We start from the raw sequence: 128,415 nt of genomic DNA, 5'->3' as shown, positions 1-128,415 counted from the left end.
ATGTGTTTTAAGCTCGCGACGGAAGGTTCGGAGGTCCGGAAGTTGTGAAGTCCTGGGGAGTTCGTTCCAGAGGTGGGAGCCCCACAGAGAAGGCCCTTCCCCTGGGTGTCGCCAGACGACACTGTCTCGCTGACGGCACCCTGAGGAGTCCCTCTCTGTGAGAGCGCACGGGTCGGTGAGAGGTATCCGGTAGCAGTAGGCGGTCCCGTAAGTAACCCGGCCCTATTCCCCTTTATCACACCATTTTTATAAATGCCAACATCCCTCAATGAAATACAGTATTTCATGAACCATGACTACAGAAGATCTGTGAATAATATTTTCATTGATAGCCGGATGAAATCTCCAGATGAAATCATTACTGATTTCTTTAATCCTCTGTTTTTTACTTGATTTACTTTTGGCCAAAGCCAAGTCACAAATGTCTACTCCAAGCATATTTTTCTTGGCGCAAAGCAAATTTGATTTCCCAGGTCAGCCTACCATTTTATGTGTAGAAGGAACAAAATAATTCTACTGTATGTTAATATATGAATCAAATAAAATATAAGACTTTTGTCAGCTGACATGTATAAATATTAGTTATGTAAAGTAAGCATAAGATTTATTGGCAAGTCTCAGGAGTGTGTACACACACACACACACACACACACACACACACACACACACAGAGAGAGAGAGAGAGAGAGAGAGAGAGAGATAGTCCTCAACTAGCACAATTGGGACCAGAATTTCCACTGCTAAGCATAGCAGTTGTTAAGAGAGTTATGTCTGATATTATGACCTTTTTGCCATGGTTGTTAAGCGAATTACTGCAAATGCGGCTTTCCCCATTAAATTTGCATGTCGAAAGCCAAATGAGAAGGTCACAAATGATGATCACATGACCTCAGGACACTGCAGCTATCTTAAGTGCATACCAGTTGCCCAAATTTTGATCACATTGATCGTGAGGATGCTGCAGTGGTTGTAAGTGCGAGGACTGATTGCAAGACACTTTTTTTCTGTGCTGTTGTAACTTCAAGTGGTCACTTACAACGAACAGTTGTAAGTCAAGGACTACCTGTATGACGGTTCCTAGGAAGAAATACAGAAATGTTTTGCCAATGGCTGATCCTATTTAGTTGTTTGAAACTTGATGCCATTTTCTAAAGTTAAAAGAAAACTACAGTGAAGTTCACCATTTTTTGCTTTTCCCAGATAAAATTAAACTGTCCTGCATTACAACAATACTGTGTGAGAAAAGCAGTGACAAGTGTAATAATTATACAACTTTAAATGTTTTCATCAACAGTGAGTGTTTTAAAATATTTAGTTTCCAACCATTTGAAACGCAAAACACCTCAATTTGAGTCTGAAATATCTCTTATTAGGTACAGAAAGGCTGTCTAGAGGGGTTTTTTGGGGGGAAATTTTCTTCCAAAATACTAAAAACAGTTGTTATGCATTTGATATACCATGTTTCCCCCAAAATAAGACCCTAGCACAGGGGTCTACAACCTTGATAACTTTAAGACTTGTGGACTTCAACACCCAGAATTCCTCAGCCAGCTTTGCTGGCTGAGGTATTCTGGGAGTTGAAGTCCACAAGTCTTAAAGTTGCCAAGGTTGATGACCCCTGCCCTAGCATGATTTTTCAGGATGCTCATAACATAAGCCCTACCCAAAAAATAAGCCCCAGTTAAGATCAGATCAAAAAATAAGCCCCAGTTAAGATCGTCAGCCAGAGAGACAGATTTAGTACCGTATTTTGTCAAAAAATAAGACCTAACCAGAAAATAAGCCTGATATGTCTTTTGGAGCAACAATTAATATAAGACCATGTCTTTCTTTTGGGAAAACCCTTTCTTGACTTTTGAATTAGAAATGGCAGAAAGTAAAACATTTAGCCTAGCCCTAAGTAAGTTCTTTAAATTCTTTTTTTTCCTGTTACTTCTCCTAATAAGTTTTTTTTTTTTTTTTACTTCAACAAAGATCCAATATGGAGCACTGATCAATTCAGCCTGTCATTTCTCAAAGTAGTACAGTACTTGATCCAGCTATAACGGCTCCGTTTGGTGGGGGGGGCGTTATGGATCACCAGTTAAAGATGCTGAGCTTATCCCCTGTAAAACTGACAGCCTGGGTTCGAGACCCAAGTGCCATGTGACGGGGTGAACTCCAGTTATTTGTTCCAGCTTCTGCTCGCCTACCGTGTTTCCCTGAAAATAAGACCCTGTCTTACATTATTTTGAACTCTGAAATAAGCGCTAGGCCTTATTTTCGGGGAGGTCTTATTATTTCGGGATGCATGGAGCAAGATGGGGCTCCTCCTGCCATCTTACCTGATTTCCAGTTCTGTTTCCCTAACCCTAACCATAGGAAATGGCGGGGACCAGCTGCGGGAGGGCTTATTTTCGGGGGAGGGCTTATTTTCGGGAAAATACAGTAGTAATTCGAAAGCATGCAAATGCGAGTAGATAAATAGGTACCTGTCAGCCTCCACTCCAATCTTCATATAGTTTTGAATGATTATATCAGTAGATAGAATGTAAAATGTTTATTTCTGTATTATAAACTGTTAAGGAAATGAGATGTATCATGCCTCCGTCCAGGGTGAGGGAAAGGAGCCTATTATGTGTGTCGGCTGACATAACAGGGGGGAGGGATGATTAACTACTGAGTGTTATCAGCGCGCGCTTTTCTAACCGACACTTCATTCCTAAGTTGACTGACATCCAGAGACCTGTGGAAGAAGATTACCACGAGGGGCCGTGAAGGAGTTGGCATTGGACCAGACCAGCCTGACCTCCTGGAGGAGGAGGGACAATTGGGGGGATATGATATGTTAGCCATATTTTGTCTCAGTTCCAGCTTTGCTTGGCTGCTATCAAGACTGTAAAAGTAAAAGTACTTGTTTTCATTCCAAATGAAGTCAAGGTGAATTCTTTCCTATTTATAGTCGGAGGTAGCCTGACATTAAGCTGGAACTCACATCATGTCTACCAACCAGGATTGCAATCGCAATACCGAGGGGAGAAACCCAAATGTGATGGAAGGCCTGCTGCCGGCTGAGCTGGGAGGCGTCCGGAGGAATTTCTGCTGACACTTTTAACCCTGAGCTGGAAGATTGCAGAGCTCGGTGGGCAGAGCAACTAAAACTGGAAGAGGAAGGGTGGAAACCAAGCACCGAAAAGCTTCCTCTGGAGTAACTAAAGGAAAAGAAAAAGGAAAAGAAAAACTTTCGGAAACAGAACAAGAGATAAGGACAAGCTCCAGTTGGAGGAAGCCTTACGTCTGTTCCGTGAAGTGAAAGTAAGGCAAGCAGCTCGCCAAAGGTATGAATCCCTATTCGGTCCTCCAGGTGGGAGGGAGAAGAGGAGGAAGAGAATACAAAGGGCCAGCTAAGGTGATTTCCAGGGTGGTGAGATTTCTGAAGAGCCAGGGCTGGAAACTCTCTCCCAGAGGAAGCTGAATTGGATGAGGGTCGGCGCCACCTGCTGACCAAGCAAGGCCACGAGGGGAAGGAAAAAGCCAAAATTCCCCATATCAGAGAAATTTGATGGAAATGCGAAGGAGTTGGGACTGTTCCTGGCGAAAGTGAATGACCACATGATAGACTGGGGGGAAGATTATTGGTCACAGGCAGCACAAGTGAGAGCTGTGACTCATAATTTGACCGGAAGAGCAGCTGCGTGGTATGTGTCGTTACATACAAACCACTCCCCCTTACTGCAAAACTACGAGCATTTTATGACTGCACTGAGGAGGAGGTTTGAGGACCCCCTGGCAGAGCAAAAGGCCAAAGGTCGGATGAAAACCATCAGGCAAGGGAGGAGGCCGGTGGCTGATTATAACCAGGAGTTCAGTGATTTAGTTCCCTTGATGAGAGGGTGGTCGGAGGTGACCCTTGTAGACATTTTCAAAGATGGTCTGAATGGAGATCTCTATGAACTGTGTCGAGCACGAGCCTCTCCAACTACGCTGTATGGCTGGTACACCCTGGCAGCAGAGATGGAAATCGAGTTAGTGAAGGACCGTGGCAGAAGACAGCGCATTGGAGGCCATCCCTTGGCGTTTTCCAGAAGGAACTTATAGGGACGCCCCTAGATTGGAGGAGGAAGACCACGTTCGTCTCGTGCTACAGATGTGGAAAGAAGGCCACCGAGCAGCCGACTGTAGGGTTAAGTTGATACCAAGCGACCTCTGGTGGTGAAAAGGAACCAGTGAAACCAGCTGCTAAGGCGCGAAACCAGCAAAAGTGGGGAGGCGTTGCCAAGAAGGGCACGCCCATCAAGGAGGATGGCGAAGTGTCGGCCGATACTGATGACAGCAAAACCACGTCAGAGTCCGATGAAGACCTTCTGGTGAGTTGGGCACGGGGCCCTTGGACATTCCAGTTAATCTGCATGTACCCTCTTCGGGTAATAAGGGGAACTGCTAGCACTACTCGATTCTGGATGCACTAGATGTATGGTCAGTCCCGAACTAGTAGAAAAAATGGAACTAAGGTTGAGAACCTTAAGTAGGCCCATGGCGTTTGCCCAGTTAGATGGCTCTGTGGCAGGGGAGGCCCGCCCATTTCGTAACGGAACCCCATAGAAATGATAATAGGAGACCACCGCGAAATTCTGAACTTCATAGTAGCCCCAGGAATGGACCAACCCCTGTTGTTAGGCTTGTCATGGTTGCGGAAATGGAACCCCATATTAACTGGAGAACGGGAGTCCCACGTTCCGCTCCAAAACCTTAAAAGGAAAAGGAAACCCAAGAAGGGACCTACCGTGACCTTGCACCAGGATAAGTTAGGGGCAATGATTGAACGGATAGACGGGGAAGAGAGAATACCCAAGGAATACTGGGACTTGCGAGAAGTCTTTAGTGAGAAAGCATCAGACGTACTTCCTCCCCATAGGCCTATTGACTGTGCCATAGACATCCTTCCGGGGGTAAAGCTTCCAAAGCCAAAAGCTTATCCCATGACCCAAAAGGAATTGGGAGAACTACGTAAATTCATAGACAAAAACCTAGAGCGGGCTTTATCCAACCGCTAGGCCTCGTGTGGCGGCGCCAGTGATGTTCGGGAAAAGAAAGATGGCTCCTTTCGTCTTATAGTTGACTATAGGAACCTAAACGCAGTGTGCGCCGAAACATATATCCCATGCCACTCATGAAAGATATGTTAGCACATTTAGCGAAGGAAAATTCTTCACCAAACTGGACCTGCGAGAAGCCTACTACAGAGTTCGTATAAAGAGGGGATGAATGGAAAACCGCTTTCAACTGTCCACTAGGATGTTTCCAGTTTGAGTACTGCCATTTGGACTGCAGGGGCGCCCGCAGTTTTATGCAACTAATAAATGAAATACTCCATCAGCATTTATTCAAAGGGTTCTTGTCTACCTTGACGACATACTTATCTATACAGAAACAATGGAAGAACATATTAAACTAGTAAGAGCTGTACTCAAAAGTTATTATCTGCAGAACTATATTGCAAGCTATCCAAATGTGATTTCCATCAAACCAAAATAGACTACTTAGGGTATCGATTTCGCTGATGGGTTAGAAATGGATCCAGAAAAGTGAAAGCTGTCTTGAATGGGCCCCCACGCACACGCAAACAACTCCAAAGTTTTTGGGATTCGCAAATTTCTATCGTCAATTCATCCCTCCTTTGCTCAAATTGCTTTACCAATAACTAACCTCTTAAAAACTAAAGGAGACACGAAACCCAAACCATCATTACCTCGAATGGACAATGGAATGTCAGGCAGCATTTGAAAAATTGAAACGACTTTTGCCGCTGAACCTATTTTAAAGCACCCTGACATGGATGTTCCTTTGTAATACAAGCTGATGCAAGTGATGTAGCAGTCGGAGCCGTCCTGCTCCAAAACAATGCTGATGGTAATTTACAACCCTGTGCTTTCACTTCTCGAAAATTGACTGAAACTGAAAGACGATGGGCTATTTGGGAAAAGGAAGCATTTGCAGTTCATTGGGCTCTACGGACATGGAGACAATTCTTAGAAGGTTCAAATCATCCTTTTGAAGTTTGGACGGATCACAAAAATCTAGAAGCTCTAAAGACTCCTAGAAAACTTTCACCTAAACAAGCCCGCTGGGCTCAATATTTTAACCGCTTTAATTTTACTTTACATTATATTCCTGGGGGAAAAAACTTCTTAGCAGATGCTCTCTCACGTTTACCCCAATACAATTGCACTCGCTCCGAGGTGGTTCAACCAATACTTCCCGTACAACAGTTGGCGGCCCCAGCAATAACTAGAAGCCACTCCAAAGCTGACCCCTCACTCCCAGATGAACTAACCAAGTCGTTTAAAGAAGCTTTAAACACCGATGACTGGTACTTAACCCATTCCCATGAATGCACACTCCGTGATGGACTAGCTTGGATTGGAACAAAACTATATGTTCCTCTATCACTCAGAGAAACCATCCTACAACGATGCCATGATGCCAAAATGGCAGGGCATTTTGGATTTGTGAAAACTTTGCATCTTCTTAAAAAGACAATTTTGGTGGCCAAGTCTTAAAAAAGACATTCAAGCATATGTAGCAAGTTGCCCTATTTGTGCATCATCCAAAAGGCCTCCAGGAAAACCTCCTGGACTACTTCAAACTGTAGCCAGGCCAGGAACCCCATGGAAAGAAATATCCATGGATTTCATAGTGGAATTACCTGAAAGTTCAGGCAATACTGTTATATGGGTTGTGACTGACCTTTTCTCCAAACAAGTCCATTTTATTCCATGTTCAAAAATACCCTCCTCAAAGACTCTAGCAAAGTTGTTTGTACAACACATTTATAGACTTCACGGAGTTCCTGATCGCATCATTTCAGATCGAGGAGTTCAATTCACTTCTCAATTTTGGAAAGAATTTTACGACTCATTGGCTCCGCCAAGGATTAAGCTCCTCCCTTCATCCTCAAACTAATGGAACCTGTGAACGTTCGAACTCTGTACTAGAACAATATCTGCGATGTTATGTTAACTACCAGCAAGACAATTGGTCTGATCTCTTACCTTTTGCTGAAGTTGCCTACAACAACTCAATCCATAGTAGCACAGGATTTACTCCCTTTAAAATAGCTTCAGGTCAAGATTTTGTTCCTATCTCGAACTCCCAAAGGAAGAAACTACTGTTTCCTCTTTGTCAGAATGGATAGATCAAATACAAAGCACATGGAAAATGACTCTTAAGCGACCGCCGACGCCCACCGTGCGCATAAAAAACAAGCAGATAAAAAAGGTCCCCTGAGAACAAATATCAAGTGGACGATAAGGTTTATCTTTCCACCAAATATCTTCAAACCACTCAGAAATCTAAGAAACTTGGACCCAAATATGTGGGACCTTTCCCCATAGTAAAAATCATCAACCCCGTGACGGTACAACTAGATTTACCAAAAACACTTAGAAGAATCCACCCCCTTTTCCATGTCAGTTTGCTGAAACCTGAACACACGCCTACTTTCCGTCCTAACCATACACCCTCCTATACCAATTCTCATAGAGGAGAACAACACTTTGAAATAAAAGAAATTTTAGATTCAAGAAAACATAGAAATAAAATTCAATATCTTATTTCCTGGAAACATTTCCGTTATCCCAAGCTGAATGGGTGAACAAAGAAGATGTTCGTGCATCGGAAAAGATAGCACAATTCTAAAAAAAATATCCTGACAAACCCTAACTTCGTTTTTTTCTTTCTAGGACTGACGTCCTTGTTGCAGGAGGGCCGAATGTCAGCCTCCACTCCAATCTTCATATACTTTTGAATGATTATATCAGTAGATAGAATGTAAAATGTTTATTTCTGTATTATAAACTCTTAAGGAAATGAGATGTATCATACCTCCGTCCAGGGTGAGGGAAAGGAGCCTATTAAGAGTGTCGGCTGACATAACAGGGGGGAGGGATGATTGACTACTGAGTGTTATCAGCGCGCGCTTTTCTAACCGACACTTCATTCCTAAGTTGACTGACATCCAGAGACCTGTGGAAGAAGATTACCACGAGGGGCCGTGAAGGAGTTGGCATTGGACCAGACCAGCCTGACCTCCTGGAGGAGGAGGGACAATTGGGGGGATATGATATGTTAGCCATATTTTGTCTCAGTTCCAGCTATGCTTGGCTGCTATCAAGACTGTAAAAGTAAAAGTACTTGTTTTCATTCCAAATGAAGTCAAGGTGAATTCTTTCCTATTTATAGTCGGAGGTAGCCTGACAGTACCACTTCAGTGGGAAAGGTAACAGTGTTCCATGCAACTCGGCGTGTACACAGTTCATTTAGTTCCCAGTTCCCCAGTTCCCAGGGTCATGTGATCCCCTTTTGCGACCTTCTGGCAAGCAAAGTCAATGGGGAAGCCAGATTCACTTAACAACCGTGTTACTAACCTAACAATTGCAGTGATGCACTTATGCAGTGACTCACTCAACAACTCTGGCAAGAAAAGTTATAAAATGAGATAAACTCACTTAACAGATTAGGAACATAAATTTTGGGCTCAATTGTTATAACTTGAAGACTACCTGTAGTCATGCTAGCCACATGACCATGGAAAACCTCTTCAGACAACACTGGCTCCCTCTGCTAACCCTAACCCATCCCCTAGAGTCAGAAATGACTGGACAGGGGAAACCTTTATCTTTACCAAAACTCAATTCCATCCTTAGTTTGGTCTAATGGTTAAGACACCAGACTAGAAAGTGGGAAACTGAGTTCTAGTCCTGACTTAGCCATGAAAGCTGGCTTGGTGACTTTGGGCCAATCACCACGAGACAGGGAGTTCTAGTCCCACCTTATCCATGAAAGATGACTTGGTGACTTTGGGCCAATCACCATGAGACAGGGAGTTCTAGTCCCGCCTTTGTCGTGAAAGCTGGCTTGGTGACTTTGGGCCAATCACCAGGAGAGGGGGAGTTCTAGTCCCGCCTTATCCATGAAAGCTGGCTTGGTGACTTTGGGCCAATCACCACGAGACAGGGAGTTCTAGTCCCGCCTTATCCATGAAAGATGACTTGGTGACTTTGGGCCAATCACCACGAGACAGGGAGTTCTAGTCCCACCTTAGCCATGAAAGATGGCTTGGTGACTTTGGGCCAATCACCACGAGACAGGGAGTTCTAGTCCCGCCTTTGTCGTGAAAGCTGGCTTGGTGACTTTGGGCCAATCACCAGGAGATGTGGAGTTCTAGTCCCACCTTAGCCATGAAAGCCAGCTGAGTTCCTTCGCTCTCTCAGCCCAACTCACCTCACAAGGTTCTTCTGAAGAAAATAGGAGGAGAGAAATATGCTGGAAATATTCACCACCTTGAATTATTTGTAAAAATAATACAGGGTGGGATGCAAAGAAATAAATAAATAAAAATCCAGGTTTGGGGCCATCTCACAGTTCTAAGTGCTTTTCTGTCAGCAGCCCATCGTGACCAAAACCTCCTCAGACTGTGCTTTAGGGCTTTGCTGCTCTGAGACCATCCGTTAACGTTGTTAATTCCCCCCCCCCGTCCCCTCTTCTTCCATTAGGACGGCCTTTAACAACAACGTCCACTCCGCCTACAATGCTCTCAGTGCTGAGGGCAAGGGCAAGAAACCCGGCGTCGACGGGAAGACCTACAGCGAGCTGCTGCGACTGCTCTGCCAAGAGAGGGGCGCCTCCGACGAGACCTTGCAGCCCCTCCTGCAGAAGGTCTCGTGCCGGGATCACGAAGCGGTGCCCTTCGACATCTTCCGTTACGGCGTCCTCACCTGCCTGATCCTTCTCGAGTTCCTAGCCAAGGCCGACGGTCTCTACGACGCCCTCGACGACGGCTCGGAAGCCGCCGATAAAAGACTCTGCACGGCCGTGCTGGGCACCCTGGAAGATGCCCTCCACATAACCGACGCCTCTCCTCCCATCCGTTGCTTGGAAGCCGGATCCAAGCTCAGGCCAGACTGCTTGGCGATGGCGATGGACCGGGCGCTCTTGGAGAGGAAAGCCAGCGTGGCCATGAAGAAGGACGAGTTCCTCAAGAGGGCTTCCTCCATCTTTGTGACCAGAGTGAAGTCCGTTCACTGAACCGCGCAGGGAGAGGAGGTGTGGTTCTCTCTGGCTTTCCTGAGCGCCAGAGATCTGTGATGCTACAAGGGTGCAAATGGACACGGACTAGGTCTGTTTTGGGGGTGCAGGCAAGGGGGATCCCCAGAATCGGTTTGCTGTCTTCCATTCAGCAGGGCAGCTCCCTCTAAGGCACATGTGGTGAAATATGGCTTCTTTTAGGATCTGTGGACTTCAACTCCCAGAATTCCTGAGCCAGCCATGCTGGCTCAGGAATTCTGGGAGTTGAAGTCCACAGGTCTTAAAAGGATCATAATTGCTCACTCCTGCTCTAAGATATGCCCAAAAGCTGACCCGACCTCTTATTATTTGTTTACTTATTTATTATTGGTTCTTATTTATTTACTTGTTTAATTATTGATTTAGATATCCTTCAAGAGCTCAAGGCAGTAGTTGGAGCACAGCACTCCTATATTTTACCACAGTGATAATTTTATGAGGTCGATTAGGTTGGGAGAGAGAAAGGCTGGCCCAGTCACCCAGGGAGCTTTTGAAGATGAAGGGGTTTTTTCCCCCTGCAAGGGCTTTCCTGCTGCCTTTAAACCACCCAAGTCCTTGGGCATTCACGATCATTGGGGGGGTGGGGTGCGAGGGATGATTTGAGTCTTTTGTGGGACTGGGTGGATTCTTGAGGGTGCCTGCAGTGGGGGAAGGGCAGTAGGATTAGGTCTGTGTATCCAAGCTTAGGAAGAAGGGGTGTCCAAACCTGGCAACTTTTAAGACCTGTGGATTTTCAACGCCAGAATTCCCCAGCCAGCCATGGTTGGACACTCCTGTTTTAGGACACCTCTATATGGACACCTCTCAAGGATCTGGTGGGCAATTCGGCCCTAGTTGCCATCTGAATGGGCCAGAAGGTTGGTCTTTGGACTATATTGTCTTCATGCGGCTGCTCCCTGGGTGCTAATATTCTGGATCACAGCTTGGCTTCCTGAGGAGTTAGACATAGACATAGAATAACAGCGTTGGAAGGGACCTAGGAGATCTTCTAGTCCAGTGATGGCTAACTTTTTGCCGTTGCGTGCCAAAAGCGGGCGTCACGCAGGAGGCGTCATGCGTGTGTGGGCCCTCACCCATAATTCAATGCGTCCCGCCCCCTGCACCTGCGCGTGACACACAACCCCCCCGGGCTCCCCTTACTTTTGGCACGTGATGGCACAGTGTGCCTGGTGGGCCTGTTTTTCACCCTCCCCAGGCTCCAGAGCCTTTCTTGGAGCCTGGGGAGGGCAAAAACTGCCTCCCCCACCCCACCCCGGAAGCCCTCCGGAGGCCGGAAACAGCGCATTTCCCAACTTCTGGTGGACCCAGATGGCCCGAAAATCAGCTGGCTAGTGCGCACATGCGTGCTGGAGTTGAACTATGGCAACAGTTGCGTGCCTACAAATATGGCTCCACGTGCCATAGGTTTGCCATCACGGTTCTAGTCCAAGCCCCTGCTTGAGCAGGAGGTCTTGCACCATTTCAGTTATTTCAGTCAAACGGCTGTCCGGTTTCTTTCTGAAAGCCTCCAGTGATTTACAACTTCTGGAGGCAGGCCGTTCCACTGGTTGATTTTTATTTTATTTTATTATTATTATTATTATTTATTAGATTTCTATACCGCCCTTCTCCCGAAGGACTCAGGGCGGTTTACAGCCAAAAATAAAACAGTAACAATATACTATTTAAGAACAAATTAAAAAACTTATTATACAATTGGCCGGAATTATAAAACATTTAAAAATTAAAAACCCATTAAAATTCATCTAAAATTTAGAAATTTAAAAATTTAACAAAAAACTTAGGCCAGCCCCGCGCGAGTAAATAAATACGTTTTCAACTCGTGGCGAAAGGTCCGAAGATCAGGTATTTGGCGCAAACCAGGGGGAAGTTTGTTCCAGAGGGTAGGAGCCCCCACAGAGAAGGATCTTCCCCTGGGGGCCGCCAGCCGACATTGTTTGGCGGACGGCACCCTGAGAAGTCCCTCTCTGTGTGAGCGTATGGGTCGGTGGGAGGCATGGAATAACAGTAGGCGGTCCCGTAAGTATCCAGGCCCTAAGCCATGGAGCGCTTTGAAGGTGGTAACCAAAACCTTAAAATGCACCCGAAAGACCACAGGCAGCCAGTGCAGTCTGCGCAGGAATGGTGTTACATGGGAGCCACGTGGGGCTCCCTCAATCACCCGCGCAGCTGCATTCTGGACTAACTGAAGCCTCCGAGTGCACTTCAAAGGGAGCCCCATGTAGAAAGCATTGCAATAATCCAGGCGAGAGGTAACCAGAGCGTGAGTGACCGTGCACAGGGCATCCCGGTCAAGGAAGGGGCGCAACTGGTGAACCAGGCGAACCTGGTGAAAAGCTCTCCTGGAGACGGCCGTCAAATGATCTTCAAACGACAGCCGTCCATCCAGGAGAACACCCAAGTTGCGCACCCTTTCCCTTGGGGCCAATGACTCATCCCCAACAGACAGCTGCAGCTGCAGCTGACTGTATCGGGGTGCCGGCATCCACAGCCACTCCGTCTTGGAGGGATTGAGCTTGAGCCTGTTTCTCCCCATCCAGACCCATAGGGCTTCCAAACACCTGGACAGCACTTCGACAGCTTCGTTGGGGTGGCCCGGGGTGGAAAAGTACAGCTGAGTGTCATCAGCATACAGTTGGTATCTCACCCCAAAGCCACTGATGATTGTTTGATTGCTCTCACCATTAGGGAATTCCAGAATGTTTCAGAAGGGACTCCTGAAGTGCTATTGGAAGGTGACTGGGAGCGAGTCTGATTGAATTTAGGCAAGGGCCCATATTAGAGATTCCCTTGTTAGTGGAGAAAAACATCAATTTTTCTCCACCTGTATTGCATCCACAGATAACCGTCCAGTAGACTCTCTGGTTCCTACTGAATTGGGGCAGGCCGCAGGACCTGCAGGTCTGTGAAAAATGTTCTAGCTACCTGGTAGATTAAGCCACTCGAATCTGCCCCAAGTCCAAGGGTGCTTGAGACTCTATCTTCTCTATCTGTAGTCCCTTGGGTCTTGAAAGTGGCAGGGAGGTTGGGTCCTTGCTGTAGTGTTTTTCAGATTGATGGAGGGGTGGCGCCTCTGACCTCAAAAGAGATGTCAGTTTGCCCGCTCAAGAGGCCCCAACGCTATCGGATAACCACCAACTGTCTCCAGCCTTTGAGAGGATGGTGTTGTGCCTCGCCCACCCTCCTCAGCCGGGCCCCTCCCTCCTCCTGCCGGGCCTGCTATCAGATTCAGAGTCTGATAATGAAGAGGAACGGCCTGGCATGCCTCCAGCCCCCAGCCCTGGCACCATGCCCGGACAGAATATCAGGAATGAACAAACAAACCTCACTCCTACAGCGTGTGAGCACGAAGCCAGCCATGTGTTAGAATTGCCGGCAGCAGATCAGGAGGAAGGGAATTTACAGTGGACGGATCCCCGCTTCCAGAGAATTGAGAGGCGACGTCAGCAGAAGGAAGGGAGGGGCAGGCCTGGATAAGTGCTGAGTCATGGAGCCACACCCCATAGCCTATATAAAGGATCTGCTTTTTGGCGTTCCTTGAGTCAAGCAAAGTCTCATCTGGTTTGCTGAAGTCACACCTTGGATTCCTGCCTGCCTGAGAAATCTGAAAGGAATTTGGCAAAGCTGCAGAGGCTTCGTGGCCACGATTGATACAGACTTCCCAGACCCGGTCGTCGGAGGGGGAGGGGGACATGACAGATGGTTGGACCGTAGCTGCAAAGAACCTTGGAGGAAGGTGACTATGTAGACTTGTTTCAGCGGGATTTAGGATGGAGATGGGCTGGACGATACTTGTAGATGACTCGTGACAAAGCCTAAATGGTGGTGGTTAATCCATTCTTGTGCTCCTTGATTTCTTGGCAGAGTTCAGTTCCCTCAATCATGGTATCCTTCCACACCAGAAGTTGGAAATTTGAGGGCACTATTTTATGACAGTGGTCTTCCTTCAGGGCTACTGTTGGCGATCGGAGGTCACTCCCAAGGCCCATAGTCTCCTCTCCTATTTAACATCTACGTAAAACTTCTAGATACGGTGCTCCACTGGTGTAGAGTCCAATCCATGTGATTGATGACGTCCAATTATATTTTTCGATACAAGGCCGGTCAAGTGCCTGGAGGTTCTTACAGGTTTGGATAAGAGGAAGTGTCTCCAATTCAGCCTTAGCAAGACTGAGTAGCTGTGGGCATTAGGTCCACCAAGATCCAGAGATACTGTTGTGTCCGCGGGGCCCGAACCGGGCTTCCTGGCAGAGAGTGACTCGGAGAGTGAGGGGGAAGAGCTTCCCTCTGCAGAATCTTCCTCTCTGGCTCCGCTCCAGATTCCAGAAGCTGGCCAGGTGGAGGAGGAGGAGCTGACACGGCCTATTTCCTCTGACCCCTCCTTCCCCCTGGCAACGCCCCAAGAGCCAGCTGAGGAGGACCAATCGTGGCTAGATGCAAGGCAGAGACACCGAGTGAAGCATGCGCAGCAAAAGAAAGAAAGGGGCCGGCCCAGGGAGTGCTGAGTCACAGAGCCACACCCCACAGGATATAAAAGTGGGTGGAGCTGCTTTTGGGCTCCGTGACGGACAAAGACTGACTTTTGGAAACTCCGGCTGCTTTATTCAGAAATTGGCTTCTCAGACTTCTGTTTACTCCTGAGCTCTGGGTTGCTCCAGCAACAGACCTCAGTAGCATTGAAGAGATAAGAAGGACTTGGCAGGCCATCGCAGGTTCGTTGCCAGAGCTGATATCTGTAGCAAGAATAAATTGCTGGCAAATACAGTCGGCTCGTGTGTCTTCTGGAGGGTGGGGCAGAACAGATACCTTAAATGAGAATGTGCTTCTCTTTTTGAGGGTCAGGTGCAATCTGGAGGTCGTTACGGATTTACAGCTGCTGCTCAGTGAGGAGGTGGCCAAGGCGGCCTTTGCCCAGCTTTATCTGGTGTGGCAACTCTGCCCTTTCCAAGATCAGGAAGCTTTTCAGGTGGTCACTCCTGCCCTACTCATCTTTTGACCTTGACTACTGCAAAGTGTTCTGCATGGGGCTGCTCTTGAAGACTACTTGCCAGCTTCCTCGGGCCCAGAATGCAGTGGTGCAGATAGTGATGGGCCTACTTCGGTATGCCCATGTGGCAGCTCTGCTCTATCAACTGACCTGGTCTCGTCTCGTATCAAAAGTACAGGAATTAGAAAGGGGGAAATTATTAAATTATAAAAGATTAGGAACTTTAATCAACAAAATGTAGAGAGGGGGGGGGAGAGAGAGAGATATCTAGACAGATGTTGAGATATTTCCCAGCAGCAAGTCAGTGTGCATGTCAGTCCCAGAGGGGCACTGTAAAAGTTGGATAGTTGTTGAGTAGTGCCACATTTGCAGTAAATATTCTTATCTTCTTAATATTTTTCCATGTGGTCTTTAGTTAAAAAGGATGTTTAATTAAAAAAATAATAAGCATGTTGAGGCTGGAAAGAGTGCAGAGAAGAGCAACAAAGATGATTAGGGGACAGGAGGCTAAAACATGAAAAACGGTTGCAGGAACTGGGCATGTCTAGTTTAATGAAAAGAAGGACTAGGGGAGACATGATAGCAGTCTTCCAATATCTCAGGGGCTGCCACAAAGAAGAGGGAGTCAAGCTATTTTCCAAAGCACCTGAGGGCAGGACAAGAAGCAAGATGGAAATTAATGAAGGAGAGAAGCAACCTAGAACGAAGGAGAAATTTCCTGGCAGAACAATTAATCAGTGGAACAGCTTGCCTCCAGAAGTTGGTGGTGCTCCCATTACTGGGGGGCTTTTAAAGAGAGAGACTTGGCAGCCACTTGGTATAGGGTCTTCTGCTTGAGCAAGGTGGTGGACTAGAAGATCTCCAAGGTCTTTTATTCTATTAAGTTCTAGCCCAGGGGTCTGCAACCTTAAACACTCAAAGAGCCATTCGGACCCGTTTCCCACAGAAAAAAAAACAAAACACCGGGAGCCACAAAACCTGGATGGCTGTGGCCAACTCCACATCACTCACTCCCACCCTGTCACATGACACCACCCACCCACCCCCAGCGATGCCTACCCAGGCGATCCTTAAGGCAGAGAACCGGTAGTTAAAAAACACCAGGAACCACAAAACCCTTTTCTCTCTCTCTCGCTCGCTCTCTGTCTCTCTCTCTCTCCCTCCCTCCCTCTCTCTCCCTCTACCTCTCTATCTCTCCCCTCTCTCTGTATCTATGTCTCTATTTTCCTCTCTCCCCCCCCCCTCTCTCTCTGTTTCTTTCAGATTTCCAAGGCCAGGCAAGGAGTGACTGGGAGGGGATGGGACAGGGAGCCACAGCAGAGGGCCCAAAGAGCCACATGCAGCTCTGGAGCCACAGGTTGCCGACACCAGTTCTAGCCAAATCAGCGTACAGTCTATTTAAACATCTCCACACCATCCACTCCTCCTCCAAACCTCCAGGCAACTCCTCAAGTGGTTCTCTCTCATGAAAGCTGGCTTGGTTGCCAAGGTGTGTTTCTGACTGCAACTTAAAGGGCTGGCTAGAACTTCAAAAGCCCTAAATAGCACACAGGCTAGTAATTTGAGGAACTACCTATCTCTTGTAGTGTCTGCCTGGCCCTTACAAACTGACAGGGTCTGCATGTTCCAGGCTCTTTCTATCAAAACAACATCATTTTTCAGGACCCTGGAAGTGTGTCTTTTCTGTCATGGTCCCCTGGATGAGATTATCCCTGAGATACATCTATGTGATTTTCCAGAAAATGTGAAAGATTTTTCTTCTCTCCAGGCCTTGGGCTAGAATGACTAGAGCAGCCCCTGGAGGTTGTTGGTTGGTTGTTGGTTCTTGTATTGTTGATCAATTTTGTCCCCATTTTCTTTTTTTCTAGTGTGGGGTTTTTTCTGTGTGTGCTTTGTATCATTCCTATATATTTTATATTTATGTATATATATATAAATTCTGTTCATTGTATGGGAGTCACCCACCATCATTCTGGAATCAGGCAGCATCAAATTGAATAAAATAAATAAATCTGTATCATACACACAAACACAGAATCCTCAGTTTTAGTATCTTCACCAACATCAACCCTACCCAGATTCTTGGGCCGAGAGGAAGGAGCTGCACCAATGTCAGCGAATGGGTTTCTGGGGGTGGACTCGAACCCAAGTCTTGCCACTCCTACGCCCAACTTTTCCTGCTACATCTGATTGGTTCTTAGGTTCAGAGGGAGGGGGTTTAGCCCAAAATCAGCCAATGAGCTTCTGCACCTGAGGGGAGATTAAAACTCAGGTCTCTCCATTCCTAGTGTAGCCATTGAATAAAGTTGATTTTTGCAAATGGCAAATGTTAAGTTGATTTTAAAAAATTATGGAGGCATTTGATTTGATTGTTTTTAAAGGCCATAAGAAAGGCTGAGCGCCAAAGAATTGAGGCCTTTGAACTCTGGTGCTGGAGAAGACTCCTGCGAGTCCCTTGGACTGCAAGGCAATCTAACTGGTCAGTCCTAGAGGAGATCAACCCTGACTGCTCTTTAGAAGGCCAGATCCTGAAGAGGAAACTCAAATACTTTGGTCACCTAATGAGAAGGAAGGACTCCCTGGAGAAGAGCCTGATGCTGGGAAAGATGGAGGGCAAAAGAAGAAGGGGACGACACAGAACGAGGTGGCTGGATGGAGTCACTGAATAATAATAATAATAATAATAATAATAGTAATAATAGTAATAATAATAATAATAATAATAATAATAATAATAATAATAATAATAATAATTTAATTTTTATACCGCCCTTCTCCCGAAGGACTCAGGGCGGTGAACAGGCAGATAAAATAATACAATATATTACAATAAAAACACTCTAAAAAACTTATTCAATATGGCCTAAAATTTAAAATACAATACAAAATATAAAATAAACCCCAATAAAATCCATATTTAAAAACCATATTTTAAGCCAGTCCTGCTTGGAAGAATGGATAAGTCTTCAGCTCGCAGCGAAAGATCCGGAGGTCAGGAAGTTGTCAAAGTCCTGGGGGAAGCTCATTCCAGAGGGTAGGTGTCCCCACAGAGAAGGCTCTCCCCCTGGGGGTCGCCAGCCTACACTGCTTGGCTGACAGCACCCTGAGAAGACCCTCTCTATGGGAGCGTACCGGCCGGTGGGAGGCATGTGGTAACAGAAGGCGGTCCCAAAGATATCCCGGTCCTATGCCATGGAGCGCTTTAAAAGTGGTAACCAGCACCTTGAAGTGCACTCGGAAAACCACTGGGAGCCACGAGTGGCTCCCTCTATCACCCGCGCGGCTGCATTCTGAACCAACTGAAGTCTCCGGGTGCACCTCAAGGGGAGCCCCATGTAGAGAGCATTGCAGTAGTCCAGGCGAGGACTGAAGCAGTCGGCGTGAGCTTAAATGGACTCCAGAGGATGGTAGAGGACAGGAAGGCCTGGAGGAACATTGTCCATGGGGTCACGATGGGTCAGACACGACTTCGCAACTAAGAACAACAGCAAAAAGGCCACAATAGAAATCATTTCCTTTTCATTGGAAGTCTAGATCTTCCCTCGTCTAGACTTTTCCAAGCTTCAAGGAGATTTCAGTATGTACAGAAGCAGTATTATTCATTCTCTTTGATCTTTTTTCCCCCCCCACGATTATATTCCTACCTGCAGATTAAAATTCTCCCTACCTAATCAAGAATTTGGGGTTCGGTAGCTTTGTGACTCATCCTTGGTTCATCCTTTGGCCAGACACATCTTATATTCTGACATCTAGATCAAACAAAAAAAAACACCATTTATCTAGTCCAAACAGTCATATGGACCGTTCAGTGCCTCAGTCAGATAAGACCCGGGGGGGGGGTTCCCCTCCAACCTTTTCTCAGCATTCCTTACTCATCGGAAACTTGTTTTAATCTTTTTCTTCGGTTGGAAAAAGTTGGTAGACTAGCTGGCAATGGGTAAAGTGTCCATCAGTAGAACTCTAAAACAGGTGAAGTGAAAAGGAATGAGACTGAAACAAAAGAAGAAATTAGCAAATTCAGTTTTCAGTTATCTTTTTACTCACTGGGTGTCTTTAGATCTGGATTACTGTTGATCTTTAGGACATTGTGTAACCCAAGTGGGATAAACACGGTTGTTAAATGAATCTGCCTTTGAATTTCCTTACAGGAATAGAATAGAATAGAATAGAATAGAATAGAATAGATTTTTTTATTGGCCAAGTGTGATTGGACACACAAGGAATTTGTCTTGGTGCATACGCTCTCAGTGTACATAAAAGAAAAGATACCTTCATCAAGGTACAACACTAACAACACTAACAAAATGATAGTCATAGGGTACAAATTTAACAATGATACAACACTTAGTGATAGTCATAGGGTACAAATAATCAGGAAACAATATCAATATAAATCGTAAGGATACAAGCAACAAAGTTACAGTCATACAGTCATAAGTGGAAGGAGATGGGTGATGGGAAGTCACAACAGAGGTGGGTTTCGGCAGGTTCTGATTAGTTCTGGAAAACCGGTAGCGGAAATTTTAAGTAGTTCGGAGAACCGGTAAATACCACCTCTGACTGGCCCCATCCCCATTTATTCTCTGCCTCAGTGGTGGGTTTCAAAATTTTTTACTACCGGTTCTGTGGGTGCGGCTTGCTGGGTGTGGCTTGCTGGGCATGGCAGGGGAAGGATACTGTAAAATCTCCATTCCCACTCCACTGCAAGGGAAGGATACTCTAAATTCCCCATTTCCTACCAATCAGCTGGGACTCGGGAGCCACAGAATAGATGGGGGCAGGGCCAGTCAGAATTCTTACTACTGATTCTCTGAACTACTCAAAACTTCCGCTACCGGTTCTCCAGAACTGGTCAGAACCTGCTGAAACCCACCCCTGCTCTGCCTCCCGAGTCCCAGCTGATCGGGAGGAAATGGGGATTTTGCAGTATCCTTCCCCTGCTATTCCCACCAAGCCATGCCCACAGAACCGGTAGTAAAAAAGTTTGAATCCCACCTCTGAGTCCTAAAAACTGTGTGTGTGTGTGTGTGTGTTTACATTTATACCCCGCCCTTCTCCGAAGACTCAGGGCGGCTTACAGTGTATAAGGCAATAGTCTCATTCTATTTGTATATTTTTACAAAGTCAACTTATTGCCCCCCCAACAATCTGGGTCCTCATTTTACCTCATTTTACCTACCTTATAAAGGATGGAAGGCTGAGTCAACCTTGGGCCGGGCTCGAACCTGCAGTAATTGCAGGCTACTGTGTTCTTAATAACAGGCTTTACCAGCGTGAGCTAAACCGGCCCCTGATCACATGACCCTGGGATACTGCAACCATCAAAAGTACATGCCTGTTCCCAGGCATCTGAACATGATAAATCACGTGTGGGATGATGGGACAGTCACGTGAAAAAGTCATGTCACTTATTTTCAGTGCCGTTGTAACTTCACATGGGCACTAAGTGGATGGTTGTAAATCGACAATTTTAAAGGTGGAAAAGGCTTAGTGCAGTGGTGGTGAACCTGTAGCATGTGTGCCAGAGGTGGTGGTGTGACTCCAGCCCCTGAACCTGGCCCCATGCCCGAAAGTGACTCCAAGAGTGGGAGGGAAGGGCCGGTAAGGCTTACCTCGGGAGCACCAATTCCTTTGGCCCGGCTCCAGGAGCCAGAACCAGACCAATCGGAGGACGTAATGAGGCCATCATCCCCTGATTCCTCCCTTCCCCAGGCTACGCCTTCAGACCCAGCTGATAATAATAATCAAGCTTGGATCGACCCGCGCTTCAGAAGATTAGAGAGGCAGCGTCATCAAAGGGAAGGGTGGGGCAGGAGCCCCACCCCACAGGATATATAAGGAGCTTTAGGACTGCTCTCATTCCACGGGAAGCAAAAATTAGCTGAACCGTTTCAAAGAGAGCTGAAAGTCTTACTCTGTGAGTCATTTGTTTGAACTTTGGCAGGCAGCTGCGATTTCTCTGCCAGGACTGATAAGAGCCGTGAATCCACTGGCTGAAGGCCAGCTCGTTGCTCCGAAGTGGGGAAGGAGACAGAACAGGTGGGACTCAAAGCCCTCTCTATGGGCACGTGCGCTGTCGCCCCAACCCAGCTCTATTGCATTTGTCCCGCAGGAGGGAGGGAGAGAGGGACAGTGGTGGGTTTCAAAAAATTTTACTACCGGTTCTGTGAGTGTGGCTTGGTGGGTGTGGCATGACTTGGTGGGTGTGGCTTGGTGGGCATGGCAGGGGAAGGATACTGCAAAATCTCCATTCCCACCCCACTCTGGGGCCAGCCAGAGGTGGTATTTGCCACTTCTCCAAACTACTCAAAATTTCCACTACCGGTTCTCCAGAACCTGCTGGATTTCACCCTGGATTTATCCCCTGGAAGCCTGCGCCAGTCTTCAACAGGGAAGGGATCCAAGCCAGAAAACATTGTGCAGCCAAGAAGGCTCCACACCCATCTGCACCACTCAGCTGACCCTGAGGACACAAACCAACCTCTCAGTGGCCTCAACAACCCTCTCAAAGGATGCAAATGACCAGCTGTCAGCAAAGGAATATAAATAATTCCGTTCCCCACCATCCAGTCAAGAAGCTGCTTGGATGAAAAGTGAAACGTCTTTAAAGGAAAAAAAAGAAAGTCCAGTTGCTTCTTGAAAAAAAGCACCTTTGGGACAACCATGAACTGGAAGGCTGAGAATCTCCATAGACATTAAGAGAGGAATATTTTTTCATTGTTTTCAGAGGCGTTCTCTGCTCCTCTGAAAACAACAAAATACCTTATCCCACCAGACTTGAAATCCTGGGTTTAGAAAACTTCGACAAGACCTGTGTTTAACTCATAGAATCATCTATTGCAATGTCCTTCCTGTTAAAGACTATTTCAGCTTCAATTACAATAATACAAGAACAACCAATAGATTCAAACTTAATGTTAACCGCTTCAATCTAGATTGCAGAAAATATGACTTCTGTAACAGAGTTATCAGTGCTTGGAACACATTACCTGACTCTGTGGTCTCTTCTCATAATCCCCAAAGCTTTAACCAAAAACTTTCTACCATTGACCTCACCCCATTCCTAAGAGAACTATAAGGGGCGTGCATAAGAGCACAAACGTGCCTAGATAGAATTTTTTTTTTTTATTGGCCAAGTGTGATTGGACACACAAGGAATTTGTCTTGGTGCATATGCTCTCAGTGTACATAAAAGAAAAGATACGTTCATCAAGCTACCGTTCCTGTCTTATTGTTTTTTTCTTATATATATATATATATGCTTATACTACCTTATATTTCCTCATATATATGTTTATATACTATATAATCATTTTGTGTGATGCTTATGCATATTGTTGTGACAATAAATAAATAAATAAAAAGTTTTTTGTCTCACAAGCCTAGACCTAAACTATGTCTGAATAAGCCACCCGGGTCCGGAAAATGTGGTAAAGTCAGCCGATCTTCGTGTGAAATACACCAATGCAGAGGCCCAAGGTGTGATGTGGCACAAGGTGTGATGACGCACAGGAGCTTCATAGGGCCGGTTAAAAGAGGGAATTATTGCATTTTTCCCCCTAAGGCTCCTTAATTGTAACCTTGCTCAGCCTTTTGTGGTGCAAAACCATATAAATTAAACAGTTCAGCTGTTCTCAGGCGGGTTGGATGAGCATAGCCAATAGATCTCTCCGTATGACACAACTACATCCCTGTTGATTACACTTATTGCACACGCGGAACACATGTTTACCGTCCAGTGCTGGGAGAAAAAAATCTAAATAAACCAGGGGTCTCCAGCCATGGTCCCTTTAAGACTTGTGGACTTCAACTCCCAGAGTTCCTCAGCCAGCTTTGCTGGCTGAGGGACTCTGGGAGTTGAAGTCCACAAGTCTTAAAGGGACCAAGGTTGGAGACTCCTGAAATAAATAAACAACTTCGGACGAAAAATTCCCCAGCCGAGCCCACTTTCTCACGAGGGCGCGTGCGTGCTCCGCCCCTGCCCCGCTCTCTGTCGGGAATTGTAGTCCGGCCTCACGTGGGGCGGGAGGGAGTCTACGTTGAAAGGCACTGCTCTCAAGTTTTGCTGGGAGATGTAGTCCTCCCTCACGCCCTCTCCGGAAATCCGTCTCTCATTGGTGGAGGAAGGCGGGACGGGCGACGGTTTTTTTTTCTCTCCCCCCCATCCCCCCATCAAGAACTACGCGTCCCAGGGAGCACCGCGCGCGCGCTCTCTGTTGTCGTGCCGCCGCCTCTCAAGTGGTGCGGTTTGTTCGTGGCGCTCTTTCGGGTCCGCAGCGCTTCCCGTTCTTTCTCCTTTCCTCTGCCCAGGCCCGGCGCTGCTTCCCCGCCCGCTTCCCCCCTCCCCCTTCGCGGCCGGCGCGTTCACGCGAGTCCCCGGCTTCGCTCGAGGCCTACGTCCTTTTTTTTTTTTTTTTTTTTTTTAAATCCGCCTCCCTCCGTCAAGCCGGCGACATGGCGCGGCTGTCTGTGCCCAGCTCGCAGAAGGCGCTGCTGCTGGAGCTGAAAGGGCTTCAGGAGGAGCCCGTGGAGGGCTTCCGAGTCAGCCTGGTGGACGAGGGGGACCTCTACAACTGGGAGGTGGCCATCTTCGGGCCTCCCAATACGCATTACGAGGGTGGCTATTTCAAGGTAAGGAAAGGGGGCTGCCCCTCTGTGTGTGTGTGTGTGTGTGTGTGTGTGTGTGACTGTTTGGGGAGGGCGCCCTCCCCTCTTTGGGGAGGGTGTCTCTAAATGGGAGGTTGGATTACAGCTCCCATCATCCCCAGCCAGGTAGAGGATAACCAGGGAAGAGGCCAAGCCCAGACGCTTTATTTTGGGATGGTAGAGACTGTTTGATCTGTTTGCTGGTTTGTTTATTTGTCGAGTACGTATTAGATAATATATATAAGTATAAACATGAATATATAAAGTGAATACAAATAAAGGGGACATTAGGACAGGGATGGAAGGCACACTGGTGCTCTTATGCACGCCCCCCTTACAGACCTCTTAGGAATGGGGGTGAGGTCAACAGTAGACAGTCTTAGCTTAAAATTTGGGGGGGGGGTTAGGATCCAATGGGGCAAATTCCTGTGAAGCAGAAGAAAGAGGTGAAAATCCTGGAAGCCCAAATTGGGGAGGGAACCAGGAAACTGCCTCTCCTAAGTGGGCCAGTTTCAAAAAGGTGAAAACCAAGAAGGTAAAAAAAAAAAAAAGATCAAAGTGGAAGGGGGGAGGAAACACAACTGGGGAAAGTAGACTGGAAATCTCAGTGTGGGGGCCCTTTCCGGCTTGGGATGCCTGCCCTCCTCCTGGGTCCCAACCTGAACATATGAGAAAAATAAGAGGGGTCTTTCTTCCCAGTAGACACGTACCAGGCGACAAGACGCTATAAATCCCTCGGTCTAGATAGAAGTAAACAAAGCACCCGCAGTCCTGGCTGGGTTCCTGCTGAGGAAGTGCCACCAAAACTGGGTAGATCTCAAACCCAGTTCTGAGAAATCGAGCTTCTCGGAATAAATCCTGCCCCGGGGTGTGTGTGGATCTGATTACTTTTGCTAAACATGTGGACGTGTTTTTTGCTGTGGCTACTGCTCATTTTTTTAGGTTGGCATTTAAATTGGTCCTAAGAAGCCCTTTTCAGAGGCAGGAGGGTTTTGTTGTTGTTGTTGTGTTAGCCAGAATGACTGTGTGTGTGTGTGTGTGTGTGTGTGTGTGTGTATAGGCCTTTGGGAGGGTGTTTTTTTCCCTTCCTCTTTTCCAGATTTTTTTTTTTTGCTAGCTATTGCTCATTTTTACGTTGGGTTAAATTGGGGGTGGTCCTACTCACACCGTTAAGAGAGAGCACTTTTCAGATGTTACAAGGGGTTTTGGGGTTGTTGTGTTCGGCAGAATTTCTGTACAGTTTTTTGATTTGTTTCCCCTCTCCTTTCCGGATTTGTGCTTCGGTTTAAAGGAGTCATGGTTCTAAAGAATAGCATGAGCAAGCAAGTGTGTGTGTTTGTGTTCGTTTGTGTGTTCGCATCGCCATTTCCTGTTTACCGAGTTGCTTTCCAGATGTGTGGGCTATAATTGTTACAGAAATGAGAATTGATAATCCAACATTGAGGGAATAATGTTGAAAAAGCTCCCCTGTTTAAACTTTTCTCTCCTCCCCTTTCTTTATAACAATTTAAATTATTGGAAGAGTCATTTTGGATTACTGCAGCTTCTCCTAATCAATCAGGAAATTGAGCAGGATAACCCTTTTCACTTCTTACATACTCCGAGTTTTATTTCTCCTCTGAGCACAATTCCTTTGAGGAGAAACAACCATTCCTCAATAACAGGAACATATCTTGGTAATAGATGTTTGGCTACATGTTCTCCACGTCAAATAAACAATTATTGAAATAAAAAAAACCTTATGACTTCAAAATAACGAATGAGGATGAATTCATCATTGTGAATTGATGGGGCTTTTCTTGTACAGCTTTAACATGGATATTTATTGTTTTTTTAGATCTTGTTTATGGTTTTTATTATTAGCCATCTTGAATGTGGGCTTGCTCTGAGACCTGTTTTCAGGATTTTTCTTCCACGGTGTATGAAATTTCAACCCTTTTGTTTCCCACAAAGCAGTATCAGGTTTTCATAACCATTTATGCATAATTTTGAATTCCTTTAGACAGAGGAACCCGAATGACAGGATCTGATTACTTCAAATCAAATTAAGGGGTTTTTTAACTGCTTCATTAGCCACCACATTAAGATAGCTTTTAATCACTGAGAGGATTGTTAATTCTGGACACCTTTTAAGGGGTGTCATGGTTCCTTCCGCTTGCGGTTTACGATCTTTAAAGATTTGGGTCAGTTGATTAAAGGGTAGTGGTTTCTATCTCAGTGGGATAATGAATAGAAATTACACTTGTCCATGAATTCCTGATGACTTCATGGACAAGTCTGGGTAATTTTCTTGGCACCCCATCTATTATAATAATCATAATAACAGAGTTGGAAGGGACCTTGGAGGTCTTCTAGTCCAACTCCCTGCCCAGGCAGGAAACCCTACACCACTTCAGACAAATGGGTTATCCAACGTTTTCTTAAAAATTTCCAGTGTTGGAGCATTCACAACTTCTGCATGCAAGTTGTTCCACTCATTAATTGTTCTAACTGTCAGGAAATTTCTCCTTTAGTGTAGGTTGCTTCTCTCCTTGATTAGTTTCCACCCATTGCTTCTTGTCCTGCCGTCAGGTGCTTTGGAGAATAGTTTTACATCCTCTTCTTGTGGCAACCCCTTAGATATTGGAACACTGCTCCTAGTCCTTCTTTTCATTAAACTAGACATACCCAGTTCCTGCAACCGTTCTTCATATGTTTTAGCCTCCAGTCCCCTAATCATTTTGGTTGCTCTTCTCTGCACTCTTTTTAGAGTCTCAACATCTTTTTTACATCATAGCGACCAAAACTGAATGCAATATTCCAAGTGTGGCCTTACCAATGCCTTATAAAGTGGTATTAACACTTCACATGATCTTGATTCTATCCCTCTGTTTATGCAGCCCAGAACTGTCTTTTTCTGGGGGTCTATCTGGCCTAAAATCTGAGATTTCCATTTCATTCCCCGCCTTACAACAGTTCATTTAGTAACCAAAGTTACTAAAACAGGTCCCAAAAGCTGATCACCTGACTCCAGGACACTGCAATCCCCAATTTTGACTAGAAAGGATTTGTAGAATGTGGGGTGGGGGGGAAATAATAGAATGACTGTGGCAATTGGAAACAATGACAGTACCGGGTGCCTTGGGTGCAATCCCAAAACAACTGGAGCACCATTTGAACACTATCGCCATTAACAAAATCAGTCAATTGCAAAAGGCAATATTATTTGGAACAACGTACATCCTTTGACGATACCCTCAGCACCGATCAACAGGAATCTGTGCCTAGGTCCTCGGGAAGGTCTTGATAGGTGAAGAAAAATGCCACATCCAGTCTAAACATCTGGCCGAGAAGGTCTAAAATGTCTAAAATGGTCTAAAAGGTTTAAAATGGTACAGGACAGGAGTGTCAAACTCCAGAGCCGGGGAACAGATCTGGCCCATGGGGTACTTAGATCTGGCCCGCAGGGCCACCCTGGAAACAGCGGACTGGCCTGCGGTGCCCCTGACAGCAAAAACAGAGCTCGGGTGCCCCAATGGAAAGGGTGCGCAACTTGGGCGTTCTCCTGGATGGACGGCTGTCCTTTGAAGACCATTTGACGGCCGTCTCCAAGGGAGCTTTTTACCAGATTCGCCTGGTTCGCCAGTTGCGCCCCTTCCTGGACCGGGATGCCCTATGCACGGTCACTCATGCTCTCGTGACATCTCGCCTGGATTACTGCAATGCTCTCTACATGGGGCTTCCCTTGAGGAGCACCCAGAGGCTCCAGTTAGTCCAGAATGCGGCTGCGCGGGTGATAGAGGGAGCCCCTCGTGGCTCCCATGTGACACCACTCCTGCGCAGACTGCATTGGCTGCCTTCCGGGTGCACTTCAAGGTTTTGGTAACTATCTTCAAAGAGCTCCCGGAAGTGGCCTTCCGGGTGCACTTCAAGGTTTTGGTAACTATCTTCAAAGAGCTCCATGGCTTAGGGCCGGGCTACTTACGGGACCGTCTGCTGCCACCGATTGCCTCCCACCCACCCGTGCGCTCTCACAGGGAGGGACTCCTTAGGGTGCCGTCTGCCAGGCAGTGCCGACTGGCGACACCCAGGGGAAGGGCCTTCTCTGTGGGGGCTCCCACCCTCTGGAATGAACTTCCCCCAGGACTCCGCCAACTTCCTGACCTTCGAACCTTCCGCCGCGAGGTTAAAACACAGCTATTTATTTGTGTAGGACTGGACTAGAATTTTAATTTTAAATTTAATTTTAATGGGGTTTTATCATTTTAATTGTAATTTTAAATTTTGGCCTATTGAAATAAGTTTTTTAATTAGTGTTTTATCTTGTCTTATATTTGTATTTTTATTGGGCTGTGAACTGCCCTGAGTCCCTCGGGAGATAGGGCGGTATAAAAATTTGATTAAATAAATAAATAAATTTTCACTGGCAAAGCGCTCGGGCTACCACAGGCACCCGTGATACAAGCAATGTAAGCTGGCCACAGCTACCCTGGCCATACCCCTTCCCCGAAGTCAAACACAACCCTGATGCAGCCCTTAATGAAATCAAGTTTGATACCCCTGGCATAGGGTTTCCTGCCTGAGCAGCAGATTAGACTAGAAGACCTTCGAGGTCCCTTCCAACTTTGTTATTTGGACAGTATGACAAGCCTTAATAACACCGCAGCCCGAAAAACATCACACATCATGTGAACTACGGTATGTCGAAGTGTAGCCAGTGTGTCGAAAAGGCATAATTAGCTTGGCGAAGGTCCACCAGCAATCGGTCAGAAGAGATCTTGTGTTTCATTACTGTACTAATTTGTGTAAGGAGACTAAAATTATGAGTAAGTGAAGATTTATTTCCTGGCTAAACAAATAAGAAGTTACAGATAAATCCAGGGGACGTGAAATACAGGCTCTTCCGCGGAATGAAATCTGACGACGGAAATTTTCTGGGTTTGTAGGCTTATGTCGCAATTCCCTACTGCTTCCTGCCATGGTCTCACTTCCTTGCTCCCAGGCCTAGGTGGAGTTGTGGATGAATCACCCCAAAGTCGGTTGTGAGCGACCTTATAAAGGCAGCTGCTGTTTTCCTTCAACCGTCTCAGCTGAAGCCTTGGGGCACGCAGTCACCTGTGGGTATCCCAGTGGCTTCTCCCATTTGGCTGGCCAAGGAAGGTCTGTTTTGCACATCAATATATTTTTAGTGTCTTGAGTTGTTTCATCTGCGTTAAAGAGCATTCAGAGAGCCCTGCAAAAGTGAGCCAGGGACAACTCCCTGATATTAGCAGGGAGGAAGGCTGAATCTGAGCCATAAACTTGCCTGACGTCATCTAAACGATCCGACATTTTCTATAGATCAGTGGCTTTGTTATAATCAATATAAACAACCCCAAAGATGTAGAAAACCGCACAGGGATGGCCGTTGTCCAGAAGCCTCTCAGCGGTGAGGGCACCAGACTAGAAAGCGGGGGACTGTGAGTTCTAATAGTGCCTTAGCCATAAAAGTCAGCTGAGTGACTTTGGGCCAATCACCAGGTGACTGGGAAATCTAGTTTTATCATAGAAATGAAAGCTAGCTGAGTGACTTTTAGGCCAATCACCAGGTGATGGGGAGTTCTAGTCTTGCATTAAGTATGAAAACTAGCTGGGTGATCTTGGGCCAATCATCAGGAGACAGGGAAATCTAGTTCCATCATAGAAATGAAAACCAACTGGGTGACTTTTAGGCTAATCACCAGGCTACAGGGAGTTCTAGTCTAGTCCTGCATTAAGTATGAAAGCTAGCTGGGTGACCTTCGGCCAATCACCAGGAGGCAGGGAATTGTAGTTCTGCCTCAGACGTGAAAGCCAGCTGGGCGACCTTGGGCCAATCACCAGGCGATGGGGAGTTCTAGTCCTGCCTCAGGCATGAAAGCCAGCTGGGTAGCCTTGAGCCAGTTATTCTCTTAGCCCAACTCGCCTCCCAGGGTTGCTGTGAGGGAAAATGGGAGGCGGAGGGTGTGTTGGAGATGTTCGCCATCTTGAATGATTTCCAAAAGACAATATGATAAAGGCAGGACACAAATCCAAGAAGAGGTTAATAGAACCAGGAGGGGAAAGAGGCAAGAACATGCAAAACAAGTCAGATGTGGTTCTACCACAAGGTTCCATACTGGTGATAGGCAGTTGAATGTGTTGGTCATTCGGATGTGGTTAGTGTCAGGTGCACCCTAATCCTCGTGGGAGGCAAAGAACAGGGTCTGACTCCAGTCTAACCCAGCTGGAGTGAACGTGAATCAAGATTCCCTACCTTATCCATTCTCACCTACTATAGCAGCAGTCACTAACTGATGGTCTGTGGATCACTGGTGGTCCGCGAGAAAATTTTGGTGGTCCACAGAAAAATTATTTGCATTTTTATATTGCACTAAATCAGGGGTCCTCAGACTACAGCCCCCTGGGACAGATACGTGCAATGAACGTTTGTGTTGCTGCAGAGCGTCTCCCCCTTTAGGGTCTTTTACTGTGAGTCGGAGGGGGGCAGAAATTCCAACTCGGGGTCTACAGCCTCCTGGTGTGGGGCTTTGGGCGAACGGTGGAGGGAAGTGCCACTGGTGGTGAAGAGCTGGAGGGCCTCGTTCCAGTGGGACTGCATCATGGCCTGGAACTGGCTGACCATCTCAGCCCGCGGAGCCTCCAGGTGCCGGTACCTGGCCTTCCACTCCCGCAGGTCTTCCCTCTGCTTGGAAAGCCTATGCTCCTAGTCCTCAGTGAGGTGCTTCTGCTGAGCCTCCTTTTCGGCTAGATCCAATTTGAACTGAGCTCTTTTACCAACTCTTTCTCATGGCGGCTGCTTAGCTCCAGCAACTGCTTCCTGTTGGGGCCCTAAGGAGCCCAGGAGTGGGGGAAGCAAGGAGTGGCTGGGAGGGGAGGTGCGAATAGAGGCTGGCAAGGCGCCCCTCGATGTGAATGACATCGAGTTGGCCACGCCCACCCAGTCACATGCCCACCTAGCCACGCCCACCCAGTTGGTCATTAGGCAGATCATATTAGCGGCCGGCGGGATTTAAAATTAAGAAGTTACTGGTCCTTGAGGTCCGAAAGGTTGGTGACTCCTGTACTATAGCAGTGTTGGCGAACCTTTTTGGTACCGAGTGCCGAAATGGGAGCGCGTGCCCACACACATACACACACACGTGTGCTGGAACCCGGAAGAGCAAAAGGCAACGGCTCACATGCCCGTAGAGACGGTTATGCGTGCCACTTCCAGCACATGTATCATAGGTTCGGCATCCCGGTATTGTAGTCTACTAATGTTTTATTTGGGGAAGGAAGTGGGGCAGCTAACTCTATAGATGCATTTATTTCACTCATCCAGACCAGGTGTCGTGTCCCACTCCTCCTCCGATGGCCAGGTCTGGGAAGTCTGTATCAAGCGTGGCCACGAAGCCTCTGCAGCTTTGCCAAAGTCCTGTCAGAGTTCTCAGGGCAGGCAGGAATCCAAGGTGTGACTTCAGCAAACCAGATGAGACTTTGCTTGACTCAAGGAATGCCAAAAAGCAGATCCTTTATATAGGCCATGGGGTGTGGCTCCATGACTCAGCACTTATCCAGGCCTGCCCCTCCCTTCCTTTTGCTGACGTCACCTCTCCATTCTCCAGAAGCGGGGATCCGTCCACTGTGTCTTTTCGTCCTCAGCTGCCAGCAATTCCAGCTCGTGGCTGGCTTCGTGCTCACACGGTGTAGGGAGGTTTGTTTGCTCAGTCTGTCTGGGCATGGTGCCGGGGCTGGAGGCACGCCAGGCCATTCTTCTTCACTATCAGTCTCTGGCTCAGATAGCAGGAGATGGGAGGGGCCCGGCTGAGGAGAGGAGAATAGAATAGAATAGAATAGAATAGAATAGAATAGAATAGAATAGAATTGAATTGAATAGAATAGAATAGAATAGAATAGAATAGAATAGAATTTTTTATTGGCCAAGTGTGATTGGACACACAAGGAATTTGTCTTGGTGCATATGCTCTCAGTGTACATAAAAGAAAAGATACCTTCATCAAGGTACAACATTTACAACACAATTGATGATCAATATATCAATATAAATCATAAGGATTGCCTTATGAGGGAGGGCGAGGCACAACACCAGGCCCCTTCAGTATGATATGAGCTATAGCTCAAGGTTAAAACACGGGTAGTCCTCGACTTACAACCGTTTATTTCGTGACCGGTCAAAGTTGCAGAGGCCCTGAAAAATGTGACTTACGACCGTTTTTTCGCACTTGCGGCCGTTAACAGCCTCTCAAGGGTCACATGATCGAAATTTAGGCGCTTGGCAACTGACCCGTATTTATAACGGTTGCAGTATCCCGGGCTCACGTACAAGCAGTCCTCGACTTAACAACAGTTTGTTTAGTGACCGTTCAAAGTTACCGCGGCACTGAAAGTAGTGACTTGTGACCGCTTTTCACACTTAACGACCATTGCAGTATCCCATGAGATTTACATTCAGACGCTTGATAACCGACTCATATTTATAACGGTCGCAATGTCCCGGGAGGGTGTGTGTGTGTCATGTGACCCCCCCCTTTTGCGACCTTTTGACAAGCAATGTCAGGCTCACTTAACGACCGCGTCGCTAACTGAACAGCCGCAGTGATTCGCTTAACCACTGTGGCAAGAAATGGGACCAAACTCACTTAGCAAATATTCTCGCTCAGCGACAGAAGTTTTGAGCTCCATTGTGGTCGGGAGCCGAGGACCACCTGCGCTTCGAGACGATCTTAGGGCGCACTCTCATTTATCCACCCACCTCTTCGGTCCCAGAAAGAACCAGAAAGGGATGAAAATCGGCCCCTCCCTTCTGAAAGAGGAGGAATTGGAGCAACAGCCACAATTGCCTGTGACTTCCTGTTAACAACAACATTAAATCTTCAGAGTCAAAATCCAGTCTGCCATTGCGCAACGGTTACTGGGAAGCAAAACAGGAGGAAACTGCTTCTTGTTGTTGTTTTCTCAAAAGGTCTTTAGAAATGGACAAATGTTGTTTTTTTGCTGGGTCTGTGACAACTTTTTTTTTTTTACCAACTGCATTTTGTGTGTGTGTGTTTGTATATTTGTTGTGTCTGAAGTCTCCTTCCTTTTGGTACTGTCCATGGCAGGGGTCTCCAACCTTGGTCACTTTAAGACTTGTGGACTTCAACTCCCAGAGTTCCTCAGCCAGCAAAGCTGTTGAAGTCCACAAGTTTTAAAGTGATCAAGGTTGGAGACCCCTGGTCCATGGGGTTTTGCTGGCTGAGGAACTCTGGGAGTTGCAGTCCACAAGTCTTAAAGGGACCGAGGTTGGAGACCCCTGGTCCATGGGGTTTTCACGGCAAAAATACTGGAGTGGGTTGCCATTTCCTTCTCCAGTGGAGGCCTTTGAACTCTGGTGCTGGAGAAGACTCCTGCGAGTCCCTTGGACTGCAAGGCGATCCAACAGGTCAGTCCTAGAGGAGATCAACCCTGTCTGCTCTTTAGAAGGCCAGATCCTGAAGAGGAAACTCAAATCCTTTGGCCACCTAATGAGAAGGAAGGACTCCCTGGAGAAGAGCCTAATGCTGGGAAAGATGGAGGGCAAAAGAAGAAGGGGACGACAGAGAACGAGGTGGCTGGATGGAGTCCCTGAACCAGTAGGCATGAGTTTAAATGGACTCCAGAGGATGGGAGAGGACAGGAAGGCCTGGAGGAACGTTGTCCATGGGGTTGCGATGGGCTGGACACGACTTCGCAACTAACAACAACAATACTCTTCCTGAGAAGTTCCATCCAACAGTTGGCGTTGATTTGATGACTCGCCTAATTAAGCAGCGGTCTTCCTGGACTCTTCTGCAGAAAACTGTCAGGAAACATTTTAGAAAAACGGGCAGTTCTGGATTTACAATCTCAACGCAGCCCAAAATGTGTGCTCTTAAGCGACACAATTGTTAAATGAAACCATAGAAAGTACTTGTAGCTCGGATTTTAGATTTTGGCAGTGAGTGTGCCAAGTGAGTTTGTCCCCGGTTTACGATCTTTCTTGCCGCAGTTGTTAGTCATACGTTTTTTCACACTTATGAAAACACTTTCACACAAATGACTCGTATTTATGATGGTTGCAAGGTGCAACCTTTTGACAAGGAAAGCAGAAGTATTAAGCAGGTTCAGATCGGTTCACCCGATCCAATAGCGGAAATCAAACGTTCAGAAGTCACTGATACAAAAATAAATGCAAGAAGACGAAGCTACCAACGTTGTTTTCTGGCAAATCCCAAACGCCATTGCTGGTCTGTTTTAAGCCTTATGGGAGAGGCCAATCATCTCCTGGCCTTACTCCCGAGTCGTCCTCTCTGCTTGAGCTGCTCTTGCCTTCTGGCAGCTCTTCTCATGCGTGCATTAGGAACAGGCTCCTCCTGTTCCTCTGCCTCACTACTATCAGCCTCTGGAGGCTCTGGAGTCCGCACCTCACTCCCCGATGGCCCTGGCCTCACCTCAGCCTCATTGCTGTCCGACTGTGTTGCCAGCTCCGCAGGCTGCTGGCAGACCACAACAGCCGTAGAACACTACAGAGCGGAATACAGGTAATCCTCAACTTACGACCACAATGGAGCCCAAAATTTCTCTTGTTAACTGAGACATTTGTGAAGTGAGTTTTGCCCCATTTGACGACCTTTTTGGCCACCGTTGTTAAATGAAGCGCTGCCGTTGATAAATTAGTCACGTGGTTTTTAAGTGAATCTGGCTCCCCCCCCCATTGACTTTGCTTATCGGTAGGTCACAAAAGGGAATCAGGTGACTCCGGGACGCAGCAACGGTCATAAGTATGAACCGGTTGCCAAGCATCTGCATTTTGATCACACGGCCACAGAGATGCTGCAACGGCCGTAACTGTGAAAAACGGTCATAAATCCCTTCCTTCAGTGCCGTCGTAACTTTGAACGGTCACTAAATGAACTGTTGTAAGTCGGGGGCGGCCTGTGTAAGCTTAAGTGCTTTTTCTCTGATGTAGATGGCTCCGTAAGAGGGCCTTGCTCTTAGGCCCAGTTGGGTGTCCGTGGAAAGAATAGAATAGAATAGAATAGAATAGAATAGAATAGAATAGAATAGAATAGAATAGAATAGAATAGAATAGAATAGAATTTTATTGGCCAACTGTGATTGGACACACAAGGAATTTGTCTTGGTGCATATGCTCTCAGTGTACATAAAAGAAAAGATACGTTCATCAAGGTACAACATTTACAACACAATTGATGGTCAGTATATCAATATAAATCATAAGGATTGCCAGCAACAAGTTATAGTCATACAGTCATAAATGGAAAGAGATTGGTGATTGGAACTATGAAAGTGCAGATTTAGTAAATAGTCTGACAGTGTTGAGGGAATTATTTGTTTAGCAGAGTGATGGCCTTCGGGAAAAAACTGTTCTTGTGTCTAGTTGTTCTGGTGTGCAGTGCTCTATAGCGTCGTTTTGAGGGTAGGAGTTGAAACAGTTTATGTCCAGGATGTGAGGGGTCTGTAAATATTTTCACGGCCCTCTTCTTGATTCGTGCAGTATACAGGTCCTCAATGGAAGGCAGGTTGGTAGCAATTATTTTTTCTGCAGTTCTAATTATCCTCTGAAGTCTGTGTTTTTCTTGTTGGGTTGCAGAACCGAACCAGACAGTTATAGAGGTGCAAATGACAGACTCAATAATTCCTCTGTAGAATTGGATCAGCAGCTCCTTGGGCAGTTTGAGCTTACTGAGTTGGCGCAGAAAGAACATTCTTTGTTGTCCTTTTTTAATGATGTTTTTGATGTTAGCTGTCCATTTGAGATCTTGCAATATGATAGAACCCAGAAATTTGAAGGTTTCTACTGTTGATACTGTGTTGTCTAGTATTGTGAGAGATGGAAGTATGGAAGGGTTTCTCCTAAAGTCTACCACCATTTCTACGGTTTTGAGTGTGTTCAGTTCCAGATTGTTTTGGTTGCACCACAAGGCTAGTCGTTCGACCTCTTGTTCAAAACCAAAGGCTTATAGGAACTCGATAGTTTAATCACACAACATCTAGTTCATACACTGTAATAGAGTGGGGAGGGCAAGTGCATTAAATTTAATTGATGTATCCCTTAAAGCCAAAGACCCAAGCTGCGATTTACAAGCTGCAGTGGCCTGCTTCCTGTTAGATATATTTTGTAGGACTGCTCTTTTTTAAAATGGTATATTTAAGAGGATCTGTTCAGCTAACCACCAATACGTAAGAGGGGGAAAAAAACCCACAATATGATTTCATAAAAACGCCGAAACTCGCAAGGTTGGTTTTTCTTGCCGTGTACATGTATATATCCCAACTGGTCTGTGTTGTTTCTCTGTGTCACATAATACATGTGGGTATAAGCATAATTTTGTATTCATTTATTTATATATTTTGCCATGTTTATGTAGTGTATATTGGTGGTGACCCTTGGAGAGCTGCTGTTGTTGTTAGTTGCAAATTCATGTCCAACCCTTCGCGACCCCATGGACAATGTTCCTCCAGGCCTCCATCCTCTGGAGTCCATTTAAGCTCACGCCAACTGCTTCAGTGACTCCATCCAGCCACCTTGTTCTCTGCCGTCGCCTTCTTCTTCTTTTGCCCTCAATCTTTCCCAGCATTCGGCTCTTCTCCAGGGAGTCTTTCCTTCTCATTAGGTGGCCAAAGTATTTCAGTTTCCTCTTCAGGATCTGGCCTTCTAAAGAGCAGTCAGGGTTGATCTCCTCTAGGACTGACCGGTTGGATCGCCTTGCATGGAGAGCTGTAGGCAATGAAATTTCATTTAAATGTATGCTGATTAGTGTACATTCAATGTGACAATAAAGTTATTGTTTTATTCTACTCTCTTCTGCATTCCATTCTGTTCTATTCTATTCTATTCTGTTCTATTCTATTCTGAATGAAAATGCTCCTTTACGACCTGTAAACTTCAACTCCCAGAATTCCTGAGCCTGATACTTTGGCAATAATTAATAGATCTGATTGATTGATTTATTTTTGAAAAAAGAAATATTCATCCCACATATACAGGTAGTCCTCACAACAGGTCATTTAGTGATCCTTATAAGTTACAGCAGTACTGAAAAAAGGGACTTAGAACCGTTTTTCACACTTAAAACCGTTGCAACATGCCCATGGTCATGTGATCAAAAGTCAATCGCTCGGCAACTGTCCCATATTTATGACGGTTGCAGTGTCCCGAGGTCATATGAGTGCCTTTTGCGACCTTCTGACAACCAAGTCGGGGGGTAGGACCCGGATTCACTTAACAACCGTGTCAGTAACTTAACCACTGCAGTGATTCACTTAACAAAAGTGGCAAGAAAGATCATACAATGGGGCAAAATTCACTTAACAACTGTCTCACTTAGCAACAGAAATTTTGAACTCCATTCTGGTCGTAAGTCGAGGACTACCTGTACCCTTGTTGTACCCTTGCAGTTAGTCCTTGATTTATATCCACCATAGAGACCAGAATCTCCATTGTTAAGTAAATCATTAAGTGAGGCGTGCCCGATTTCACAACCTCTTTTGCCACGATTGTGAAGCAAATCCAGGCAGTTGTTAAATGACTCACAGGGTCATTAAGCTAATCCGGCTTCCTCCATTGATTTCGCTGGTTGGAAGCAAATGGGGAAAGTTGCGCGGGGCGATCACGTGACCCCGGACAGTTGCAGCAACTGTCACAAATACATATCAGTTGCCAAGCATCCAAATTTGAATTGCGTGATCTCGGGGATGCTGTTTATGGTCATAAGGACAAGGATCAGTCCTGAGTCTATTTTCAGTGTTATTGTAACTCTGAATAGCCACTAAACCAGGGGTCTCCAACCTTGGCAACTCTAAGACTTGTGGACTTCAACTCCCAGAGTTGAAGTCCAGAAGTCTTAAAGTTGCCAAGGTTGGAGACCCCTGCACTAAATGAAGGGTTGTAAGTCAAGGACTGCCTGTTCACAGCATATTGATACGTGATTTTTTTTAAAGTAGAGATGGGTAGTAATAGTAATGAGCAACTGTGAGAGGGATAATAACAACAACAACAACAACAGAGTTGGAAGGGACCTTGGAGGTCTTCTAGTCCAACCCCCTGCCCAGGCAGGAAACCCTACACCATTTCAGACAAATGGTTATCCAACATTTTTTAAATTTTTCCAGTGTTGGAGCATTCACAACTTCTGCAGGCAAGTTGTTCCACTGATTAATTGTTCTAACTGTCAGGAAATTTCTCCTTAGTTCTAAGTTGCTTCTTTCCTTGATCAATTTCCACCTGTTGCTTCTTGTTCTACCCTCAGGTGCTTTGGAGAATCGATTGTCCCCCTCTTCTTTGTGGCAGCCCCTGAAATATTGGAACACTGCTATCATGGCTCCCCTAGTCCTTCTTTTCATTAAACTAGACATACCCAGTTCCTGCAACCGTTCTTCATATGTTTTAGCCTCCAGTCCCCTAATCATCTTTGTTGCTCTTCTCTGCACTCTTTCTAGAGTCTTTCTAGATCTTGGAGTCCTAGTGGACAATCACTTAAATACGACCCAGCCTTGTGCAGCAGCTGCCAAAAAAGCCAACACAGTTCTGGGCTGCATCAACAGAGGGATAGAATCAAGATCACGTGAAGTGTTAATACCACTTTATAATGCCTTGGTAAGGCCACACTTGGAATATTGCATTCAGTTTTGGTTGCCACGATGTAAAAAAAGATATGGAGACTCTAGAGCAGGGGTGTGAAACTCAAGGCCCGCAGGCCAGATCCAGCCCGCGAGGTGCTTAAATCTGACCCATGGGGGCCAGCTTGGAAATATCAAAAGGACCAGCCCACAGTGGGTCTGCCGACCGAAAACGGGCTGCACATGTGGCCTGTTTTTGGCCAGGAGAGTGCTGCACGTGGCCAAAAATGAGGTGCGGGGGGGGAACTGCGCAAGGCGCTCCCATGGCCCATTTTGGCAAGCAGGTTGCTGTAGGTTGCATCCGTCTCGTCTCACACCCACCCCTCCCTCCCCAGCAGCCCGAGGAAAACTACAATGTTGACCCGGCCCTCAAAGAGTTTGGCACCCTTGCTCTAGAAAGAGTGCAGAGAAGAACCAACAAAGATGATTAGGGAACTGGAGGCTAAAATGTATGAAGAACGGTTGCTGGAATTGGGTATATCTGGTTGAATGAAAAGAAGGACTAAGGGAGACATGATGATAGCAGTGTTCCAATATCTCAGGGGCTGCCACAAAGAAGAGGGAGTCAAGCTATTCTCCAAAGCGCCTGAGGGCAGGACAAGAAGCAACTGGTGGAAACTAAATCCAGGAGAGAAACAACTTAGAACTAAGGAGAAATTTCCTGACAGTGAGAACAATTAACCAGTGGAACAACTTGCCTCCAGAACTTGTGAATACTCCAACACTGGAGTTTTTTAAGAAGAGACTGGACAGCCATTTGTCTGAAATGGTGTATGATGTCCTGCCGTAAGTAGGGGGTTGGACTAGAAGACCTCCAAGGTCCCTTCCAACTCTGTTATTCTAACCTATTCTAAATGAGAAAAGAACCAAGTCTCTATTAATAAAAAGTTTGGCTGTTTCATCTGTTTGCCACCGGCAATTAGTTGTGTACATGTTGATAAACTTGGGGCAGTGTCTAATTGACAGAAGGCGAGAGAACCTCCGGGTGGTGATCGAAACTTTAAAAAATACCGAAATAGGTTAGGAGGAAGTCAGAAAGTGCTGCGTGGATGTTTGCTTTGCGTGACTCACTGTGTTTTTGAGTTTCGGATCTCGGTCCTGTGATAAGGTTAAAAACAAGGAGGGCACTGGGAGGTTATCCTCTGATGTCATAAAATGTTTACAAAAATACCAGCAAATCGTGGAGTGTGCTTTCAGAGCGGTGTATCACAAGCCCTGACAACAGATGTTGTCTCCACAAAATTTAGGTGTTGGGTCAGAGGTATTGAGAGCACCTCTGACCCAGGGCAATATGAGAGCAAGTACACCTTATGTTTTAAAAAAAGATATCTCAAGTCATTTTATCCAATGTGCCGTTACAATCATTCATTTCATTACCATTTGAAGTTAAAAGAGCGCTGAGAAAAGTGACTTCTGACCATTTTTTTTTTTAATTTACATTTAGATCCCGCCCTTCTCCGAAGACTCAGGGCGGCTTACAGTGTATAAGGCAATAGTCTCATTCTATTTGTATATTTACAAAGTCAACTTATTGCCCCCAACAATCTGGGTCCTCATTTTACCTACCTTATAAAGGATGGAAGGCTGAGTCAACCTTGGGCCTGGTGGGACTAGAACCTGCAGTAATTGCAGGCAGCTGTGTTTTAATAACAGGCTTCTAACAGCCTGAGCTATCACGGCCCTTTTCCACACTTAACGACTGTTGCAGCATCCCCATGATCATGTACGGGTAGTCCTCAACTTACGACCACAATGGAGCCCCAAAATTTCTGTTAATAATAATAATAATAATAATAATAATAATAATAATAATAATAATAATAATAATAATAATAATAATAATAATAATAATATTTTAATTTGTATACCGCCCTTCTCCCGAAGGACTCGGGGCGGTTGACAAGGGAGACAACAAAGTGAAGTGGGTTTTGCCCCGTTTGACGTCCTTTTCTTGCCACAGTTGTTAAGTGAATCACTGCAGTTGACAAGTTAGTAACCCGGTTGTTAAGTGAATCCGGCTTTCCCATTGGCTTTGCTTGTCAGGAGGTCGCAAAAGGGGATCACGTGACCTTGGGGGGGGACACAGCAACGGTCATATATATGAACCAATTGCCAAGTGTCTGAATTTTGATCACATGATCATAGGAATAGGGATCCTGCTAAGGTCGCAATTCTGAAAAACGCTCGTAAGTCACATTTTTCAGTGCCATTGTAACTTTGAACGGTCACTAAATGAACTGTTGTAAGTCAAGGACCACCTGTAGTCAAAATTGGGGTGGTTGGTAACTGGCACATATTTATGACCTGGGCAACTGTCCCAAGGTCATGTGATCACCTTTTGCAACCTTCCCAGCCAATTTCCAAAAAGCAAAGTCAGTGGGGGGAACCAGATTCACTTAATGACCGCATGCTTCATTTAACAGCTGTAATGATTCCCTTAAGAAGTGTGGCCAAAAAAAGGTCATAAAATGAGGCACAATTCATTTAATAACTGCCTTGCTTAGCAATGGAAATTTTGGGCTGAATGGTGGACGTAAGGACTACAGCTCGTTCTCGGCTTAACAACGGTTCACTTAGAGACCGTTCAACGTTACAACAGCACTGAAAAAGTGACTTATGACCATTTTCCACAGTTACGACCATTGCAGCATCCCCTTGATCACATGTTCAAATTCAGACGCTTGGCAACTGGCTCATATTTATGAGCTTTGCTGTGTCCCAAGGTTTGGTGATCTCCTTTTTGCGACCTTCCGATCAGCAAAGCCGATGGGGAAGCCAGATTCACTTAATGACCGGGTTGCTAACTTATCAACTGCAGTGATTCACTTAACAACCATAGCAAGAGAAGTCCTAAAACGGGGCAAAATTCACTTTTAACAAACACTTTAACTACAGACATTTTGGCTTCCATTGTTGTAAATCAAGGACCACCTGTATTTCAGTTATTCAAAAAGAGGAGCCAGATTTCATCATGTCTTTCAAGCCAGGCGAGGTCAGGACACAGCAAAATAAATACTCGTATTTTTGATATGGGCTATAATAACAGTATTTTGAAAGCCCGTGGTGTTTTTCCTATCCTCCCTCCCTTATATGCCTATGGAGAGTCTCAGTCTCAGGCCGTAATAGCTCAGGCTGGTAAGAAGCCTGTTATTAGAACACAGTAGCCTGCAATTACTGCAGGTTCAAGCCCGGCCCGAGGTTGACTTAGCCTTCCATCCTTTATAAGGTAGGTAAAATGAGGACCCAGATTGTTGGGGGGGCAATAAGTTGACTTTGTAAATATACAAATAGAATGAGACTATTGCCTTATACATTGTAAGCCGCCCTGAGTCTTCGGAGAAGGGCGGGATATAAATGTAAATAAATAAAAAAAAAAGTCGTCCAGGTCACGGTTGTCCCAAAGGTGCTTTTCCAAAAAGCAACTGCATTTTCTTTTCTTTTTCTTTCCTTGAAGATGTTTCGCTTCTCATCCACGAAGCTGCTTCAGTTCTCTCTTTAGGGTCATGCCCTTTGGGTTGCTAGGGTCTCCAACTGTGTTCATGCAGCTCATTAATGAGGTCCTGCAGGAACACCTATATAATGAAGCGCTCGTCTATTTGAACGACATGCTAATATACGCCCCAACCCTGGATGAACATGTCCACCTGGTGCGTCAGGTACTAGGCGCACAGTCCGTGGGACAGTGGGGAGGAACGGCGGAGAAAGCCACTGGCCCACCTGCTACTCTCACCCCATCTTGGTGCCTCCTCCATCACTCCCCACATTGCCGGGCTGCCAACTCCTCCCCCTCTGCTCGCTGGGCCCTGGTGGTGTCTTCAAACCGCTCCCGAAGGGCTACTTCAATTTCTGTCTTTAGAACAGAAGAAGCTTCTTGGATGAGAAGCGAAACGTCTTCAAGGAAAAACAAAAACAAGCACCTACCCTCTGGAACGAGCTTCCCCCAGGACTTCGACAGCTTCCTGACCTCCGGACCTTCCGTCGCGAGCTGAAGACGTACTTATTCTTCCGTGCAGGACTGGCATTAAATTGAAATCTACTAGTAATTTTAATGGGGTTTTTTATGGTTTTAATGTGTATTTTAATTAATGGGCCAAATTGAATAGGTTTTTTAAAATTGGTTTTTAATTGTATATTGTACGTTTTCATTGTGTTTTACTTGGCTGTAAACTGCCCTGAGTCTTTCGGGAGAAGGGCGGTATAGAAATTAAATTATTCTTCTTCTAAAATAGAGTTGCCTTTGGAAAAAAACATGTTTGGGGTCTTGAGTGTCGGGGCCTCTGATACTCAAGAGAATCAAAGCTGTGGCAGTCTTGATTTCTTCCCCCCTCCCCCCCCACTCAAACTTTCTTACTTTCCCGGATGAAACTCGTATTTTAACAAGCAGTTGCTGTATATTTTCTTCGTGGTCCTCTCGGCTCATTTACACATATTTTTTTAGGAAAATCTGTGCCGCTTCTTTTTCTTCGAACCTCAAGGGATTACTGACCGGTGGCTCTCTTTAACAGCATTAGAGCTGGCATCTTTTTTTTTTTCCACTAATCGATTTATATTGTCATCTGCCAGATCTATTTGTGATTCGCCATCGAGTTCACTCTTACTGTGGACTCCTTAGGAGCCTGTTTTTCATGGTTCCCTGACAATATACTGTAGTTAATTACAATATACTGTGTTTCCCCGAAAATAAGACCCTGCCTTATATTTTTTTCGAACCCCGAAATTTTGTTGTGGTTGTAAGTCAAGGACCACCTGTATTTCCGTTATTCAGAAAGAGGAGCCAGATTTCGTCATGTCTTTCAAGCCAGGCAAGGTCAGGACACAGCAAAATAAATACTCGTATTTTTGATATGGGCTATAATAACAGTATTTTGAAAGCCCGTGGTGTTTTTCCTATCCTCCCTCACCTGTGGCGATTCTCAGTCATCCAGGTCATGGTTGCCCCAAAGGTGCTTTTCCAAGCGACCTTATTTGGCCTTATTTTCGGGGAGGTCTTATTATTTTGGGGCGCGTGGAATAAGACGGAGCTCCTCTTGCCGTCTTACCTGATTTCCAGCTCTGTCTCCCTAACCCTAACCAGAGGAAATGGCGGGGACCGGGTGTCCACGCGTTTAGATATTTTCAGGGAGGGCTTATTTTAGCGCATGTGCTCAAAAGCCCAATTGGGCTTATTATCAGGAGATGATTTATTTTGGCGGAAACTCGGTAGAGAATCTAGTAGACTGATCCTGGGCCGCGAATACTTTTTTTTTTTCACAATTTTTTTTAAATTTGCATTTATATCCCGCCCTTCTCCGAAGACTCAGGGTGGCTTACAATGTGTCAAGCAATAGTCTTCATCCATTTGTATATTATATACAAAGTCAACTTATTGCCCCCAACAATCTGGGCCAGTGGTTCTCAACCTTTATAGTGCTGCGACCCCTTTAATACAATTCCCCACGATGTGGCGACCCCAACCATAAAATTATTTTTGTTTTGAATTTATCGCGCCTGAAGCCGTATTGGCTAGCGATCTGAACTGCTTGCGATTGCCTTGAGGACGGAGGCATTAAAGCGGAGACTCCTCCCCTATTATGTTTATCGCGCCTGAAGCCAGATTAGTCTAGCGATTGGGAGTGATTGCACCTGGCTTGAGAGGGAGACATCAGAGCAAAGATTTCTCTCTTTTTTAATTCATCATCGCGAATTTGGCTAGCAATTTGAAGAGCCTGCAGCTGGCTTGTGAAGTCAACCATTGGAGCGCGATTCTTCGACTCGCAAGTATACTTCCCATATTTCCGATGGTCTTAGGCGACCTCTGGCAAATTGTCATTCAACCCCCAACGGGGTCCCGACCCACAGGTTGAGAACTGCTGATCTGGGCCCTCATTTTACCTACCTTATAAAGGATGGAAGGCTGAGTCAACCTTGGGCCTGGTGGGACTTGAACCTGCAGTAATTGCAAGCAGCTGCTGTTAATAACAGACTGCATTAGTCTGTTGAGCCACCAATTTGTTGTCTTTATGGTACAGATTAGTCCTTGTCTTACAACAGTTCATTTAGTGACTATTTGAAGATACGGTACGAAAAAAGTGACTTTGTTTTTCACACAACTGCTGCAGCACGTGATCGAAATTCAGATGCTTGGCCACTGACTCATATTTATGATGGTTACAGTGTCCGGGGGGGGGGGATATGTCACGTGATCCCCGTTTGCGACCTTCTGACAAGCAAAGTCAACGTGGAAGCCAAGATTCATTTAACCACCAATGTTACTAACCTACCAACTTAACTTACTCTTTAAAGGGGAGCAAACCATTTGTTAAGTGGGTTTTGCTCCACTTTAAGGACCTGTCTTGCCACAGTTGTTAAGTGAATCGCTGCCGTTGTTAATTGAACAACAGACATTTGGGGGCTGAATAGTGGTCATAAGTCGAGGACTTACCTGTGCAACCTCCCCTCACAACTCATGCAATTTAAGGCTTTTTGAACAGGTGTATTTTTCTACCCATCCCAAGAATGTACTGTATATTTTCTTTTCGGCAAACATTTCAATACATCCTTGTTGAGAACTAGTTTGGCCTAGTGGTTAAAGCCACCAGGCTAGAAACCAGGAGATGCGGCGAACCCGAGACCAAAACTGGATAACTTTGGGCCAGTCCCTCTCTCGCAGCCCTAGGAAAAAGGCCAGGACAAACCACTTTCAGAAATATTGCCCCCCCAAAAAAACCCTACAGGGAGTTGTCTTCTCTTTGGGTTGTCCTGAATTTATGATGACTCATTTAGTGACCATTTGAAGGGACAGGGGCACTGAAAAAAAAAGTGACTAGTTGCGGCCAGCCCTGTGGTGATGAAGCTGCCGAGGACTGTTATTATCTTTGTGTAGTTTCAATTGTACTTTCGCTGCTGAGTAACCACAAAGCAAAGGTAGCGCAGATCAGAACTTAATTGCTACCAGAGGGTTTTTCTTTTTAATTGCTCCACTTCTATTTATCCCTGCTTGGATTTTTTTTAAAAAAATTCTTCGCTTCTGTGTTAAGTGTGCGAAAGATTTCACTTTGAACCTGTTTGCGCTGGAAATGTCAGAAAATGTCCATTGGAGCAGTGATCGCCAACCTTGGCAACTTTAACCTTCAGGACTTAAACTCCCAGAATTCTGCAGCCAGCTTTGCTTTTGCTGGCTGGGGAATTCTGGGAGTTCAAGTCCACCAGGCTTAAAGTTGGCTGGGGAATTCTGGGTATTGAAGTCCACCAGGCCACCAGGCCAAGGTTGGAGACCTCTGCATTGGCCAAAAGAGACTCTAGTCTAGAGAACTTGAGAAGTCTCCAAGCTTTAGCAAAAGTTGAACTAGTTCCAAAATATTTAAAAGCAGGAACTTCCTCAAAGCTTGAAATGGTTCAGACTGAAATGTTTTACACAGACCTGTTTCTCAGACACCTTGAGCAAGAAACAAGGAACTCTTTAAGTAGCATCATATTTATTTATTGTTTCTATCTCTCTCTTATTATTTTTATAAATAACTCAAGGCGGTAAACATATCCAACACACCTTCCTCCCAGTTTCACCACAACAACAACGTCAGCCATCTGTCTTTCATGCCTAAGACAGGACTAGAACTCACCGTCTCCTGGTGATTGGCCCCAAATCACCCAGTTGGCTTTCATGCCTAAATCAGGACTAGAACTCACCGTCTCCTGGTGATTGGCCCCAAATCACCCAATTGGCTTTCACACCTAAGTCAGGACTAGAGCTCACCGTCTCCTGGTGATTGGCCCCAAATCATCCAATTGGCTTTCATGCCTAAGGCAGGACTAGAACTCACCGTCTCCTGGTGATTGGCCCCAAATCACCCAATTGGCTTTCATGCCTAAATCAGGACTAGAACTCACCGTCTCCTGGTGATTGGCCCCAAATCACCCAATTGGCTTTCACGCCTAAGTCAGGACTAGAGCTCACCGTCTCCTGGTGACTGGCCCGAAGTCACCCAGTCTGCTTTCATGCCTAAGACAGGACCGGAACTCACCATCTCCTGATGACTGGCCCAAAGTCATCCAGCCCAGCTTCCATGGTTGAGGCAGAACTAGAACTCACCGTCTCCTGGTAATTGTCCCAAAGTCACCGAGCCCCGATTTCATGGCTAAGGGAGGCCTAGAACTCACCGTCTCCTAGTGACTGTCCCAAAGTCACCCCAGCCCAGCTTTCATGCCTAAGGCTGCAAAACTAGAACTCACTGTCTCTTGGTTACTGTCCCAAAGTCACCGAGCCCAGCTTTCATGGCTAAGGCAGGAATTAGAACTCCCAATCTCCTGGTGATCAGCCCCAAGCCACTCAGCTGTCTTTCGGGCCCAAGTAATCTTTATTGGGACCACGTGCCCCCCGACTTCAGTGATTAAAGCAGGGATCTCCAACCTTGGCAACTTTAAGCCTGGAGGACTTCAACTCCCAGAATTCCCCAGCCAGTTTTACTTTGCTGGCTGGGGAATTCTGGGAGTTGAAGTCCTCCAGGCTTAAAGTTGCCAAGGTTGGAGACCCCTGGATTAAAGGATTTGAGACCAGGTGACATTCATTCAGCTCCGTGACGTTTCTCCAGTTCTGTTCTCCAAGGCCTCCTTGTCAGCGCAGAGGCAAGGAACGAGGCTCTTCTAGGGTGTGACTCGACAAACTGGAAGCTGGGCTGCTCGAACTCAAAAAAAAACCAAAATAAAAAACCAACCCTTTCTACATGCGATGAGTGGCAGGATAAGCAGTTGGGGAGAAATGGGTTCAACCAGCTTGACAGGCCAAACGTGAACAGCCAAGCTTGCTTGGCAGATTTCGCCAAAGGTTCAGATTCAGAGTGCGGTTGGTGGAGACAAGCGGTCGTCAGTGACTCATTTGTGGTCTCTGATGTTGGCAGACAAGCAAAATGTGTCCTTGGTGGAAACCTTGCCCTAACTTGGTAATCCTCCACTTCCAATCACAGTTGGGATCAGGACTTCCCAATTGCTATCGATCAGAATAGAGCTGGAAGGGACCTTGGAGATCTTCTAGTCCAACCCACTGCTCAAGCAGGAGACCCTATACCAGTGATGGCTAACCTTCTTGCCATTGCGTGCCGTGGGGTGGGGTGATGTCGCGCGCATGCATGCCCACACCCATAATTCTATGCGCCCTGCCCCCAGGCATGCGTAAGCGACACCCCCCCCCACTTGCTTCCCCGCTCCTGGCACGCGATGGCCTGGTAGGCCCGTTTTTCTCTCTCACCTGGCTCCAGAGCCTTTCTAGGAGTCTGGGGAGGGCGAAAACGGCCTTCCCCACCCCTCAGAGGCCCTCCAGAGGCCAGAAATGGCCCGTTTGCCAACTTCTGGTGGGACCGGAAAGCCCGTTTTTGTTGTCCCCAGCCTCCAGAGCCTCTCTAGGAGTCTGGGGAGGGCACAAACGGCCTTCCCCACCCCTCAGAGGCCCTCCAGAGGCCAGAAATGGCCCGTTTGCCAACTTCTGGTGGGACCGGAAAGCCCGTTTTTGTTGTCCCCAGCCTCCAGAGCCTCTCTAGGAGTCTGGGGAGGGCACAAACGGCCTTCCTGGAGGCCGAAAACGGCCTGTTTGCCAACTTCCGATCCAAAGCTGGAGCTGAGCTCCTGTGCCCATTGATATGGCTATGCGTGCCACAGGTTCGCCATCACGCCCTATACCATTCCGGACAAACAGCTGTCCAGTCTCTTCTTAAAAATCTTCAGTGATGAAACACCGCACAACTTCTAAAGGCAAGTTAATTGGTTAATTACTTTCACTGTTAAGAAGTTTCTCCTTAATTCCAGGTTGCTTCTCTCCTTGCTTCATTTCCATCCGTTTTTTCTTGTCTTGCCTTCTGGTGCTTTGGAAAATAAATTGACACACACACCCCTCTTCTTTCTTGCAGCCCCTCAGATATTGGAACATTGCTACCATATCTCCCCCCCACACACACACACAGTTCTTCTTTTCTCTAGACTGGCCATACCCAAATCCTGCAACCGATTTTTATCATGTGACCATGGGAGTGCTGCCGTGGTCGTAAGTGTGAGGACTGCTTGTACGTCTGTTTTTTTCAATGCTGCTGTAACTTTGAACGGTCGCTAAACGAATGGTTGTAAGATGACAACTTGTATGGATAAGGGGGTGCCAAATCAAAAAAGCCAATACAATCCTTGGTTGTAGAAACAAGAGGCATAGAATCAAAACGACATGAAGTCTTAGTACCGCTTTATAAAGCCTTAGTAAGGCCATGCATGAAATACTGCATTCAGTTTTGGTCACATTACGAAAAAGATGTTGAGACTTTGGAAAAAGTTCAGAAAAGAGCAACTAAGATGATTAAAGGCCTGGTGACTAGAACATTTAAAGAACGGTTAAAGGAAATGGGTTTGGCTAGTCTAGAGAAAAGAAGGACTAGAGGGGACATGATAGCAGTATTCCAGTAATTTGAGGGGCTGCCACAAAAAAGAGGGGGTGAACCACGGCTGAAATAGGGGCCTCTGTGGCTCAGACTGGTAAGACAGTCTGTTATTAACAGCAGCTGCTTGCAATTACTGCAGGTTCAAGCCCCACCAGGCCCAAGGTTGACTCAGCCTTCCATCCTTTATAAGGTAGGTAAAATGAGGACCCAGATTGTTGGGGGCAATAAGTTGACTTTGTATATAATATACAAATGGATGAAGACTATTGCTTGATATAGTGTAAGCCGCCCTGAGTCTTCGGAGAAGGGCGGGATATAAATGCAAATAAAAAAAAATACTCGGGTTCAGACCGGATCGGTCGATCTGGTAGCGATGGCAGCAGGTGGTTCAGAGAACTGGTAGCAAAAATCCCCCATCCCCCGCCCACTCAATCGCCCCGTCGCTCACTTGTCTGCTTGCCGCTTCTTTTAAAAAATGCTTTTAAAAGTTTAAAAAAAAAAAAAAGATCGCGCACCACAGCTGATCTCACACACACACCCTGCACGCTGTTCTACTTACCCCATGCCTCCTTTTGACATGCACTGCGCGCACGCACCTTGCATTTGGTACGTGCTGCAGATGAGCCCATGCAGGCACAGCCAGCAAACCAGTAGTAAATTGGTTCAGATTTCACAACTGGGGTGAGCCTATTCTCCAAAGCACCTGAAGGCAGAACAAGAAGCAGCGGATGGAAACTAACCAAGAAGAGAAGCAACCTGGAATTAAAATGAAACTTCCTAACAGTGAGGACAGTTAACCAGTGGAACAGCTTGCCACCAGGAATTGTGGGTGCTCCAACACTGGAGATTTTCAAGAAGAGACAGGATAGTCACTTGTCTGAAATGGTATAGGGCAGCGGTTTTCAACCTGTGGGTCGCGACCCCGTTGGGGGTCGAATGACGATTTGCCAGGGGTCGCCTAAGACTATCGGAAATATGGGAAGTATACTTGCAAGTCAAAGAATCGCGCTCCAATGGTTGACTCCACAAGCCAGCTGCAGGCTCTTCAAATCACTAGCCGAATTCGGCTTCAGGTGCGATGAATTAAAAAAGAGAGAAATCTTTGCTCTGATGTCTCCCTCTCAAGCCAGCTGCAATCGCTCCCAATCTCGTGGCTCTTGTGGGGCCTCTTGTGGCTCAGACTGCTAAGACAGTCTGTTATTAACACAGCTGCTTGCAATTACTGCAGGTTCAAGTCCCACCAGGCCCAAGGTTGACTCAGCCTTCCATCCTTTATAAGGTAGGTAAAATGAGGACCCAGATTGTTGGGGGCAATAAGTTGACTTTGTATATAAATATACAAATAGGATGAAGACTATTGCTAACATAGTGTAAGCCGCCCTGAGTCTTCGGAGAAGGGCGGGATATAAATGTAAATAAATTTTTAAAAAATCGCTAGCCTAATCTGGCTTCAGGTGCGATCAACTTAATAGGGGAGGAATCTGCTTTAATGCCTCCGTCCTCAAGGCAATCACAAGCAGTTCAGATCACTAGCCAATACGGCTTCAGGCGCGATAAATTCAAAATGAAAATAATTTTACGGTTGGGGTCGCCACATCGTGGGGAATTGTATTAAAGGGGTCGCAGCACTATAAAGGTTGAGAACCACTGGTATAGGGTATAGGCCATAGAGTCTCTTGCTTGAGCAGGGGGTCAGACTAGAAGACCTCCAAGGTCCCTTCCAGCTCTATTCTGATTGAGAGGTTGAGAGATTGGTCTGAGTTACAGGAAGTTTTTACTAGCAAGTCCATCGGTAAGAGACAAAGTCAGACTTTGTTCTGTGCTGTTTACACTGCGAATACCCTGTGCAGACGTGTTTACATTTAACCTGTCAGGGTTTAAATCCAGGGGCAAAACGCTATCGAAAAAGGAGCACCTGTTCCTTAACTTAGATCGGCACATTACAATAAACCCGTAGTGGGATGATTCCTTTGATTCTGGCTCAGCATGTTGCCTGGATCCAGCCTGGTTGCTTTTAAACTCTGATTCATGGCTTAGCATGGCAATGATCTATGTGGCCACTAGGGGGCCTTGATGGATCAGGGAAGGATAATGCAGGCATTTGAACGAATGTATTCAGCAACGTTTGGTTAAAAATGCTTATTGAGTTGTATGAATCTACCAGCAGAAAAGAGCCACAGCTGCCTCTAAACCCAACTTGGTTTTCTCTGACCCCCAATCTTGATTCTCCTGCCCCACTTATCTCATTTAAGTGGGGTTCAGACCTGGAGCAAAGTACCTCTCTTGCTCCCCTTAAATTAGTGGTTCTCAACCTTCCCAACTTGAAAATGTGTGGACTTCAACTTCCAGAATCCCCCAGCCAGCTGTGCTGGCTGGGGAATTCTGGGAGTTGAAGTCCACACATTTTCAAGTTGGGAAGGTTGAGCTACACTGCCTTAGACATCCAGGATTCTGAATTTACCACAAATGGCCAGAAGTTTGATGTTTCCTTCCTTACAATTTGTGGTTGGAGGAAGTCTCTCTGCCAGCTAAATAACAGGTAGTCCTCGACTTAACGACCACAATGGAGCCCAAAATTCCTGTTGTTAAGGGAGACGTGTTAAGTTATTTCTCCCCCCCCATTTTACGACTTTTCTTGCCATGGTTGTTAAGTGAATCACTGCAGCTGATTAGTTAGTAACTTGGTTGTTAAGTGAAGCTGGCTTCCCCATTGGCTTTGCTTGCCGGAAGGTCGCAAAAGGGCATCATCACGTGACCTTGGGGACACAGCAGCGGTCATAAATATGAACCAGTTGCCAAGCGTCTGAATTTTGATCAAGGGGCCATGGGGATGTTGCAAAGGTCGTAACTATGAAAAACGGTCATAAGTCACATTTTTCAGTTCAGTTTCAACAAACTGTTGCCACATTTTATACATTTAGTGATAGTGGGAGAGGCTTGAGGCTCCCATATAACACCTATCCTGCGCGGGCTGCACTGGCTTCCGGTTGCCTTCCGGGTGCAATTCAAAGTGTTAGTGACCGTTTTTAAAGCGCTCCATGGCTTAGGACCGGGCTATTTACGGGACCGCCTGCTGCCACCGGTGGCCTCCCATCGATCAGTGTGCTCCCATAGAGAGGGTCTCCTCAGGGTGCTGTTGGCCAGACAATGTCGGCTGGTGACCCCCAAGGGGAGGGCCTTCTCTGTGGGGGGCCCAGCCCTCTGGAACGAACTACCTTGTGCCAACTCTCTGTTGTTCTGGAACGAACATTGCGCCAACTCTCTGACCTCCGAGCCTTCTGGTGTGAGCTGAAGACTCTTTTATTTCACCGAACAGGACTGGCCTAATAGTTTTTTTTAAGAGTTTTAATTAGTTTTTAATGGGGTTTTAGTAGATTTTTAGCATTTTGGCCAATTTAAATTAGTTTCTTAAAATTGTTCTTAATTTTTGTATTACTTTTTACTTGGATGTAAACCGCCCTGAGTCCTTCGGGAGAAGGGCGGTATAAAAATTGAAATAATTAATTAATTAATTAATTAATTAATTAATTAATTTCAGTACAGGTAATCCTCGACTTACAACAGTTTATTTAGTGACCATTCGAAGTTACAGCAGAAGGAAGCAAAGTCAATGGGGAAGCTAGATTCACTTAACAACTAAGTTACTCACTAAATAACTGCAGTCATTCGCTTAACGACTGTGGCAAAAAAGTCGTAAAACGGGGCAATGCTCACTTAACAATTGTCTCACTTAGCAACAAAAATGTGATTGTAAATCGAGGATTTCCTGTACTTCAACGGCCTGTTGAGGATGGCCACTTCCATGCCGGGCTGCGAATAGCTCGTTCTTTGGCCCAAACTTCTTGCAAAAATTACCATTGCAATCATCTTTATGATTTATATTGATATATTGATCATCAATTGTGTTGTAAATGTTGTACCTTGATGAACGTATCTTTTCTTTTATGTACACTGAGAGCATATGCACCAAGACAAATTCCTTGTGTGTCCAATCACACTTGGCCAATAAAATTCTATTCTATTCTATTCTATTCTATCTTAGAATAGAATAGAATAACAGAGTTGGAAGGGACCTTGGAGGTCTTCTAGTCCAACCCCCTGCTTAGGCAGGAAATCCTAGTTTACATCAATCGCCAGGAGACTGGGAGTTCTAGTCCTGCCTTAGGCATCAAAGCTGACCGGGCGACTTTACTCCTAATCACCAGGAGACTGGGAGTTCTAGTCCTGCCTTAGGCATCAAAGCTGGCTGAGGAACTCTAGGAGTTGAAGTCTACAAGTCTGTTCTAGTGCTGTGTTTCTCAACCTTGGCAGTTTGAAGATGCCTGGATTTCAACTCCCTGAATTCCCCAGCCTTGACCTGATTGTTGGTCTGATGGTTAAGACCAAAACACCTTCCCGCCAGCAATCAATGCTCAGATGAGCCTAAATTAATGCCAAGATTAACATCAGGCCAACCATCAAGAAGTCAACAGTACCCCAGTCAAGGAACTGCCAAGAAAGCTTACAGTAAACAGTCCAAAGAACCGCCAAGGCCACTCCCACCAACACATACAGGGCGAACCACTAGAATATAAATTGAGAGCAAACCCCACTCCCTGCTAAAACTGATGAGGTCACCTAGCTGGGTCATGAAACATTTGCAAGAAAACAACCAAGCATAGAGAGCACCCCACATTCCTTTCCTTTTTTTTTTAATTTGCATTTATATCCCGCCCTTCTCCGAAGACTCAGGGCGGCTTACACTATGTCAAGCAAGTCTTCATCCATTTGTATATTATATACAAAGTCAACTTATTGCCCCCAACAATCTGGGTCCTCATTTTACCTACCTTATAAAGGATGGAAGGCTGAGTCAACCTTGGGCCTGGTGGGACTAGAACCTGCTGTAATTGCAAGCAGCTGCTGTTAATAACAGACTGTCTTACCAGTCTGAGCCACAGAGGCCCCCTTTTCTTTCCTCCTCCTCCTCCTCCTCTTCCTCCTCCTCCTCCTCCTCTCCACAAAACCCATTGTCATGCCTGGAAGCCATATTACCTTTGTGCTTTCAGAATCCAGGTCTGCCCCAATCCTACTGTGGGAAGTTGGGAGGGGGGATTGCAAGAGTGAATGTTGTGACCCAGGCCCAAGTAGGTAGTAGGAAACTCAGTCCGTGAAAAAACAAACTTTTATTCGAACCGGTGAGAATTACAGTACTTCATTCCCAGCTCAGCTCAACTCAAGTTCAACTCAATTTAAAGCAAATTCCTCCCAACACCAAATTCCTCAGTCCTATCGCAAACCTTGGTCCAATTAGGCAAACTGCCAAAGGCCTTTCTTTCAACCAGGGACTCCATATTCCTTTTCTTCCCTCCTCCTCCCCCTCCCTCCCTCCTCCTCTCCATAAACCCCTCTCCCTTCTAGCACTGATATTGTTACTTAGTCAGGTCATGAAACGTCTGCAAGAAAACAGCCAAGCACAGAGAGCACCAAGGAGCCCTCAGAGTCATCCTTGGCAAGATTTATTGAAGGACAAGGGAAGGCATTAACAAAAATTTGTTTCTTAGGATGCCAGGTTTTGCTACTCAGTTCTTGACACATTGTCTTCTCTTCTTTCTTTCTCCACCTAGGCTCGGCTCAGATTTCCCATTGATTACCCTTATTCGCCGCCTGCCTTTCGATTCCTGACCAAAATGTGGCATCCCAACATATATGAGGTATGTTCTTCTGCCAGGGCTGGACATGAGCTTGACGTCAGCCGTGGTGTCGTGTCCCACCCCCACTCTGACGAACGAGTCAAGGAAGTCCGTAACAAACTTGGCAACGAAGCCTTTGCAGCTTGCCAAGTTCCTTCGAGGTTTATCAGGGCAGGCAGGAGTCCAAGTTGTGACTTCAGCGATAGAGTCCGATATCAGCAAACTAGATAAGACTTTGCTTGACTCAAGGTTGGAATGCCAAAAGCAGGTCCTTTATATAGGCTGTGGGGTGTGGCTCCATGACTCAGCATTTATCCAGGCCTGCCCCACCCCTCCTTCTGCTGGCGTCGCCTCTCAAATCTCCGGAAGTGAGGGTCCTCCCACTGTGAATTGTCTTCAGCTGGATCTGCTGTCAGCGTCTGGGAAAGGGAGGGGTCAGAGGGAGTAGGGCGTGATTCCAGCACCTGGCTGACTTCCTGCTCTGAAGGCTGAGCCAAAGGAACACACGCCGTATGAGTGAGGTTTATCGGGCTTGTCCGTTCACTCCTGGAATCTTCTCCGGGCATGGGGCCAGGGCCGGGGGCTGGAGGCATGACAGGCCATTCATCTTCATTATCAGACTCGGAGTCTGATAAAAGGCCCCGTTGGAGACAGGAGGGGCCCGGCTGAGGAGAGGAGGGAGGACGAGTCACAACACATGGTCGTCTCTTGCAAAGTACCTCAGTCCCTTTGGCTCCCTTATACTCAAGTATCCTACCAGAATATTTTGTCAGTATTCATTTCAATCTTTCTTACTCGGTCTCTCCGGGGGCCCAGAGGATCGACCCCAAAGCAGTCCTAGGCTGCAGCAACAGATGTTTACTATCAAGATCATGCTAAGTGTTGACACCTCTTTGTACTGCACTGGTAAGACCACACTTGGAATATTGCATCCACTTTTGGTCTCCACGATATATAAAAAAAAAATACGTTGAGACTCTACAAAGAGTTCTGAGAAGACCAGTGGTGAAATCTGAACCGGCTCGCTACCGGTTTTCTGGCCATGCATGCGCAATGCGCGCTAAACGTGCGCTAAACGTGCGCCCTGCATTCGGTTCGTACCAAGCATGTGTACATGCACAGTACGCGCCAAAAGGAGGCTTGGGATACAGCGAGCGGGGGAAAATCTGGTGGCTCAACAGACTAATGCAGTCTGTTATTAACAGCAGCTGCTTGCAATTACTGCAAGTTCAAGTCCCACCAGGCCCAAGGTCGACTCAGCCTTCTATCCTTTATAAGGTAGGTAAAATGAGGACCCAGATTGTTGGGGGCAATAAGTTGACTTTGTATATAATATACAAATGGATAAAGACTATTGCTTAACATAGTGTAAGCCGCCCTGAGTCTTCAGAGAAGGGCGGGATATAAATTCAAATTTTTTAAAAAAACAGCTGTGGCGCACGATCTTGGGAACCTTTTTTAAAAACATTTTTAAATATTTTTTTTTACTACCGGTTCGGGATAATAGGTAGTAAAAAAGGCTTTTAAAAAGTAAAAAAAAAAAAGTTCCGACGATCACAGCTGTGCCGCGCGATCGTCGGAACCTTTTTTTTACTTTTTAAAAACCTTTTTTTAACGACCTACCGTATATACTCGAATATAAGCCGATCCGAGTATAAGCCGAGGTCCCCAATTTTACCCCAAAAACTGGGGTAAACTGGGGACTCGAGTATAAGCCGAGGGTGGGAAATGAGGCACCTACCGGTTGAAACCCTCCTCCCTCAGCTGAGAAGGCTGGCGGCTCCCCGCCCGCCTCTCACTGCACCGCAGGGCTTCCCCGCGCCGTCCGGTAAAATGTGAAAAAAAGAAAAGAAAAAAACTCGAGTATAAGCCGTATATACTCGAGTATAAGCCGAGGGGCTTAAAAAAAAAAAACTCGAGTATAAGCCGTATAGACCCGAGTATAAGCCGAGGGGACGTTTTTCAGCACAAAAAACGTGCTGAAAAACTCGGCTTATACTCGAGTATATACGGTATTCATCCGAACCGGTAGTTAAAAAAATGCTTAAAAAGTAAAAAAAAAAGTTGCGACAATCAGCTGAGCGACACAGAATCATTGGAAGGTTTTTTTTTAAAGCATTTTTAACTACCAGTTCTGGAAAACCAGTAGTAAAAAAATGTTTAAAAAGAAGAAGAAAAAGTTGCGACAATTAGCTGAGCGACACACAATCATTGGAACTTCTTTTTTTACATTTTTTTACTTCCAGTTCAGCGAACCAGTAGCATTTTTTACTACCAGTTCAGGTGAACCTGCCCAAACTAGTAGCATTTCACCCCCGGAGAAGAGCAACAAGGATGATTAGGGGACTGGAGGCTAAAACATATGAAGAACAGTTGCAGGAACTGGGTATGTCTAGTTTAATGAAAAGAAGGACTAGGGGAGACATGATAGCCGTCTTCTAATATCTCAGGGGTTGCCACAAAGAAGAGGGAGTCAAGCTATTCTCCAAAGCACCTGAGGGCAGGACAAGAAGCAATGGGTGGAAACTGATCAAGGAGAGAAGCAACTTAGAACTAAGAAGAAACTTCCTGACAGGGAGAACAATGAATCAGTAGAATGGCTTGACTTCAGAAGTTGTGGTTGCTCCATCACTGGAGCTTCTTAAGAGAAGCCATTTGCCCAGAATGGTACAGGGTTTCCTGCTTGAGCAGTGTATTGGATTAAAATAATAGAATAACAATAACCTGGATTATAGGCAGGAGACCCTATACCATTTCAGACAAATGATTGTCCAATCTCCTCTTAAAAACATCCAGTGTTAGAGCATTTACAACTTCTAGAGGCAAGTTGTTCCACTGGTTAAGTGTTCTCATTGTTAGAAAATTTCTTCTTAATTCTCAGTTGCTTTTCTCCTTGATTAGTTTCCACCCATTCCTTCTTGTTCTACCTTAAGGAGCTTTGGAAAATAGCTTGACTCCCTCTTCTTTGTGGCAGCCTCTGAGATATTGGAACACAGCTATCACGTCTCCCCTAGTCCTGTCTGCCGGTACCCCAAATCTGGGTCATAGGTCTTCTTTTTTAGGTCGGTCATAACTTTGATATCCCCTTAAGCCAGAGTTCCTGAGGCAGCCGTGCTAAACCATTCTGGCTCACGAATTCTGGGAGTTGAAGTCCACCAGTCATAAAAGGGGCCATAGTTCCTCACTTCTTCCGTAAGCCATTGTATGGTACATTTCTTTGACTCCCTGTATGTTCGGTGAACATATCCTTTCTTTACCCATGAGGTAAATCACCTGGATTTTGAGCTAACATTGTGTGAACTTAGCTTGTGCGTGCGTGCGAGCGAGCGAGCGAGCATGCATAGCAGACACAGAATTTATACCTTCCAGACAGGAGATGTTTGCATTTCAATTCTACATCCTCCAGTGGATGACCCACAGAGCGGAGAGTTACCGTCAGAAAGGTGGAATCCTACGCAGAATGTAAGGTGAGTTTTCGTTCCTCTTAGCCAGGAATAGAATAGAATAGAATAGAATAGAATAGAATAGAATAGAATAGAATAGAATAGAATAGAATAGAGAATAGAGAATAGAATAGAATAGAATAGAATAGAATAGAATAGAATAGAATAGAATAGAATAGAATAGAATAAGACACAAACTAAGCGATCAGTTTTAAATCAAGAGCTACTGTGTTTCCCCGAAAATAAGACTCGGCAGGAAAATAAGTCCTAGCATGATTTTTTTCTCTGAATGCTTGTAATATAAGCCCTACCCCAAAAATAAGCCCCAGTTAAGATTGTCAGCCAGATGGACGCATTTAGTACTGTATTTCCTCGAAAATAAGACCTAGCTGGAAAATAAGCTCTTAATGCGTCTCTTGGAGCAACAATTAATATAAGACCCAATCTTATTTTTGGGGAGATACTTAAATTAAGCTGCATTATTTTAATGCAATGTTTTTTAAAAAATGTTTTCCCATATCAGAACAATTCTTCTTAGTGTCATCTCACTCCTGAATGAACCAAACACTTTCTCTCCTGCAAATGTTGACGCTTCGGTGATGTACCGAAAGTGGAAAGAGAGCAAAGGGAAGGATCAAGAATACACGGACATCATCAGGTTGGTAGATCTCCCAGCTTTGGAGATGAACTGGTCACTCTGCACGTCTCCCAGTCCTGCATTTGCTACAGTTAGTCCTCGACATACGACCCTGTCAAGGCAAGCCTATTGCTAAGCACCCAAAATGCATTCCCGTGACCCCGAGGGGGGGGCACCTGTCGTGTCCCACCCCCCACTCCGACAAATGAGTCAAGGAAGTCCGTAACAAACTTGGCAACGAAGCCTCTGCAGCTTGCCAAGTTCCTTCGAGTTTTATCAGGGCAGGCAGGAGTCCAGGTTGTGACTTCAGCAAGACTTTGCTTGACCCAAGGTTGGAATGCCAGAAGCAGGTCCTTTATATAGGCTGTGGGGTGTGGCTCCATGACTCAGCATTTATCCAGGCCTGCCCCACCCCTCCTCCTGCTGGCATCACCTCTCAGATCTCCGGAAGCGAGGGTCCTCCCACACTAAATTGTCTTCAGCTGGATCTGCTGTCAGGGAAAGGGAGGGGTCGAGTAGGGCCGAGTAATTCCAGCACCTGGCTGGCTTCCTGCTCTGAAGGCTGAGCCAAAGGAACACACACTGTATGAGTGAGGTTTATTGGGCTTGTCCTTTCACTCCTGGAATCCTCTACGGGTATGGGGCCAGGGACAGCATGGGGCCAGGGACGGGGGATGGAGGCATGACAGGCCGTTCATCTTCATTATCAGACTCGGAGTCTGATAACAGGCCTGATTGGAGACGGGAGGGGCCTGGCTGAGGAGAGGAGGGAGGACAAGTCACAACAGCACCGGAACTTCAGCAATGGTCCATACGTATCTTTTGGGGTGTCTGTCATAACTTTGTACAGTTGCTAAATGATCGGTCATAAATTGAGGACTTACCTGTATGCTGTGCATCCCTATAGTTGTCGTGGGGCTAGTTTCTGCTCAAAGATACTATCCCAGTTGATTCTGTGCCACGTTGTGACTTTTGCTAATCATGGTTTGTCGACTAAGACAGTGGTCACCAACCAGCGGTCCGTGGACCACTGTTGGTCTGCAAGAAAATTTTGATAGCCCGCAGAAAAGTGATTTGCATTTTTATATTGCACCAAATACTATTTTATCTTTTTTTTAAAAATTCATATTAGTGGTCCTCGGGATTTAAAATTATGAATTTAGTGGTCCCTGAGGTCCGAAAGATTGGTGACCCCTGGACTAAGACCCTGGATTACAAAAACCCTGGATTACAAACCCTATGTCAGTGATGGTCAATCTTTTTGGTGCCGAGTGCCCAAAGCGTGTGCACACACGCATTAATGCACCTGTGTGCCTGACCCCTCAAAATGCAATGAGTGTCCCCTGCGCATGCACACACCCCCCGCGCATGTGCCCCGGGGCTCCATTTCGGCTTCCAGGTTGGTGCAGGAGCCTTTCCAGGCCCAAAAAAGGGCACGGGGAGGCGCATGTAATGCGAACCTCCAAAATGCAACGTGAGCACCCCCGCGCATGCGCCCCGCCCTGAACATGTGCCCCGTCGCATGCACGGCAAAGACCCGAAGACCAGCTGGCTGACAGGAAGTACACGCACAGTAGAGCTGGGCTGGAGCAACAGCTCACGTGCCCGCAAAGAGGGCTTACATGCCACCTGTGGCACTTGTGCCATAGGTTCGCCAACACGGCCCTATGTCTTGTTCAACATTTGCCACTTAGCCATGATGATTTTTCCGTAGCCTCCCTGCTCCTCGTCGCCTGGTGTGTCAACGTTCCAGGAAAAAAAAACAACCCAACTCCAAGTAAAAACTCCAAAGCAAGCATCTTTCAGAGTTCCATTTACTAGGATAGGTAAACTGGCACATCTGGGCAAACCTGAATCTGAAAGGTCCGGGATTTCCCTCAGTAAATCAAAAAAACCCAAACCCATCCCCTCACTCCTCAGTCGATCACATGCTCCAATCGCCAACCGTCCCATCTCGAGACAGCACTCCGACCGCTCCTCCTCCAGATGCAGGATCGGCCTGACCTTGACCTGCAGGAAGAATGTTATTATGTCTAAAAACAACCCCTCTACTAAATCCTTCTCCCCCCCCCTCCCCTTTCCCACATATGCGAAAGAGGCAGCACGGAAGCTTCCGGCCTAATATGGCTTCCAAAGCTGACATGGTGTTTGTTAAATTCCAGTTCCATTTTCTGTCCGCTTGAAGGTTGAAGGGATGGGTCTTGCTACAAATAGTCCTCAACTTATGACCCAGATTCGAAATTATGACAGTCATCCTCCTCCCAATTACATGACGACAGTCCGTGTGCTCAGCAACCAGCCCACATTTAGATCCCAGAGTCTTGCGAACGCATTTTATAACCGTTTTACCAAAAGTGGCATTTACTTTCCGTCTTCAGAAAAGCCAGACCAAAGCGAACCATCGCTTCATATAACAATTGTGGCGTTCGCTTAACAACCGTTGCAATAAAAAAATAAATAGTCACAAAATTGGGTCAGTCATAAGTGTGACCCTGTTTATAACTGTCACGTGTTACGGCAAGCTTCACTGCGGTTGTAACTCGAGGATTGCCTCAGTTTTAGCTACCCCAATACCAAAAAAAGATGTGGAGACTCTAGAAAGAGTGCAGAGAAGAGCAACAAAGATGATTAGGGGACTGGAGGCTAAAACATATGAAGAACGGTTGCAGGAACTGGGTATGTCTAGTCTTATGAAGAGAAGGACTAGGGGAGACATGATAGCAGTGTTCCAATATCTCAGGGGTTGCCACAAAGAAGAGGGAGTCAAGCTATTCTCCAAAGCGCCTGAGGGTAGAACAAGAAGCAACAGGTGGAAACTAATCAAGTGGAACGTCTTGCCTCTAGAAATTGTGTGTGCTCAATCACTGGAAGTTTTCAAGAAGGCGTCCACTTGTTTGAAACGGTATAGGGCAGTGTTGGCTAACCTTTTTTTCCTCAGGTGCCAAAAGTGCGCGCGCACGGGCCCACACCCCCTGCACTTCCCCGCACTCCCTCACCCCTCCATGCATATGTGCACGACACACACACACCCCGTTTTGGGCCTATCAGGCCTCCCTGAAGCTTCCAGAGGCCAGAAACAGGCCATTTCTGGACTTCCGGTAGACCCATTTTATGCCCTCTGGAGGCTTTCCTGGAGCCTCCAGGAGGGCAAAAACAGCCTCCCCCCGGCCTTCCAGAGGCCTTCCAGAGGCCAGAAACGGGCTGTTTCCGGACTTCCGGTAGGCCTGTTTTTCGCCCTCCCAGAGCCTACACGCGAGCCCTTACCTGGCATCCAAAACGGGTCACGTGGAGACTCCTGGGAGGGGTGGGACAGCATGGGCATGCGCGTGTATCTCCCGCATGCACGGCTGTTCTGTTCTCCCTCGCCTCCGTTCGACTGATGGCTTAATTAGCCGTCACTATCAGCTCTGGCAGCAGAATAGCCAGCGTCTGCCAAGAGCCTCCGTTATCTTCCACGACGCTGGTGAGTCACCTAGAAACAAACTTCAGCTCTTAATCAGTGGATTTGCCTGTTACAAAGAGACACAGCAGCTCTGGCTGCCTTTTATATCCTGTGGGGTGTGGCTCCATGACTCAGCACTTCCTAGGCCTGCCCCACCCTTGCTTCTGTTGTTCCCTCCTCTCCTGCCTACAAAACCAAGCCTGATTGCCGTCAGCTGGGTCTGCAGGCGTGGCCTGGGGGGAGGAAGAGTCGGGATGGAGGCCTCGTTATCTCTTCCACCTGGCCTGTTTCTGGCTCCTGGAGCTGAGCCAGGCAAGCCGGTGCTTCCGAGGTAAATCCTGACGGCCCCTCCCCCTCACTGTCCAAGTCACTTTCTGGCAGCAGGCCCGGCTCGGGGGGGCACAGACACAACAGCGGCAAAGACCCGAAGATCAGCTGGCCGGCGCAAGGCGCACACGGTAGAGCTGACCTAGGGCGATGGCTCGCGTGCTCGCAGAAATGGCTCTGTATGCCACAGGTTCACCATCACAGGTATAGGGTCTCCTGCTTGAACAGAGGGGTGTGGGGGTTGGACTAGAACACCTCCAAACCGAAAAGGTTCGCCATCACTGACCTAGACTTATGTAGCGCTACATAACACTTTACAGCCCACTCTAAGCGGTTTACAGAGTCAGCCTATGGCTCCCAACAATTTAAGTCCTCATTTTACTGACCTCGGAAGGACGGAAGGCTGAGTCAACCTCGAGCCAGTCAGGATCGAACTCCTGGGGCAGTAGAAATGCAGAGTCAGCCTGCAATACAGGCAGTCCTCGGCTTACGACCACAATGGCGCCTGGAATGTATGTTGCTAAGTGAGTTTTGCCCCACGTTACTGAATTTTTCTTGCCACGTTTGTTAACCGAATTCCTATGCAGCTGTTAAAACAGTAACCCGGTCGTTTAAGTGAATCTGGCAATTCGCCCTTGACTTTGCTCATCAGAAGGTCTCAAAAGGGGGTCACGTGACACCCCACCCCCACCCCGGGGTATTCTGCAACCGTCATCAATACGAGCTGGTTGCCAAACCTTTGAATTTTGATCACGTGACCCTGGGAGATGCTGTAAGGGTTGTAAGCAGTGGTGGGATTCAGCCAGTTCGCAGCACTTCGGGTGAACCGGTTGTTAACTTTCTGAGCAGTTTGGTGATCTGGTTGCTGGAAGAAATCATTAGGGCAGAGAACCGGTTGTTAAATTATTTGAATCCCACCACTGGTCGTAAGTGTGAGAAACGGTCCTAAAGTCACTTTTGTGTTTTTTTCAGTGCGGCGGTCATTTCAAACCGCCACTAATCCCAACTGTCCTGCATTCTAATCGCGGCTCTTCTCTCTTCCCAGGAAACAAGTGCTGGGAACCAAGGTGGAAGCTGAAAGGGACGGAGTCAAAGTCCCCACCACGTTAGCGGAGTATTGCGTCAAGACCAAGACCCCCGCCCCGGACGAAGGCTCTGACCTCTTCTACGACGACTATTACGAAGACGATGAGATGGACGACGAGGTGGAAAGCTGCTACGGGGACGACGATGACTCCGGCAACGAGGAGTCTTGACGAGGGATTCCCTGCCCCGTCCCCCTTCTTCCGCCACCCCCCCTTCCTTCTCCCCCTCTCCCCCTCCCTCCACCGCTGCCTCCTGCTGCTGCACCTGATAGTAGCAATAAATTACCTGACTCATACTTGAACCCAGGATGCAACCGGCTGAGACCTGGAAACCCCGTTTGGCCCCGAGACAAAAGGACCCAAAAAACTCTACCTCAAAAGGAAGACTCGGCTTCTGCTTGACTGGGGAGGGGGTGGGAGATCTCCCGGGGGTGGGGGGGGGCTTTCAAGTGCTGTGCGTGTGTTTTTTGGGCTTCGGATTTTTTATTTTTCATTTCCTTTTATTCGGGGAGGATTTGGGTGGATGGCAGCGACTCCTGAGTTCATCCTGAGCTGTTGCTCGTGGCCGTCTTGGCGGGGAGTTTCGGAGCCCAGCACCAAGGAGGCGGACGGTCTTTTTCAAGGAGGCAAGGAACCGAGCGGTGTGAGGTTTGGAATCGCTTTTGGTGACGTGGGTGGTTTTTTTCCTCTAACAAAACAAAAAACAAAAAAAGCGCAAAAAAAATGCAGGCCAAGAGATTTGGGGAGAATTCCTAGCGAGGATTTCCTAGCTGTAACCAGGCAGGTTGGGGTGACATTTATTGGCCAGTCTGCACTTGTACAGCAGAAGCAGGTTTTGTGAAGTGGGTATTTCCATCTGGTTCGCTCTGGAGACGAAGCCAGGAATTCTGAAGTTTGTTTGTTTTTCTTTTTCATGGTTCCTTCCTTGAGCCGATTCTAAAGCCAGGTCTCTCCAGACCACAGGTGTCTCGGTTCCGGCGTGCCGCCAAACTTCCGTTTGATCAAGATGACCTCCGTGATGGTTTTATCTGCTTTCTTTTCTCTTTCCTTGGCTTGACTTCCTTTTGGGGAGGGGCCCCCACTTCCAGAGTTGAAGTGCACAAGCCTTAAAGTTGCCAAGGTTGGAGACCCCTGTCCTAGAGAGCTCATTGCTTGATGTGGGACAGGCACTGGAGGGGAAAGAAGGTAGGATAAGAGTGGATAGAAGACACTCCACCTTCTATACCAGCTTCAAACCAAGCAGCATCTCTTTCTCGCCCCCCTCCCCTTTTTTTTCCAGGGATCTCCAGCAAAAGTTAGGTAGCTCGGTAGGAGGCCACAGCTCTGACTGAGTAGGCCCATACCTACAGCCAAGCATGGGATCCTTCAGCCAGGATAAATTATGTTGTGGGGGATGCATGGAAGAGAAAGGCCCTTGGTCTTCCTCTTCTTGCCTTCTACAGGGCTCCCTCTCCTGGTTTTCATTATAGAGAGAAGACCTCCCCACCCCCCACAGGACACGTTGAAAAGACAAGTCACTGATAGAAGAAAGAGACTCGGTCCAGCCTGGATGCCTCCCCTTGAACCCAGAGAGAGAAGGTTAAAAGAGTGGATTAACAAGGCCAGCAGCCAATCCTTGAACTCCCTCAGAAACGTCCAAACTCAGATGTTCCACGTCTGCTCAGAAAAATCTGAAAGACCCCAGTTCTAAAAGACTCAAGACGCTCTTTAACGCGGGGAATCTCCAAACTTGGCAAACTTTTAAGACTTGTGGATTTGAACCTCCACAATTCCCCAGCCAGCCTGGCCGTTGAAGTCCACAAGTCTTAAAAGTTGCCAGGTTTGGAGACCCCCTAGTCTAAATGGACCCACTGGTGGCAGAGGTTTTTAATGTAGGGAAAAAAGAAAAAAGAAAAGAAACAGCCAATCCACCTCCTTCCAACTTCCCTTCAACAGAGTCTTTGATGCTGAATTGGGAGTGACTACTTCTTGCCCACCAGACATAATGCTGTAGACCTATTCATCTCCCCTCTGATGGGTGGAGATCCTAGAGGCCAGAGTGTGGCCCATAGCCATAATTCACAGAGGTCACCTTAGTATCTACCAGGACTTCCATCCCCTGGACCAGAGGACTTGCTCAGCTCATCCTTCCAGAACAGGGGTCTCCAACCTTGGTCCCTTTAAGACTTGCGGACTTCAACTCCCAGAGTTCCTCAGCCAGCTTTGCTGGCTGAGGGACTCTGGGAGTTGAAGTCCGCAAGTCTTAAAGGGACCAAGGTTGGAGACCCCTGCTCCAGAATATAGGAAATTCAGATGGGGTGCACAAGCTAGCTGAGATCCCCTCGTAGCTGCTAGACTTCAGATCTCAGCCAGAGGCCTTGGCAAATAGCATAACCGCTAACAAACCACGATAGTTGAAGATCTGAAGAACGTTCTCCTTTGGCCTGCTTGAGGGGGAAAAAACGAGCCATCCCAGAGCCTTCGGGAATGAGAGGCATACAAGTAAACTAGTAAACGGCGTATGAAAGCAAGGATAGCAGGACAAGCTGTGATTGAAATGTCTTTGAATATTAGTAGCTCGGGTTGGTAGTTAAGACTGTTGGTTTGAACTCCGAGCTTGGTGGTTTGGCTGCAAATGTTTCGTCCCCGTTCGAGGAGACACCTTCAGTGCGCATTGAAGATCTTCTCCTCAGATGGGGACGAAACGTTTGCAACTAAATCGGCAAGCTCGGAGCGCAAACCAACAACAGAACAAGCTATGATCCCCGTTCCTTTCCATTGCTACCTCACTTAGCCACCAAATGGGAGGCAGCTGTGTGGAAGAACACAGAACCACCACCCCACCAAAAGAAGCCACATCAAACCCCCTCCCCATTGGATATCTTTTCTCAATGGGAAGTCATCCTAGGTAGGAGAAAGTGGAAGTACTGATTGTCTGGGCCTCTGGGTGAGAAGGCCTGCCCACAAACTCAATAGTACCTAAAGAAAGCCTTAACATGGTTTCCACTTTCAAATTGTACTGATTACAACAGGGATGTCCAAACATGGCTCCTTGAAGAATGGTGGACCTCAACTCCCAGAATTCCCCAGCCAGCATGAGCTATAAATATGACCAAATTGCTGGCTGGGGAATTCTGGGAGTTGAAGTCCACCACTCTTCAAGGGGCCATATTTGGACATCCTTGGATTACACAAAGCGGCCAACTGCAGGCTAATCCTGAGGGGCCATAAACCACCTTCAGAGCCTCAAACCAGTCCCGTGGGGCAACCAATTCTCTGGTTCCCCCATGTTCCTCATCATCATCATCGAGGGAGATCCAGCGAAAACAAACACGGTTTTAAGTTTTGAATGGAATGAGATCCTTTTGTAGAGATTGTCCCCTGGCTTATAGGTACCTTCTCCACACCTTCTAATCCAGCCATTCCTTGCTTGGGTTCAAGTGCCAAGATGACTGTTCCCCAAATCAAGGCCCCTCCCATTTCAGTCTTGTAATCACAAATGCGTTGTAGTTCTCGGATTGCAGGGAATATGCGCTGATCTCTTTATCGGGTCATCTTCAAAGTACCTTTGGCCTATTGCACCTGGAAGAGACTTTTCCCCTCTCTTGCGAACGGAGGCCGACTCAACGCAGTGAAGGATCTCGAGACGCACTTGACCAGGAATTCGGCATCTGGGACGGTCTGCTAGTTCCCTAATGGCAGCCACAGCTGAACCACACAGCCTTCCCCATCGTCTACCAGATTCGAAAGTGGTCCGTTCCAAAATAGACCGTGCAAGATCGTAAGGTGTTCTAAGCAGGCAACCACCCCACCGCAGCTGCTGTTCAGCACTAAGGTTCCCCCAGGGAAGATCTGTAGGGCTCCCACAAAGTTCTCCCATATCTTCTAAAAAAGTAACTGGTGCGCTTTGCTTTTGAAGTCTCTCTCAACAGGAGCTTGGCCCAGAAAATAGCATCTAGAACAGGAGTCTCCAACATTGGTCACTTTAAGACGTGTGGACTGAGGAACTCCCAGAGTTCCTCAGCTGAATTCTGGGAGCTGAAGTCCACAAGTCTTAAAGTGGCCAAGGTTGGAGACCTCTGATCTAGAAGAGGTACGACGGCGTTTTCCCAACCGTGGGAACTTTTAAGACGTGTTGGACTTCAACACCAGCCAGCATGGGAATTCTGGAGTTGAAAGTCCACACGTCTTTAAAGGTTCCCATGATTTTGGGGAAACGCTGCCCCTAGGAGATAAGATCCCATGCCAAGGACATCTCTGCCAGGTTCTGTTGCTCACTTTCATGACTCCCATTGCAGGACAACGTCACATCTGACTTAGCCAGGAAGTTGGCTCTAAAATAAATAAATCTGCCAGCACCAGCAAGTTGTATAGCATCTGGTTTGTCTCTCTCTCTCATTCTCTCCTGCATTCCTGCCTTTTGAAATTTTATTCCTTTTGAGGAGTTCTCTCTTCCCCCCCCCTTCTCTCCCCAAAGATTTGACGTCCATCTTTTAGAACGGATGTGGGGTGAATTGCCCACTTCAAAATGGCCTCCACTCTGCTGTAGAAAAAGGACTTTGCTAAATCCAAGTTTTCCTTTTCACAAGCAATGAAGGGTGCGTGTCCCGGGGAAGGAGGGTGTCTTTTTAATTTATTTTTACCCGGGGTCCCCGTGTCTCACTGAGCACTGAATGGAAATCCACTCTTGCTTGCCTTTGATGTTGCTTTCCTGATTTTGTGAGATTTATGCCCCTTTTCTCTAGGGTGGAATTTGCTAGAATTTGCACCTGGGGGGAGGTAATGGGGGGCTATTAGGAAGCAGGGGGAATCTAATGGGTAAAAATCGACTGTTTTGTAGAATTGGGAGGGGGAAAATGGGTTGGCAGGGGATGGGATATATATTTTTTGCTTTTTTCTGTTGTTTTTTTTGTTGTTTTCTGGATTTGAAGCTATTTAATAAAAGGATTTTGAAAGGAAGTGAGGTTGGTTTGTTGTTGTTTTTTTTGTCCTGTTCGGCAACCTCTGGAAGCTGGGAGGGAAATTTGTTCTAAAATGAGAGAGAATCCGTTGTTAGCGAGGGAGTTTTGCCAGCTCAAAACGGAAAAGAGTGGATGTTAGTCCCTAGTCTCTCAAAAGCCTAAAATCTTGGAAGGCTGCCAAGTCTCAACCACTGGACTTGGGTGTCAGAAGGTCGCAAAAGGGTGACCAGGACACTGCAACAGTCATAAACACGAGTCAGTTGCCAAGCTGTCATGTGACCATGGGGATGCTGCAACAGTCATAAGTGTGAAAAATAAGTAATGTTGCGAAGCTGTGTCCGACCCCATGGACAACGTTCCTCCAGGCCTTCCTGTCCTCTACCACCCTCCGAAGTCCATCCAAGTTCACGCCGACTGCTTCAGTGACTCCATCCAGCCACCTCGCTCTCTGCCGTCCCCTTCTTCTTTTGCCCTCAATCTTTCTCAGCATTCGGCTCTTCTCCAGTGAGTCCTTCCTTCTCATTAGGCAGCCAAAGTATTTCAGTTTCCTCTTCAGGATCTGGCCTTCTAAAGAGCAGTCAGGGTCGATCTCCTCTAGGACTGACTTGTTTGTTCGCCTTGCAGTCCAAGGGACTCGCAGGAGTTCTTCTCCAGCACCAGAGTTCAAAGGCCTCCCTTCTTTGGCGCTCTGCCTTCCTTATGGTCCAACTTTCACAGCCATCCATTGCAGCTGAGAAAACCAAACCTTGACTATATGCACTTTTGTTGGTAGGATGATGTCTCTGCTTTTTAGTCCGCTGTCTAGATTTGCCATCAAGAAAAATAAGTAAGTCACCTTTTTTTCAGTGCCGTTGTAACTTTGAACGATCAATAAGTGAACAGCAGTAAATTGAGGAGTACCTGTATATCAAGACCATTTTTATTTTACTGTTATTGATTTGCACAACTCTTTTTCATCACAGGAAAAAAACATTAATTTCCCAGTTCTAGCAGTGCTTTATTTATTTATTTATTTATTTATTCACACTTTTATACCGCCCTATTTCCCTAGGGACTCAGGGCGGTTTACAGCCAAGTAAAATATATATATATATATATATACAGAATAAAACAACAATTTAAAAAACTTATTAAATAGGCCGAATATTTAAAATAGAAATATAAATAATAAAACCCCATTAAAACCAGATTTAAAATTTAAAAAATTCTAGTCCAGTCCTGCGCAAATAAATAGATGTGTCTTAAGCTCGCGGCGGAAGGTTCGAAGGTCAGGAAGTTGACGAAGTCCTGGGGGAAGCTCGTTCCAGAGGGTGGGGGCCCCCACAGAAAAGGCCCTTCCCCTGGGTGTCGCCAGTCGGCACTGCCTAGCCGACGGCACCCTGAGGAGTCCCTCTCTGTGAGAGCGCACAGGTCGGTGAGAGGCAATTGGTGGCAGCAGACGGTCCCGTAAGTAGCCCGGCCCTATGCCATGGAGCGCTTTAAAGATAATTACCAGAACCTTGAAGCGCACCCGGAAGGCCACAGGCAGCCAGTGCAGTCTGCGCAGGAGAGGTGTTACATGGGAGCCACGAGGGGCTCCCTCTATCACCCGCGCAGCCGCATTCTGAACTACCTGGAGTCTTCGGGTGCTCTTCAAGGGGAGCCCCATGTAGAGAGCATTGCAGTAATCCAGACGAGATGTCACGAGAGCATAAGTGACCGTGCATAGGGCATCCCGGTCTAGAAAGGGGCGCAACTGGCGAACCAGGCGAACCTGGTAAAAAGCTCTCCTGGAGACGGCCGTCAAATGATCTTCGAAAGACAGCCGTCCATCCAGGAGAACGCCCAAGTTGCGCTCCCTCTCCATCGGGGCCAATGACTCGCCCCCAACAGTCAGCCGCGGCTGCAGCTGACTGTACCGGGATGCCGGCATCCACAGCCACTCTGTCTTGGAGGGATTGAGCTTGAGCCTGTTTCTCCCCATCCAAACCCATACGGCCTCCAAACACCGGGACAGCACTTTGATAGCTTCATTGGGGTGGCCCGGTGTGGAAAAGTACAGCTGGGTGTCATCAGCGTACAGCTGGTACCTCACACCGAAGCCACTGATGATCTCACCCAGCGGCTTCATATAGGGAAAGATCCTAAGTACAAAGCATTTGGTGTTATAAGGCAGCAAACATAACTGGCTTCACATATTCTTGACTAAGCTATCTTTAAAACCTGATCTGTTGAACAAACCAAAACAAGCTGGGCTTTCATACAAGGCACTAAGCCACAATCTATGGATTACAGACCACAAGTTTTACAGGCATACATTATGATTGAGTGTGATGCATGGATCCTCCAGCCCATAACACACTTAGAAACCTGCATCCAGTTTTGGTCACCATATTATAAAAAAAGATGTTGAGACTGGAAAGAGTGCAGAAAACAGCAACAAAAATTATTAGGGGGCTGAAGACTAAAATAGATGATGAATGGAATGGAATGGAATGGAATGGAATGGAATGGAATGGAATGGAATGGAATGGAATGGAATAGAATAGAATAGAATTTTGTGTTGGCCGTGTGATTGGACACACAAGGAATCTGTCTTGGTGCATACGCTCTCAGTGTACATAAAAGAAAAGATACATTCGTCAAGAATCAATGGTTGGAAACTAATCAAGGAGAAATAAGAAGAAATTTCCTAACTGTGAGAACAATTAATCTGTGGAATGGATTGTCTTCAGAAGTTGTGGGTGCTCCATTGTAGGAAGTTAGAACTCACCCCTCTCCTAGAAGAATGAAATATTTTGGAGGATATTGAAGAGGGCACAGTATTGTGAGAAATGGAGAAACCTGTTTTAAAGACAAAGCAGCTTCCTGCCTCCTCACACCTTTGTCAATGGGCCATTAAGGCCTCAGCCAAGCTCACTCATTCCCCCCACCTTTGTCAATGGACTATCATCTGCAACACAATAGGACCCATCTAGCAACAGTAACATACCACATGGTAAGGCTCAAGCAAACTTGAGAAACAACCTACAAAGTTAGCTAAGACCCCTAGACCACCGGGGAATTTGACAACCAATCTGGGTACATTTCTTATACAGGAACAGGAAACACCAAGGTGGGGCCCACATAATATAAACTCAGGCATTCAGCATCTCGTTTTTCTACTCCTTTCCTCTCTGGTTCTTCACCCAACACCTTGAAGCATGTGGTCACCTTTTCTACTCAGGAACGCAAGCCATGTGCTCCTGTTCAGGAACTCAAGCTATGTGATTCCTGTCCACCATTAAACCATCTTTCCAAGCAGTCTCCATTGTTGGAAGAAACATCCATCTGGGGATAAAGACACTGGAAACAGGGAGACTGCTTGGAAAGATGGTTTAATCCTACCTTCAAAACGACGCTATAGAGCACTGCACACCAGAACAACTAGACAGAAGAACAGTTTTTTCCCGAAGGCCATCACTCTGCTAAAATAATTCCCTCAACACTGTCAGACTATTTACTGAATCTGCACTACTATTAATCGTTTCATAGTTCCCATCACCAATCTCTTTCCACTTATGACTGTATGACTATAACTTGTTGCTGGCAATCCTTATGATTTATATTGATATATTGATTATCAATTGTGTTGTAAATGTTGTACCTTGATGAACGTATCTTTTCTTTTATGTACACTGAGAGCATATGCACCAAGACAAATTCCTTGTGTGTCCAATCACACTTGGCCAATAAATAAAATTCTAATTCTAATTCTAATGGTGGTCAGATTCACATGGCTTGAATTCCTGAACAGAAGAGGGATGAGATCCTGCGCACTCCCTTAGCTTTATGCTTTTTCTGAGCTTTGAACTTTCTGGGGCACAGGAAGCGTATCCTGATTGGTTGTCAGACTCCCAAGGGGTGGGGGTCTTAGCTAGCCTTGCTGGCTGATGTAATCTTCCCAGGGGCCATGTGGTGAGTTTCTGTTGCTAGATGGGTCCTATTGTGTTGCAGATGATGATCCATTGGCAAAGGTGGGGAGAATGAGTTTCTGTCTCTGGCCCATTGACAAAGGCGTGGGGCTGCAGGGAGCTGCTTTGTCCTTAAAACATGTTTCTCCATTTCTCACCCAGGGAAATATATTCGGCCTTTTAAATATTTCCTAAACTATTTCATTCTTCTAGGAGAGGTGTGGGTGCTAACTTCCTACACCATGTTTCCAGTGTCTTTTTTTCCACTTGGAACTGAACCCAGATGGGACATTTCTTCCAACACCATGTAGGAATTTAGCACCCACCCCCCTCCTAGAAGAATGAAATATTTTAGAAAATATTTAAAAGGCAGAATATATTTCCCTGGATGAGAAATGGAGAAACATGTTTTAAAGACAAAGCAGCTTCCTGACTCTCCCCCCCCCCCTTTGTCAATGGGCCATTAAAGCCTCAGCTAAGCTCACTCATTTCCCCCCACCTTTGTCAACCATCATCTGCATCATAATAGAACCCATCTAGAACAGAAACTCACCACATGGCAAGGCTCAGGCAAGCTTGAGGGACAACCTACAATGTTAGCTAAGACCCCTAGACCACCTGGGAGCTTGACAACCAATCAGGATACTCTTCCTGTGCCCCAGAAAGTTCAAAGTTCAGAGAAAGCATAAAGCCAGGGAGCACACAGGATCTCAGCCCTTTTCTGTTCAGGAACTCAAGCCATGTGATCCTGGCCACCATTAAACCATCTTTCCAAGCAGTCTCCATGTTTCCAGTGTCTTTGTCCCCACTTGGAACTGAACCCAGATGGGACATTTCTTCCAACACCATCACTGGATGGGGCCGGTTTAGCTCAGGCTGGTAAGGCCTGTTATTAAGAACACAAAAGCCTGCAATTACTGCAGGTTCGAGCCCGGCCCAAGGTTGACTCAGCCTTCCATCCTTTATAAGGTAGGTAAAATGAGGACCCAGATTGTTGGGGGGGCAATAAGTTGACTTTGTAAAACTATACAAATAGAATGAGACTATTGCCTTATACACTGTAAGCCGCCCTCAGTCTTCGGAGAAGGGCGGGGTATAAATGTAAACAACAACAAAAAATTTTTTAAGAAGACTGGGCAGCTGCTTGTCTGGAACGGTGCATTTCTCCTTCCTGGATGCATCTTTTGTTTTTTACACTTTTCTAAGACTCAGCTGGTTTATAATTCTTTTTAAACCGATTTAAGCTTCGTGGTTACCGAGCACTGTGCTTCTTCTAGGCGTCTACAACCTATTTAGAATAGAATAGAATAGAATAGAATTTTATTGGCCAAGTGTGATTGGACACACAAGGAATTTGTCTTGGTGCATATGCTCTCAGTGTACATAATTTCTTTGCTATTCACCGGCATCAGCTGCTTTTATGAACTTAATCGAAGTGTGATTTCATAATGATTAATTGCACCATAATTCCCATGCAGTGGGACAAGCCAGGATTATTACGCAACCGCCCCCGCCCTCCTGCTTAATAACCTCCAGCGAGGTCAACGCAACGCCTTTAACAATCGCGTGTCCTTCTGCACGACCCATAGTAAACCGGGTGGGGGTGGAGAGTGGGCGGAACCGTTCTTTCCTCGCCTTGTGCTCGGCCGTCAACATCCATTGATAGACGGGAATAGTCTGTATGGGCGTACGGTTTTTTTAGAGGATAACGTTGATTGGCTTGGGCTGCTATCACTCTGAAGACACCATGCTCTGATTGGGCAGCGCTTGGAGACTGCTCAGGAACCTGATTGGTGGTTGCTAATGCGACCGCCTATTGGCGTACATGATAGAGTAGAGGTCAGTAGTTTGTCTCGACAAATCATGAACGTTATAAAGGCTTAAGGCCCGCTCTTTCCCGAGGGCTTTTCCTTCTCAATCTCACTTTTTCTGGTCTCTCCCGCCTGCGCCGCTCCTCCTGGGTTGCCCATTATACCACACAATTGCTTCTCTCAAGCTTCACCTCCGCCAGCGTCCAATCATCGGCCGGGTCGATCGCTTCGTCATCCGTGATTGGCTGCGACCCGCGACTATCATTTTAAAACCGTCTCGCCCACTTCCCACTTTAATCCCCGCCCTTTCGAATCCCGCGCGCTCCCGAATTCTGAGTGGGCAAGGCTTCGTGTCACTCCAAGGGGTTTGAGCCAATAGTGAAGTCGGGGGCTCCTCGCGCTCGTCCGCTATTGGCTTCGCCGCCTGGTGGGCTCGCCCCTTTCGTCCCCCTTGAAAAGGGCTATAAGCGCCTGAGGCGGACGAAGCGAGACCGGCTCGGACGTGTGAAACTGTGCCAGGCATCGGGCGGCGGGGCGGTCATGGCGGCCGGGCTCGTGCTACTGACGCTGGGCTCCTTGCTCTGCGCCCTCAGAGGCGCCTCGGCAGCAGGTAGGGCAGAAAAAGGGCTGCTCTGAGGCGGCGGGGGGGGGCGGGGCTCCAGGCCTCCCTCGAGTTAATGGAGGGGGGGTTTCGTTACTCGGCAGAAGGGAAATACCCCCCTCAAGATAATGAGGGGGGCTCCTCATGCGCTACTTTATAGAGGGGGAGGGAAAATGTTTCCCTCAAGTTAATGAAGAGGGGGGAGAGGGATTCCTCTTGTACATTTTTGAGGGGAGTGGGCTCCATACATTTTTGGGGGAGGGAAATGTCCCCCCTTCAAGGTAATGAGGGGAGGGGGCTCCATACATTGTTGAGGAGAGGGAACATCCCCCCCCTTCAAGGTAATGAGGGGAGGGGGCTCCATACATTGTTGAGGAGAGGGAACATCCCCCCTTCAAGGTAATGAGGGGAGGGAGCTCCATACATTGTTGAGGAGAGGGAACATCCCCCCCTTCAAGGTAATGAGGGGAGGGGCTCCATACATTATTGAGGAGAGGGAACATCCCCCCTTCAAGGTAATGAGGGGAGGGGGCTCCATACATTGTTGAGGAGAGGGAACATCCCCCCCTTCAAGGTAATGAGGGGAGGGGCTCCATACATTATTGAGGAGAGGGAAATGTCCCCCCTTCAAGGTAATGAGGGGAGGGGGCTCCATACATTATTGAGGGGAGGGAAATGTCCCCCCTTCAAGATAATGAGGGGAGGGGGCTCCATACATTATTGAGGGGAGGGAAATGTCCCCCCTTCAAGGTAATGAGGGGAGGGGCTCCATACATTATTGAGGGGAGGGAAAATCCTCCCCCTTCAAGATAGTGAGGGGAGGAGCTCCATACATTTATTTATTTATTTATTTTTGTCACAACAGTATCTATAAGCATGAAATAATGATAATGAGGGGAGGGGCTCCATACATTACTGGGGGGAGGGAAATATCCCCCCTTCAAGATAATGAGGAGGGCTCCTCATGTTAACATTAACTTGTTCCCCTCAAGTTAATGAAGAGGGGGGTTGGGAAACTCCTCTTGTACATTTTGGGAGGGAACATCCCCTTCAAGATAATGAGGGATGGGGCTCCATATATTATTGGGGAGAATTGTCCCCTCAAAATAAGGGGGGGCTTATATTTTGAGGGGAGGTGAAATCTCCCCCTCAAGGTAATGAGGGGAGGGGCTCCTCATACTTTATGGGGGGAGGGAAATGTCTCCTTCAAGATAAAGAAGGGAGGGGGATCCTCATGCTTGATTTGGGGGAGTGAAATGTCCCCCTCAAGAGGAGGGGAGGGAGGCTCCACATTGGGGGAAGGGAAAATCTCCCTTCAAGTTAATGAACGTGGTGGGGAGGGAAAATGCCCCCCAAAGATAATGGGGAGGGAAACTGCCTCCCTACCTGTTAAAGAGGGGAGGGGGGACTCCTCCCCTACATTTTTGGGGTGGGGAGGAATCTCCAGAAGATAATGAGGGGAGAGGCTTTATTGAGGGGTGTGAAATTGCCCCCCTCAAGTTAATGAGGGGAGGGGGGGCCTCATACTTCTTTTGGGGGAAGGAAATGTCCCCTCAAGACAACAAGGGAGGGGACCCTTCCACATTACCGAGGAGGAAAATCTCCTTCAAGATGGGGGGGTCTTGTACATTATTGAGGGAAGGAAAATATCTCCCTCAAGATAATGAGGGGAGGGGGGCTTCTGCATTATGGGGGAAATCTCCCCTTAATGAATGTGAGGAAGGGCTCTTGTACATTTTTAGGAGGAGGGAAAATGGGGGGGGGGTTTCTCGTTATTGAAGGGAAAGAAAATGTGCCCTTCCAAATTAATGAAGGGAGGGGGCTTATACATTTTTGAGAGCAGGGAAAATGTTCCCCTCAAGATGAGGGGAGGAGGAGCATCCCTCATACATTCAAGGGGGGGCGGAGTTGGAGAAGCTCTCTAAAGGGTTGGAGTAAGTATTTATACAGTGGTTGGGCAAGAGGGTCCCTGGTGTGGTTGCTAGGAAAAGTCTCCTCATCCCTTGAAGAAGGGAGGGGGAAGTCATACCCTGCGTAAATGGGGAAGGGACCAAATCCCCCTCCTCTATTACAGAAATGGGGAAGTGAGAAGTATGAGGGTTAGCCCAAGCGGATATATGGTGCATTTATTGTGTTTTTAGGCAAGGTGAAATAGAATTGTGTAGTGTGAACTTCAGCCTACTGTGGGAATCAGTCAAGTGTGCTAGATTGTATTGATTATTTTGGGTGGCCAAAACCCACCTCAGGGTGGTTATTGGGAAATTAGGAGGAAAGTGTGATGGTTATGTTCACTGCCTTGAGTTATTTGTTAAAGGAATAAAGGTGGGATACAAATAAGTAATTTGGTGTAAACCTAGCTGTATTGTGGGAAGCGGTAATGGGAAGAGCAGAGATGGGAGAGACTGGAAAGTACAAATGAGATGGTGTAGGGTTTCCTGCCTGGGCAGCGGGTTGGACTAGAAGGCCTCCAAGGTCCCTTCCAACTCTGTTGTTATTGTTATTATTATTAAATGCTGTCCCTTATATTAGACTACTAAGAACATATTCTTGCTCATTTATTATAGCTTTCTTGATCTCCTGTTTGATACTTTTCTGATTGGCTTAACTATTAAGGTATTTGTATTTTTAAAAAGTAAAGAAATTAAGGGAGAGTTTTAAAGAAAATTTGTATTTTATATTTGAATTTAATTACTTTCCAGATTATTTTCAGTATTTAAAGAGATTTTTCCCAATAGCCTCCCACTCATAAAATGCATGCCAGAATTATCCTTGGAGAAAAACCAAACATACTATACAGTAATTACAAGTAGCAATGTGTCTTAAGAATGAATTGAAACACTGAAATGAATACCAACAACAATGACAAAGTATAAAATATAGTACACAAGGTAACTTATTCATGTCTTCTCTGACGTGCAGATTTCTATGTGTAAAGATTTTTTTATTCTGGACTGTTTATAGCAGGGGTCACCAACCTTTCGGACCTCAGGGACCACTAATATGAATTTTTTAAAAGAAATAGTATTTAGTTCAATATGAAAAATGCAAATAATTTTTCTGCAGACCACCAAAATTTTCTCACAGACCACTAGTTGGTTTATAGGATATGCAAGATATTTGGAACCCTGACACTAATATAAGTTTTCATCAGAACTTCATCTACCTTTCTCATGTCCTATTTCCTATTCCAATTTTTTGAGCATCCCTGTGAAGGAATTTAAAACTCATAACTTACATTAACTAATGAAATATAAAGGAATATGCACGATAAATTCATACAAGTCTTTTTGACAGACAATATCTAAATAAGTAAAAGATATGTTATATCTTTGTTTTTTGATTCCTGTTGCAAGGATGAAACGCACAAGGGGATGACTTATGGAGGTGATGAAAGAGAAAAACTATTTCTTTCCTTTCTCAGATTTTCAAGAAACAATTTTTTTTTGTATTGATAAGGAAAAAAATACCTAAGATAATTGTACTGAGAAACCAGAAGTGTTGCTCTGTGAGTCAGATGAGCAGTTTCCAAATTTGATTAATAAAATTCTGAATGCACTAGGAAGCTATCTTGGTACAGAGAGAAGTAACATGTTACAAGGCTTGAAGTAAAAATTCTCCTGAATCTGAGACTACAAGATTTTTGAAAACAATGTAAGATTGCTGGATAGATTTTTTCACATGGGTGTTAGGAAAATGTTTTTCCACCATGAAAATTTAAATGTAAAGAACATGAGTGTGCCTGTAAAAGAAAGAAAGGTTAAGAGCTTTTATTATGAGCCCAGTATTTATAGGGATTGAGTTTCGTAGGTGTAATCATGTAAATCTGCAAGGAGGAATATGAGGAGAGATTCCCCAAGTCAAATATAAATTGAAATCACAATGACAGTGTTGGCACAACACACCCTCTTCGGAATAGTTTACTGCATGCTTTTTGAAAAAGATATATAAACCAAAGAAAAATGGTATGCTTCTGCCTCATTGATGGGTGTGAACCTCCCATATTGGGCTAATTGTGCAAATAATAAGTTATTGACTTGTGCAGAGAGATGTAGTAAGATACGGAGAGAAATGTGTTGGATTTAGATATAATCTTACTTAGAAGAAGGGAAATAAAGGAGGATGACAAAAGTAATAAGGGTAAGTCACTTTTCTAGACACTTAAAAAGTATGTGTCTCTTAATACATCTTAATGGGATACAAATTTTTGTGCCCGGAGTAATAGGTTTCTTCACTGATGAAAATTGTCTCCTTAATGCGAATCATTTACATGTAAACCTGCCTTGATCTTTTACTCTCCTCATCTCCCAGTGTAGAATTTATTTTCCCTCCCACTTTAATGACTGTGGTCTAGGTAGGGAACAGATTTCCTGACATTTCGGGCCTACTGTGGCTGGCATTTTCAGAGACAGTGCCAGTGAAATATCAGGAAATTCGATATGTAACTCACAGTTGCCAAGCCCTGTAGCACGAAACTGCCCAACAAGTTTGTTTGTTTTATGCTTGCACAATCCTTAAGTTCCTAATCTCATTGAAGAATGTGCCATTCCTACATCGTAGTTGCTGAATTTCCTCGAAATTCTTATCCAGTGCTACTTAGCATGCAGGCTTTTAAATTGGATATGGCTTTTAAACTAGAAAATGCAAAGCTTGTAATTCTTAACACCAACTATGGTGTTGATATTTCATATATTGTTTTTCAGTTTGCACTGAAGGTAGAGAAGTTAAAGCAACCATGCAGTAGAAGTTCCATGTTCCCACTGTTTTGTTCATTAGACATAGGCATAGACATGATAAAAATTCCTTTATTGCACAACAGATGAATATCTTAACCATAGTTTCAACTGGAAAGCTGTGAGCCTCCTAAATAAAGTAAAAAAATGCTAGAGAATTCTTGGAGGCCTAACACTCAGACAAATCAGTCATCAACAGGCACATAGAGATAAACAAACAATCTACAAACCATTGAAAAGAAACAATCAGAAAACCAAAAAGAAACAAATGCTTCCTCACACCAATCAACACCCAGATAAGCAGAGATTAATACCAGAATAATCAAGGAACCACCAAGAACAATCCCACCAATTCTGACAGAGCAAGCCACTTGCATATAAACAGAGTGAATACCACTCCCTTCTAGCACTGATGATGTTACCTAGTTGGATAATGAAATGTCTGCAACAAAACAACCAAGCTCAGATAGCACCAAGGACCACACAGTTTTATTTATTCTTCAAAATAAACACAGCTGGAAGATGAGATGGGCAGAGGTATTTTGCTTTATGAAGTTATCTGCAGGATTGGGTCAGACTTGGAGTATGTTGTTCCTCAGTGTTGACAGTATAATTCTTTGAAAATTATTTTCCAAAACACATGTGGGACATGAAAAAACATGATGCTAACCATTCCGCTTCATTTCCTTTAGTTTAGAAAAACATTTAAATTCCCAAATCCAATAGGAAAAATTCTTTCTCTTGGTTTGTCATTTGTATTTCCCTTACCAAGTTTCTTTTGTAAATCCAATGAAACATTTTTTCTAACTCATTGTCTTAGACTGAAGGTTGAAAATCCACTTTCAATATCATCTCTATCTTGTTGGGAAAAAATTGTTCTATGTCATTTCTTCAATAACATCTTTTGAACCTAGTCTATCCATAGGAATAATTAAGACGTTGATATGGTGGCTACTTCTCTATGGAGATTCTCAATCATCTTGTAAGCATTTCAATGAACCAATTTAATTTGGTCCATTATAATTTTCCAAGATCAAAACTTTAGCTTTTGCTGTTTATTTCAGATACTTTAAAATCTTAAGGTTATGGTTAAAATTTCATTTAGAATTGAAGGCAGTCACCTAACAAATTTCAGACTTGTTCTGAAGATTTGAAATAGCTAGAAGTAGTTAATGAGCAATTCCAAAAGTGATTGGAAAGTGAGTTTTGTGAACTTTAAGTGTCCTTTAAATCTCCACCAAGTTGTGAGCAAGATGGCTAATCCCATCATCATCATCATCATCTGCCAGTGTTCAAGTGCATGGAAAAACTGTTGTGAGAAGCAGCCATTTGGAGCACATGTGAGCAATCTCCTCCTTATCCAGAGAGGAGCCTTGGAGAGCCGTGGTGGCCCAGTGGTTAGAGTGCAGTACTAAAGGGTACTTCTGCTGACTGCCGGCTGCCTGCAATTTGGCAGATCAAATCTCACCAGGCTCAAGGTTGACTTAGCCTTCCATCCTCCCAAGGTCGGTAAAATGAGGACCCAGATTGTTGAGGGCAAACTGACTCTATAAACTGCTTAGAGAGGGCTATAAAGCACTGTGAAGCGGTAGGTAAGTGCCATTGCTCTTTTCCTCAGGTTGTTGGTTGTGCTTCAACTCACCATACCTCCCCTGGAAATCTGAATAATAATCTAGTAAAGCTCTCTAAAAGTTCAGAATGTGTAAAAAATTAGCTTGATTTTTAATATCTTTCTTAAATAGTTTTGCTTCTAGAAGGTTATAGAGCCTGTTTGATGCTGGAAAACCTAGCATGTTATTTCTAGGGGTGTGTAAAATTTGTTGAGGTTGAAACACTTCCAGTGAGGTTAAAATAACTTCTTTCAAGTTTGAAACAGCTGATGGCCTCAAAAATAGTTTACATACCTCTAAAGGTTTCATAGAGTTTCTCAGAATCTCTAGCTGACATTTCTGCTCTTGTTCTTAGACATGTGTGACGCTCTAAAAGTACATCTAAAACTTAAAATGATGACCGTGCTTTCATTGACTCAAGCTGACTTACAACATTATTATATTGCACACAATAACTTTTTAACATTGAAGGTCAAAGTGGATTGAGAAATGGGAGTAGTCCTCTCTTATGAAACAGCAGCATCCATTTGTATCTGTTCATTTTACAGCAGTATCATATGTTTCTTGTAATTTTGCCCATGCAATGTTTAATTTGTCACATTTGTTATATATCTTTTGTGAGCTGGCCAAAGGTTTATCACTGGTTTGCTTACGCAAGCAATGCCTTAGCTCTTCCTTTTCATATTAGAGCTCTGGATCACGCAGTGAAACCGGTGGGGGATAGATTTACAGAATTCATACTTAAGTTGGAAGATTTGTTGTTAGGAAATTCTATGATGGTGGCCTATCCAGATAACCTTTACAAACTACACATGAAACATTGGCCAGTGCTTAAGGTTCCTGGTTTTATCTCTTAAGGTGGTGTTACAAGTTTGCAGTAAGAGATCTTCACAGCATAAGTAATTTTGTAATATTGGAAGACATTTATAGCACTAGAAGGCTACAAAGTATGTGCACAAACGGAAGTAGAATCTGCATCTGAGATCTCCTGCATTTTAGTTAGAAGGATCAGAATGAGGAATTGATTGACCACAAAAAGTTGAGATCTGTGGTTGAGTGGCGGTAGTCTTCAAGTTATGACCATAATGGAGCCTGATTATCACGGTCATAATTCAGGTTGGTTATAGCACTAGCACTTATATACCTCTTCAGAGTGCTTTACAGCCCTCTCTAAGAAGTTTTACAGAGTCAGCACATTGCCCCCAAAAATCTGGGTCCTCATTTTACCGTCCTGTTGTGTCTCGTCCGATCTCACCACAGCTGGGGTCTTCTTATCTGCTTCCGAACACGGAGGAATGTCCCAGACAGGCTGAAGAGGAGGAAATACCTCCAACCCCCAGCTCTGGCTCCATGCCCAGGCAAACGGAGCAACTAGAACCCTCCCCCTCCTCCACAGCATGTGAGCCTGAGGGAGGTCAATTGCCAACAGCTGCCGACTGGAGTGACCCTCGCGTCAGAAGACTTGATAGGCGGAGGCAACAGAAGGAAGGGAGGGGCAGGCCTGGATAAGTGCTGAGTCATGGAGCCACACCCCATGGCCTATATAAAGGATCTGCTTTCTGGCATTCTCTGAGTCAGGCAAAGTCTAACATATCTTGCTGAAGTCACTTTCTGGTCTCCTGCCTGCCCTGAGGACTTTGCTAGGACTTTGGCAGAGCTGCAGAGGCACGCCTGATTCGGATTTCCCTGACCCGGCCGTCAGCGGAGGAGTGGGACACGACACATCCTCAGAAGGATGGAAGGCTGAGTCAACCCTGAGTTGGTGAGGATCAAACTCCTAGTTGTGGACAGAATTAGCCTGCAATACTGCATTTTAACCTCTGTGCCGCCAGGGCTTCTGACCAACTTGATTTTACAGCCCCTTTTGAGGCAATCGTTAAGTGAACCAATGATTCACAGGTCAGCACAGGTTTGCAAAAACAAAGCAAATGCTGTTTTGTTTTGGGTTTTTTGGCAAAACTATGGTAAAATGCCATCTCACGACTGTGGAATGCTACTAACTGGTGTAAATGTGACCCAGCTGTTGAGCATCCATAGTGCGGTCATGTGACCATCGGACCTTTGAATACAGTCCATAAGTATCCCCTATGTAGGTCCATCAGAAGTCTGAATGGCCGCTAAGCAACCAGTTGAGTAAACAGCTGATTTGAGTAAACAGTGATGCTGTTGACAAACCATAGGTGATAGCACTTAATGCTACTGAATCAAAGATGCAACACTTGAGAAAATTTAGAAACAACTTTATTAATTTTGTGAGCTAAACTGATTTCTTAACATACCTCGGATGATTTTCTTTGCTTCATTCAGAGTCATGTTTCTATTTATGTTTTACCTTCTCCATGTCCCCCAGTTCAAATGATGCTGAAAAATTTATCAACAGAAGAGAGAATCTCTTTGAGATTTCTAGGGCTGTTTCATATATGCTTTCTGTTTACTTGGAAGAAGGCAAAGAGTGGCTTTATCTTCACATATTTGTGGAGATGTATTTTCACATATCCCCTAAGGCAGGGGTCTCCAACCTTGGCAACTTTAAGACTTGTGGACTTCAACTCCCAGAATACTTCAGCCAACTTTGCTGGCTGAGGAACTCTGGTAGTTGAAGTCCACAACTCTTAAAGTTGCCAAGGTTGGAGACCCCTGCCCTAAGGCAGAAAAGATATTTCAGGGTGTAACTCCTGTTAGCTTCTTAAACCAAATGCCTCTTTTTCTGGCATTACGCTGCACTGTAGATTGTCAATTCCCCTTTAAATCCAAAGCAAAAAAACAGATCAAAAAGAAAAACAAAACAATTACAGAAAAGGAAAAATAAAGGTGGGGGGGGAGCATTGTTTCTTAAAAATAAAAGTTTTATCTAGCCATTTTAATAAATGTCTGTATTTCCTTTCAATTGTTTATCCATAATCTAGTTTATAAACAAATAGGTGTCAGTTAACACACAATCTTCAATCCACTAAGTAATTAAAGCCAGAAATTTGTCTTTCCAAAACTAAGAGACTAGTTTCTTAGTTGGGTAACGTAGATGCTGACCTCTGTCTGTAACCTGGCAGATTAATGTTTGATTAGACTAATCTTTGAATAGATCATTAGCTCAGCAGCTCTGGGAATGTGCATGTGACACATCTTTAGAGCTCCTATCCGTTTTTTACTGGACACGCTAGCGCTGCAGAATGGAAGCAAAGAGCGGCAGTCTTGTGAAACATCAAATATTTCCATGTTTCTCTTTATCTTTGCAATGTAGGTTTCAATTGGCTTGTGGAAGTGGCTTACGTGTTTCAAAAATGCCATATTATCCCTTATCACTTCTTTAGAAAGCCAAGGGTCTGTCTTGTTTATACTGGACACAGGACAAATGAAGCTGCTATATTTATTAGGTTTTAAAATTAATCCTGGCCAACCCAGTGAAATGCAGCTGGCAATGTATTTTAATTTTTTTTTCCTTTTGAATTACAGATGCTAAGAATTGAACAACCAAAGCATGCATTTGCTGCATTGAAGAGAAAGATCATTGCTAGGAGGTATTCTGGGATGCCCCTCATGGGAAGCACATACCTTCCAGTCCTGTTCTTGCCCCTCTTCCCCCTCAGTCTGTTTCTTATCTGACTAAAGTCATGGTGTTGCAAATGATCTGGTGAAACTTGTTTGGGACAGTGTCTGCTTTGTGAAGGGAGTGTTTAAAAATAAGGGATGGAGAGAAGAGAGTATGTCCAGCAGGCTGATGTCTTGATAACACCTAGCTTTGATGTGCTCTTAACTGAACTGTCTCAAATCCCTTTGAAAGTTTTCTCTTAAACAATATGGATTTCAGGAATTTTCTTTCTTTCATCTCACAAGGAAGTTATCTTCAGCCTTGAACCTGCTTGTTCTGCTATCTAGCTTGGAAGCATCTTACAATCGACTTGGGCGGTCGATTTTTATAGTAGCATGGTCAGCTTTATGAAGTTATTACTATTTTATATTGGGCCATTTCTGTCCTTGGCAGGTTATGGCATTTTCTATTGCAAAATAAAGATATACCTGCTTGGGAAAATGAAGCACATGGATCTGTTGTAAAGAGATTAAAATGTTATCTTCTTGATCACTTTAACTGGCATCTGTTTTAAAATGTTATTCTAACTCTGCAGTGTTAGAACAAAATTATTTGGGCTGTATTTAGACATCAGTGTCTAAAATACTAAGATTGTAATCCAAAGGATAGAAGACTTGCACTATTAAATACTAAGGTGCATGACTTCTGGTGGCCAAGTACCTTGAGTTGGGAGATGGAGACATTGTTTAGGGAATGAAACATCTTTTAAAAACATCTTTTTAAAAGGGATATCTTTTTTGCTTTAAAAGAACATTGCTCTTGACAAAGCCAGCAGTCTAAAGAGCTTAGCTAGTTCTGTGTGCCAGTTATTTTATACAGTCTTACAGTTCCACCCTCTGATGAGAGAAGGTTTGTTTTTAGTTGAAGGTGACTTTGAAGCAAAAATCACATGTTTTTCTTTTGAGCAAAAAATCTAGGTAGGAACAGCTGAAAAATCTGATGGTTTGTATCTGCCTTTAGACAGGGCCCTGCTGTTTTATTGTAGCTCTTTTTCTCCGTTCTAATTAAGAGTCTTAATTGAGCAGGATTAAGCAGGCTTTTAACATAATCGTTTTACTTCACCGCCATCTTACATTCAGAAGACTGCTATTTCTTCTCTGTTTTTAATTGGAAATATAAATATTGCAAATGTGATTAAAGTTAATATGTGATGGCTAAGCATGGAACAATTATCGGGGCCTTAATGTATCTGTGTTTCCTTGTTAGCATTTGCTGCTTCCCTCCCATCTGTTGGGCCATCCTCCGAAGGATTCCTGATTGCTTGTCCCTTGTTTTCAATTCATCTTGTACTTTATATAGAAGAGCTATTTTAAATGGCCTCCCATGTGGATTCTAACATTTTGTTGGGAATACGAACTGACAACTAAGCTGTCTAGGCCGCTTGACCTATAAAGGAGCCGAACATTTTAACATCCTACTTCGATTTCCCCCTAAGTGCTGCAGAAATAAATAAAAGTAATACCAATTATCACTGCAATTTAAAATGTAGTCATTTCACACAAAGAGGCAATCTTCAGAACTGCCGTTACAGAAAATACATTGCCGATTTTCAGTTCTTACCGATTTTTAGGTATACACTTTCTCCTAGAAGGAGATATTTGCACAGATCAGTGAGGAGATGGGCAATTTTAAAAAATCAGAGAAATAACTATTAAAAGGCATTTTGATGTAAAACTGTTTTTAAAAATCCATTCTGGGGAAATCCATCATGGCTTCCAAATAGGCTCTGCACTTATTAGTCAGAACTTGGATAATTATGGATCAGAAAGGGCAAAATATAGTGTAATTTTTTTTTCTTCTTGTGGCTTCTTTGAAGAAAGTTTTAAAAATAGATTTGGGTAGGTACTTATATTTCATATGCTCAAAGGGAGATGCTTAATTAGAGTAAAAATGTATGAGAGAAATAAAGTGCAAAAAGTATTGCAATTTGTAGTGGGAAACTTTTTCTGGATTTTGTTTGTGCATTTTCCTCCAGCCATAGGAGATCAGTTTCTTTTTAAATTACATTTCAGCTGTTCTGTGAAAACAGTCTCATTTCAGGTTCTCTTGTTTAAAAATAGTTATTTCTGAGATTGATTATAGAATGTCCCAGAAGGTTACGTTTTGTCACACTGTTTTTTAACATCATGGTAACACATATATGCCCATGCACACACACAGAGTAACAATAGGTAACCTTTTGTGTGTAGTAGACTTATTTGGAGTCAGTTATAATTATATAATTGTAATAATAATTATCTCACAAAAATGGCTGCTGTTAGAGAGTGTGATTGTTCATAAATGTCTGGAGAGGTACATCAAAAAGTACATGTTTTTGCAGATTTTCATAAGCCACGCTTCACATGCTACGGTACTTTTATCTTGATTTTATGACGTGAGTCCCTATAGGTCTTCCCTCTAGCTCTGAAACGCAACAGCTTCTTTATTATTTATTCATGCGTACTCCTTAAACAGCTTTGTTTTTATGCTTGATTAGAATCCTATAGGAGGTAAATTCAGCATGACAGGCAGCTTTAGACCAAGGGTATCAAACTTGATTTCATTGAGGGCTGCATCAGGGTTGTGTTTGAACTCGGGAGGACCAGGGTGGGTGTGGCCAACTTGACGTCAAGCACTCTGCCAGGGAAAACGGGCTCCTCCCGATCTCCGTTTTCTGCTGGGACGGCCTCCTGCAACCCTCTGGATGCAAAAAAACGGAGATCAGGAAGGCTGCATGCGGCCTTCCCGATCTCCATTTTTTGCTGCCAGAGGGTTGCAGGAGGCCGTCCCAGCAGAAAACGGAGATCGGGAGGAGCCTATTTTCCCTGGCAGAGGCATCGTGGGTTGGTCCTTCGCTCTCTCCAGGTTGGCCCGCGGGTCTTGAATTTGACACCCCCACTTTAGATCATCAAGGCACTGCATATTTGTAGTTGATTTAAGTGTGCAGGTTTTTGTTTATATTAACCTGGTATTCCACACACACACACCCAGGCTTGCATTTTATAAACTGTAGAAACAGCCCTTTGGACATCTCTGAGAAGTTCAGTGGAGCTCTCAGGGAGCGGCCAAGGCTGTCATTAGCGTGCCTGGCTTCTCCTCCAAAATAGGCATGACTGAACAGAATACAATGTACCCACATTGCACATTGTCTCTGAAGCCATTTGAGTTTCTCTTGGAAGTTGGAGGAAAAACACGGCTCTGTTTTTTACCTAAATTTCATTAAGCGGATCACGATAAGGAAAGAGTCTCAAAAAGGGCGGATCGGGGCAACATTTATGAGGAAATCCCCACATGAAGGAAATCAAATTCTGTGTTTGAAATCACATGAGAATAGGAGATACAGTGGTAGTCCTTGACTTACAACCGTTTGCTTAGCGACCTTTCAGAGTTACAGCAGCACTGGGAAAACTGACATGACCAGTCCTCACATTTACAACCATGGCAGCATCCTTACCATCATTGTGATTAAAATTCAACTGGCATGCATTTGGGTGATGTCATCATTTGTGACTTTCTCAGCTGGCTTCCAACAAACAAAGTCAATGGGAGAAGCTGGATTTGCTTTATGACCAGGTGATTCACTTAAGAGTCACACGGATTTGATTAATAACTTACAGAAAGGTCGTAAAGTTGGGCACCCCTTACTGCCTTGCTTGACAATGGACATTCTGATCCCAATTGTGGGTCATAAGTCGAGGACTATACTCTGTAGAGTAATTAGGATTAAGCAACAGGGCTGGCAGTGAGCTAGAGACGATGAAACGGTGGTGTCCCAAAGGTGCTTCTTTCAGGAGGCAACCGGACTTTCTTGTTTTTTCTCTGAAGACGTTTCACTTCTCATCCAAGAAGCTTCTTCAGCTCTGACAGGATAGTGGGGAATGGAAGGATTTATATTCCTTGCAGACAGCTGGTCATGGAGCATAAATCCCTCCATTCCCCACTATCCAATCAGAGCTGGAGAAGCGAAATGTCTTCAAACAAAAACCAAGAAAGTCCAGTTGCCTACCGAAAAAAGCATCTGTGGGACAACCCATGACCTGGACGACTGAAAATCTCTCCAGAATAAAACAGTGATGGGTTTTACCTTCTCTTCAGGTAGTCCTCAATCAAATATTCTGAGTTTTAAGGATCTTTTTGTTGCCCTTTGGAGTAAGGCAAGTCTTGGGTTTAACTCTGAAAACAAAAAACAGCCTCAACCCTTGAAACAAGTGGGTTTGTTTGTTTGTTACTGTGCCACATTATTCCAGAGTCTGAATGGCTAATTTAGAAATGTTCCTTCCACTTCAGCACAAACAAGAGATTTCCCCCCCACCCCCACACGTTTCCTGTCACTTTCTAATCTTCTTAAAGGGCCTCGGGAGGTCCTGCCACAAAATCTCAGTCACGGCTTCTCTTGTTTCCTTCCGCAAAGCCTCGTGTTTACAGAACTGCCGTCGAATAAGCAAATACTTTGAGCAGCAACAGAAATACATTATAAATTTAATCGCTTCATTAGTGTGGTGCACTCCTGCTGTGCTTGGTAGGAACATCTAAATTGTGCCATGTTTTGATTTTCAATGCTAATTGCTTTAGGCAAGGCACGCCTTACATTTTCCAAGGCATGCCCATCTAGTTGTATGGCCGAGTGAGTGACAGTCATAAAAGCCCAGAAAGCAAATTGGGTTGGCTAGGACAGAAAGGGTAGGCCTAATAATCCATGCATTTTAAAGAAAACCTAAAATGCTATTCAGTCATTACAGCCTGGAATTAGGAAGATTGGATCAGCTGGCCATGTATTTAAAGCAAGGGTGCGCAAAGAAATAATTCTTTGGTGCGGAACACATGAGAACATGTTCCTTTCTGACTTTCTTTATAAAAGGCCTTATATTTGTACTTTCGCATACCTAGGAAGAAAAACTGATCGGGTTTGCTGTGAGAACAAATTGTGTGCACCAATCCCTTTTACAGGGTAGTGATTGGAACAAACAATGTTGTGAATGTGCTGATCATTCACTTTTCCCTCAGTTGCCTCCATTATTGTCCTTCCCTGGAGGAGGAAATCAAAATCCGAACTGATGATTGAAGCAGGGGTGTAAACAAGTAATGTCACAATAATGATATATTTGCACATCATCAATACTCACAATAACTATATCCGAAATTAGAATTGAGATGCTGCTTTGTGCAGGTATTACGCTGGGGCAAAATACTCAATACTCCCAGGTCTTCCTCATGGATCTGTTGCTGGAAGCGGTCTCCTATATGGAAAGCTAATGCTCTAAAAGAACTCACGAAGACTAGTAAACCATCTTTTTTGATGGTGATTTAATGGTCTTACAAACACATGCATAAAAGAGGTTGGGTCATGCTTTTTCCATGTGTACAAGGTTCTTCTGAGAGCTCTGCAATGGCCTGTGAATTTTTTCAGGGTCTTAATTTGCAAATTGCTTTAGGACACGGTGATGCAACCAATCATTGAACTGTTATTTGGTAAGTAGTCAATATTGCTTTTAGGAAGATGCATTAGCATTGCAGCCTCCATAGTGTGAAAGTTAAATAACAAAGAGTAAACGGGTTCTGTTCCACCTCTTATTTGGAATATCTTCTTTTTAAAAAAGAAAAATCTTAGTCTGAGTGAAGGCAAAGAATATGGCTGGAACATATTAATATCGCTAGTGATACTTTTTGTTAGAAACCTGTCCATCCTCAACTATTCACCAGGGGAGGAGAAGGTTTCCACGCTCTGCTGCTTCATTACTTTCCGCATCTTGTAATGTAAGCAACCAATTAAGGAATCGGTATAGCTTTGTGAGTTACTGTTACCCCTTTTTAAAAATCAGAAATATCTTCTTTTTGAATGCACTATTTTTTATTTTTTTGCACTAACCCTTTGTTACTAATACCTCTTCAACTCATAGCTGGCTTTATAAAGTCACCTCTCTCTCAAAAGAAACTGACAGAGGAAAGTGTGGAACTGCACTGTGAGGCTATTGGCAACCCCATCCCCGAAATCCAGTGGTGGTTTGAAGGAACTGACCCCAATGGTACCGCCATACAGCTGTGGGATGGCGCCTGGCAGAACCGGGTCCAAATCAGCGCAACCTACCAGCAGCACTCCTCAAGCACTATCGCCATCACTAACCTCATGATCGAAGACTCTGGCACGTACGAATGCTGGGCCAGCAACGACCCCGATCGTAACCACTTGTCGAAGAGCCCCAAAGTCAAATGGATCCGTTCCCAGGCGAACGTCATTGTCACTAAGCGTGAGTGGCAGACTCTTTAAGTGTCGGCGTTCCCACGGACAACCCGAAATGTTTCCAACGTTACCGTCCCTGCGCCCGCCTCTCCTTCCATGCGCCTCGGTTTCCCGAACCCTTGTGAATCCCGCAGGGATCTACCTGCAGCCTTGCTCAAACGAAAAAGGGTTCTGTGACCTCTCCTCTTAAAATGATCCTGCCCTTTTGGGATCTGTTGGAATGCTGCCTCTCCCCCCCCCTCACCCCGCACCCCGATGTTCCCATTAGAAACAGAGACCAGGTTGCCTCAGCGCTGCTTCCACCAGTCATTTCCAAACCTAGTTGTCCACATCCCCCCCCCGTCCCCCCTTCTTCAGCTCTAATATTTCTTCCTGCATCTATGCGGTTGTGCTGCTTCTTCTTTTTTTTTTCCTTTTCTTTCTTTTTTTTTTTTTTTTTGGCTTCCCCACTTTACAAGGAGCACAACTTTTTCGGCGGTGAGTCCAAACCGTATTTGTGCTTGTTGTAAAACGGGCAACCGTTTTCTGAAAAGGCCAAATTTTCTCTCTGCCGCCTAGGTCATATGCTTAGTAGTTCTTCTTGGCTGTGGGATGGCCAGTCGGCCATCCTTCCATTTGCAGAGCTGCAAGTCAAATTTCTAACCGAGGGCAAACTGAAATGATACGGCTAATGGCTGACATGTTGAACTTGCATTTTACGGGCAAGAGTGTTTTCGCTCTTGGCTTTCAAATTCTCCTGAAGCCCCTTGAAAGCTTGATCAAGGATGTCCTAATGGGATCAGGCTAAGATACGTGTATCCTTGGTTCATATGAGGTGACGGTGCAGCCTAGCCAATGCAACATATGAACTAGGTCCATGCTTCAAAACCTCTGCAAGTAGACCAGCTCCCCTTTGTAGAAGTTTCAAGGAGTGTCTGTGTGAGAAACTGTTTCTTAACTGAAGGAAGTTTGCAAATGGCTTGTTCTATCGATGGCTCGTTAAAAACAAAATGAAATCATTCTTGATAAATGGAAACACTTACTTTTAGGAGGCAAGTCTCAGGAATGTCCTTTACTTTATACTCCGTCTCATGAGAAATTGCTGACTTGGATGAGTTGGCTTGATTATGTGCGGGGAAAATATTCGTAGCAGTATATTTCTCTTGAAAATGGTGCTTAAATATTGCAGTTAGCTTGGATAAACTTCTTTCAGTGCTCAAAATCTTCGTATAGATGGTGAAGTGCTTTTTGTGGGGGGGCAGGTTGCACACCTACCACATTTCGTACCGTTGGTTTGCAGTTCAAGGGACGGTCATTATAATTTATTGAATTCCGAAAGAAACCAAGCATGAAACTAGCCACATGCTCCTTTTGGGTACTCTGTGCATACGAACTAGGGTGCAATTGTATCTTTCTAAAAGAAATGCCAAGAAAATCGCTATGCCAATTATGACTTCGTCTTATTTATACCTCATCAGGTGAGAAATTCTCCTTTGTGGCAGGTGAAGGCTAATACAGGTGGTCTTCGACTTATAGCAGTTCATTTAGTGACCGTTCACAGTTGCAACGGCACTGAAAAAAAGTGACTTATGACCATTTTTCACCCTAATACGGCCACTGCAGCATCCCTATGGTCATCTGATCAAAATTAAGACGCTTGGCAACTGGTTCCTCTTTATGACAGTTGTAGTATCCCAGGGTCATGTGATCCCCTTTTTGCGACCTTCTGACGAGCAAAGTCAATGGAGAAGCCAGATTCACTTTAACAACTGTGTTACTTAACGGCAGTGATTGACTCAACAAGTGTCCAATCAGATTGACTCGGCAAGAAAGGTTGCAAACCAGTGATACGACATACATTTGTCACATGATCATTGCTGCGTCCCCATGGTCACAAATTTGGATGCTTGGCAACTGGCATGTACTGGCATGTATTTATGACTTGTAGTGTTCTGGGGTCATACGAGATCATCTTTTGCGACCTTCTGACAAGCAGCCTGATTCATTTAACAACTGCAGTGATTCACTTAACAACGGTGGCAAGAAAGGTTGTCAAATGGGGGCAAAACTCACTTAGCAATGGAAACTTGGGGTTCAACTGTGGTCATAAGTCAAGGACTACCTGTATACAGCCATGCTTCATCAATATATTCCTTTACTGCAATATGAGGGGTGGGGAACCACAGATGTTTCTCTGTGGTGATTGTTCAGAAAGGAGAAGATTGTGCACGTGTGTTTAAGCAGAAAAAAACAAGCCAATTCTCCAAAATCACAAATAAAGCACCCAGAATGTTTTGAACCATTCAATTGGGTCTGTATGCATAGATACACTGTTTTATTTATCCCGGTAGTTGTATTTGTTATTAGTTAACATTAGAATAATGATGTGCTTAGAAGGTGATGTGCTGCTTTAGAAATTATCGTTACCTCTGCTTCCTAATCTCTTTCCCTTCAAATCCCTCAGATGTTAACTTCCTGGTGTTTCATGACTTGTACAACTGATCACATTGTTTAAAACCACAGAACTTTGATTTTAATAATAAGAGTTAAATTTAGTTCCTATGCTGCAACCAAGCTGCTTTTTCTCAGGCATGCAGGTGACCGAAGCCCGTGTCAAAACCCAGGGTTCTCCTTTTCTTTTAAGCCCATGATATCCTAACCTAACTTTCGTTTTCTTCTTAACAACCAGGGGCCAAAATCACAACCTCTCCTGAAGTAACTTCTGGATCAAATGTGATCATTTCATGTAACATAAGTGACGCGCCAACACCTATCAAAGGCAATTACTGGATGAAAGGGGAGACAAAGCTTGATTCCAATGTGACTGCTCTGGATTTTACCTCCTACATGTAGGTGACTTTAAAGTAAAGCATACATGAATTAATGATCAGAGCCAATCTGGTGTAACCATTACAGGTGCTGGCCTAGAAACCAGGAGACTCTTGAGTTCTAGTCCTGCCTTAGGCATGAAACCGACTGAGTGACTTTGGGCCAATCACCAGGAGACTGTGAGTTCTAGTGCCACCTGAGGCATGGAAAACTGGCAAGGCAACTTTGGCCAGCCATATTTTCTCATCTCAACCCACCTCACATGGTGGTTGTGGAGAAAGGAGGAGGAGGAAGAAATGTTTATATGTTCATTCGCCTTAAGTTGTATATAAAAACCTTTTTTTTTTTTAAGTGTGCATTTCAGATCAGCAACTTCTCCAAATGGAATATTTCCTCCAAAGGCAAAATCAGGAAACAAGCTTGTTTGGCCCACATAACAATGTTCAGTGTGATCATTTTTCACAGTAGGACGTACCCAAAGTCAACAAAACAATTTTTTGATTTCACTTGGAAGTAAATTGTTTTAACGGAGAATATGCAGTGGATTATACTCCTTCTTTGGCACTAAAAGAAGTTAACAACCATTTCTTCCTCCTCCCCTAGAATCTTGCTAGTAGGGTGGGGAAGGGAGTAATGAGTTGCATGGATTAGCCCCAAATGCATTGCCTGCAGAAAGCATAATTCTTAGCTGGCTATCATTGCACAGAAATCTCTGGTGCTTAAATGTTGGGAAAGACTAGCTTCATTCTAAATTAGAAAGGAGGTGGGAATAGGTGGGTGTTCTTCAACCGAGAACAATGTGGCACTCAGTGGCAGGTGTAACACAGAAATGGGGAAATGCAGTGTGCAAAATAATTGCTTTTCTTTTTTTAATCCAACCGCTAAGTACTGCAAGAGCCCACAGTATTTAAAGATATACAGGTAGCCCTCGACTTAGAAGCAGTTCATTTAGTGACCGTTTGAAATTACAGTTCATATTTATGATGGTTGCAGTGGCCTGGGGTCATGTGATCCGTTTTTGCGACCTTCTGACAAGCAAAGTCAATGGGGAAGCCAGATTCTCTTAACAACCATGTTACTAACAACTGAAGTGATGCACTTAGCAGCTGTGGCAAGAAAAGTCATGAAATGGGTCAAAATTCACTTAACAACTGTTTTCACTTAGCGACATAAATTTTGGGCTCCGTTGTCGTAGGTGAAGGACTACCTGTACTGTACCTCTCCTGAAAAGGGGGGAGTATACTTCTACCAGCAACTTAACCAGATGAGTAGCTATATAATGCATACAGTCTTCAACTTATGGCCACAAATGAGACTAGAATTTCTGTTGTTAAGCAAAGCAGCTGTTAAATGAGGCCCAATTGTAAGACCTTTTTTGCTATGGCTAAGCAAATCACAGCAGTTGAGTGAATCATGTGGTCTTTAAGTGAAGCAAGGAGGGCTGGGAAGGTCGCAAATGGCGAGCATATCACCCCCAGGATGCTGCAAATGTAAATACCAGCAGTCCTCAACTTACGACCACAATTGAGCCCAAAATAATATTCAGCTAAAGTGAGAAATTTTTAAAGTGACTGTTGCCCCATTTTATGATTTTTCTTTCTTCCCGTATTTGTGCAGTGCATCACTGCAGTTGTTAAGTTACTAATGGATTCCCTTAACAACCAGGTGACTTACTTATCAACTGTCCTAGAAATGTTGTTTTTCATGTCTCAATTTATCACATAGCACCGTTGTTAAGCGAATCTGGCTTCCCCATTGACTTTGCTTGTCAGAAGGTCGCAAAAGGGGATCCCGGGACACTGCGACCGTCATAAACATGAGTCAGCTGCCAAGTTTCCTGAATTTTCATCATGTGACCCTGGGGATGCCGCAGTGGCCGCGAGTCTAAAATACGGTCATAAGTCGCTTCATCACCATTGTTAACTTCTCATGGTCTCTAAGTGAACGGTTGTAAATCGAGGACTACCTGTACAAGCCAGGTGTCAAGCAACCAAATTTTGATGACACAGCTTGCAATTGGTTGTAAGTGCGAGGACTTGGTTGCGCTAACAAATGGCTGCCAGTTGAGGACTACCTGTGTTCATGTCTGATCGGACTTAACTAAAACAAAGAGAAATTCCTTGGAAAAAGTGGTATTTCCACCAGAGGGGCGATCGGTAGAAGTTTGCCAATCAGGCTGCCTGGTGCCAGCGTTTTGTGCATTAAAAAAACAAGATATGCCATCCTAGAAGGAGTGATTGGTTGACTCTTTGCACTCTTCAGCTACATCTATATATGGAAGTTTCTTGGACAATCGGGATCGTTCTATTCACTCTATTGTTGTGACAGATTCCTGGAACTTTTCCTCTCAAGATTCCACGCCTGTCCCAGAAAGTTTTCCTTAGGTGTGGCTCAACGGAGTTTTAGGTCTGCGTCCTACCCTTTGATAAAAAAACCTTATCCAGCATTTCCAAGTAGTTATTTTTTTTCTTCCTGGGTGATGCTGGAAGGAAGCTCCTCTTAACTCCGTGGCCACTGCATTGGCTGAGCGAAGTTGTAGTTGTCAATAGCCATTCCCATTTCTCCTGCTGTGATGGCTTTGTGTGTTCTCCTTGTCACCTGCTGGTTTGTGTTTGTGTGTGTGTTTTTGAATCCTAGGATCCCCAAGGTGGATTACGAAACCTCGGGAGAGTACCACTGCGTCTTTGACACCACGCCCCCCTCAAAAGCAACGGTGCTCGTAAAAGGTAACTGTTGTGGGTGTTCAGGACTCTGCTTTTTTGCTTTTTTTTTTTTTTGCATTGATGAAGCTGTACATAGAGGAGAAGGACTTTGTGTTGTCCAATCCATGAGGAACGAGCCACTGCTCATGGGGTTGCCTCTCTAGTCTGAGAAAGAAAGGAGCCCTGACGGTGCAGTGCTTAGAATGCCAGTATTGCAGACAGAAACCCTGCCCACAGCCTGGAGTTCGATCTTGACTGGCTCAAGGTTGACTCAGCCTTCCATCCTTCTGAGGTCGGTATCGGATCTAGATTGTTGGGGACCATATGCCGACTCTGTAAACCGCTTAGAGAGGGTTGTAAAGCACTGTGAAGCAGTATATAAGTGCCAAGTGGGAAGGAAGGATGGACCGTGATGGCACAGTGGTGAGAATGCAGTATTGCAATTCGATCCTGATCAATACAAGGTTGACTCCGCCTTCCATCCTTCTGAAGTTGGTAAAATGAAGACCAGATTGTTGGAGGCAAGACACTGACTCTAAACTGCTTAGAGAGAGGCTGTAAAGCACTATGAAGTGGTATATAAGTCTTAAGTACTAGTGCTATCCATTTTTCATCACCTAGAGGGGACCATAAAAGTACCCAAATATTTGTCTCCAGGAAATCCAAGCAGTTTCAGGTTTAGCAAGCAAACTTGTGGAAGTCTGTTTCTATTGATGTAGACCAGCCTGGTATTCTCTAGATCAGGATTTCCCAACCTTGGCAATTTTAAGACACATGGACTACAACTCCCAGAATTCCCCAGCCAGCCATGGGAGTTGAGACTTGAAGTTCGCATATCTTAAAATCACCATAGTTGGGAAACCCTGCTCTAGGTTAATTGGATTGTAATTTCCATACTGGAACTGTGGGATTCATAATTGAATTCATTCCAAGGACGCTAAATTGGGGGAGGTTGGTATGATAACGAGCTAATTAGAATGTAGCATTGCAGGCAAACTCTGCCGACTGCCAGCAGTTCGATCCTGACTGGCTCAAGCCTTCAAGGTCAACTCAAGGTTGACTCAGCTTTCCATCCTTCCCGAGGTCGGTAAAATGAGAACCCAGATTGTTGGGGGCAAGAGGCTGACTCTGTAAGCCGCTTAGAGAGGCCTGCAAAATACGATGAAACGGTATATAACTCCTAAGTGCTATTGCTATTGCTTGATGAACGTCCTGTGTTTTCCCAGCCTTGTACACATCTGTCCCCCAATAACTTAACTCCCAGACCTTGCAAAAAAAATCCTCTTTGTGTCATCTGCTGCCAAGGCTTGTTCACAATGGATGAGAGTTCATAGACAGGAGTGTTTGCTTGATCAACATCTCCTCTGACCCCTATTTCAACTGATTGTGACCTATCCTGTTGCAGTTAGTCCCAATGTAATACCCTACAAGAAGATGGAGCATGGAAACGAAGGAGACGCAATAATGCTGACTTGCAAGTGCAATTCTTACCCCCCTGTTACCCAGTGGACTTGGTACAAGATAGTAGACCAGGTGCCTCAGGTGAGTGCCTTTCCTGCCACGAACCCAGGAATCCTCTGCTTCCTCCCCAGTAGGTGTCTGTCAGAGTTCGTTGCAAAATCAAATCCAGAAAGCACACACAGGTAAACTGATTCAGCTTCTCTTTATATACATAATAACACATGAACAAACGTACAATACCAACAGCAGATTCTTCCAACGTAGCAGTTACAAGCAAAACACAAGCAAAGTACAGCAGAGTAGTTTTAGTTTCCATTCAGCAGACAGACTAGTTTTCAGCTTCAGAGCTCAGAGCTTGATAACTAAGCCACGCCCAGACTTCTTGCTTAAGTTTCTGTTTCCAAACAGCTCTCATTGGCTGACTTAGTTGCTATGCCAATTCATTGGCTGACCTTGTTACCCTGTCTTCCCAGTCACAAATATTCTGACCGTGTCCTGGCTGCCTATGGAGAAACCATGTTAGAATAGAGTAGAATAGAATTTTTTTATTGGCCAAGTGTGATTGGACACACAAGGAGTTTGTCTTGGTGCATATGCTCTCAGTGTACATAAAAGAAAAGATACCTTCATCAAGGTACAACATTTACAACACAATTGATGGTCAATAAATCAATATAAATCATAAGGATTGCCAGCAACAAGGTTACAGTCATAAGTGGAAAGAGATTGGTGATGGGAACGATGAGAAGATTAATAGTAGTGCAGATTCAGTAAATAGTCTGACAGTGTTGGGGGAATTATTTGTTTAGCAGAGTGATGGCCTTCGGGAAAAAACTGTTCTTGTGTCTAGTTGTTCTGGAGTGCAGTGCTCTATAGCGTCGTTTTGAGGGTAGGGGTTGAAACAATTTATGTCCAGGATGCGAGGGGTCTGTAAATATTTTCACAGCCCTCTTCTTGATTCGTGCAGTATACAGGTCCTCAGTGGAAGGCAGGTTGGTAGCCATTATTTTTTCTGCAGCTCTAATGATCCTCTGAAGTCTGTGTCTTTCTTGTTGGGTTGCAGAACCGAACCAGACAGTTCTAGAGGTGCAAATGACAGACTCAATAATCAAGAATCAATAATATAATAATAAGAATCAATAATAATAATAATAATAATAATCAAGAATCCACCTGCGGCCTTTCCAGTTAGAGGGTCTTGCTTCAGAGATGGCGTATTGAAGAGAGATTAACATGCATACCTGTATAAAGGAAAAACCCATTTTTCATCAATATATTCCAAAAGCAGAATTAAACCAAAGGTTAAAAAAAAAGGTGGAGGGCCACAAACTACCTCCATGGTTGCATGCCGCTCTTGGACCCCTATACCAGTTGGTGCTCTTTCAGAAGGCCTGAGGGGTGAGGGGCAAAAATATATTTATCAAATCTCTAGGCCACCCATCTCACCTGAGGTGAGAGACTTGAGCTGGATGAGGTGGTGATCTCATTAGTCCTAAGGAAGCTGCCCCACTCAGGTTTTCCGTTTTGGTGTCCAGACTGCATTGGACGTTGTGCGGAAATGGTTCCTTTTGACACTGTGAGTCATCTTCAAGAATATAGGTAGCCCTCAACTTACAACAGTTCATTTAGTGACCAATGTTACACCACCAGTGAAAAATCTGACTGTTTTTTTCACACTTAAAATTATTGCAGCATGCTTGCAGTCATGTGATTCAGGCAGTCGGTTCATACTTACGATGGCTGCCGTGTCCCAGGATCATGTGATTCCCCTTTTGCGACCACCTGACGAGCAGAGTCAATGGGAAAGCCAGATTCACTTAATGACCGTGTTACTAATGTAAAGCTTCAATTCACTAAAACGACGGTGGCAAAGGTCGTAAAGTGGGGCAAAACTCACTTAACGACTGTCTGACTTAACAACAGAAATTTTGGGCTCGATTTTGGTCCTGAATGGAGGACTTACCTGTAGCTCTTTCCAAGGGTCTGTCTCTAGCTAGTGACACCCCTCTTCTCCTCCAGCCTGTTGCCAATGGCACCGAAGAAAGATTCTACGTCCGATCCAACGGCACCAGGACAGATCTTCGGATCATTTCTTTGAACTTGGAGAAGGACCCCGGGAATTACGTGTGCAATGGCACCAATGAAGTCGGCGAAGGGAGCGCAGAGGTGAACCTGAGGGTGCGGAGCCGGCTGGCTGCTCTGTGGCCATTCCTGGGGATTGTAGCGGAGGTGTTGGTCCTGGTCACAATCATCTTCATCTACGAGAAGAGGAGAAAGCCCAATGATGTTCCTGAGGGTAAGGTCCTGGAATGGGCAAGGGGGAGATTAATAATATTATTATTACAATAATATAATAATATGGTGGTACTAAAGAGCCGAGGTGGTGCTGTGGTTAGAGTTCAGTACTGCAGGCTACGACTGCTGGCTGCCCGCAGTTTGGCAGATCGAATCTCCCCATGCTCAAGGTTGGCTCAGCCTTCCATCTTTCCGAGGTGGGTAAAATGAGGCCCCAGATTGTTGGGGGGCCATAGGCTGACACAGCCTGTGAGGCCATATATAAGTCTTAAGTGCAATTACTTGTTAATTGGTTCTGGGAGGCGTGACAAGCACTAAAAACGACTAGTTGTCAAGGTTCTGACCGATGCCCTAAAAAAAGCAGGAGTCCCTAGCCATTTAGCAAGAAAAATCCAGTTGTTTATTTGTAGTGCGATGTCGGCATAAACTAAGTGAAGCCAACTCTGACTTCACCCAGTTCGCACCTTGCCTCTGACCCTGTTGCCCCCAAGGTGTGTCACCAGTCATTCCCCAACGAAGCAATTTCGTGGGTCGTGGAAGTCACTCCCTCCAACCTTTGTGGGTCTCCATGGAGATGGCCTTGACTTTGGGTGGCTAGGATGTGTTTTGTTTTGACTGAGATGTCAATTCCTTGGTGCAGCTGCGAGGCGCTTCCATCCGCCTGCCTATGGCAACTCAGGAGCAGGTCAGGAAAGCTTCGTGAGTAGTAGTAGTACCAAAGTAGTAGTACCACACTAGTACCAAACAGACCATGTGACTTTCCCCACGACCCTTTGTTTCGGCCAGGAAGGACTTCCTATCTGTCCCTTTTCCTATGTCAGCGACTTCCTGTCCACCCTCTATGGCCGTCCCCAACTTCCTTTTGTAGCAACCTTCCCAGCATGGCCGACTTCCTGTCAATTTTCTGTAGCCGTCCCCCTCTTCCTGTCGCAGCACTTCAGGTACTAAACAAACGATGAGTACTGGGACAACATTTCCAAATTCAACTGTTTTGAACCAGCTGAGTACAGAGGTACCACTGTACGTGAGTCGAGGAAGGGCTGGTATCCTCCCAAGTGGCATTTTATTTATTTATTTATTTATTTATTAATCACATTTATATTTTGAGCAAACCTTAATTACTGAAGACTCTTAATAGCCTTTGGTGTCTATCAAGAGGTTTTCCTCATTTAACCATGGTAAATTGGGACGCGGTGGCTCAGGGGCTAGGGTGTTGAGCTTGTCGATCAAAAGGTTGGCAGCTCAGCGGTTCGAATCCCTAGTGCTGCCGTGTAATGGGGTGAGCTCCCGTTATTTGTCCCAGCTTCTGCCAACCTAGCAGTTTTGAAAGCATGTAAAAATGCAAGTAGAAAAAATACCTTTGGTGGGAAGATAACAGCGATCTGTGCGCCTTTGGCGTTGAATCATGCTGGCCACATGATCACAGAGACGTCTTCGGACAGCGCTGGCTCTTCGGCTTTGAAACGGAGACGAGCACCGCCCCCTAGAGTCAGCAACGACTAGCACATATGTGCGAGGGGAACCTTTACCTTTACCTTTAAATTGGGACCAGAATTTCTGTCACTAAATGATGTGGTAAAGCGTGACATCATCACTTAGCGACAGCAATCCCGGCAGGCTCTGTTGACATCGTTAAGCAAAAATCAGCCAGAACCTCAAGGACCGGTCTTAAGTACCACTTGTTCAGCAGTGTCACAACTTTGAACAAGTCACAACCGCAGAACAAGTGGTCGTGAACCGAGGACTCCCTGTAATTTTCAGTGGGAGGAATTGAAACTGGGGTGAGAGAGATGTATGGCAGTGTTTCCCAACCTCGGCAACTTTAAGACATGTAGACTTCAACTCCCAGAATTCCCCAGCCCTGTATGTTCGCACGTTTTAAAGTTGTCAAGGTTGAGAAACACTGATTTACGTTACAGTCCTCGGAGCCCTGCTTGGCCCTATTCCTAATTAGTTCTGTTATCTTTACCAAATAAGACAGTGGTCCCCAACTTTTCCAGCTTGGCAGCCCCACCCAGCACATGGGGAGTGTGTGTGTGACTAGCAGGCGCATGCATTCACATGTGTGCCCTCTCCACTTGTGCAAATGGAGTGTGTGTGCGAGTGGAGGGTGCTCGTGTGCTATGTTCCACTCGCGATTGGCCGGCACGTTGCGTTCATGCGCGAAGATCGGCTGGCATGAGTGGAGGGCGCTAGAGCGGAGAGCGTAATGCTCGCACGCGAAGCTCCACTCACAGGAACAAAAAGAGTACTTGCACGCGAAGCTCCATTTGCACGAATGCAGCTTCACGCGCAAGCCCTCTCCTCACATGGGCATGCTTGCCCATCTCTCCCCTGGCCTGATTTTGGACAGGCTGCGGCCCAGTAGTGGACCGTGGCTGGGGACCTCTGAAATAAGAGAGAATTTTCCTTCTTGTCTATCAAAACCTGAGTGGGAGGTTGATGAGATCCTTCTGTACTTTCACTTAATATGGATTTATTTTTCGGCTTTGTGTGACCACTGCCCACATACTCCACCTCTAAAGGCAGCTTTCTTCTTATTCATTATGATAGAAAAGCAACAAATGCCTTAATGATATAAAAGACATAAACCTGGCTCTATTCTTGACTGGGGCATTTCATTCTTCAAAAGTTTAATTACATTTTGGAAGTGAGTAAGTCGACCCTGGAGTTTATAACGACATAAATGATCGCCTGGCTTGAGAAGGTCGAAATCCTCTTCGCGCAGCAGCATAGTCTCGGCAAACAGCTGGTGCAAAGATGGCTCTTATGTGCATCTGTATCAGGATTTTTCCGACAGTGGAAATTACAAGGAGGTCATGTATGTACAGAGGCTGAGAATGGAAAGCTTTTTAAAATTTGCTGTTAATACTTTTCCCAGGTGGGCGAGGGGGAAGTTTTCCAAGTCGAATCATCCTGCGTTGCCACTTATAATTTGGGAGGGGGTTGGTTGAATCTGTCCCTTAAAAAATGACAGCTAACTCTGCCATGGATTGAAGGCCGGTAAGCGGTCAGATTCTCTAGGGTTGAGATGCCTTAAGCCAGTGGCCCCCCCAACCTTCGGGCACCAGGGACCGGTTCTGTGGAGCGAGGTTTTTCCGTGGACTGGAGGGGTTGTGGTTTTGCCTGCTGCCTGCATCCCACGGATGGGGCTTCTCTTCTTTGCGTGGCCCAGTTTCTGCCATGCTGTGGCCCAGTGCTAGTCCAGCACTGGTTAGGGACCCCCTGCCTTAAGAGGCTCCTGAAGGTTCGCCCACAACCAAGCTGGCTTTGCGACTGACTTAGGTTGCCTGATAATGCTAAGCTTGGGTTGGATTCCATATCTGAAAAGGAATTTAATCTCACTCAGATCGTGGCAACTCCAGTGGTCTTAGGCACAGTGAAAACATTGCTGTGTGAGACTTTATCTGCTCCCCTTGTTCCTTGTCTCCTGTGGGGGGTGGGAAAAATAACAACTCTGTTGCATAAATCAATTGACAGGAATGTTTTGAAGTCCCTGGAGAAGTTTCTTAGCCAATGTCAGCCTTCTCAATTCACTGCTGTCAGCATGTAACATTTTAATGTATTTCTTCTGTTACGGAATATTCTTTTCACTGTTTTTCCCCTCCACTTGTTCGCGTTATTTAAAAATATTTTCTTTTAAATATCCGAGGTCCCTAATTGCTTCTATCTAAATCATGAATTCAGCATCTCTTCCTGTGCCGCCACCACACCACCACCCCGCTCTTCTTTCCTTTTAAATCAATGCTTTCTTTGCTGTGGAGATTTAAAACATTGTTCTTCATATTTTTCTTGGTAAGCAGCAAGATATTCCTGACTTTCTTCACCCTTATAAACTTAAAACTCCTGCTTCATTTGTACGTGGCATTTGCAGCAATGCTTTGAATTGAGTAAAGGGAAAGGGAAAATCTTAAGAGCCGGGCTGGGGAACTATAGCCCCTTTATGACTTGTGGACTTCAATTCCCAGTATTCCTGAGCCACCAGGAATAGCTGGCTCAGGAATTCTGGGAGTTGAAGTCCACAAGTCATCAAGAAGCCGTCTGTCTTGGATCCCCAACCCCCACGCTGCGGCCCACTGCTTGGCCACAACCCATTCGGAACAGGGCCGCACAAGTGGTGGGCACACACACACACACACCTGCCACTCACACAAAACCATCCCCTCTTCCCATCCCCCGCACCAGGCTGGACCACCAAACCGGAAAGGTTGGTTACCACTGTCTTAGAGGATAGGAAGGTTTCTTGATTGGCTTAAAACAGCGTTTCTCAACCTTAGGTACTTAAAGCTGTCTGGACCATCTCCCAGAATTCCCCCACCAACTGGGAAAATCTGGGAGTTGAAGTCCAGACAGCTTAAAAGTGCCTCAGGTTGCGAAACACTGGCTTAAAAGCTTGTAAATATGGCGTCCTTGCTGGCAATTAACTTTGAATTCAATTCTTTCTTGCTGCTGCACGTTAACCCTTTGTGGTAAGTGGAAGAAGACCAAACTAAAGCCACCCCTTGCCCTGGTTGTCTTGTCATCTGTATATGATCGTAGTACCCGTGTGCTAGTTTGTCTAGTGGTGAAGACACCTGGCTAGAAACTGGGAGATCATGAGTTCTAGTCCCACGTTAGGCACAAAAACCAGCTGGGTGACTTTGGGCCAATCACCAGGCAACTATGAGTTCTAGTCTCGCATTAGGTAGGAAAGTCAGCTGGGTGACTTTGGGCCAGTCCCTCCCTCTCAGCCCAAACCACCTCACACGGTGGTTGTGGGGAAAACAGAATGTATAAAAATAACGAAGGTGGGATATAAATAAATGTAGACATGTCAGTGTGGTGGTGTCTCTTCCTCAGACAGTGGCAGTGTTAAAAGCTGGGGATTTTTTGTTGACAAATAGATAATAGATGAGAGGACAGATGATTGACGGGATAGATCAGGGGTAGTCAACCTTTTTATACCTACCACCCACTTTTGTATCTCTGTTAGTAGTAAAATTTTCTAACCGCCCACCGGTTCCACAGTAATGCGCCGTGTATCATTGTCTGCGCATGCCACTCGCGCATCGTGGATTGGGGTTGGGAAGGGGCGCCAGCTACCAGCTCTGCTTGTCTGTTACAGCTGGGTGGTGTGGGGGGAGATGCATGAGATATTCTGGGACGAGGCTCTTGTTTGCGGTCGCACTGTAGCGCCATTTAGTTTCACTTACGTAACGTGAACTAAATTTACGCGTGGGAGATACAAATAGTATATTTTCAGAAATTTAAATTGTCACGGGGAATTTTATGAAAACCTAATGAAAATGTTTTTAAATAATGCTATGAATTTTTTTTTAAAAAGTCAATTAAATTTTTAAAAAAGAAAGTGCGTCAGTATCGGATAAAACCCCTACCGTCCACCATGAAAGCTGGAACGCTCACTGGTGGGCGGTAGGGACCAGGTTGACTACCACTGGGATAGATAGACACCGTAGAATGAATTGGGGATGAAGGAGGTTAATTGCCCAGCCTCTCTGAGGAAACCGGATGGTTTAGAAATATAAATAAATACATAAATCAATGTGACAAAGGATGATTTGCCTGTTCACCAAAATCCTCTTGCTGACTTCAATCTTTTCCTCTCTTCCTTTGCTCAAAGATGATGATGGAGGCTCTGCACCCCTGTAAGTATAAAGAACTGTTTTCCAACCCCCTTCCTGGTAAATCACCTCCTGGGGCCACTTGTGGGTGGGAAATTAGACAAGCCGCTGGATGTGCCCAACTGCAATTACCTGAGCAGGCATGAAGACTCTTCAGGAGGCTGCCTCCTGCCTGACAGAACCAGAGTTAAGCCAGATGCTGCATATTGAAGCTGGCAGGTCATGAAAGAGGAGCAGCAGGAAACAGAGATGGGAGGCAAGAGCGCCCCACGGGGCCCAAAGCGAGGGTGGTTGGGTTAGCGGGTCCTTTAAAGGCTGGGAAACACAAAGACCTGGTTGGCTGTGTCTTAGCTAATGTTTCTCAATCATGGCAACTTGAAGATATATGGACTTCAGCTCCCAGAATTCTGGGAATTGAAGTCCACACTTCAAACTGCCAAGGCTGAGAAACACTGGTTAAAATTAATGGTCTTGAAATCTCAAGTGTAGCTCACAACCGGCTGGGAAATTCTGGGACACATCTCCCAAGTTGCCAAGGTTGAGAAAGAGCAGCTTTAACTTTGAGGAAGAGGGGGCTGCCTGCTCTATCAGATCAGATGGGTAGGTGAGAGGGAGAGCTTTCTAATTGGGGGGTCTGTGTGTGTGTGTGTAGTATCAGCAGAGATCCTAGGCTCTTCCTCCTTGCTAGTCTAGTCTAGAGTTTGATGCAGATCTTCCTTAAGGTCTGGAACTGACTGGCTTTTCCTCTTGCCTCCTAGAAAAGGCAACACTGCAAACAACATGGACAAGAACGTGCGTCAGAGGAATGCAAATTAAGCCCACGGCAAGGTAGGATTTCTGGGAAGGCTGAGCAACAGCAGGGGAGGGGGAAGCCCCCTGTTTCATCCGTCGTCCAGAGATGAAAAGAAAATCCATTCTTGAAATTCTGGATTTGCTTTAGAACAGGGGTCTCCAACCTTGGTCCCTTTAAGACTCAGCAAAGCTGGCTGAGGAACTCTGGGAGTTGAAGTCCGCAAGTCTTAAAGGGACCAAGGTTGGAGACCCCTGGACTAGAAGACTTCTGAAGCCCCTTCCAACCCTGTTATTCTGTGTTCTAATACCCTCTAAAAGTGCTTGGACTGCAACTCCCATTATCTAGAGGGGTGAAGGTTGCAATCTCGCACATTTTCAGGATACCAAAGTTGGGAAAGGCTGGAGCATGTCACCCCAATTTGAACCTCCATTTGCACATTGTATCTACTCAGCCAGGCATTATCGCCCCATTCCACTCACCAGCAGGAATATGGGAGGATGCAATGTATTGCCGACAGAAGAGAATATTAGTAGCTCAAGGTTGAACTGTGGAGGCCTTGGTGCCCTGGGTTGTTTCCTTCCAGACGGTTCATTATACCCAACTAGGTAACATCATCAGTGCTAAAAGAGAGTGTGGTTTGCTCTGTATACGAGTGCAATGTATTGATCCCATAATCGTTGCTACCCATCGGTTACTACTCTCCATATAAGAGAGTTGTCACCAATATGTTTAAAATTCTTTTTTTCTCCCAATCGACTTCCTTTAATGCATCTGAGTCTCGCATACTTCCCAGCTGGCATTCTTTTCATGCTGTGTTTTGAAGTCATCCCTGCCTGGGGTTGGGATATTTGAATTTGCCCTTAACTCAATTGTGTGTGTATAAACGCCAACAATACAATGCGTTAGTTGAGCCTAATTCTATATTCTCTCCCCTCTCTCAGGTGGCACATGAGACCTAAGCAGACGGCTTAGATGTTTCTTCTGACACTTTCCTGCTGTAAAACCAAGAATATTTCTAGAACATCCTTGCATCCTTTTTTTAAAAAGGAAAACAAAAAAGCAGTGAGAGATCTATTAGCCTTTTACGTTTTAACCACACATAAAAGTTTTTTCTTCCCGTCTTCACTGCTGAATCTTGAGAGTTGGGGAAAGGAAAATGGAAGGCATGGGGAAATGACAGTTCAAGAAAATGTTGCCGGTTAGTCTTAAGAACCATCATCCCTCACTCAAGAATGTGCTTTTCTCTCTCCCTCCCTCCCTCTCTCTCTCTCTCTCTCTTTCTCTTCTCTCTTTTCTCACTTTTTTTTTTAGTAGCAGACCATAGGGGGAGTTATTAAATTAGTCCCAATTTAATGATGCAGTAGCATGAAGCAATCCAGAGTTTTAAGTCACCTTCAACTTTAGGAAGGGCACAGCTTCGGCCCTTGAATAAGTTCGGCCAGTAGAAGAGTTTGCCTCCCCTTCTCTTCCTTCCTCACTTGGTCTCCCTGGACCAGAAACTCCCCCAGTCTCACACGCCATCTTCTCCGAATCCCGGAGCGAAGATGCCACGAAACAAAGGGCGGCGTGCTGCTTGCATGTCAGCGTGTTTGTGTTTGGCTTCTCGAGCTTGGAAGACGACCGCCGCCTCCTGCCATTCCTCTCTCCGGCCACTTGAGCCCTTTCGGGTCTCTCCCTGGAGAGACAAACAACGATGGTGCCATAATTGCTCGGAAGACAAAGATAAGGACAGTGACTTTCCTCCTGCCTCCTCCTCCCCCCGCCCCAATCGCCCCGCCTCGGTGACATCCAGAAGGGAGGCGAGAGTCCGAAGCTCATATGTTATGTAGGGTTGTCTTTCCAGCTTATCTTGGTGGTGTGTCCTTTCAGCCTCGTGACATTTTCAAGTGGCAAATAATCACGGAGGCCGAAAGACACAAGCCAGGTTGACGTAGCTCTCGCGCAGCTCCTCCCATCTTGTTCCCGACACCCGTTGGCCTCTGCCAAGCAAGGGAGAGAACGGTCTTTACAGCCTGTTGGGCTAACCCTTGTTTTGGTTACCATTGGAATAGGTTATTATTTTAAATAAGCCAAACTTTCTCTCAATAAAACAAACTCGGTTGTTTTGGTTTCTTTCCCTATTCTCGTTCCTCGTTTTTTTTTTGTTTTTTGAGTGTTGGCTAGGGAATTCTGGGAGTTGAAGTCCACCCCTCCCCATCTTAAAAGATGACAAGGTTGGGAAACCCTGCTCGAAAGGGGTTACCTTGCAACAGGTGAGGCTGGGATGGAGGTTGATAAGGAAGGGCAGGCAAAGGAAGAAGGAAGTGTTGAGTTTGTGCTGTATGGGGTCCCTTAAAGGTACAGGTTGTCCTCCACTTACGACCACAATTGAGCCCAAAATGTATGTTGTTAAGTGAGTTTTACCCTCATTTTACGACCTTCCTTGGCACTGTTAAGTGAATCACTGCAGTTGATAAGTTAATAATCCGATTGTTAAGTGAATTTGGCTTCTCCATTGACCTTGCTGAGGTCACCAAGGGGGATCACATGATCTTGGAGCCATAAAGGGGTCATAAATATAAACCAATTGCCAAGCACCTGAATTTTGATACAGAGGTCATAAATCTGAAAATCGGTCATAAGTTACATTTTTCAGTGCCGTTGTAACTTTTGTATGGTCATTAAATGAACCAAAGTAGTGGCCAAAATTGTGGAAACCTGTTGGGAAAAGGGTGTTTTTGAGGTTTGATGGCTAATAACACCACTTTTTTTTTTTTTTTTTGTTTCAAGATAATCCTTTTCCACTGCTGGAATGGCCTGGGAATAGCCCAGACCTTAACCCAATTGAAAATCTGTGGAGCCACTTAAATAAATTTGTTAGTCAGAAGCGACCCAGCAATAAAGCCCAGTTAATAGAAGCCATCATTCAATCTTGGTTTCACATTATAACAGCTGCGGAAAAGACTTGGTTCACTCCACGGGAAGACGTCGTAAGGTCATAATTCATGCTAAAGGTTACCCAATAGGATTATCTTGAAACTCCCCCCCAAAAAAGTGGTGGTGTTAGCCATCAAATCTCAAAACTACACTTTTCCCAAAAGGTTTCCACAATTTTGGCCACTTCTGAAGATTGGGGGGGAGCCCTCACCCCATCTTTGAGGAGAGGCAGGTATTCTGGACAAGCCATTGTTCTTTCTAAAAAAAAGCAGCCCAGAGAAACAGCAGCCACTGGGCAATCTATACATTTAATAAATTACAATATTATTATTACTGTCTTCAACATCTTAAGAAAAATATCCCTAGAACAAATGCATCAGAGAATACACGTAGTCCTCAAATTACAACCACCATTGGAACAAGAACTCCCATTGCTATGCAAGGCAGTTAAGTGAGTCATGGCCAGTTTTATGACCATTTCTTGTCACCGTTAAGCGAGTCATTTAGTTACTAAAAAGAATCTGGCTTTCCCTACTGACTTTGCTTGTCAGAAAGTTGCCAAAGGGGATCATATGACCCCCATGATACTGCAACTGTCATAAATATGAACCAATTGCCAAGCGTCCGAATTTTGATCAGGTGACCATGGGAGTGCTGCAACGGACTTGAGCGTGGAAACTGTCGTGTCACTTTTTTCACTGCCATTGTAACTTTGAACGGTCACTAAGTGAACTGTTGTAAGTTGGGGACTATCTGTAGGTGCTTACATCCCACATACTACACACCCCAACTTTAAACTGCACTGGGATTTTGTGTTTTATACTGCCTGAGATAATATATTTTTGCACACCAAGAAATGCTGGGTGCTGAGCGCCTGAAGCTGTTATTCTGAATAATCTTGATTTATTCAGATTAAATGTGCCATTTGAGAGGCCATTTGATGGAGGAACAAAACGCCCCCAACTTTCTTCTGGTGAAAATTAGTTCAGAATACGTACAGTTTCCTTTTGCATGGTTCATGACCCTCCCGCAGCCTCCCAGGGTTCAAGGTTTGCTTAATGTTTTCTGTAACACAATGACAGTGCCTGGGTGCTTGAAGAGAGAGCAAAACAAACCAGGAAAAACCAGGTCAAAGGACAAACTTGGATTATTCTATGCAGCTCTGCCCCCTTCAGTCAAATTGTAAAACCTGCCAGAGTTGAACATGGCTCTTGTCTTCACTGCAGTTGGCCCAAAACACACATGGAGAATGCAGAGATAATATTCACTGTTTTTTTGTTGTTGTTTTGCATTTATATCCCGCCTTTCTCCGAAGACTCAGGGCGGCTTACACTATGTTAAGCAATAGTCTTCATCCATTTGTATATTATATACAAAGTCAACTTATTGCCCCCAACAATCTGGGTCCTCATATTACCTACCTTATAAAGGATGGAAGGCTGAGTCAACCTTGGGCCTGGTGGGACTTGAACTTGCAGTAATTGCAAGCAGCTGTGTTAATAACAGACAGACTTAGTCTGCTAAGCCACCAGAGGCCCTGTTAAATCTGTGTTAACTCAGTTAACGACAGGTGGAGTTTTGGTGACAAAACACCAGATGCAGACCAGGGGTGTCCAACCTTGGCTGTCAACCCTGTAGCTGACCTGACCGAAGCCATTTTAGAAGCTTCAGGGTTGCCGCACAAGATCTCAAGGATTGGGGGAGGGGGTGGATTTTAGATAGCTGGGATTTTGTAGCCAAAACAAAACACTTGCTCTTGGGAACCAAGGACATTCTCACACTTGGTCAGAGGGTGGAGGAGTGATGATGTCACCAGGCAATCCGACAGTGCCTTGATTGAATCATGCCACCGGTTGTTTTGAGAAAGTGACAAACTTTTTACCTTTCATTAGGTGAAAACGGCGAGAACCTTCAGAGTCGGTTTTCACCAGACCTGTGCCAATATGATATATCCAATAAAGCTATTCTTTGAGGAATCTACCTGCCTTTTGCTTGCTATGGGTCTATTATCTGACCTTGGCAACTTTAAGACTTGTGGACTTCAACTCCCAGAATTGAAGTCCACAAGTCTTAAAGTTGCCAAGATTGGACATTTCTGGGGTTTATCTCTCTGATGTCGCCAGCATTGGGTAAATTTTAAGATTTGACGAGAACACAGTCCAAAGCATTTCCTTAGGTGTTTTTTTTTTCCTCTTTGCATCTAGCAAACACCTATGGAGATTCTCGGTCATCCAGGTCATGGTGGTTCCAAAGGTGCTTTTTCAGGAGGCAACTGGACTTTCTTCTTTTTACTTTGAAGACGTTTCGCTTCTCATGCGAGAAGCTCCTTCAGCTCTGACTGGATGGTGGGGAATGCGCCTGTCTTCAACAGGGAAGGGACACAGGGCAGAAAACATCCTGCAGCCAAGAAGGCTCCACACCATTTGCACCACTCAGGTGACTCTGAGGACACAGATAAGCCTCCAAGTTGCCTCAACGGCTCTCAAAAAAGTTGCAAACGACCAGCTGTATGCCAGGAATATAAATCCTTCCGTTCTCTTCCCATCCAGTCAGAGCTAAAGAAGCTTCTTGGATGAGAAGTGAAATGTCTTCAGAAGAAAAATGAGAAAGTCCAGTTGCCTCCTGAAAAACCGCCTTTGGGATCTACGGTGTTTCCCCGAAAATACAGCCTAAAGTAAGTCCAAGCTTGGATTTTTACACGTGCGCCCAATATAAGCCCTACCCCCAAAATAAGCCCTAATTAAGACCCCGCCCACTCCAGTGTGCACAGGTAAAAATTAAGCTAGGGTGGGGATGACGGACTGGAACTGCTCTATTACTTCAGACAGTTGCTGCCAGGACTCACACACCCCGACACCTGCCTTGCCGGCCCATTCTTCTGCCGCTGGCAAGGCTTTCCTGAAGGCCTTGCCGGCCGCAGAAGAACTTCCCGAACGCCTCTGACAGCAAAAAGGAGGCTGGGGGCAATTCACGCAAGTGAGATGAGTCAGTGGATGACATCCTCCCTCCACCCAGGAAATAAGAGAATGTGCCTTTTTTGGTGGCGGTGTGGTCCGCCAGCAGAGCTGGCAACAGAGTCAGAGATGAAGCTGAGGAAGAGCATGGGTCAGTCCTGGAGGCTGGGGAAGGCCCGGATGAGGGCTCTGCGTTGTAGGCTGAGGTGAGACTAGGGCCATCGGGGAGTGAGGTGCGGACTCCAGAGCCTCCAGAGGCTGACAATAGTGAGGCAGAGGAACAGGAGGAGCCTGTTCCTAATGCACGCATGAGAAGAGCTGCCAGAAGGCTCAGCAGCTCAAGCAGAGAGGACAACTTGGGAGTAAGACCAAGAGATGATTGGCCCCTCCCATAAGGCTTAAAAGACCAGCAACGGCGTTTGGGCTCTTTGCCGGAAAACAACATTGATACCTTTGTTTTGTTGCATTTATTTTGTATCAGTGTCTTCTGAACTTTTGCCAAGAAAGGCCTTTGGCAGTTTGCCTAACTGGACCAAGGTTTGCCTAATTGGACCAAGGTTTGAGGAATTTGTGTTGGGAGGAATTTGCTTTAATTTAGTTGAACTACGCTGAGAATGAAGTAATTCTCAGCTGTTCGAATAAAGTTTGTTTGTTTTTACACTGACTGAGTTTCCTACTACCTATTTGGGCCTGGGTCACAACAGGTGGCAAAAATATATATATAAGACCTTGATCTTATTTTTTGGGAAACACGGTAGCAAATAGCATGAAGCAAAATTGGTATCTGGCTTTCATCAGTTTTCCTTTGCGAGAGATTTTTTTTTCACTTATATAAACCAAGTCTGGATTGCAACACATACCGATAACCAGGCAAGGAAGGAAGCCCTGGTCTGGGCTTTCAAATGCCTCAACAAGGGAACCTTTTAATCTCCACTGAACATAATGCAGCTCACATGTTCCATAATTGGGTGCGTGTGTGTTGCTCCTGCTGCAACACTGATGGGCTGTATGCTAAAACAAATTGTTTCCTGATTGCTTAATTGTAGCCTATGACTATCATTAAGTGTTAAATTTGTACCCTATGACTATCATTAAGTATTGTACCTTGATGAAGGTATCTTTTCTTTTATGTACACTGAGAGCGTATGCACCAAGACAAATTCCTTGTGTGTCCAATCACACTTGGCCAATAAAGAATTCTATTCTATTCTATTCTAAAGCCAGGTCATGACACACTTGCAAGTAAATCACGAAGGTTGTAATTGTGGAGTCTGTCTGGCAAGACCAAAGAATGCTTATCTACAGGAAATACGCATGTGTAAATCTTGTAACCATTCTGGGTAGTTAGAGAAAACTGATAAAAGTAACAAGAGTTAGACAACTTGCAGGCCTCAGCTAAAAATTAGGAATACAGATGGCCTGCAGCCAATTAAATGTGTATTAGATAACTCCTGGGGCATTCATTAGCCAAGGCTTAGGAATAGGGACAGCTAGAGACCATTAGAACAAATTGTAGAATTATTACTAAAATGTTTATTAGACGATATTTCTTATTATCTCACCTTCTCCCGCCTTCTCTTTTAGTGAAAAGGTATAAAGCTTTCTTAATCCTTTGTTCTTGGTTCTTGGCATTTTGGCCAGCAGCCCTTTTCCTTGGAGTACTCCAGTAAAAAGCAATCAGAAAACCTGCACCTCGTGTCTGGTGTCTATCATTGGCTTCGACACCAGGCTCAGACCCAAATTGGGGCCAACACCAAAGCTGGCCCTGTGTTCCAAGAGCTGAAATACATCCCCCCTCAAGAATTTGAAAGCCAAATCGTCTCAAGCTCCTGCTCAATTTATTCCCATCACGCCTGGTGTGGCCTCTTCCACCCAGAGAGGCATCTCTAAGTGGTGTTCCTTCCACTAGTTGTTATTCTGTTCTATTCCCCTCTCCGGAAGCAGGCCCTACTAGCTACGAACAATTAATTTTGTACTCAGGATCACAGGTGAGTACAGCTACATTGAACAATTACCGTCTACAACTTGTCCAAGGACAAGTTGGACAGTTATACAGCAGTTCATTTAGCGACCAGCTCTTTTGAGTTAACAACAGCATTTGGGGGGAAAAAATGACCAGTCCTCATATTTACACCCTTGAGCATTGCCAACGGTCACACTGGCAATCGGTACGTATTTTCAATTGCAGCAACCCACAAGTCCCATAATCACCATTTGCGGTCTTCCCAGCCAGCTTCCAACAAGCCAAGCCAAGAGGGGAAGCCGGATTCACCGAACGACTGTTGGGTTCACTTAACAACTGTGCAAAATTGGGAATGGCTCAACAACCGCCTTGCTTATTGACTGAAATCCTGGTCCCATTTAGGGTGATAAGCTGAGGCCCCCCTGTAGTAATATAAAACTTAACATCCAGATGTGGACAGTTATCAGAATCAAATAATTCAGGGGTCTCCAACCTTGGCAACTTTAAGCCTGGTGGACTTCAACTCCCAGAATTCCCCAGCCAGCTTTTGCTGAGCTGAAATCCACCAGGTTTAAAGTTGCCAAGATTGGAGACCCCTGAAATAATTCACACAAAGTAGCAATTAAATTCCATAGGCAGAACTACCTTCCCTGTATCCTAAGCCAGCCGCTAGTTATCTGGGAAGAATTCCTAAAGTTCTCCTTGGCTTGCTAGAGTGAAAGTGGGGTGTTCCCAAATTTCAGGCTCGTGAAAATAAAGTGACGACTTTTTGAAAGCAGTAAAGACGGAAACAAGAGACCAGTTCTGGCCTCACTGAACTGGAACAGTTGGTGTAAAATAAGGGCAATGATCTGCCAACTCTTTGCAACCCAGTGCATCGCTTACTAGGCTGCTTATATGTTGCTACAGCATCGGTTTTTCCATGGCGTGAACTTTATTGACCGTCCCTGGTCAATAGCAGCCGCTAGGGAATTACTGTTCCTACTTGTGTTGTTCAGAAGGGTTGGGAGTAATTCCCTGGGGATAGCGATCTATTTCCAAAATTGCACACACGCACACACACCTTTCCCCCAGAGGTGGGTTTCAGCAGATTCTGATCAGTTCTGGAGAACCGGTAGCGGAAATTTTGAGTAGTTCGGAGAACCGGTAGTAAAAATTCTGACTGGCCCTGCCCCCGTCTATTCTCTGCCTCCTGAGTCCCAGCTGAGTCCCAGCTTCCAGAGACTGATAGTAGTGAGGCAGAGGAACAGGAGGAACCGGTTCCTAATGCACGCATGAGAAGAGCTGCCAGAAGGCAAGAGCAGCTCAAGCAAAGAGGACAACTGAGGAGTAGGGCCAAGAGATGATTGGCCCTTCCCATAAGGCTTAAAACAGACCAGCAATGGCATTTGAGCTTTGCCGGAAAACAAAGTTATAGCTGTGTCTTCTGCTTCGTCTTCTGCTTTGTGTATGTCTTTGTTTTTGTGGCTTCTGGACATTTGCCAGGAAGAGCCTTTGTCAGTTTGCCTAATTGGACTAAGGTCTGTGAGATAACTGAGGAATTTGGGTTGTTTTACTTTGAGTTCAACGACGCTGGGAATGAAGTAATTCCCAGCTGTTCGAATAAAGTTTATTTTTCCACAGACTATGTTTATTACTAACTACTTGGGTCCGAGTCACAACTCCAGCAACATTAGAAGAGCAAAAGGTACAAGTCTCATTACATTGCACAAGCCCCTGGAGCAGAGATGGGCGGCACATGAATTCACAACTGGTTCGCCCAGCGCCAAAAATGTGATCGCGTGCTCACCATCTGTGCATGCGCGCGGCCTTCCGCACATGTGCTTTCCATGCGTGCGGCTTAAAAAATGCTGCTGAATAGGACGGCATAGCGCCGGGGTGGGTGGGCCCCGCATCTACCACTTCGCCCGAACCGGTCCGAACCAGCAGCAGCCCATCACTGCTCTGGAGCAGGGGTCTCCAACCTTGGTCCCTTTAAGACTTGTGGACTTCAACTCCCAGAGTCCCTCAGTCAGCAAAGCAAAGCTGGCTGAGGAACTCTGGGAGTTGAAGTCCACAAGTCTTAAAGGGACCAAGGTTGGAGACCCCTGCTCTGGAGCATCTCAAACACAAAACCCCAGAACCCTATAAAGATCCATCCACTCAGTCAGCCATTTTGTCAGCCACCCCAGAAACATGCTGCTGCCACTGAAGTTTCCTGAAACCAAACTAAACAAGAGACCACCTTTTCTTGTAGCCAGTCTCTGTTGATTTTTTTTTTCCCTGCGCATCTTGGAACCAGATTAGATTTTTCTCCCTACAAACTGGAATTAAAAGGGATCTAACTAGAGGTGGGTTTCAACAGGTTCATACCAGTTCTGGAGAACCAATAGCGGAAATTTTGAGTAGTTTGGAGAACCAGTAGTAAAAATTCTGACTGGCCCCGCCCTCGTCTCTTCTCTGCCTCCCAAGTCCCAGCTGATCGGGAGGGAATGGAGATTTTGCAGTAACCTTCCCCTGCCACGCCCACCAAGCCACGCCCATAGAACCGGTAGTTAAAAATTTTGAAACCCACCACTGGATCTAACTCTCATAGAAAAAGCACTAGACCAGGGGTCTGCAAACTTGGGTCTTTTTAAGACTTATGGACTTCAACTCCCAGAGTTCCTCAGACAGCTTTGTTGGAACTCTGGGAGTTGAAGTCCACAAGTCTTAAAAGAGCCAAGTTTGCAGACCCCTGCACTAGGGTTTTTTTTTCCCCCATAGATTTTTCCCTCCAAGCTAGAGACGGACCTATTTTAAAACTTGGTCTTTCTCTGCCTGGATCCAGATTTCGTCTCTTTTGTGAGTTTTTGGAGCGTAATCCAAAAGGGTGTGCTACAGTGGTGGATTCTACTTACCTTTACTACCGGTTCGCAACAGGGCTGCATGTGTTTGCTTCACTCACGCGCGCACACTTTTGCACATGCACAGAAGCTTCCTGATGACATCCGGCTCAGTGGGCGGAGCCTCCCGCCAGTTTTACTACCGGTTCTTGCAAACCGGTCTGAACCAGGCGCAACCCACCACTGGTGAGCTAAGCCCTTTAGTCTTGAAGACTAAACAAGATGGAAGAGAGCTGGTTTGGTCTAGTGATTGAGGCACCAGGCCAGAAACCAGGAGACAGTGACTTCTAGTCCCACCTTAGCCATGCAAGCCAGCTGGGTGATCTTGGGCCACTCACTCTCAGTGCAACCCACCTCAAAATAAATTTTTGTTGTGAGGAAAATAGGAAACAGGTCTGTTGGATAGGTTTGCCACCTTAGGTCAAGAGTCACCAACCTATCGGACCTCAGGGACCACTAAATTCATAATTTTCAATCCCGCGGACCACTAATATGATCTGCCTAATGACCGATTGGATGGCCATGGCTAGGTGGTCATGTGACTGGGTGGGTGTGGCCAACTCGATGCCATTCATGTCAAGGGGCGCCTCGCCAGCCTCTACTCACCCCTCCCTTCCCAGCCACTCCTCGCCTGCCTGCTTGGGCTCCTTAGGGCCCCAACATGTAGCAGTTGTTGGAGCTAAGCAGCCACTATGAGGAAGAGTCCATAGTTTGAGGACCCCGGATTTAGTGCAATATAAAAAATGCAAATAATTTTTCGGCGGACCACCAAAATTTTCTCCACAGACCACCAGTTGGTGACCGCTGCCTTAGGTTATTTGTTAAAATTTGGGCCAGAAAAATCCAGGCGCCACAAGATGGCAGCAGAGAGTCAGCATAGGTGCCGCTTTTGTTATATTCTTTGTTTTTCTTCTCTCTTTTTTATTTTGTTGTCCTTTCTTTCCATCTTTTATTCAAGGGAATAAAAGAGAGGGGGAGGGATAAGAGAGAAAGAGAGGCGTTTGAGATCTGCTGGCTGTCCATGGAACATTTTCAAGGGCCAATCTGTGATCAATGAAAAATACTAAACGCTTCTTTTGGTCTCTCTTTTTTTGGGGGTTTGGCCAGTCTAGAAAAATAAAAGTAGGGGAGACTAAGGGAAAAGACTAGGGGAGACATGGTAGCAGTATTCCAGTCTTTGAGAGGCTGCCACAAAGAAGAGGAGGTCAACTTATTTTCCAAAGCACCTGAAGGCAGGACAAAAAACAACAGATGGAAACTAATAAGTAGACCATAACCTACTACTAGATAAAGTAGAAAAATGTGGGTTAGACAGCACCACCACCAGATGGATTCGTAACTGGCTGACTAACCACACTCAAAGTGTAGTCCTCAACGGAACTACATCCACATGGAGGGAAGTATGCAGTGGAGTACCCCAAGGCTCTGTTTTAGGCCCAGTACTCTTCAACATCTTCATCAATGACTTGGGCGAGGGGATAGATGGGGAACTCATCAAATTTGCAGATGACACCAAGCTGGCAGGAATAGCCAACATGCCAGAAGATAGGCTCAAGTTACAGAAAGATCTTGACAGACTTGAACATTGGGTGCTATCTAACAAAATGAAATTCAACAGTGAAAAAAGTAAGGTTCTACATTTAGGCAAAAAAAACCAAAATGCACAGGTACCGTATATGTGGTACCTTGCTCAATAGTAGTACCTGTGAGAGGGATCTTGGCGTCCCAGTGGACAACCATTTAGATATGAGCCAGCAGTGTGCAGCAGCTGCCAAAAAAGCCAACACAGTTCTGGGCTGCATAAACAGAGGGATAGAATCAAGATCACGTGAAGTGTTAGTACCACTTTATAATGCCTTGGTAAGGCCACACTTGGAATCCTGCATTCAGTTTTGGTCGCCACGATGTAAAAAAGATGCTGAGACTCTAGAAAGAGTGCACAGAAGAGCAACAAAGATGATTAGGGGACTGGAGGCTAAGAACATATGAAGAATGGTTGCAGGAACTGGGTATGTCTAGTTTAATAAAAAGAAAGACTAGGGGAGACATGATAGCAGTGTTCCAATATCTCAGGGGTTGCCACAAAGAAGAGGGAGTCAGGCTGTTCTCCAAAGCACCTGAGGGTAGAACAAGAAGCAATGGGTGGAAACTAATCAAGGAGAGAAGCAACTTAGAACTAAGGAGAAATTTCCTGACAGTCAGAACAATTAATCAGTGGAACAACTTGCCTGCAGAAGTTGTGAATGCTCCAACACTGGAAATTTTTAAGAAAATCTTGGATAACCATCTGTCTGAGATGGTGTAGGGTTTCCTATCTGGGCAGGGGGTTGGACTAGAAGGCCTCCAAGGTCCCTTCCAACTCTGTTGTTATTTATTTATATTTATAATCAAGGAGAGAAGCACCCTCAAATTAAGGAGAAACTTCCTAACAGTGAGGACAATTAACCAGTGGAAGGACTTGCCTTCAGAAGTTGTGGGTGCATCACTGGTGGTTTTAAGAAGGGACTGGACGCTCACTTGTCTCAAATGGTATAGGTCTAGGGTCTCCTGATTGAGCAGGGGGCTGGACTAGAAGACCTCCAAAGGGAGTGGCTGGCTGTGGAGCTATTGGGTTTGGTATTTGGGGTTTCATTTATGTAAATAAATAAAACCCAAATGATTCTGCACCCAGAATCATCGTCAATGGGGCAGCCATATGCATTTTCTTAATAAATAACGAATAAACTTAAGGTGCGTCTCGCTGCCCTTAGCGTAACAGTCCTGCCCTGCAAATTCCTGGGCTCTCTCTCTCTCTCTCAAGCCCCCTCCTCTAATTCACTGGTTCCCCACTGGAGCACTGCTGAACAACGTGCGGAAAAGAAACTCTGGGCGCTGAGCTAGGAAGAATACAACAAAATACCTTATGCCACCAGACTTGAAAACCTGGGTTTAGAAAACTTAGAACTCCGCTGCCTTCGACATGACCTGAGTTTAACTCATAGAATCATCTATTACAACGTCCTTCCTGTCGAAGACTACTTCAGCTTCAATTGCAACAACACACGAGCACACAATAGATTTAAGCTTAATGTTAACCGCTCCAATCTTGATTGCAGAAAATATGACATCAGTAACAGAGTTGTTAATACTTAGAACACATTACCTGATTCTGTGGTCTCTTCCCAAAATCCCCAAAGCTTTAACCAAAAACTGTCTACTATTGACCTCACCCCATTTCTAAGAGGACCATAAGGGGCGTGCATAAGAGCACCAGCGTGCCACTACCGTTCCTGTCCTATTGTTTCCCTCTATTATATCCAATTAATATAGTTATTACATACTTATGCTTATATATATATATGCATATTGTATAGTTATTTCATGCTTATGCTTATGTATACTGTTGTGACAAATAAAATAAATAAAAATAAAATAAATAAAATAAGAGGTGGTCCCTTCTCAAAGCATGTTCACCAGTGACTCAGAGTAATGCAGCACGTCGGTGCCCTTGCACAAGGAAGGACTGAGTCACTGTTGAATTCACATGTTGCAGTGTCCTTACCCAGCTTGGCTGCCACTTTCTCAGGAAATTTCATCCCCCGTTGGGAGGACAACACGGTTTTCACCTCCAAGTGCTTCGTCCTCAAGGAAAATCCACGAACAGGAGAAGATTCTTTGCGACACCCTGGTGGCTCAGACTGTTAAGACAGTCTGTTATTAACACAGCTGCTTGCAATTACTGCAGGTTCAAGTCCCACCAGGCCCAAGGTTGACTCAGCCTTCCATCCTTTATAAGGTAGGTAAAATGAGGACCCAGATTGTTGGGGGGGCAATAAGTTGACTTTGTAAATATACAAATAGAATGAGACTATTGCCTTATACACTGTAAGCCGCCCTGAGTCTTCGGAGAAGGGCGGGATATAAATGTAAACAAAAAAAAAAACAAAAAAAAGTTGGCTTGTTTCTTTTCACGGTGTCTGGCACAACTGTGGCTGAGCTAGCCAAGACCCGGCTTTGAAAATATACCTGAATAGGACAGCATTACGCTACTACCGGTTTGCCTGAACCGGTTTGGACCAGTCGAATACCACCTCTGAAAGCATCCATATACAGGTGCTTGATCGTTTTAAGGATATTATATGATTCATTGCATAGTCAGCTAGGTTGAATTTGGCATTTTTATCCACCCGAGTCCTTCCCTGGGATCGGCAGATGTCATTCTTTGATGGCGTTAAAAGGTTTTGCCGCAGGGTATCAGCTGATCAAAGCTGCCTTTTGCGGTTCCAGGTGAGGATTTTGTCGATGCCGATGGTGTTGAAGTGGGGCTCCAGATGTTCTGGGATTGCACCCAAGGCTGCAACTCCAGACAGCACACTAGTGAATGTAGTATTGAATGCTGGTGATCAAAAATAGGCAAGGTTTTCTCTCCACCACCACCCCTCAGGCTGATATAGAGTGCAGAGAAGAACAACAAAGTTGATTAGGGGACTGGAGGCTAAAACATAACAAAGAACGGTTGCAGGAACTGGGCATGTCTATTTTAATGGAAAAAAGGATTAGGGGTGAAACGATGGCAGTCTTCCAATATTTCTACCACAAAGAAGAGGGGGTCAACTTATTTTCCAAAGGCAGGACAAGAAGCAACAGATGGAAACTACTCAAAGAGAGAAGCAACATAAAACTAAGGAGAAATTTCCTGACAGTGAGAACAATTAACCAGTGGAAGGACTTGCTACCAGAAGTTGTGGGTGATCCAACACTGGAGGTTTTTAAGAAGATGTTGGATAATCATTTGTCTGAAGTGGTGTAGGGTTTCCTGCCTAAACAGGGGGTTGGACTAGACGACCTCCAAGGTCCCTTCCAACTCTGTTATTCTGTAGTGATTCTATGGTGATTCAGTCACTGAGTGACAGCCAGACCTAACTTGGAGGGGGTGGGTACTTGCAACCCAGATTCAAAGTGACGACAGTTGGATCTTTGTACTTAATGGCCACATTTACCACCGTTTGTAGTGTTCAACGGTCGTATTGCATTTTACAATGGTTTCTGGTTATCATTATTCATCATATGGCACATTCACACCATATTTCGATAAAACAACCCACCAGGGATAAAAATATAAAATATTAAAACTAAAATATTATAAACCTATGTCTAAATTACAGATGTATTTTTTTAGTTTCAGGAAATCAGCAAAATCTCCGTTAAAGGCTCCATTTTGGCACCCTGGTTTTCAGCAAACTGGCCATAGTGAACCACGGTTCGCTTAATGACCATAACCTTCACTTAATGGCCATCACAAAAAAAGATCTCAAATTGGGTTGGTCACATGACCACCTCTTTTATCAGCTATTCGCTGTTGCTTGGAACAGCTGGGAGGATTCGGAAGGAATAACAGAAGAACAGAGTTGGAAAGGGTACCTTGGAGGTCTTCTAGTCCAACCCTCCACCCCCCCACCCACCCCCAATCAGGCAGAAAATCCCTTACCATTTCAGACGCTTCCTAAAAACCTAAAACTTCCAGTGACGAAGGACTGAAACTCGGCGGCAGAGGACATCTTTGGCATGCCAACGAGGGCCTGGCACAAAGCCACGTCGCAGATGTTCGGAGACCAGCTGGGACAATCTGCTCCTTGAAGTGATTGGAGCTTTTCGGTCTCCAAGCCAGATGGCCATTTGGAGGGTCCGTAACTCAGCCAAATCCGGATCGCTGACTTCGCAAATGGGAATAACAAGGGCTGTTCGCCAGAGATGCATCTTCCTTAGGCTGTTACACTGTGGCCAGGTACATGTTGATAATTAAAGGGTTGCTTGTATTTTTCATTAACCAAGCAAGGTTTTTCCACCCCCACTTCCGTAAGCCTGGGTTTCTGCCTCCCTCCAGTCCTCCCCCTCCCCTTTGTGGCAACCTCACTTAATGGCTGACTTCTTGTGCGTCAAACACCAGGTGCACAAGACACTGTCGGGGACCAGGAAGGAGATCTGGCTCAGTTGGTTTGTTTTCTTATATCTGTTCTGACTTAGGCTTCTCAAAAGCACGAAGCAGACTCCTCGTCTCAATTAAACCCCTTTTATTTAGTTTAAAGGGAATTTCTCTCCAGCGAAGTCCAGGACAACAGTCTTTCATGAGATTTCACAACTTATAGACCTTTATCAGGCTTGGAGAGCTGCCAAGCCGATATCTTCCAAACGCCACTCTGTAGCAGATAATACTTGGCAAGAAGTCAGGAACAGATCTTTACCCTAATGAATTGAACTAATTGTCTCCTGCAAACTCCCCTCCCCTTTCGCGCCTCTTTATTCCTTATGGGAGGGGCCCCATTCACCATCCACCTGTGGCTTTACTCCTGAGTCGACCCTTGTTCCTTAGCTGTTCCCTTCTCCTGGCAGCCCTGAACATGCACACACTGGGAACAGGCTCCAGCTGTTCTCCTGTTCCACTGATGTCCGACTCCGATGGCAGCTGACAACCATCAGACGGCCCTAGCCCCATCTCTGCCTCCGACGCAGAGCACTCATCAGGGCCTTCCCCAGACTCCAGGACTGGCCCATGTTCCTCCCCAACCTCCTCACTGTCCGAATCTGCCGCCAGATCCGCTGGCAGGCCACAACAGTATCTCATCTTTATTATTTTTACAAATAACTCCGGGGAGTGAATATATCCAATGCAACTTCCTCCTCTTATTTTCCCCACAACAAAAACCTTGTGAGGCGAATTGGGCTTTGGCAATGCAAGTCGTCGTCCTCAAGTAACGACCACAACTGAGGTCCACATTTCTGTTGCTAAACTAGACAGTCATTAAGTGAGCTTTGCTCCATTTCATGACCTTCCTTGCCACAATTGTTAAGTGAATCACTGCGGTTAGTTAGTTACACGGTTACAGTGAATCTGGGCTTCCCCATTGACTTCTTAGCTTGTCAGAAAGTTGCAAAGTTGATCACGTGACCCCGGGACACCGAAACCGTCATAAATACATGCTAGTTGTCAATTTGGATCATGTGACGATGGGAATGCTACAAGGGCTGCGTGAAAAAACTGTCATAAGAACACCTTTAGTGTTCTTGTAACTTCAAATGTTCACTAAATGATTGGTTGTAAGTTGAGGTACCTGTTTAACTTACGACCGCAGCTGAGCCCAAAATTTATGTTGCTTAAGTGAGAAATTTGTTAAGCGAGTTTTGCCCCTTCTTACGACTTTTCTCGCCACATTTGTTAAGTGAATCACTGCAAGTTGTTCAATTAATCACACGGTTGCAAAGGGAACCTGGTTTTCCCGTTGACTTTGCTTTGCCAGAAGGTCATAAAAGGGGATTTGCGTGACCCTAGGGATGCTGAAATGGTTGCAAGTGTGAAAAATAGTCCTAGCCAGTGGTGGGATTCAACCGGTTCGCACCTATTCGGGAGAACCGGTTGTTAACTTTCTAAGCAATTCGGAGAACCGGTTGTTGGAAGAAATCTTTCCCCCTCCCCCACTTTACAGGGCTAATCCTGTAAGGAAGGCAGGAAGGAAACATTCTGGTGGTATTTCTAGCCTAATCTTTACCACCCTGCTTACAGAAACTGCCTCTCTGGTTAACCCTTATTACATTGTAACAGTTAAGGCAAAGCGCCCATCCACGTGAGTGACGTTGAGTTGGCCACGCCCACACGGTCACATGACCACCAAGCCACGCCTACCCAGCCGGTCATTAGGGCAGAGAACCGGTTGTTAAATTATTTGAATTCCCACCACTGGTCCTAACTCACTTCTTTCGGTGCCGTTGTAACGTCAAATGGTCCCTAAGTGAACGGTTGTAAGTCGAGGACTGCTTGTGCATTGTAGACCAGAGAGGGAGCATTTTTTTTTTCTAGAAATGGGGGATGCCCTTTCTGGGTCCCCACCCTCACGGTTAGGAAGAATGAAAGATCACACCATTGTCCATCATTCAGCTTGGTCATGTTTATTACGTAAGATGGGTCCAGATGAACAAATCACTTTCCAGGACAGAAAGCAGCCGGTTTTGGGGCAGCCGGAGCCCCACCGCTCAACCACCCCAACATTTGGTCACTTAAAGTCGTCATCCATTATCGGTTGCACAGTCAACATAACAACGGACACAAGCGCACAGGAGGGGCTGCCGAAGACAAGGTATTTTAATTTGGTTTTCCATAAAACGAGATCGGGATCGGCTGTCTGCTGCAGCCGGGATGCCGCTGTCCGTCCTCTCTCCTGCCTTTTCCAACGGGCAGAAAAAAATATTTAGGAAAGAGAAATACAATCCTTTTCCCCAGCAGGCTGGAAGGCCAAATGGGCAGAACAGGGGGGAGGAACACGAGGGGCGGGGTGGGCGGGGGGAGGGGGGGGCACCCGGCCACATTCAAAATCCAATCCCAGTAGAAAAGCAAAACGCAGAATTTAACGTTTCCAAAATAAGCCTCATTTTGGGGCGGAACACTTTGAAAACTGAACCTGTTTTTTTTTAAAAATCCAGGATTCCCACACATAAGCTTGAGTTGTAGGCGCGAAAACAACAATTGCTCCCCAAAACTGAACCCAGTTTAGGATGAAGCTTAAACCAGCCTGACACGTGCAGAGAAAGTCAACCCATTCTCCAGATTTGTAAGTGCTTTCCAGTTGCTACCTCTTCTTACCTCTTTCCTCCCCTCCCTCTCCTCCCATCTCCAGAAATTGACCCAAGTCTCAAATCTGATTTTGCGTGCTCCAAAAAATTTGATCTTACAAGAAAATGTTGATTCAGGATGGCCTGAATCCGTTATGATTTATATGATTGATTTTTTTCCCCAGGCTGGATTAGAAATGGGAAGACCCGAGTTCAAATCCACCCTCGGCCCCTCGGAGGTTCAGGGAGGCGAGTTCGGCCTGGCGCCTCTGTCTCTCTCTCCGCCCAGCCTACCTCACAGAGTTGTTGTAGGGGGGGGAAGAGGAGAGAGGAAATGTCCGCTACCTTCTTGAGCCCCGGGTACAAAAGTTAGAATACAAATCTAATCAATAAATATAATTTTTAAGACTTTCCGTTAGGGGAACACCGGCCCTTTTTCCCAGACTCTACTTTTGTCTTGTCTGCTCCTTGTGTTGGCAAAAGTCCCGCAGTTGTGCAAAACCTGCATTTCGGCACAAACGCAGTGCCACGTGAAGTTTGTCCAATATATTTAATTCAGTTTATTAAACTAAACCCATTTTGTGGGCGCAGAACCATAAGCTTCACTCTCAGATTTACACTGGGACATTTTGTGTGTCCTTTTATCACAAGTCCGCCCCCCCCCACTCCCTCCCCGCTGCCCCGATCTCAAAAGTGGGCTTCCAGCCCATCCCCCTCTTTAGCCACACCGATTTATTTCAGTCTGCAAATACAGCTTGTCCTCGACTTACAAACACAACTGAGCCCAGCATCTCCGTTGCAAAGCAAGACAGCTGTTAAATGAGTTTGGCCTCAGTTTTTTGTGTTGTTGGTTTTTTTTTGGCGACAGCTGTTAAATGAATCACTGCAGTTGTTTTAAGTTAGTAACAAGATTGTTAAGTGAACCTGGTTCCTCCATAGACTGGGCTGGTCAAGAAAGTTGCAAAAGGAGATCGCGTGACCCTGGGACGCTGCGACCGTCATAAATATGAGCCAGTGGCCAAGTGAGGTCGTAGGTGTGAAAACCGGTCGTAAGTCACTTTTTTTCAGTGCCGTGGTCACTAAATGAATGGTTGTAAGTTGAGGACTATGTGTAAGAAGATAAATGACGATGCAGAAAACCTCTTCCTTTTTCCTGGTTCCCATCTTTGCCAACTCTGTTCCTTCATTTCAAAACCTTGTGGTTTCGTTGTATTCGTTTTTGTTTTTAAACCTCTTCAACAATTCCTAAACCACTCAAAAGTGGCTGCGAGCCAGGCGACATATGAATTTAATAAATTATTATTATTATTATTAGCTGGAAGATGGAAGCACTTGGCTTGTCATAGATGGGGGAGGATTGGATTCAGGCTGATCAGCTTCATCCGCCGAGATCCAGATTTGAATAATTTTTCTGGTGTTCACAAAGTGCTAAATGCATTCAAAGTGACGAAATTTTGATGAATAGCAAGAAAATAATGTCCCTTTAGATAAGAAAATCCAGAATCTGTGACTTCAGGGCATTGGGCATTTTGAGCGTAGCTTCGAGGGCAGAATCCTCGGCAAAAAAATACTTGCGGCTGAATTCTCACATAAAAAGAAAAATGGATTAAAAACATGGGAATAAACACGCCGGATGACACAACTCAGAAAAATGCAAAGCAGAAAATCAGACTTGACAGACTAGACTAGAAGTTGAAAACGAATAAATCTTGGTTGGAGGCAACGACGAATCGCTTCTGGCTTGTTGCGGAGAAAACTTGGATGGATTCACAAAGCATAGAAGAATCATAGGCTGGAAAAGGGACCTTGGAGGCTATTCAGTCCAACCCCGCTAAAAGTCCTTATACCATCCCAGTGAAATGGTTATCCAACCTATTTTTAAAAATTTCCAGTGAGCCTTTGAGTACAGGTAGTCCTCGACTTAACGACCACAACTGACCTCGCTGGCTAAGCGAGACGTTTGTTAAATGAGTTTTGCCCCGTTTTACTACCCTTCTTGACGCAGTCGTTAAGTGAATCACTCCAGTTGTTAAGTTAGTGACGTCACACGGTTGTTAAGTGGATCTGGCTTCCCCATTGACTTTGCTTGTCAGAAGGTCGCCAAAGGGGATCACGTGACCCCGGGACGTGGCAACCGCCATAAAAGATGAGTCAGTTGCCAAACAGCTGAATTTTGATCATGTGACCATGGGAATCCTGCAACGCTTGAGTGAAAAACGGTGGTAAATCATTGTAACTTTGAATGGTCACTAAGTGAATAGTTGTTAAGTCGAGGACTAGCTGTATTTCCCAGTTTGGCTCAGCTCCAAGCCCACTTCACTTTTCCTTCTGCAGAAAATTTAATGACATTTAAAATTCAAAGGAAATATATATATATATATTTTTCCCTTAGCCCCATGCATTTCTCTGTTCCAACCCATCGTTTTGGGCACTGTGGCCAGCACAGCCCCTTGGTCCAGCAAAGGCCCAGCCAAAAACATCAGAAAAAAAGTCCACTTCTCTTAGCTCAGCCTTTTAACAGCATGTCTTGACACTTTATAATGTTTTTTAAGGTTTTAATGGATTTATATTGTGCTTTTATGAAGTTGCAAGCCTCCCACAGAGTCAGTGGAGGGTGAGATGGGGGGAGGTGGAGGCTTTATAAATTTAATAAAGAA

At 45.4% G+C, this 128,415-nt stretch overlaps 3 protein-coding genes across 4 annotated transcripts in view; all 3 read left to right on the top strand.

The window, feature by feature from the left end:
* Positions 1–10,961, top strand: part of TPGS1 (tubulin polyglutamylase complex subunit 1) — a 13,002-nt gene extending 2,041 nt beyond the window's left edge. Inside the window, exon 2 of the mRNA XM_058163552.1 lies at positions 9,534–10,961. Within this exon, the coding sequence (XP_058019535.1) occupies positions 9,534–10,065 (532 nt within the window). The 3' untranslated portion in view covers positions 10,066–10,961. The remainder of the gene's footprint in view (positions 1–9,533) is intronic.
* Positions 10,962–23,285: 12,324 nt separating this feature from the next.
* On the top strand, positions 23,286–68,203 carry CDC34 (cell division cycle 34, ubiqiutin conjugating enzyme). 2 transcript variants are annotated; one of them, XR_009152767.1, is made up of 6 exons: positions 23,286–23,722; positions 54,375–54,461; positions 57,810–57,907; positions 58,407–58,541; positions 63,335–64,559; positions 64,844–68,203. XR_009152767.1 is itself a non-coding variant. In XM_058163551.1 (5 exons), exons 1-5 carry the CDS (start codon positions 23,546–23,548, stop codon positions 63,543–63,545), a joined length of 708 nt encoding a protein of 235 aa, XP_058019534.1. In that variant the 5' UTR covers positions 23,286–23,545; the 3' UTR covers positions 63,546–68,203. The 2 variants fall into 2 exon arrangements, 1 of the variants encoding a protein (XP_058019534.1); XM_058163551.1 differs by having other exon boundaries at positions 63,335–68,203.
* A 6,192-nt stretch (positions 68,204–74,395) lies between these two features.
* BSG (basigin (Ok blood group)) lies at positions 74,396–108,587 on the top strand. The gene is made up of 8 exons (XM_058163550.1): positions 74,396–74,667; positions 93,470–93,629; positions 96,247–96,335; positions 97,717–97,853; positions 99,792–100,068; positions 105,688–105,712; positions 106,447–106,516; positions 107,423–108,587. The coding sequence occupies exons 1-7, from the start codon at positions 74,598–74,600 to the stop codon at positions 106,502–106,504; spliced, it is 816 nt and encodes a 271-aa protein (XP_058019533.1). The 5' UTR covers positions 74,396–74,597; the 3' UTR covers positions 106,505–106,516; positions 107,423–108,587.
* The last annotated feature ends 19,828 nt before the right edge of the window (positions 108,588–128,415 follow it).

Source organism: Ahaetulla prasina, chromosome 1 (assembly GCF_028640845.1).
Source record: "Ahaetulla prasina isolate Xishuangbanna chromosome 1, ASM2864084v1, whole genome shotgun sequence".
Taxonomy (NCBI): domain Eukaryota; kingdom Metazoa; phylum Chordata; class Lepidosauria; order Squamata; family Colubridae; genus Ahaetulla; species Ahaetulla prasina.
Note: the sequence above shows the minus strand (reverse complement) of the source record. Positions and strands in the feature narration are given on the sequence as shown.

Bases quoted from the DNA above. Each gene is read 5' to 3' on its own strand.
- BSG (XM_058163550.1), top strand. From the start codon at position 74,598: ATGGCGGCCGGGCTCGTGCTACTGACGCTGGGCTCCTTGCTCTGCGCC. The intron at 93,630-96,246 runs GTAGGTGACTTT...TTTGAATCCTAG, and splicing joins CTGGATTTTACCTCCTACAT to GATCCCCAAGGTGGATTACG. The intron at 97,854-99,791 runs GTGAGTGCCTTT...CTTCTCCTCCAG, and splicing joins TAGTAGACCAGGTGCCTCAG to CCTGTTGCCAATGGCACCGA.
- CDC34 (XM_058163551.1), top strand. From the start codon at position 23,546: ATGGCGCGGCTGTCTGTGCCCAGCTCGCAGAAGGCGCTGCTGCTGGAG. The intron at 23,723-54,374 runs GTAAGGAAAGGG...TTCTCCACCTAG, and splicing joins ACGAGGGTGGCTATTTCAAG to GCTCGGCTCAGATTTCCCAT. The intron at 58,542-63,334 runs GTTGGTAGATCT...CTCTCTTCCCAG, and splicing joins GAATACACGGACATCATCAG to GAAACAAGTGCTGGGAACCA.